This window comes from Uloborus diversus, chromosome 1 (genome assembly GCF_026930045.1).
Source record: "Uloborus diversus isolate 005 chromosome 1, Udiv.v.3.1, whole genome shotgun sequence".
Lineage (NCBI taxonomy): Eukaryota > Metazoa > Arthropoda > Arachnida > Araneae > Uloboridae > Uloborus > Uloborus diversus.
The window spans coordinates 149,512,851-149,657,029 of record NC_072731.1 but is presented as its reverse complement, the minus strand read 5'-3'; the positions used below and the strand labels follow the sequence as shown (position 1 = coordinate 149,657,029).

Below are 144,179 nucleotides of genomic sequence, written 5' to 3'. Positions count from 1 at the left end.
CATGAAAATAAATTTTATTTTAAATAACAACATTTTTTAATAAAAAATATAATTGTGTCAGGATTATCTTTGTATCAAATGTAAGGATTTAAAAAAATTGCTTACCCCTGTTTCATTAAAATATTAAGAGATATGACGAAATGTTAATGAAATTTAAGCGTATTTTTGTCCCGCACGTGACGGTGGAATGGCCCAGGTACTTTTTACATTTCTAACGAACTATTTTAACTGTTATTATTTATTTTTTTCACTAAAATTGTGCTTCCAGTCTTTTTTAAACAAAAATATCGCAATCAAAAAAAATTAAAATCATCAAATTTTAAAGTTATCAGAAAATAAAGACCATATGAAACGACCTCACAATTTTTGTATTTAATTCTAAATGAAATTCTGTGAAAATGATTTATAAATTTGAGCAGTGAAGCGTAATTAATGTACTTCCGCGCTCCGACTCTGCTCATGTTTCGAGAAAAAATGCATCTCTCTTTTGCTCCTTGATCCTTTTTTGTCCTCTGCTCTAGATCTCTGCCTGTGAATAAGAGAAAAATTGCAAGTTTTACAGGGTGTTACAGATGATGGTAGCTTAGAAGTTATGGTTTTTCTATGCAGCAACGATGAATGGCGATTAAAGAGTGCCAATGAAAGTGAAAAAAGAAAAGATCGCATTAATTTTTATGTTGGCAGGGGATGGTGGCTCAAAGCGGGTAGGCCTCCGTATACCCTGTTGTGTAAGCGGCGATGCATACGTATGTCGTGTTTACCTGAACACCCCCGAGTTTTAATCAGTCCCAGCGAAGCAGCAGTGAAGCGGCATGGCGCAATCTGGCTTAAAATTTAAAAAAATGATACATTTCTTAAAAAAATGAAGCTTCGTAACTTGTGATTAGTCAAAGCCCAGCCTATTTTTTTGATCGTCAATAATATTACGTTGTTCTGACACCATCCACCAGAAACTACGATGATCATTTTGTTTGTTCTTTTTTTAAATTTAAGGTTATAATTATTGAAATAAAAAAGTGCCTTTGGGCAAAGCGGGTATAGGATTTACTCATATATTTTTTTATAATTTCGTGACACATGTGATAACTTAGATTTTCTATTTCAACAGGATAAATGTAACTTCAAAAGGTTATTTTTTAGGATGGCAATTCATTAGTCTACTAATTCAATCAGTTATTGCTTAATGTTTTATAAGTAAATGTGCTGACTTTAAATTGGATAAGTACAACTTTTTTTATACATTTTTTTTATAATGGCTGGTAACTAGTCAATTATTTTAATCATTTAATACTTCATATTTGATTGGCAAATGTACCAAATCACAATTAGTTTAGCTTACCCACTTTGGGCTCCCTGGTAGGGCAAAGCGGGTTTTTGAAGTGTTTGTAATGTTTGATAATGAATTAATATTGGGTTTGAAACGATAGAAAAATCACTTTTATTTTGAAGTTCAAGACCCCAGCTGGGGAATAAAACCAAAATTGTCGCGATAAAAATCCAAAAAGTACTACTTTCGAGCGTTCTTCAAAAACCTACCCGTTTTGGGCCACCCTCCCCGAACTCATTTTCGATTGAATTCTTTAAGAAGGGAAACAAAGCTTTTTTGTATAACAGAGGAAACCTGAGATGGATTGAAGAAACATATAAGTTTCCCTATACCAGTGAAGAAATACTTAACGTGCATGAATCTAATACAGTTATGAAGCTGGCAAAATCACTTAAATATTGTAATCCTTGATGAAAAAATAAATATCTTGTTTTTGAAGAAAACTTCCAAAACAAACCTTTATTTATGTTCCATACAACTACAAAGACAAGAACTATTTCACTGAATTCTTCACTGATTAATATAATTGTATGTACAATATTCTTCAGGTCAAATTCAATTACATGATCTTCATTGATTGATACGCTTTTGGTCATTGCTACTTTCTGAGGTAGGGTTGGTTGGGGTAAGTGGAACCCCTTTTGAGAATAGTTCGTTTTTGAAACCTTATACAAAAGTTTTGAAGCAAAAACATTTAACTTATTGTCTTATTTTATCCTGGACATTATTAATAAACAAAAGTTCGTCTTTATTTTTAAAAATAATGCTTTAAATATTCTTAACGATTATATTTCTTAAAAATTCGGGTTGGAGTCCCACTTTCTCCGTAGTAAGGGGTAAGTGTGCCCCAACCCCTTTTATTTAAATTCAAATGAAGCATATCTAAAAAATGGGGTAACGGGGTCTTACATGATAAAGTATCTAAATTTTTAGTGTGATGTTTTTTTTTTTTGGTAATTACATCTATTTATGAGATATTTACTGTCTCTTAAATCTGTATCACGCAAAATTTTAAAACGAGAAACTAAATAAAACATTTGTGAGATTTATTGAAAGCCTATAGGGATACATTTTACTTTTACATATAAAGGTGTGTTTAATGAACGTAATGCAGTTGATTAAGATCAATTTGAGTAAATTTGCCAAAACTATAAGTTGAAAAAGAAATTGGAAACACTAAATGACTGCGTCTATGTAGAGTTGGCTAAGAAAGAACCAGTATCGCTTCATCCTCAGTAATTATTCCAACATCATCTGCAATATGCTTATAAAAAGTGTCACTATTTGTATTCGTTCTTGCAAATTCAACAGTATTTTTTAATTTGTATCACCAACTTCCAATATTAGACCTACTTAAATCTTAATGATTTTCTTTCATGTATATTCGAAAATACATAATCACCAGCTTTAGAAGTTTTTGTAGCTGAACAATCAATTCCTACTAAGTCATCATAGTTGTCTTGTTTTTCACCAACACAAATATTTAATCATTGCTGCTTTTGATCTTGAAATCCCCATTATTGTAGGAGGACCCACTTGCCCCATATAGCAAAAATGTACTGGGTAAGTGGGACCCCTCCTCTTAAACACTTGTTAACAATATTTCTTACAAAAATTCTTGTTGCTGTACGAACTTTAAGTTAAACTATACGTGAAAAACTAATTATCATAAAAAAATAATAAAAACTAACCTGGAAACACTTCTTTGAAAAATGTTGCTTTAACTCACAAAAAAAAAAGTTTTTTTGTTTTTGACTAAGTGCTTTGACCTAGAAAAAAAATACACGAATTCCAAATATGTGCAAAACCAATGTGATGAAATTTAACTTGATCTGTGCAAAACAATTTGAAAACTTTATCCATATTTCAGTGTTAGGAGGGTGACCCACTTACCCCAGTGACCCACTTCCCCCAACCAACCCTATATGACTAGAGCTCGACAAAAATTGTAAAAACTTAGGAGCTAGGAAATTATTTTAAAGGCCAGACAAAATATTTCCCTGTGTGTAGGAAAATTCAATGTAACATGACTTCTAAGAGATTCTTGTTCTAAAAGATCTCGTAGCCAAGGTATTTTTTCTAGTAGGCTGACACACCTGGCTCCCTGGATATGTCAGACGTATTACATGACCATCATGCGTATCTGTATACAACTTTTCAAGTTTTATTTTTTCTCCCAAAATGTAATAATGTTGTTTTTATTTGATTTCATGGAAATGGCAGCATGCTGAATAAGTTAGTTTACAATCGTATGTTTTACAACCAAAAACAGTAAAATGCAGTACTTGTGTACTTAAAATGTATAAAAAGTGTCTGGAAGTTAACAGTTTTCTGAAGGTTTAAAACTACAATGTTTGAACAAAAATTTGAGAACACAACTTGTGCATTCTTTTGATTGTCAAAATACTAATTTCATAAATTGACGCTTAAGGAGCACCGCAAGGGACTTAGTCGAAAGTTAACAAAGCCAGAATCTTTTTCATTATGTTATGTGTTGCAGAGAAAACACAAATGTTTCCTGTTGCGGACTTGTAGACAGGGCTGAAGGTTAGGTTGGCCAAAAGATTTCATTACAGGGGCAAGACAAAATAGGCTCTTGGAGAAATTAATTTTTTCAATGCTGTTTACTCCTTATAATTAAACTGCGAAACTTTAACTCATATATTTAAAGTAAATTATGTATGAAATTTAGTGTTTTCTTATCTTATTTTGACACTTAAGTATTAGAGTCTAAAGTATAAAATATAAAAGAAACTAAACTTTATAAATATTTCCAGTGTACACTACCACCAATAGTTAGTGTAAGCAAAAACGTGTTTCACCTCCCACAGAAACTCCCTGCTGATATTAGAAGAATTTAGGAATTTTGTTTTTCTCGTTTTTTCATAGAAGTGAGAAGTGTACTTTTTTACATTGAAAATTGAAAGAAGACTAATTCGGGATCATCTCATAACGGGCAAATATGCCTCCAGTACGAGCACTTCCCAATCTACCCCCCTCCCCCCCCCCCTTCTGGCTATACCTCTTCTGTAGACAAAGCACGTTTCAAAAGTATCATGTAACCAAAAAAAAAACATATATGCCACAAAACCAAGAATTATTAACGCTCTTCTCGATTACTTCTCGTATCACTTTTTATATGATATATTATCTGTTACTCTTAGCATTAATGAATGCGAATGGCATCATTCCGATCAACGAAGCAGAATACATAGGCATCTGCAAAAAACAGCAAAAATACACGCTGCCATACTCTGATGCGTGTAGTAATCACAAGAGCAAGGTCAAAGACAAGAGGAAATAATGTTATTGCTTCCGTACAAATAAAAATAACTTCTCTTTCATGTCTATTCTTAATCATGGTAAAGCTACTGATATAAAAGAAACACGACTATTCAATAGACTTGATTAGTTTTGTTATAAATAAATCGTGGATCAACTGTTGTATTTCGTCAAACAATATTTTTTCAAAGACAAAATAAATCGAAGATTATTACACAAATCAGCAATATATTGCCAAAAAGTACAGTAAGTGTTGGTAAAAATAAATTTAAAAATTACTCAATTTTACCTTAAACTAGAGTATCAATATAAATTCATTTGCACGAAACATGATGTGTAAATTCCACAAATTTTAAATAAAAACTCCGATGAATGTTTTTAAGATTAAATTGGTATTTTCAATTAAAATATTTTAGAAAAACTTTATTTAAATTAAACTAGATCAAGCTATACGAATGCAATTTGTATTCGGAGCACTTGAATACATGCCATAATCAAGGAAAACTATATATTTACTTATAGAAATAAAAAGTTGCTTTGCATCTCTAAAAGGGCAGAGGGGACTTGTGGGATCTCTATCGTTATTCGTTATTCAATAAATCAAATAACTGATTGAACGTAGTGAAATTTTTCTGACTATTCATAATATGACTATACTTAAGAATTTATTTTATCATTTATTAATTAGCATCATAGAAGAGTAAATCTGTGAAAGAATATAAAGCTATGTGTTCTGGAGATTTCTAGATAATTTCTTAATGCTATACCTATTGATTTCTGCATGCTCACTTTAAGTTTTATATTTAAAAAAAATGTTTAAAGTTTATTGATTGCTTTTCCACGGAAAATGCCGTAGTGGAAATACTGTTTGTGGGTATCTATCTTCTTTACTAATAATAAAGCTGAAAGTCTCTCTGTCCGGAGGATGTCTGGATGTCTGTAGGATGTCTGTAGGATATCTGTAGGATGTATGTGACGCGCATAGCGCCTAGACTGTTAGGCCGATTTTCATGACATTTGGCACAAAGTTAGTTTGTAGCATGGGGGTGTGCACCTCGAAGCGAATTTTCAAAAATTCGATGTGGTTCTTTTTCTATTCCAATTTAAAAAAAAAAATTATCATAAGATGGACGAGTAAATTACGAAATTATCATAACGTGGAACCGTAACATGGGCAGAAGCCAATTAGCGAGATACGAAATTATCATAACGTGGAACCGTAACATGGGCAGAAGCCAATTAGCGAGATACGAAATTATCATAACGTGGAATCGTAAGATGGGTACAAGCCAACTGGCGAGAAAATTCACCATATTTTATTTGTAAATATACAGGCGAACCAAAATACCTTTTGATTTTTCTATTACGGGCAAAGCCGTGCGAGTATCACTAGTATTTTTATAAAGTTAAATTCCCTACAAATCGACGAACCAACTTTCCGACACAACGGAAAGTGTGTCGTTTTGCTGTCACGGTTCATCGTGACAGCAAAATTGGAGTAGTAGGAAGAAGAGGATAGTCAGTTCAATTTTTTCCAGTGGGGGCTTCATTGCAAATTTTATCGGAAAACAACAAACACCAAACTCACATACATATAAAACATTAATTTTTTCAAAGCACGGGGGGAGGGAGGCAGTTGACTCCCGGACCCCCCTACATGATCAGTTTGGGGGGGGGCGACTTTTACAGATTTTGACCCCACCCCCTTGATTAGATTTTAAATCCGCCCCAGGTTTGTTGGCACCATCAGCTTCATGAGATGACAGCTGTCTCCCAGCTCGTTTATTCAGTATTCCAAACTTATGAGTCCAAACAAGGATAAAACTGCAGTCTCTGAATGGGGTAACCGGGTTGTCGTAATTTTGCATGTATACATAACGACATGTAACTCTTTTTTTGACAACATGTTAAACATACAGAATGCCGCTTTCAAATTTAAATGCAAATCTTTTTATTGTTGTCTGAGATTTCAAGTTGCAAAAATAAAAACTAATTGCAACATGTAGTAGGAACAAAAATGCAACATAATAGTATTTTAGAGTGAGCAGAAATGCTTTTATATATTTAAGGGAAGGAAATTTAAAGTTTCGGAAAAACTGGGGGTAAACCTTCTTTTTATTACATTTAAGAAATTGAAAATATTTTTAAAAAATTCTAGAATTTTTTTTTTTAAAGTTTATTTAAAATCATTTTTTATTCCTTTCGGACTTCTTGTCGACCTGGGTCCTATTGCTGGTATACACCAGGCACGTCCCACGTTGGGAAGTAATTGGCTTATTTCAGTTCCCGAAAGGAAATATGCCCCTAAGATTGACCTTTAGGCACGTCTCTCTTGCAATTTCAAAATTCCGCATTTTAAACTGGGCATCAAATTTCAATGGTGTAATTCATCGCCTTAAATTCTTTTTTTTCTCTCTCTCTCTCTTTCTCTTCCTAGTTGAAACTTTTTCTAAAATTTTACTTTTCAATTTTTTATGCTAGCATGTACGTTTAGAGTGATGTAGAAGATTTTGTGCACTTATTTTTCTTCTGCTCGGCATTGAATAAGGAAAGAACTATTTTAAAAAGGAATGCGTCTGTTTTAAAAATACCTTCGCTCTGCTTTTTTCTCAAGTAGCTATTTTTATTCATTTTCGTAATTTTAATGATTCTTTCTCTTACGTTTTTAATTGCTGTTTATTTTCATGGAAAATAAAATTTGCTCCCGTTTCTATTTTGCATAAAATTTACTTTATCTTTTTAATTTATGCAATTTTTTTTGTGTACTTATCCATCATATTTTTGAGGATTTTGTTCAAAGAAAAAAATACGTATAGGGGAAGGTTGCTGTCAATGAACCACATAACACTTTTGACCTTTTTTTAGGAAGTAGTTTAGACTCAAACTTTGTATTAACTATAGTATTAATTACTCAGTATATTTCTCCTTTAATAAAAATATTTACTTTTATGCTAACTGTATTCAATAAAGAATAAAAAAATAAAAATAAATATTTTAGCATGTGGTTCATTCATGGGAGCCAGTTGCTATGGATGGACCATTGAGTTTCCATTGATGGACCACATTCTCAAATAAGGAAATCAAAACGTAAAACATAAATAACTATTACAGGAGATAAACAAACACTGCAAATAGTAGCAAGTCGCTCAAAAAGAGAAAATTATTTTTTTATCACAGGATAAACATAAAAACCCCTCAGGACTCACACAACGCAGCTGTTTTCACCACACCTCGCTCACCACTTTATATTTTCTAGCATGTGACTTACTCTCCTTAGCTAAAATTTCATGGGGCCGCTTTTGAACAAATGGGAGTCTTGCTTCACCTAAGTTCAAAAAATTTGATCGACAAAAATTTTACTTGACAACAAGGATTTTGATATAGCACGTTGCATACCCTAAGCTATCCACTGGCTTTATTTCACTTATTTTGGCATTTTTCCCGAACAACAAACGTACTTGAAACGGTATTAACATTTATTTTAACAAATACTGAATCGACTAGATTAGTTTCTGAGCTGAAAATATGATAACTGAAGGGAATTTCCAAAACTTGTTTTAAAAATATTTTTCCTTCATTGTCACATTTATTTCAAAAGATTGATCAATTATTAAAGATAATTGAGCGAAATATTCAATAATATTTATAAGATTCCAAGAATGAACAACTTTGTCAGCTGGCTCATTCATAGAAACACCAATCGGTTCAATGATAGGAACTGCGTCATTTTGAATGTTCACTCAATAGTTGTCACTGCTGTGGCGATTCATGATGAAACTTTAAATATTGGGAATTGTACTTGAAAATGTACTCTTTCAAGTCAATGTTCCCATTTAGTTGTTCAGTAATATTCAAGGCTCGTAAAAGCAAAATGTCAATGTCAATAATTAGAAAGTGAACATTATAAATCCTATTTGGACGTTTTACAATATGATGTACTGATTCAAGCTCCTTGATGATTCTGCATTAGATTGTTTTGAGACAAAAGAATACATTAAAACTGATTTCGTGCCTGAGAAAACTCTGGTAAGAAAAATATCTTCGAAGTTCAGTCATGGAACCGGTTCATCGACGGCAACCTTCCCCTATGAGGCAGTGAGAAAAAAAGCGATGTGGGTGCCTAAAGTAAAAAATTGAGAAAATCACTACAAATAATAGGAGAACCTCTTCTCTGTCTCGGTTAGAGAGATAGAACTTTTATGCCTAACACAGCGGGATTCAGAAAAATAATTCAATTAAAGCTTACCTAAGATCTATATTTAAACTGCGTTTCCCTCAATAATTTCAAAAGTCCACCTACATCCCTTTGCTTCTCATTGCCTCATGTACATAGTGTTCCGTATTAATATTTCCGCAACCGGTAATCTTAGATGTATACTTCCAATTGCAAAAACTTTCAAAATCAGGTGGAGAGTTTAAGATATTGAAAGTTTGAAACAAAAATAAAAATAAGTCAAAAAATACAAAATTTAACTTTTTATACGGGCTCCAGGTCCCCTAAATTATTTTTAGGGAAATAATCTCTCTTTAAAAATAAGTCCAACACAAAAAGCATGCAATTAGTGCGACCAATGTTCACCAAGATATGAAACGCAGCGTTTTGTGACTTACACCCCTTTACACTCGTCGTCAATAACACGTACCTTTTGGGGGAAAATATAATGGTTAACGAGTGTTTAAAGTTATATGTGTGCATAGAGTGGTTTTTTTTTTCAATTGTTCGAGGATGTGTTTTTGCGTATCACGGCATTACCTTTACATTTATTTTTGAATAGCAATGAAAAATATAAATACATTTTTCTTTTCTTACTTTGACGACCTGTCAACCTTCTGAAAGGGCGATAAATTCTATTCTCATCTTGTGTATGGTTCCTTAAAACTTTGAACTGGAATATCTCCTTGAGTTTTAGTTTCACAAATGTCAAGTCTTTCGTGTCATTAATAGCTTTCAATGGAGATTCTTTCTCTAAATATTAGTTAGAAGGACCTAGGGCCAATATAAAAAGTTACATCTTGTATTTTTTGACTCATTTTTATTTTTGCTTCTTACTTTCAATATTTTAACAATGTATGTGATTTTGAACATTTTTACAATTGGAAGTATACATCTAAGACTAACGGCTGCGAAAAAAAAAGGTCTTGCAGGTTAAAACGGAACACCCTGTATAAATATACCATCATAGAAAAAGTCAACTTCATAGACAAATTTGAGAGTCTTCGAAAGAAATAGCACTATATTTAGAAGAAGCCTCCCAATTGGTTTGAAAAGAAAAGTTTTTAATCGTTAGGTTTGCCTGGATTTGCTAATGCACCAGAAACTTGGACATTAACGATAAAAACTGCGAAAGTTTTAAACAGCCTATTGAAGCATGTGAAGACGTATACTACAATTCACTTGAAGAGACAGGAAGCGAAGTGTAAAGATTGAAAGCAAAAATGCTGATATGGTTTGGACTGTAAAAAGTTAAAAACGGAACTAGGCTGGACATAGACACCTTGCCAAAAGAAACGACGACAGATTGACGACAAACGCGCTGTGTTGAATGACGAGAAAAAAGAAAAAACCCAAGAACAGACCACCATTTCGGGAGAGAGATAAAATTGCAGGATCAAATGGACAAGAATTGCAAAAAATAGGTAAGATTTGACATATTTGAGTCAAACCTTTCATTCTGCAGTGGATAGGTATAGGCTGACACAATGATGACTTTATTAATTTCTGACTAACATTTTAAGTAATGAAGTGCAAACTGTATTCTGAAAAATAAATACTCTTTCGTATGATGAATGCGTGACGCTGTTCTCAGGCCCGTCATTTCGACGTTTTCCAAGGGAGGTCAAAGGGTAAGGGTAGATATTCGTGTAAATAAAACTGAAAAACCCCCTAAACCACGTCCACGTTTTCATAAATACGTTAGTTTCTCAAAGTCAATTGCCCCCTTCAGGGGACGCCCGCCCGTACCCTGGGGTGCGAGCGTAATGACTTATAGGAAGGGAAGAAAGGGGGGACGCCCCCGTACTTAAATTTTTGGCAAATGGAAATTCTCATTTGTCGAATGGAACTCCAAATTTTGCCGAATGATAAAATGTAGATGTACCGCGCATTCGTAATGGAACTCTGAATTTTGCCGAATATAGGTGCAGGGGCGTGCACGGGGGGGGGGGACACTTGCTATCCCCTGCCTGAGCCTGAAGGGGACCCACGATTGGTGAAATATATGTTGAGACGGGGGGTAAACTATATGTACAACCCTGAGGGGGTGTACCGCACATACGTACATCTAATGAAAAGAGACATTTAAGCCATTTAAAATTTGCAATTATGTCTCTAAATTTGCCGAATTGTCAGCCAACACTACTGATCATGGAATTTTTGGGAGGTCACAGCGACCTCTCATCGGGGTGCCCAGCAGAATTATTATCCTTTCAGGGGTAATCTCATTCTCGCGTTATGTGATTACTCGTGCTGCCATCTATAGCACTATGAGGCAACTGCGAAAATATCGATACTGCGATCATGTATAGAAGAACTTGAAAAAAAATCTTAATGAAATGAACTTAAAATTCCTCCTTTCAATTTATTTCAACGTATCAAAAAAGTAAAAAATCGAAGGTCAACTATTTTCAATCCTTTCACTATCGCATTTTCATTTAGTAATGGGAGAAGTGAAAAATGATCCAACTAACTAAAAATACTTCCTTTGATGTTTCACCTTTGCGACACCGAAGAACTGACCTTGGCCGTTCATTCACAAAAGAAAGAAAAATCTTGTCAAAATAGGGGAATTTATCATTCATCCATTTTTTTTTTTTTCTTTCAAACTTTTCATTTTTTTTTCCTTTTCATTTTGTTTCTAATGAAGGATGTTAATGAGAGAACTAATAACTTTTTTGTTACAGTAAAGCAACAGGAACGATGACAACTCCCACACACCCCCTTCCCAAAAACTACAAGAACTAGAGTGTCTTTCATTCTTTTTTCCATTGAAAATGTAGGGGAAAACTTCAAAAATATTAAAGTTATAATAACAATAATAATAATTGATCACCCAAAATAAAATGGTAAATAGAATGAAAACAGAGAAATCGCCAATGTTCATAAAGCATCGCTTAAAACGGTAATACGTAAAATGAAAATAAAGTATAGTTAAATTCAACTTTCGATAGGAAAAACATCTTGGAAGAATTGTTGAGCAAAACTCCAGTGTACGCTTCAAAAATCAAAACATTTAAAGTTTTTTATATTACGAATGTTTCAGTATTGTGACTTTTTATTTCCATAACGGCAATGCTTCAAATTACAGAAATAATACTTTAAAAAAAAAGACACACAACATTAAACATCCAGCATCTGGCATTAATTTGTATTTGGAAACCTTAGATTCAAATTATGTTTTTTACAGTGACGAATTGCAATAGGACCTTACTCGTTGAGTTTCCTTTTTCTACGAATGGCTCCTATCACAATCAGTGATTGCGAAAAACGTAATTTAAATTCAAGATCTCAAAATTAAAACTAGTGCCAGGGGTGGTAGCTTAGGGCTGGATGCTGGATGTTGTGTGCTGGATGCTGGATGTTATGTGCTGGATGCTGGATGTTGTGTGCTGGATGTTGGATGTTGCGTGCTGGATGCTAGATGTTGTGTACTGTATGCTGGATGTTGCGTACTGGATGCTGGATGCTGTGTGCTGGAAGCCGTTTTTGTTCGAAGAGGATTAAGTTAAGTCGGTCGTGCACAAACTCAATAGATTCCGGGGGTCACTGGCGAGGGCTAGGAGCCTGTCGAGTCTATTCGTGCCATCGCCCAAGAGGAGCAACAGCGCACGAGATTGGTGGACCTTAAAAAGATGGGAAATCTACTACGCTCTCGAGTGAAAACAATAAGCAATTCGTGATTGATCAAAAGCAAGGCTCAGTATCATTTCATGATTTCAGCTGAGGGTATTGGTTTGCACACGAGTTGAGAATGTGAGTGCTCACTGTTCAGAACCCTGTTTAAAACGTAAAATAGAATTTTAGAAAAGCATTTACAAAATTATGAATGAATAAAAAAGTAAATTAATAAATAAAGAAATGCAAATGAATTAATTAATCAAAATGTAAACCATCAAACGAAAAAAAATTAATTAATTTCAATTTTGAACTCTTGAATTCAAATTATGTTTTCCGCAACCACGAGTGTGTAGTGTGTGTGTATGTAGGCATGTGTGTTTATGTCTGTGTGTGGGGGTGTTTGTGTGTGGGGGGGGTGTTTGTGTGTAGGGGGTATGTGTATGTGTGTGTAGGCATGTGTGTTTGTGTCTGTGTGCAGGTATGAGTGTGTGGGTAGTTGTGTGTATGAGTGTTTGTGTGTGGTGGGTGAATGTGAACTTGTGTACAGGCATATGTGTTTGTATCTGTGTGCAGGCATGATTGTGATGAGTGTGTGGGTAGTTGTGTGTAGGTATGAGTGTGATGAGTGTGTGGGTAGTTGTGTGTAGGTATGAGTGTGATGAGTGTGTGGGTAGTTGTGTGTAGGTGTGAGTGTATGTGTAGGTGTCTGTATGTATGCGTGTGTGTATGTGTTTGAGTTTGTGTGTGTGTAGGTGTGAGTGTATGTGTAGGTGTCTGTATGTATGCGTGTGTGTATGCGTTTGAGTTTGTGTTTGAGTTTCTGTTTGTGTGTGTGTATGTGCTTGCGTATGTGTGTGTAGGTGCATGTATTTGTGTGTGCGCGCGTGTGTGTGTGTAGTTGTGTATGTATGCGCGTGTGTGTAGCATATGGATGCAACCTGGAGACGGTTTTCGCTAGAGGAGCAGCATCGTGAGGAGCCGGTTGACGGTAATACTGCAGAGGGTGCTGGTGAGAAAATAAAATAATAGCACATCAAAAGAGTCAAGTAAGAACAGTAAGCGATCGTGATTGCTCAAAAAAAAAAAAAAAAAAAAAGAACGACGGAAGTTAGATCCGGTCCAACCTACTCAGAATCGATACCGGTCTAACCTCCTTTTATAACTATTTAAGAAAAAATATCTGAAAACACATTTAAAAAAGAAAATGAAAGTAAAAACTAAGTATGCAATCTTTTAGCCTACCAGTCTGAGTAGTGAGAACTCAAACAGTTAAAACTTCTATGTTTGTTAGTAACAAATGACACAGGAGCATGGGCGTTACACAAGGCCGTATCCAGAATGTTTTCCCGGAAAGGCCTGGATTCGCACATTGCCCTAACGTACACACATATAATAGACTAGCTGTACCTGACGCGCGTTGCTACGCCAACAAAAATCAACCATAACCAACATAACCGCCAACATAAACATCATTATACTGATTTTTATGACAATCGGTTGAACGGGGCAGAAGTTGCTACTCTGCAGTGCCACCTGGTGGCGAGTGGCTTCAATGAGCATATTATGCACCTTCTCCGTGGAAAAATACATATATATAGCAATTTTCATAATATCGGTCCAGGTATCAAGTGAAGCCGTGACTATACTCAAATTTTGTACTCACGCAGTTTGCAAGATCAATCAATCGCTAAAAATATCAAATAGAAAAAGTTTTAAAACCCCCCGTTGCATGAAAAGCCATAAAACAATAAAGAAAGAATTTATTTGTTCAAACTCAAGAAAAATGGCAACAGCTAACTTCTTATCAATGAGATCTTTCACGCGAATTAATTTCTGTAGCCGATAATTTTATTCGTATTTATTCAATGGATTGTGACTTGAATTGGAATAAAAAAGGAACTATCGATCAGATTTTTTTCGAACTGGTCTATAAACATTCCCTGTATTAAAAATAACAAACGGTGAAAGTTTCAGCTTATTGGTAAATTGTTATTTTTAATGAAATATATGAGGCGTCACGTATGGGACAAAATTACCGTTTCCGTGGAATGGCCCTTAAGCACAATGTAGTTTCTGAAAACTGTAAGAATTTCACGATTTCATGTTAACATAGAAGAACATTTTTGTGTGTGTGTGTGTGTGTGTGTGTTTATGCAGGGGGAGGGATGACACCATAAATTACTGTCCCGGGTGTTACCCATGCTAGGTACGCCACTAGTATAATTACCGCATACGCTAGCGGAACCACTCCTGAGCTGTGGCGTCTATGCCCTGAACACACACACACCACGCACGCATACACGCACGTCTACACACACATATGCCTGCACACATACACGCATACACACACAAATGCACGCGCACACGTTTATACACACAAGACCCAACGAATAGAGTCCTGTCGAAACACGTAATTGCGAAATTGTATGAATTCCAGACGTCAAAATATCAAATTTATTTATTAACTTATTTTTTTTACTCAGATTAAAAAGTCTTACTTAAGAACTCACACCTCCGAAATTCCTTGTTGAAAAATCCATTGTTGAATATTGAGGTTAAGCGAAATGTAAAACGCATACATTCTCTAATTCTCACATAGCGCTCAGTGCTGAGTAAACTCATCACTTTTGGGTTGGTGGAAATGAGGATGGAAACAATATCCGATTTATCTAAAAATATCTCCTTTGTCAATTATGTTTCCATGCATAACAATAAACTGCTGACCTTTAATGACTCAAGCTAAATGAAAATAAATGTGTTTTTTGATAGCCCTGAGAGCGGTAAGAGAAGATAGTTCCCTACCACTAAGGCTGAAAGAAGGTGATACGTTTGTTTAAGCATCTGCTGAAGATATATGCATGAATAAAATGTCAAACAGTATCTTTACTTGAAGAAATGCATTTAAGAGAGATATAGACCTCCAACTTGCTGTGTTCTATTGAGCAAAAATATAAATTCAACATAAAGCCAACTTGCCATTTTGAGTTAAACTGTTGCCAAACATCGTATAAACATTTAATTTTCACATGGGAGTAATTCCACGAAAAGTGGCCCTGACACACCAAAATTTTTTTTCACATAATATAGAAACAAAACTTATTTTCTGAAACCAAGACTCAATCAGTGTTAAAAAAATAACTAATAATAATAATAATAACAATAATATTAAATAAATAAATGAGAATTGTTTGTTTCGTACCCAAAGAGCAATGTAAACTAAGTATTCGCAATCTGCATACTTTAACATCAAGAGTAATATGTTCTATTTAACTTTAAAAACATTAATATTTTTTGATAATTTTTCGTTTTTGAGGAGGAGTAAAGCGAATAAATTCTATACAGATGATTTAAAACATTTCAAATAGTTTTATACCACGTAAGTAAATGTTGGAAGTTCGTGATAGTTTATAAGCTTGACATTTGCTATTTAATTCGTAAAGAAATAAAATTTTATTTCATCTTCATTCTTTATTTAGTGAATATATCCTTTCATAAGTATTTACTGGTTGCGTTGCCCGGCGTTGCACGGTCTACCTTGAAAATAAAAGTTGTGTCAAGTGACGCATTTTCAACAATAAAGCTTGAATAGTAAAAGAAAAAAATGGCGTAAAACTTCCAGTCAATGTGTAGAAAAGAGCAATTTTATGCCTCCAAATTTAAATTCAGGCAGGTTTTTTTTTTTTTAATTCAAAAAATGTTATCATTGTTAATAATAGGCCTAATTATCCCGTTTCACGGATTTTCTGGCAACGCAAGGGGGGGGGGTCAACCCCCCATGGGGGCCAAAATAGCTCCAATTGAATTCCTGTGCATCAAAGAATCTCTGTGTCAAATTGAGCAAAGATCCAAAGTAACTAAATTTGAATAAGGGGAACAAAATCTCCAAGTGAGTTCCTGAGCATCAAAGAACCTCTGTACGCTATTTGGCAACGATCTGACGAAAACTGGATGTTTTATTTGAAAATCCCCCTCAACTGCTTCACGCGATCACACACGTAACGCTCTACTGTCACACACATGACGCTAATAAAATATTTTTATTGCTATTGTACGAGCTTTAGAAAAAAAATATTTACTTAATACTTACTTCGTATACTTAGACACATGTGCAAAAAATACTGTTCATTTACTTTTCCAAACTTTACAGGAAATTACGAAATAATATGAAGTACAGCTTATTTTCAGATTTTCCAAATCACACACGTAACGCTGCATTTAAAATTCTATTTAAAAAAAATTTAGAATCATCCTATGAAATAAAAACTGCCATCTAAAAACTCTTACATATGTTTTGTTACTCCAATAGAAACTATTACGATATATCTAAAAAAATATCATATTGGTTTTTATTGTTTTTTGCTAAGAAAATGGCGTCAAAAAGTCATACACGTAGCGCTGGAATGGCATTTGGAATGATTTTTTTCTTATTTGTTTTGAGTCATTTGAGTAATGTACAAATATTGGGAATTTTTGAACCATAAATTAGCGATATATTAGTCTAACTTTAGGTTGAACTTTAGGTCGGCCCTATTTGAAACACTTACCTTAATCGTGAAAATTTCAGTTTACATATTTCAACGGAATTGTTTAGTTCTATTAAAATGTTTGAACTATTTAGTAGACAAAAAAGAAGTCACCTGATCCGCACAATTGATTCTTGATATTACTAATAATGCATCAGTTTAGCAAAAATTTTTCTAGTAAATTGATTTTAAGACAGTTTTCTCAAGCCTGTGATTTTGAGACATATTTAATTGAAAAATATTAGTAAACAATTTCAATCCTTGAGTGCAATAGAAAATGAAAGCAAAATAGTTATAAAATCTGGCGTAGGCAATTACTTAATACATATTGGGATCATTTTCTTGATAGAAAAATAGTAGTACAAATTATTCAACAAAAATCATGGTCCATTTTTTCTGATCATTGATTAATAGTCCTTTTGTAATCTAAAACTTAATCAGTGTATAATATTTTTGCTAAGCGTTTTCCTGAAAAAGTCGCGATCAAAAAGGTCAAACGTTACGCAATTAATGGTGTGTAACAGCATTAAACCAGTCTACTGAATTTTGCATTTTGTGCAAAACCAATCATCTAATGCATTTGTATTTACCTCGTGGGACTTGAAAATATTGATTATGTACTCTTCATGCGCAACTTCCGGTCAACTTAAAACATTCATCTAATTAACATTCAGGACAGTTGAGCATTATGATGGAAATGCGTTACATAATAGCTTCGCATTTTTTCAACACACTTTTGTAATAATTAGGTAATGTTTTTCCCAGTTCTTCTATTTTTTTTCGGGGAAAACTGTAATTTGGAAGGACAAAAAATTTCAAAAGATAAAAATCTTAAAATTTTGATTTTTTTTTTCTTTTCTTCCTTTTATTCGTGCGATTGAAATTTTTATGCAACCTAATTCATTAAAAGAATTTTCTATAGTCTCATACAGTGTTCAATAGGACGCAGTGTAAAAACTTTTTTTTGAGCAATCACGATTGCTTATTGTTCTCATTTGACAGTCCTTGACGTTGGGATTATTTTTCAGCTTGGACCAGCAGCACCAGCGCCCACCGGCGCGGCGGCGGCACGGTTGTTCTGGAATCCACTTCTGCTGGGTGGTGGCGTCCATATCCTTCACACGCATGCTCATACACACTCGCCAACGCGTGAGCGCCTTTACACACATACACAGGCCTACATACACACACTTAAGCCTGCACACACACAACTATACACACATAACCAACCAGGAGGAGGGACATGCTTGGGGGGGGGAGCCATTTCTAGAAACAATAACTCTAATGAGTAGGGTCTTGTCGCAACTCGTGATTGCGAAAAACATAATTTGAATTCAAAGTTTCAGAATTCAAATTAGATTTTTTTTTTTTTTTAATTTTGTTTTTACCCTTGTGCAGAAATGTTGCATACAGGTGGGCATGTTACGTGTGAAAAGTTTCCGGGAAAACAAACAAAAAAAAACCTTCCGCCTCCATTTCGCAGGTGATTTTTGGGCCGTCGCATTTCAAATCAACAAAAAATATTTTCTCTGAACAATACCACCTCAGATTTCCAAAAAACTTTCAGAAATCTTGCTTCCTGACATTTTAAATTTATAATTTTTTTTTAAATATATCATTCATAATTGTTGAGAAATTAAGTTTTGAGATTCGTTAAAAACCTTTTTTTTTTTTGCTTGCCAGCAGCACTTATAAATGTTATAACTTAAGTTCTATGAGAGCTACAATGCCCCGTAATATTTTATTTTAAAAATAATTGTATGGAGTTTAATCTGAACCTGTTATATAAATTCTATAATGGGGTGGTTTCCTTCAGTCAAAAGCACTACTTTTAGTCATTGAGATGGATAGAATAAGCAAAAAAAAAAAAAAAAACATGGACCCAGAAAATTCTTTCATTTTTCCTAACAGTTTTTTTTTTTTAAATTATTTTTTTTAAATGTCCGATTCTTCAAACAAGGCGTGTCTTTATGACCTCACAAATGATGCACTATGACGCATCTTATTGCCGCATTTCCACGTTATGATAATCAAGAAGCGAATTACAATTGTGTTCTACGCTTGCTATCTACTATATCATTGCCAATACACGTGAGTAAAGATGCGAATTAAATATTTTGGACCGTGAATGGCAACACTGAATGGCATTTCATCATTTGTGATGTCATAGGCAGAAGCGTTAAAAGATGAAAGAGCACCGATTTAAGTAATTTTTGAAACTATTAAACTTAAAGAAATTATTTAAAAAATAGTCAGAATCTATGTTTTTAAGCGTGCTCTTTCAGAAAAAAGTACTTTTAAAATTTTAAAAACGACCCCATTATAAATATGAATTAAAATGTAAAATCTTTATGCATAAATAGGCAAGCCGTTTTCTTTCGCTACCGATTTTTCCTCTGTTTGTGAACCGATTTCCTTCATTCTTTTTTTGTTCAGTAGCAAATTCAGTAGTTTTGTTCAGTTTAAAAACTTCTTTTCGTCCTAATTGGCTCTTTCTACGCGAACGGATGGTCCAATACTTTCGAATTTGATATGGTTGGAAAGATCTTAAAACATACCCCTAACGAAGAAATTGTCAGGGTGCCCAAGGTTCAATAACCTAAATCCACTAGAAAGAAAAGTTACAAGCGTCTTTTAGTCAGCGAAAATCAAAAATTTTAATTTTATTTTTTTTTTCCATTGTTGAATTTCATTGTTGGAAGCGTACAACATTAAGTATTAATTCATTTTTTAAACCGCTTTTTCTACACGAAAAATGCATTTTAATGCCGCGAGAAAATGGAAACCCGCTAAGATGACTAGAAAATGTGCTAAAAGCAAGAAAAAGTTAGTGAAAATTCATTTTTATTTGATTTTTCACTCGACATAGTTAGCGTGAAGAAATTGCTGGATAATATTGTGGTGTTGCCATTTCTCGCTTGAACGTAAAGAAATGAAATACTTGCATTTGTTTTTATTATCGAGGCTTTTTGGGTAACAACGGGCATTTAAAATCTTTTCATTTTGATTATGTTTTCGAGATTTTAACATTTAGATAAATCTTTTTCCGGAGAGAGGAAGAACTTTCAGTTTCAATAAAATCACCTTCAGAAAAAAAAAAAAAAACAGCTCCCAATAATGCCTGCATTTGCTATCAATACAAACAGATCTCAAGGTGAAACGTTTGATAAAATTGGCGTACTATTACGACTTCCAGTGCTTTTGCGAGGACATTTGCATTCGTTAAAAAAAGTAGAGAAATGTCTATTCACAAGGAGCTGACTACGAATGAAGTCGTCATCCCCCTCCCCTCCCCCCCCCCGTGACAAGGGGGAAGAAATAAATGACAAGAGGGACATCAAGCCTTTTTTTTTTTTTTTTTTTGATAAGAACGTTTATGAAAACAGAGTGTGACATGTGATAATGGGAGAAGTGAAGTGTGAAACTTAGTGACTCGGGAAGATTTCGATAATTGGGAAATTGGCGCTTTTTATCTATTGGTGTCGAATTTTTGGCACCAATTGCAGCGCGAGAAATGTTTTTTCTTTGCATACGCGAACAAAGAGTAGAAAAATGAATATTTGCTTACGGTTGCCACAAAATAGGGGCAGTCTACGAATGAAGTTCCGCTTTAAAGTGGGGTTCACGAAATAGTAACAGTTTGTGACAAGGGAGAGGAAAGAAATGACAAGAGGAACATACAATGGAGGAAATGTGACAACAAGCCATTTTTTAATAGGAACGTTGTGAAAAACAGCGTGACATGTGACTAAAGGAAGATGGGGTATGGTGAAGTGCGAAACTTTGTGACAAATAGGGGAGAGTGTCGGAAATGTTAAAAAGTGTGACATCAGTTATGCTCCGCCCTTAAACCATAACAAATCGCAAAGACCACCATTTTTTAAAAATGAACTATTATCGCGACGCCCACTGTTTTCGAATGGACAGTTGCCACCAGTAGGGTTCGTTCATTTGTTACTTGGAAATTTATATTTCTTTGACGAAGAATCTACTTATTCAATAATAGAGTAGACTTTTTATAAGTAATATTGTTCATACAGAAGTTTTACATATAAACTGAGTTTTGATGCTTTGTTCCATACGGGAAGATTTTGAAAATTGGATAATTGGAAATTTTTATCCATTGGCGTCAAATTTGTTGTTTCCAATGCCAGGGCGAAAAATGTTTTTCCTTTGCATACGTAAACAAAGAGTAGAAAAATATTGTTACAAATTCTGTAAATAGTAATTATTTTTATGATTAATTTGTTGTAATCTGGCTAAATTTGGTGTTTATTCCATTATCTTTCATCTAAAATTGTCTTAGTAACATAACCTGTAAATAGTTTTTTATGATGAATATACAACCCCTGTACAATCGAATGAAGTATATGGTCCCTCCATTTCTGAACGATAAGATTTGTGAATGAAATAAAAAGAAAATATGCGAGAGTCATTCCATTTCAAATCAGGCAGGCAGGTATGAAAAGTGTCATATGACCATCACCGATTTTTTTGAAAAAAATACAGTAGTTACAACTAAGGGACATATGAAATATCCCAAAAGTATTTTGCAAGAATTTTTTTTTTCTTCAGTTACAGCGTATTAAAATTCTGCACAAAATCCGCCATTTTGGGAGAAACCGGCAAAACACCCCATTTGAAATGGACATTATTTCAAAAGTATTTAACCTACTTGAATTATTCTTTTTTCTAAAACTAAATAAGGACCCATATATCCTCTAGACATCGTTTTTGAAAGTTTAGTTAGGTTTTTTGATAATTAAAAAAAAATCATTTTTGCCGCGGAAAAACTGCTTTTTTACCCATTTTATGATTTTTTTTTCTCCATGAAAAAAAAGTTTTTTTTTTACTAAACGGAGATGGCAGTCTAAAGACCTTATATGATAGTTTTATAACATATTTTATTATAATTCTTGGATGCATACAGCCTCAGAAATAAAATTTGAAATTTTGAAAATTTTCAAAAATTGGCGATTTTTGAAGTGATTTTACTCAAAAAACCCATTTTTTAAAAATCTAAAAATTGGCTCATTTGAACCCCATCTAATTCTTAACAAGGGGATAGACACCGCATCCCGTATTTTTTTTCCCACAAAATGTTTTATGATTTTTTGAAAGTGACCTTATCGCCCATTGCATGCATGTAAAATAAAAATGTCTAATAATTTCAGTAACTGAAATTCTGATTATATTAATGCCTAATAGCTACTAGAACGGTGCACTTTATCAGGAACAAATAAAATCTCACTGACTTTTAATAATATATCAGTAACAAACCGCGTTTGATGACCCAGTCAATTCGTCTTTTCAGCCTACTTTCCCAGTAAAAGTCAGAAAAAGAAGAAAAAAGCATGAAAGAAGGCTTAATGCATCTTAAAAATATCGCGAAAAACAAAAAAAAGTCAAAAAATAAATAAAATAATTAAATAAATATCGAAAAATTAAAAGTTCGAAAGTAGGGTATTGAGATGGGGAAAAATGTCTGTCGGTCCGTCGGTCTGTCGGTCTGTCTGTCCCCCCCCCCCCCCCTAATAACTTTTGAATGAATAGTCCGATTCGAACAAACTTTTTTTTGTTCGAAAGATCTCGACGAGGACACCTCATTCCTATATTTCACTTTTTGATTTGAACAATTTTCCGTTCAATTTTGAACAGTTCAAATCCCATAACATTAGCGCCTACGGGGAAGCTGAAAGTCAATGTAGATTCCGTACTTGAAGGCGGATTTACTTCAAACAAATTTTGTTGGAAATAGCTCTTGACGCCAAACTCTAGACTCCGACAATTTAGGGGCGCCTGACTCCGGCTCCGACTCCTGTTCCCGACAATTAATCGGACTCTGACTCCCCGACTTCGACTCTGACTTCGTAGCTTTGGCAAAAATTTATACACGGAGGACAAATGACTGAGTCCGATTCTCGGATATTCGACTCCGACTCCTTTATCTCAAAATGAGATTGACTCCGACTCCGAAGCTACGGTTTTAACTGCGAAATAATTATTGTTGATATGACTTTTTTTATTTTCACGCTAAAGTTTAAATTTAGGTATTTAGTGTTCGGGGAATAAACTAGAATTCATTTATATTTCTACATAAAGATATGCGCAGACGATTATTATTATTTATTTATTTTTTTTTTTTTGAGCAATCACGATTGCTTATTGTTCTCACTCCGTTTTTGGCGTCCGTGCCTTTTTCAGCTTGGACCAGGCTTGCAGCACCACCGTCCACCGGCGGCGGCGCGGCTGGTCCTGAGCACTGTCCCCCGAAATCCACTTTTGCTGGGCGGTGGCGTCCATGTCCCACACACACGAACGCCTACACACACACACACACACACGAGCGCCTACACACACACACACACACCACCGCCTACACACACACACACACACACGAACGCCTACACACACACACACGAACGCCTACACACACACACACACCACCGCCTACACACACACACGAACGCCTACACACACACACACGAACGCCTACACACACACGAACACCTACACGCACACGCACGTACACAACACTCACTCACACACATGCATACATACACTTACGCACCCACACACATGCGCCTACACAAACACACACGCTCGTGATTGCGAAAAACATAATTTGAATTCAAGATGCCAAAAATTCAAATTATTATTTTTTTTTTTTGATAATGAAAAGTATTTCTTTAAGTTGTCATTTTATTGTTTTTATTTATTTTGGTAAGTGCATTAATTCATTTAAAAAAGTACTTTTGGCAACAGGGGAAAAAGAAACGAATTTTTTTTTTTTTTGTTGATATGATGTATATTTAGTTTAATGAGCTTATTAATTTTAATTATTATTTTTTCGTTTTGAAAGCTGTTAAAGATTTTTTTAATGGGAAAAAGTATTAGCTGCTTTGTTTAAAAGGTGCTTTTTTTACGCATCTAATTTTTTCAGATGAGCGAGGAATATTTCATTCCTAGACATCTGCTTAAAATATTAAAAAAATATGTTTGAAACAATTTGCGATTTTAGCTATTTTTGAGAATATTGATCAGGTACTAGAAATTTGTATGGGTATACGGGAAAGTAGGCTCGTATAGTTCTAGACAGAACTTCTTGTTAGAACTTCTTGTTGTAAGAATCTGTGTGTAGCCTTTAGATAGAAGAGCCTTTGGTGATTATATTAATGACTAATAACTACGATAATGATGTACTTTATCAGTAACAGTTAAAACCTTTCTTTTTTATATATATAAATATTAGTTTATTTTGTCTCCAAAGCTATGCATTCAATGTTACTTTCATATGCAGCAACGAATAATATTTTTTCTTTTTCAATTCTCTTTTTCTTCAACTCAATTACGCGACAGGGTTAACCATCAAAGGGAAGAACAATACAATGCATTTTAAAACGATTAATTTTAATTTCGTGCTTTGGTTGCCATTGGCGAATGTTGTCACATAATTTTTGGATTCTACCTCGTATGATTACTTTTATACGTGAGAATATGTATACTAAATTCAAACCGCAAAACTTACTTGTAGTTTAAGAATTTAAAAAGCCCACCTGTTTTATGAGAGAAGTAATCAATTGAACATTGTTGTAAGTTGAGGTAACCAAACAGATCTCACCAAAGGTTGCTATTATAGCCAGGGATCCAATTTCTAACAAAAGAAGTGCAGGATCCCTATAGTCTTCAGAACTTATTTTAATGCTTAAGTGGCCTGAATTCGGTCAAAAATACAAAAATTTGAGTGAAACAAATAAAGAAGTATGGGAGCTCAGCTCCCATAACAATTAGGCGCTGATCAGCAGAAAAATATATTTATATAACGAAGTACAAAAAGACGAATTGACTGGGTCATCAGAAGCGGTTTGATACTGCTATATTATTAAAAGTCAGTAAAATTTTATTTGTTGCTGATAAAGTGCACCATTATTGTAGCTATTACGCATTAATATAATCAGATTTTCAGTGACTGAAATTATTAGAAATTTTTATTTTACATGCATGCCATGGGCGATAAGGTCACTTTCAAAAAATCATAAAACATTTTATGGGGAAAAAAATACGGGATGCGGTGTCTATCCACTTGTTAAGCATTATATGGGGTTCAAATGAGCCAATTTTTAGATTTTTAAAAAATGGGTTTTTTGAGTAAAATCACTTCAAAAATCGCCAATTTTTGAAAAGTTTCAAAATTTTAAATTTTATTTCCGAGGCTGTATGCATTCAAGGATTATAATAAAATTTGTTATGAAACTATCATATAAGGGCTTTAGACTGCCATCTCTGTTTAGTAAAAAAAACTTTTTTTTCATGGAGAAAAAAAATCACAAAATCGGTAAAAATGCAGTTTTTTCGCCGCAAAAATGATTTTTTTTCTTTATCAAAAAAACCAAACTAAACTTTCAAAAACGATGTCTAGGATATATGGGTCCTTATTTATTTTTAGAAAAAAGAATAATTCAAGTAGGTTAAATACTTTTGAAATAGTGTCCATTTCACATGGAGTGTTTTGCCGGTTTTTTCCAAAATGGCGGATTTTGTTCAGAATTTTAATAGGCTGTAACTGAAGAAAAAAACAATTTTCTTGCAAAATCCTTTTGGGATACTTCATCTGTCCCTTAGTTGTAACTATTGTAATTTTTTCAAAAAAATCGGTGATGGTCATGTGACAGACCCTGCCTGATCTGAAATGGAATGGCTCAGTTGTAGAATTTTGTCGAATTTTCCAAAGCAGTATAAATGCCGTGTGGCATTTGAATGGGAGAGTTAGTTTTTGCTTGTGAATCTGCCAGCTGTGCGCTGGAGAGCATGTATTTAGCTCTGTGTGTATTAGCCTTCGCGCTGTGCTTTGCGTATTTTGATGTAAATACGTGTGTGATCGTTGAGTTTACGGTGCTAATTGATATTTACGTAATTGCTGATGATTGATTTAGCAGTTGTAAATACATTTCCTGTACATAGCTGTAAATCTATCTTTAGTGTTTTCTCAAGAACTGTGTCGTCATTCAAAGAAAGTTTGAAGGTGCTACGAACGCGTAACAATATATATTTGAATAGGGCTAGCACAAAGCAACATGGTATCCAAAATAAAGTCGTTCAAGCCAAGAACTTGAGGACCACACAAGTTTCTAGATGGGGTTGTTTCCTTCCGTCAAAAGTACTACTTTTAGTCACTGAAATTGATAGAATACGAAAAAAATAAATAAATAAATAACGTGGAGCCAGATAAACTTTTATTTTCACAACAGTTAGCTTTTATTATTTTTTTATAAGTCCGCGTCTGGAAATAGGGCGCTGTCTTTATGACGTTACAAGTGATTTACTTTGGCTCGCTGCTCCATTGCCGCGCTAAATGTTTACGCTTTTCTAACAACCCCGTTTCCAGGTTATCATAATTTGCGAAGTGCGCTAATGGCATTAGTTAATGGCATTTCATCGCTTTTGATTCAATATGCAGAACGGTAAAAAAAATGAATTTCAATCTGCGCACCAATTAAAATAATTGTTAAAAAAAATTATCTTTTTTCAAATTATTTAAAAAATGGCTAAAACCTATGTTTTTAAGCATGCTCTTCACAAAAAAAAAAAAAAACTTTTAAAATTTCAGAAACAACCCCATTACCGAAATATCCCCTTATCCATTTATTTTGAGATTAACAGACAAAAAGCAAAATTGGAATAAATTATTACTGTTTGGTATTTTGTGTAAATATAAAAATTGTACGTTTTCCCCGATAAGCAGTAAACATGAATAAGAGTAGAAATAACAATGTTGGAAATAGTTAAATTCATTTAAGTTTTCACAAATATTCATTTATGAATATGGTCGAATTTCGACCACTGGGCGAACACTAGTAATTATAAATTCTTCAAACCCGAAATAACAAAGAGGTTCAACTCTCAGTAAGGAATGAATCAGCAAAAAAAGCTGTGAAACAAATGGGTGTATGTGATTCGTCTAGTGTTACTGTTGTTTGTATCGTAAAATATTATTATTATCGTATCTTTCTATATAAGCATTCATACCGGAATCCCTACAGTCCGGTAATCCCGTTACATTCCGTTTTGTAAAACAAGTGAAAAGTTTGAAATCAAAGTGCTCTTTTTTCTTCGTAAAATATAAAAAAGTAGTTTCTCCCCCCCCCCCCAAGAACATTCAGAAAATAACTACATTTATATACCATGGCAGCAAAACTTCAGTAACGTATGCCATGCCTTTTATTCAGCTTCAATAATTATAAATTCTTCAAACACCAACATAAAGGTTTGCTAAGCCTTCTAAAAGCTTTGAGACTTAAATAAACAAACTGAAAATACTTGCTTCCCTGGGCTTTCGATAGACAATATAATTCCTCTTTTGTTTATGATCGACATGATAACCATCCATTTAGAATCTTATGATCCGCGATGTTTTTGTTTGCCCATAAGTAGGGTGGAATACAGTTCAGTAAATCTCCATGAATAGTGATCTAAATTAATTATTAAGAGTACGTTCTCTGTTTGGAAAACATAAGCGTAAAATATACGAGTATATGGGACGCGGAAGATCGTAATTTGGCCATAAAATATTAACCTTCCCTTACGCATTGGAGAAATTATTTGACTTGAGAATGTATAAGTTTCGACTGAAATAACTAATACCCTGGCCTCAAAAAGTTAAGGTACAACCGGTTTTTTGCGTCTAATTTGCAAATGAATGAATGTAGAAACAAAAAATTTGGAGGATATGTGCATTAAATAGATTTTTATTGAATGCATCATAGAAATTTGTATGAGTGTATTGCAAAAACAATTCATAGCAAAAAAAAAAAAGCAATAGTTGTGGAAAAGTCCATTCTTGAAGAAAACAGAACATCACAGTGTTACGTTATAAAATGTCATACAAACAATACAAAAATGTGTTCTTATAAGGAATGGGTTCCCCCTAACTTAAATGCATAGGTGGCATCGATTTTCCATGCTGTTTATTAAGTTTTCGAACACTGGAATAGGAATCGAAGACCTGACAAAGAGTAAGGCTTGTTCTAGTTCATCTAACGACCTTGGAGGAGGATTTAAAGCAGCAACCTGTCTGCCAAGATATTCCCAAAAATGTTCTATCGGATTCAGGTCCGGAGATGGAGCTGGTTGTTCCATTTGTTCCAAACCGTGATCCTGAAGATACTCCTCAACAATCCAAGCTCGGTGAAGTCGTGAATTTCCATCCATCAGAATGAGGTCTTTACCAATGGCACCAGCATATGTGCGGACATATGGATCAAGGATCTCATTGCAATGTCTCAGACCAGTCAGAGTTTCTCCATGGAACCAACGCAGGTCAGTGTGACCACCGAGCGAGATCCCTGTCCAAACCATGATTCCACTACCTCTATACTTGTGTCTTTCAACGAGGTTGGATTGATGGTACCTAGTGCGCTGTTCCCTCCATATCAGTAGATGCTAGGAATCACTCTCCAGTGTAAATCTGGACTTGTCTGGGAACAGTACAGGAGCCCATTACTGCTGGGTCCAGGAAACATATTCTCTTACCCAGCATAAGTGGATCTTTCGCTGCGGTCCGTTGAGGGGAACGCAGATAACTGGTCGTCTTGCATAGAGACCTGCATTGTGAAGACGATTTCGACTGTAGTAGCAGAGATTCTTCTTCCTGATGCTACAAAGTGGTCTGCAACGAGCTGCGGCACAGTAGTGGTTCTTCTCCTTCGGACCGAAAGAACTTGAAACTGGTGTTCTGCAGGTGTTGTAGCTTATGGTCAGCCTGAAACAGGTCATCTGGACACAGAATCTTCGGATCGGTATTGATCCCAAAGTCTCTGAACAACACTTCGAGACACATTAAACGTCTAGCAGCATCATCCTGAGACAATTCCATTTACATCCATCCAACTGCTCGCCACCTTAGCGAATCGGATGAACGACGTCTCGGAGACATTTTCTAAATTGTATTGAGTTAGGGAGGAAAAATTCCTTATTATATACCTTTTTGTATTGTTTCTATGACATTTTACTACATAACACGGTGATGTTCTGTTTTCTTCAAGAATGAAATTTTCCACAACTATTGCTTTTTTGCTAAAATCGTTTTTTTTTTCAATACACTCATACAAATTTCTATGATGCATTCAATAGAAAACTATTTAATGCACATATCCTCCAAATTTTTTGTTTCTACATTCATTCATTTGCAAATTAGACGCGAAAAACCGGTTGTACCTTAACCTTTTGAGGCAAGTGTATTTGTCGGAGCAATGTAATAGAGCTATCCATATCGCTAAGAAAGACTTTTAAATAAAAAATAACCCGATTAATTTTTATATAACTAATATTGATAAATATTAATAACCCCACTAGAATTACGGTAGGGGTTATTTTGACCCCAAGCAAACTTTTTTTTGATAACTGCTAATATGTAATATGTTACTGCCTAATATGTGGGCAGGTGTCATTTTGATCACTTTGAGGAAAAAAGGAATGCAAACACATTTACTCATAGTGAAACAGAGCAGAAACTCAAAAATACCTCTTAGAACAAATCATTGCAAAAACCCGAAGCATTCATAATGTTTTTGTACATAAAAGGGAGCATTGCCCCTAGTTTTTGAAATGCAACTGAAACAGCGCTGGTAACTTTGGGGCTATTTTAAAATTTTTAAAACTATTTAATTGTGTGTCCTTAAAATCTTTCTGCATTTATTATAATGTTTGTTGCTTTGACTGAACAACGCAACACATATTAACACTAGAATAAAGATATTTATTCAGATTGTCAAAATTACCCCACCGTATTTCTAGGCATAAAATTACCGCCGTGATTCTACACTGTTGAAAAAATCCTGAATTTTTACGGTAAAAGTTACTGGCATTCATGTTGTCAGTAACATTTACAGTAAAATCCTACCTTGCTGTAAAATTTTACGTTATAATAAACTGGAGTTAAAAAAACGCAAAATGCGAGTGGCAAGTTTGATCTCGGGACTATCGCATTGGCAGGCGACTGTGATGACCACCATCCAGCTGGGACAGACCGAAGGAAGGGAAATGCGGTGTTATCTGCTTCGCGCTGTAAGTCACGTGGTGAACCAGTTGACACTGTAATCGGTTATTTTTTTCCGGTACAATTTATTGTAAAAAACATTCCGTACTGCAGACACTCTATTTTACAAGAATATTTACCATAAAAGTTTCCTGAATTTTTTAAAGTGTAGTGTTAACCAATGTGTGTTGCTTTGGCTGGGCAACGGTCAGCTTCTTTTGCTTTAAAAAAAAATAGATTATAAAATTTCAACACTTTATTTCAATATGTTATGTTGAGCTCTCAAAATTTGATTTCAACAATTAAAGTTTTGAGTTATTTTTTTAAAAAGAGAAGAGACAAATTGTATAAGAAAGCTTTAACAGACGCAATTAAATCTATAGTAAAATACTAAAACTTCTTTTTTCAGTAGTTGTGGGTGTTTTTTGATTGTTAAGGGTTCGATGTAAAACATAAATAAAAATAACAACGTAGAAACGAAATTCCTCCATTGTTTCCGAAAAAGCATTTTATGTGGTGTTCACCAACTACTTTAATTTGAAAACGGTGAAATCTTTAAAGATAAACTAAGTGTAATGTTTTGGAATAACTATGTCGATACCTCTTAAAGCATGAAAAATCCTGTCCAGAAATTTACTGCTCAATAACATCACTACAACAAACTTTTCTAAATGTACATACAGGTACGAACGAGGATTTGTAATCAAAGAGCAATTGAGGAGTAATTTATCAAAAGGGAACATATCCATTTTTTAGAAAAATTCATTTTATGACATTTTCTACGTCTTTCAGATGACCTTTATCAAATCACTTACTCTCAAGAAGTCCAAACATGGAATATTCGATTTTATTTGAGGGTAAAGTGCGGCTTTTTGATCAAAAGGTAACAAATCCGTTCTCTGCAGTTTTATTTTGAACAAAAGGGGACAGATTCTGAAAGAATCTGTTGTACGAAGACTTTTAGATCCAAAGGAACACATGTCTAAAATCCTCAAATTGTAATCCACTACTTTTAGGTTCATGTACTTTGATAAGAGAATATGAAAAGGTGAAATATTAGAGTTATGGTGAAATTAAAATTTTCAACATTCAGGTTTTCGTTCAAAAGGACACAGATCCAAAATTAAGATAGCGATATCTCCTTATTTTTTACACAAACATTTCTTACTCTGGGCCATGATTTGCTGTGATTTTATGCTCAATTCTGTACCCAGAGATTTGATAAAACTATTTCACTCTTACTTTAATTCATTTTTTTCACCTCCTGAAAATTTTTGGAAAATGGATATGTTCCTTTTTGATAAATTAGTCCTCAATTGATACTAGGGATGTGCCGATTGAATGGCCATAATCGACCACTTTGCAGATTACTTATAATCGACGAAATTCTGCCGTTTATTCGGCGGAAAAAATAGTTTGCAAAATATTTTTTAAGCATATCTTCAACAAAAAACTAGGATGAATACATTTATTAACAATAAATAAATGTAATTTTTTACAAACGTTACTATACCAAGGAGTATGGCATACATGTGACATTATGTATGACACATGTAAGTGTACAGAGTAAAAACAAAACAAATATTATACATAAATCTGAATGAAATATTAAAGAATAGCTCTCACAGCATGACACTGTTATGAATAATTAAAATCTAGTACTTTTAAATTACAATGCGGGAAACATGAGAAAGAAAATCCTCCCCTTCCCCTTCTCCAACCACATATTTGCATAAATAAATAGAGTTTTCAATCCATATCGATATCAAATCAATATTTATCCAATACTAGCCCCCCCCCCCCCCCCTCTTCCACTCTTTTCGCATCACCTGCTTTGCAGCTACCTTTTGTTTTTATGTTACTAATGTTATTTCTGTTTGTCTGTTGAAGGACAGAAATAAAGCGAAAAAGAAAAAGCTTCCTAACGCTTTTTTTTTCTTTCATTTCGTTTGATTTTTTTTATATCACATTTTATTATATTTTTTAACCAATTAATGGTTGAAGTTATTATTTTATTTATTTTTTTTTACTTTAAATAAATATACATACAATGTTAGAACATTTTTCATGTACGGATACTTACCTGCTTTAGCATAGTGCTTTTAGATAACCCTATAGTTTTTTTTAAATAATAAACGTTTTGGATTAAATAGATGCTAATAATTAAAAAATAAATTTAAATTAAAAGTGCTTCTAAATTGGCTTGCGAATCATAGGCTACCCCTTAATATGTTATACATTTTATGTCCAGTTAATAAAATTTTATTTACAATAAGATGAAAATTGGCTCAAAGAAATTGGACGAAATTTAGAAATTATTTTGTAAAAAGTAAGAGAGTGGAGAAAAATAAATCGTCTATGAAAAAGAAAGTATTAATTATTTCTAAAGTCGAAATAATAATTTAAAAAAATGACGTAGAAATTGGTTGTATCAAAAACGTTCATTATGATAATTAATCGGCTCAGCCGATTAATCCGCTGATTGTCAGCAGCTGGTTAACCGGTAATCAGCCAGTTCGCTAATCGGTACCTTCAGTAATTGATCCCATTCAAAATTCATCTTATTTTCCCGTAACCTTCCAGTAATCAATCATTTAAGACATAGGTACCATTATTGTTTGAAGTGATTTTTATCATCAAAACTAGAAGAACAACATCAACATCTTTTTATCTCAATTACGAGAAGCATTGAAAGACGAGAGAAAATAACGCTTCATTAGTTAAATGGTTTTGTACAACAACGAAATTTTCGTATCGTGCAGCGATAATGATTATTATTATTTTTATTTTATTTATTTATTTATTTTTTTATTTATTTATTTATTTTTTGAATATTATTTGTGTATTTTACTGTACTTTTCATAAGAAAAGCTATTAAGAATATTGGTAAATCTTCAACAAGTTAGGAAAACAAATAGCTTACAGTTTCAATTTTTCAAAGTTTTCTAGCAAGAAAACCATAAGCTCCCTTCTTTTGCATTCAAAATGGCGATTCATCAACGCTGAAACTCGTATATGCAATAATCTGCGAGTTTTGTCCAATAAAACATTGTTATTTTAAATTTTACTTTCCAACAGAACTAGTTCATAAACCTTATAGATAAGGCTAGAGATAATTTAGACGACAGATAGACCTATCCGTCCATATAACTCCATGCCACTATGCCATTTAAAAATGTTTTCCTTGATAATAAAGAATTGAAAACAACATTTTTGCAGAGCAAATTCGCAACTAAATTGTTGACACGTTTCGGGGTTTCAAGGAACCGTTTTTGATAGCTTTACATCCAAAAGCTCACATTTTTACATTGAAAAGGGGTTAATTGAAACTCCGAAACACGTGACTGCAATTTACTTGATAATTTGGGCTGTATAAACGTTGTGGATCCAATCTTGGCATTGTTGCACAAAGGATTTATTTGTTTAAGTTTTCTTCAGACCTTAGGGATCGTGATTTAAGGCGATACGGGGGTTTCAATTTTTCTAAAGTAATTTTCAATGAATTTTTTTGAAATTTTCAGCGGAGTTACATGATGCTAATACCAACTCAAATATAAAATTTCATTAAATTATTTCAAAGTGTAATTTTTTTTTAATTGCCACTAAATACGTCTTTTTGACAGATTCGCAAAGTGCTGGAGAGTAAATCACTTGGAATCAGTCATTAGTCTCCTTAATCCATGCATAATTTAGTCTTAATCATAAAGATTTCTCCTCTAATCTTTAAAATGTATGCTTCAGATACGGGAATTCTTACTTAGGATGGCTTTCAGGAATGTTTAAAATATTATATGCATAAAACATTGTTCGAAAAACCATCTTAAAATTTATTACCAAACTTTATATACGCTTCACACCTTTCGGCAGGATAAATTTTTGCTGCTTGCAATATATAACATAAATATACGTGTATTTATTTCCAATTCCTATTTGTGCCTATTTACTATGGTTTTCCATACTTCATAGTAAGTGAAAAGGTGAATACTTTAAAATCTGCGTGTTTATCCTTAATCTTTATATAGGGTAGACCGGGGCAGGTTTACGCGGATTTTTTTCAATGAATTTTCTTAATTTTATGTTTTAATCTAGGAAGTTGTTGACATTGCGGTTCGATGAAGCAGTTAATGGAGTCAAAATTGGTATATTCAGTTGCTGTTCAGTTTGCATTTTCAACCGTTAAAAAAGTTATTTTTGAATCCAAGTCAGTTGTGTTACCGTAGTTAAAATTACAGACAGAATAGTGTATAAAGTAAAAGCTGAACGGGCATGAAGACAACACTACAATATTGTAAGCTATAAGGTACGAATTGTCACTCAATTAAAAATTAAATGGTGATTTTCAAAACTAAATAGCCAGAAAATACTAAAACTTTTTGAGACAGTTCGGAGCAAAAAAAAACATGAAGGCAAGTTTAGAAGTAAGACACAGTAAGAACGTGCATATAAAAGTTCTCCGACGTCAACGCATAAACTTTCCCCGTCGGCAAGTTTGGATTTATTTTTAATGTGTAGAAAAATTTAATAACATTTCAGTTCACACAAAGTTCTCAAGAAAGGATAAAATTCTGCTGATTTTTATATATTTGTTATTTCTTAACTAAGTAATATTTATTCACAATAAGCTTCAAAACGTTCAACTCAAAATTTACTCGACCAAGTAGAAAACAGATTATTCTTTCTGCATGCTAAACCGAAGCTCGACTGATGCTTAAAAACCTGTTAATATATTTGCTAGGGAGCAGCATCAATCTGTTATGACTGTTGGCTCTCCAGTTATAATTCGTTTTGAAAAAAGGACACTGCGTAAACGTGCCCCGGTACACCCTACCTTATACCAGGGATTCCCAATTTTTCCGATTCGCGGCAATTAAAGTGTTAGAGTTTTCTGACGGCACCCTAGCAAAAATCTTTATTATGTAATATGTTACTGTGTATGTTCGAAGTCTGTAACCTTCTAATGTCTTTGTAATTACTTTCATCTTGAAATTTTTAACTCTTAATCAATCTCAAGTTTCCTTTTTCTCAGTGCAGTACAACGAACCTTTTTACTTTCTGCTTTATTCACCATTTTTCTTTAACTGTTGCAGTTCATTTGCAATTTGTCAATGTATCCATTAGTAATGTTTTGTGTAACTGGTTTTCCTACTAACAAAATGTTTGGACTTTCCATTTCCTGTCCACGTACCTGCTAAAATCCTTTTCACGCTTTCTGTCTCCAAAATTATTTCTAAAAATACCTTTGATCACTTTTCTGGCGATCCTTTTGTCTTCCTTAACATCCCTCTTATCAACTACCATCTATATTCATTTGGCTTTATTTTTAACTTGGCGACTTGCAAGTGGCTTATTTTACATTCAATATCCAGTGATTTTTAATAAGAATTTTTACTGTCTAATTTTTCCCGCATTTGAAAAAGTGTTGCTTTTTTATGTTTCATTGGTACTGTAGAATAATGTTGAAGCTCCCTAATATTTAGGTGAGTCTTTTTTCCTTTTAAATTAAGTTATCCGGTACTCCAGCTGAGCTACTGATACATTTGTTGTTATGGGAAAAGGAGGTTAGTGTTGGACAAGAGGTTAATGTGGACATCTGAAGTAATTATGTTATTTATTTTTCACATTTTCTCTGTTAATTTATGCATAATGCCAACACCAACATAAACTTCCATGTGAATTTTCATGATAACACACTTGATAGTTCAGTAGCAATTTATTTACAAAAGAAGGTTTTCATGGAGAAAAGTGAATTTCGGATTTTCTTTCAATTATTATATTAGACTATTTTAACTTATTATTTCGAGTAAAAGGAGATAATATATCATAAAAAATGCATTAAAAATATATTTTGATATTCAGTTTTGATGTGAATATATTTTTAAAGCCATAATTAATAATTAAAAGGCTTTAAAAATATGGTTCCTTGGGGGTTAGAGTGGACACATGGTGATAGGTCTATTGTGGACACATGCCCACACTAATCCCTTGCAGCTTTGAATTTAAAAAAAAATAGAGTAAGTTATAATGTATTTTATGTTATTTTCCTGATAAGATTAATTTTGATAAGTATGCATTCAATTACAAAGAATTTTATGTTCCGTTTCTTTAACATTTTAGGTTTCACTTACAAAATAAGATTGATTCTTGCAAATTGATGACTTCTATTGCGAATCATATTATTTATTTATTTTTCACATTAAAATTTGAGCTTTACTCTTTTTAATCTATATATATAAAAATGAATGTTTGTCTGTATGTCATCCATGAACTCAAAAACTACCCGGCAAATTTGACTGAAACTTTCACTGTTTGTTATTTTTGGTACTGGGAATGTTTACAGACCAGTTCGAAAAAAATCCGATCGATAGTTCCTTTTTTATTCCAATTTAAGTCACAATCCATTGGATAAATACGAATAAAATTATCTGCTGCAGAAATTAATTCGCGTGAAAGATCTCATTGATAAGAAGTTAGCTGCTGCCATTTTTCTTGAGTTTGAACAAATAAATTCTTTCTTTATTGTTTTATGGCTTTTCATGCAACGGGGGGATTTAAAACTTTTTCTATTTGATATTTTTAGCGATTGATTGATTTTGCAAACTGCGTGAGTACAAAATTTGAGTATAGTCACGGCTTCACTTGATACCTGGACCGATTATTATGAAAATTGCTATATATATGTATTTTTCCACGGAGAAGGTGCATAATATGCTCATTGAAGCCACTCGCCACCAGGTGGCACTGCAGAGTAGCAACTTCTGCCCCGTTCAACCGATTGTCGTGAAAATCAGTATAATGATGTATTTTTTTGTTGGCGTAGCAACGCGCGTCAGGTACAGCTAGTTGCTTTATAAAATGATGGATACATTAAGAAAGGATTAGGATACTGTGATTTTTTGCACATTTTTATGCCATTTTTTTTCTGTTTTACTAGTTTTGAAAAGTGATAAATAAATTTACAAAAAAAAAAAAAAAAATCTATCTCTTTCACATATTTTTTTTTTTTTTAAATTCAAATTACCAATGACATACGCCTTAATGGCTTTTTGGTTTGGTGGTCAAATTTGGTGGAAAAAAAGTGTTTTGCACCATGTTGGACGAGTGGAAGCCGTATATGGATCAACTGATTTCAATACACATTTCTTAAGGAAAAAAGACGGACGAAGCAGTTCTTTGAAGCGCAGCAAATCGTTCTTTTTCTCCAATGTAAAAGCTATGTTCCAAATATCGTGAAGTGAAATTGTAGCGAAACTATCGTCACCAGATGTTCCCGGTAGCATGTTCCACTCTGCATCTCACATAACATTTAATGTTGATTTCTTTAATTAAAATGTAAAGTAGAAAAAAATCCTCTGCATTGAAATAGCCTTTTTTTCAGCTAGTGAATAGCTTTTCAAAGGTGTTAATTTGTCTTTGAAACAGTTTCCTTGTTATAAGACAATTGATAGCTGCAAATTAATATCTTTAATTTTTTTATTAATTAATATATGTTGTATTAAGGTTAACATTGGCTAAGAAATATATGGCTAAGAAATTTATATATGGTTAAAATTGGTTTATTATATGTTTTTAAATCCATTGTTTGCATTGTTTAATTAGTATTCCAGCTTGTCCACACTATGACATGGGGCTAGTGTGGACAAAAAAGAAATTTTTTAAAAACATTTTTATTAAATAACTATTCCGCCAAATGTTCTAATATATCAAGTAAAACAAGGACAAAAGGGCAAATTATTGTAAAAAAATACCAGAAATATTAAAAACAGTATTTAGTATATTTTTCCCCAAAAATGTAAAATTTGTCCACACTAGCTCCCTTTTCCCCTACCTTTTTTTCGTTATACGTGGTCTATTGATAATACTATATATATGTATACAGTGTAGTAACTGAAAAAAAAAATATATTTTAAAGAATGCACCTATTTCTTTTGGGTAGATGTCATGGTTAAGCAATGTTTGTATGAGGTCAAAAAAAGTCAGTTTCGACGACTTACGCCAGTTTTTAATTAAAAAGCAGACATCTTATTGTTATAATATTTTTGTTAAGAAGTTTATGTATAATTAACCCCCATACATTGTTTTGATAAACATTTCTTTACTCTCGTGTTTTCGTGTTTTAGATTATAACCATTTTCTTTCTTTCTTTTTTTTCTGTTTTATTTATATTTTGTGATTTGCATTTTTGATGCAACCTGATTCAAAATTATTTTGTGTTTATTTTCACCTGAGACTATACTACACTTAGAGATATGATTCTTCTATTTAGAACTAGTGCACCATTTCACGTAAGTTCATTTTGCAAATTTTTTTAACGTCACATTTTTTTTTTTAATTTAATAACTTAATTTTGTGAAATGCTGAAATGGAACCTGCGATTTTTGGAATGGAAAACATATCTTACCGTTCGGCAACTGAGAAATATCTTACAAAATGTGTGAACTGCTACCGCTTTATACGTCTATACCTAAATACAGGCTTTTTTTAATTCATTTTTCATAGGCATATTTTTCTTACTTTTAGATGATTTTAGTAATTTTTTCTTCAAATAATATGACCGATTTAATGAAACATTTCGATTGTACGTGAGAATGTCGTGCACAGAGATCACCTGCAACTTTTTTGAATAAACGAAGCAAGGCCGTATCCAGAAATTTTTTTCGGGAGGGGCCCGGATTAGCACATTGCCCTAACACACACACACATATAGGTGTGTATTTGGTGTGTCTATATATAGACACACCAAACGCATAAAAATATAAACATAGAAGACTTTGTCTCGATTTTTAATGATTCCACTGTTTGGACTGTTGTTACTTTAATTTCTTATTATTTTTTTTATTCACCTTGTAGTGGTAAGGATAACAAGATAGTGTCCCTTTAAGTCGGATGTAGAACATCCATAATTTCAGGGGGTCGGGGGTTTTCCCCCGAGAAATTTTCGAAAAAAAGCTGTATTTTGTGGCCTTATATTAGGTAATTGTGACTACAAAAATATGAAAAAAAAAAAAAGGCAAACAAAGTCTTTTAAAAGTTATACATTCTTTTGCAAATCAAGATCAAACAAAATAAAAATTGCTTGCTCAACAAATCATGGAACTTAATGGACAGAGAGGAAAAACGAGAGAGGAGAAAAGAGAAGCACTTCGTCATCTGCTCATATCGGCTTTTAGTGAAGTTTGTTTTTGATCACTCCCCCTACCCCATTTTTTTTTTCATTAAATGCCCTACAGTATGAAAATGGTACAAAATAGTTTAAAAGAAATGATGTAGACATTCAGAAAATAAGAACGGAAGAGTAATATTCTGGCCATTTGGACAATTCATACTTTATTTTCTTAATAAGATACAAAATTGAAGAACTTTTCAAGGAATTTCGAAAACTTAAATAATTTTCAAAGACTCTCGAACAGTTGAAATTATTTGAAGCTCTTTATTTACACTTTTCAGAAGTTGATTGCCCAGTCTTACAAAATTATTATAACTTTGTAAGACACACCCGTTTTAAGTTAAAAATAAATGCAACGAAACATTTCTCGAAACAAACTTTTTTTTTCAATCACAAGTAGTGCAGAAAATGAAAGAGAGTAGAGTAAGTGTTATTTTTTTTTCTCATACTAAAGATATTAACAGTATGCAGTAGCAGTAAGAAAAAAAATGTAAAAAAAAACAAGCAATAACAAAAAAACTTCCATGATACTGAATTCGGCATTAAATAAATGCAAGACAAGAAACACATCAGTCACAAAAATGATCTTGAAAGTTGTGCTACAAAAACGCGAGAATCGTGATTTTTGCATTTTTTACTCATGATGTATCAAGGAGCTGAATTTGTAATATCTTGGTAACAAGATACTCGCCTAATCGGAAACTAGGGGCCCAGCCTTTGGGGAGTCCCCGGCTCGAAATCAGTACAGTGTAAGTTTTATAAATGTTTTAGGGAGAGGAGGGCAGGGTCGTGCACAGAGGGGAGAAGGGACACCTGTTGGCCCGGGCTCGAGCTTAAATGGGGCCCAATATTTTTAAACCTAGGGTTGAAAATATGGGTAAGCAATATGGAGGGGGTCCAAAAAAAAAAAAAACATTTGTGACAGCCCCAAAATTTCTGTACACACCCCTGGAGGAGGAAGTGCACAGAAGTCAGTTTGGTAGACTTGAAAAATCTACCGAAATGACAAAGGGCCTGCCTTAACCCTGGACTGCCCTGAATTGAATTGGGAAAGAGAGCAGGAAATCCTAATTAAAGGTCTAAATTTCAAGTGTGCCTTGCAGCTAATGAGAACTAGAACTGCTTTTTCTGTATTTCTTCAAAATATTATAAATTTTGAATAGTAGCAAAATTAAGAATTAAAAAAAATGAACATTGTTATTTTCCTTTTCTGACATTAGGAATTTAAAAAAAAAAACCTTCTGTTTTACGCTGCAAAACATTTCGGGTTTCGGGGGGGGGGGCCGTCAGGCCCCCCCCCCCCCCCTCTGGATACGGCCCTGAAACGAAGTTGTTCAAATGAACGAGTTGAATGAACAGATAAAAAGAATGAACGATCCTCTGATGAACGGATCATTAAAAAGAATGACACTGCCCACCTTTAATTTTAACTGATTACCTAAACACACAGTTGATTCCAATCAAAAATTAACTACCTCTATAGATCAAGGATATACATCTATATATCATTTCCAAAATTTTTAAGTCATAAGTATTTTAGGGTTAATCAAAAATATTTTTTGAGATAAACCTTTTGCAATCAACATTTTAAATATTAATTTAAGTCTACTGGTACCCTGTGGAGATATTTTTTAGCCAATTTTAGGCATGTTTTGATTTTAAATGCTTTGTAGAATTTGTAAAGTGCACGTGGGGCAAAGTGAAACAGTTCATTTCGTTTGCTTATTCATTCATTTGTTAAAAATCACTAACGTATTCATTCATTTATTCATAAATTCACTTATTTTCTTATTCATTCACTATTTTATTTACTCTATTTTTCACTCAGAAATTAATTAATTCGTTCCATTATTGTTTCGGTTTTTTTTTCTTTTTTCCCCTTAATTCGTTTATTTGTTCATTAATTTGAGGAAAATAGTTTTAACAATAAAAAAAAGTATTTCATTTTTTGCCTCAAGCAAAAAAGTGAAAATTTTCCTCTCCTTGTTCACGTACAAATTTCCTTGCCATAAATAAAAAGTATTTTTTTCAATGGAAGTTTTATTATAAAATATATTTATCTTTGTTTATCTACGGTAATTTTCAAAACAAATTTCTGATTTGTTCATTTTGAAAAAGGTAAGTAAAGTAATTTTTTTTTATATCACATATCATTTTTCTATATTTTGCTTGCTTGTTAACAATTCATTGATTAAATTTTTTAAGTGTGTATAAATTAAATTTATCACTTTCAAAATACAAGTGATAAAGAAGTATTATAAGAAGTTTATTCAAACTTCTTCTTTTTCCATGTGTTTTTCAACTTATCGGAAGTACATTATTTTAAAACTACTCATAAAATTATTTTAAATACATTCTTACTAATTTTGTAAATATTTTTTCTCTACGGGATCCTCAAGTTGTCAGATGCAATTTGTGCTTTAAAAACTGACTACTAATTTTTATGTTTAGGAATGTTCAAAAAATTAAACGATAAGTCATGTAAAAAATATTTGTGAAACAATTCATTCTAGATACATTTTTTAAATGTTCCTAATCCCACCACCAAGCTTCAAAATTTTGGGGTTAAGATCAAAAATAATTTTTTTCCTTATTGTAAATTCTATCCACGAAATGAAAGTCTTAACTACAGGTATTCTTTTGATTAGTAACTTAACTAACTGTATCATGTTCTATGTATCAATTCCGCGAAATAATATTCTGAATTGTAAAACTAAAAGAAAAATTTTGTATTAGAATTAATAATGATGATTAAAATTTGTGTATTCTCTGCTTTGAAATGATATCAAAAGAGTTTTGAAAGGTTCTAGTATTGAATTAGAAAAGTAAAATACATATTCAAAAAAAATCCCGCTTTGTTTATCACTATTAGACTGAAATTCACATTGAAAATATTTCCATAAAACAGACTTTTTAAATTTCTGAAATCAAATGTTGCGTCTTTTAATTGACTATGTAAATGGTAATAGGATATTAAAAATGAAACTAATAAAAAAACAATAACATAAGATTATTTTCGGCTTATTGTTACTCTAATAATTTGAGTCTTTTTCCATTGTTATAATAACTGTTACGTAATTTAAAGTTTATTTTTGGAAACACATTTAACAGATAAAGTGCATTCAAATCGAAATCTCCACACTTACTGTTTCTAACTTTCCTTAAGTTAATAGAAAATGAGTTCAAATTAATCAAAGAAATTCTTTTTGTTCAAAATCAATTTCCACTATCGGAAAATCTGTCTTAAAATTTCGAAATGCACAGAGACGAACTTAATCCGATCAACAGCTTGACAGGTGGGTAAAAAATAGAGGGAGGGTCCCGCGGAGACCAGCGATTGGTTTCCTCCTCTTCAATGGATCGTTTGCTCTTGCTGTTCTCAGCATCTGGCAACGGCTCTGTGAGAAGAGGAGCAAATGTTTCCGAACTGCGACCGTGGAATGACATGAACTTCTTTGAAAATGGATCACTGATCAACATTTGCATTTTATCTTCTTAAGGAAAAGTTAAATTTTACAAAAAAATGTCTTATGGAAACTTTACAGGAATAACATGCATGCCGTGGAGAGATTTGCAAGTAAGTAAATTATTTATATATTAGAATTTTAAAAACTGCTTTAAAATTCAAAGTTTCATCTCATTTAAAAATTATATTTCAAAAAATGTATTCGAACAATAAATCAGTTAAAAAATCTTAAATTTTATTTTTTTGGAAATCCAAAGGATTTGTGCACTTTTATGCTTTAACAAAATGGTAACATCAAAAATAAAAATTTCACTTAGTCGTGTTACCCCATTGTTCGGTTGTTAAATATATATTTTAAGCATCAGTTAAACAATAATCTAACGAATCAACTGAATACTAAGAAGGAATTAATCTATATAAAAAAAAACTTGTTTCTAAGTGATTTTCGAAGCAACTACGCATCGCAATGTATATTATATTTTACGCATTACGTTTAAGTAAAAGTAGAATTGTTTGTTTGAAGCTATTGGATACACACACACACACACACACACACACACATGTGGTTAAAATGAATCAATCTTTTAGAGTTAACTTCAAAAATGTCATTTATTTATAAAAACAAAAAAAAAAACTGATAAGTTTTAAAATTACGAAACTATCTGTGTTTTTAAAAATAGGTTATACAGGGTGTCCGAAAGTTCTTGATGCAGTATAAAATTCACAGGAAAGCAAAAGATTGTCGTATGAATATGTGACTTTTTCCATAATACTTTTTACGTTCAAGAATTGTTTACGACATTGTAAAAAGAGGAAAAAAGAAAAAAAAAAGGGTGGGACTAATACGTATGGCTGTAAAACCAGAGTAAGAAAAACATGCCTCATGTGAGGTGTTTAATCATTTTGTTAAACAAAACCAGAATTCAATGTGCGTACCGTATGTTGATTGAACCACATCGGAGTGCGGTAATCAAGTTCATCCCATATCCACAAACGGTACAGAAATAGAATTCTGATGATGAAAGGTAGGGCTTTAACTTTGATGGCTAATAATTTTGATGGTTAATAACTTTGATGGTTTTTATGGGGGTATAGTTTCCATTTCCTTAATAGAACAATACTGAGATTTGCAAAAGTATGTGACCAGATTACCCGAACTTTTTGCTTGGTTTGGTGGAAATGTTCATGCAATATTAAAGGTGATTTAAGCTTAAAAAAAGACGGTTACGTACTCATTACAAAATCAATGTACAAAAATATTAACTGTAAGCAAACTCATAAGAAAATAAAGTCATATTATTTTTAGACAAAGTAAATCTTGCATTATTACTTGATCATTTTTGAAATTTTCAATTGAATACATGGACTTTTTTAGCATTGTATTTATATAGTTATGAATTTCAAACCATCGATGAGCATAACCGGAACATTGTTGCAGATCCTGTTTAAATTTTTGAACTGTTTCTTGATAATGTGCTGAACATATTCCACACAATAAAGTTTTATCTAATATTGCAAAACCTTCTATGTTGATTTAACAAAATCACATCCTTCTCTAACTTTCATAGCTTCAGCCATTAAGTGAAATATTCTTCAATTAAGTGGGCAATAAATATCTGAGGACAGGTGATATAATTGATTATATTTTGTTTCCACTTCTATGGGTTTATCAGAGCTTAAAACCCCAATATGTAGCAAAAATAACCTTACTGAATCGACTTTTCCTATGCTCATATTATAAACCATGTGGTTTAAGGCGATCCAGTCTTTATTATAAAACGTTTTGTCATACATTAAATTGACTATACTATATGTTACTTCGAAGTAGCACTGTTGCCAGTTGAATATCTTTTTTGTAACACATCAAAGTTTAATAAAATAATTAAACACTTCACATGACGTTTGTCTATCTTACTGTGACTAAACAGCCGTCACAGGAGTTACGCGTAATTACACCATTTTCTTTTTTCGTTTTTTTTTTTTCCTTGTTCTCTTTTTCGTTTCTTTTTTTTTTTCTTTTCTTCTTTTTTTTTATGATATCATAAAACATTCTTGAACTTGTGAAGCATTATGGCGCAAACCCAATATTGATACGACAATTTCTTACTTTTCTACGAATTTTTAAAATGTGTCCCGGACTTTTTCGGAAGCTACGACTGGTTAAACACAAATATTTTCCAGAAAAATATATCTGTATGCTGTTTTGGAATCAAAAGAGAAGCTAAGAAATTAGTTCCAAACTAAAAAAACATAAATAGCTTTAAAAAAACTTTGAAAATAAATATTTATACTGTTCAAATTTAAATTACCGCTTCCTTCAATTTTCCTTCTCACCCCCTTCCCCCTTTTTCAAAAAAAAATTTCTTATGTTTTATTTATTTATTTTTCATTTTTCATGTAAGTCGAGCAAAACTTCATAGCTTGCTCGACGATATCTTCGTGAAGTGTCAAAATAGCCACTAGTCTTGACAAAATAGATATGAATATTTATTTCTTTAACAAAAACTAATAAAAAATGACTTGTGTAGAATGTTTTACGTCTTTTACTCTTAATAATCTATTCTAGTTTACTTTCCGTAAAATATCAATTGGTGAAACACTTAAAAACTAATTGCTAAAAGAACAATTTCATGAATTATTTATGATTCGTGTAGTGCACAGAAACAACTTAGCTTTTTTTTTTTTTAATCAGCGCTTTCTGTTATTCAATTTTCTTGTGCCATTCCTACAGAATCAGTATTTTAGAACGATTCTTTCTTGCGATTAACTGTTCACGTATGGAGAAGTGAAAAAAAAAAAGAAAAAAAAACTTAGATTAATTTGATGTTGGCAAGTCATAATGACAGCCACTGCATGTGAGCTCACGTTCTCTAAAAAGTCACTTTCAACGTTTTTAAACGTGACATTACAATCGTGCATGTAATATCTCATCAGTATCGAATTATCACGACTGTGAACGAGAGGTGACAAGAATAAATAGCAAAATAAATTTTAAAAAGCTTCCAAAATCGTATGAATCAAATATTAAAAAATGTGATAACACGTCCGTGACGATTTAAAGTTTAGTTACTGAAATTAATTACATTTGATCAGCGAATTCAACCTTTTACACTTTGAAAAACCCTTTGAGCTTACCTGTTTCTTTTCTTTCTTTTTTTTAAAAAAAGAACCTCTAGATAGATCAAACAGCAGAAAAAAATAGGATATCAAAACTTAATCCATTCAAATTTACAAAACTGTAGTGTATCTTGATAGTATCACAATACAAATATCTTAATCAGAGAATAAACGGTAAGGACTTTTTTTTTTTTAAAGGGGTGTCTAAAATATATTCTGCAAACAATTAAAAAAACAACAATATATTAAAATTGTAAAAAATGTACATAAAAAGGAATTGTTCTTAATGATATGGATGTGATTGTTTCTTATTGCTATGTTGTTTTTTTTTTTTTTCGCCTGGAAACCTGTGACCAAATGCGATCTTCAGCATATCCAATCTTTTACTGTATTTTGTTATTGTTGCAGCATAAAATGGAAAATATTTTTCACCGAAATAAGTTAAAAGAAAAAACATTAGGGTCAGGTGGGGTAAAATGGGTATAAAATAGCCTACTTTTGGATTTTCACTCAAGTATTTTTGTCAAAATATTTCGTTTCTAATATTTTTTTTGTTTTATGTATACATTACATATGTTGAGAGTAGAATTAAATGATTTTCACACATAATTTGATACAAATTTATTTTTGAGAGGAGTGTTTATGACTATATGTTTTGTATACCCATTTTACCCCACGCAGGTGAAAATGGGTAGCCTATGGGGTAAAGTGGGTATTAAAGTCTAAGAAGTGATGAAAAAGCATACTATTTGTTCAATGAAGTGTGATAGTAAAGGCATAAGAGTCAGTTATCAAAGTTTAAATATTTAATTAAAAAAATAGTGCAAAGAGTAAATTTGATAAAATATTAATAAGGTTTCTTTGAACACATGATATCCATACTTGTCTTTCTTTTAAGAAAGTAATGGCCTATTGTTACTTTGTGGCGCATTAAAATGTTTTATTATTTGATGTTCTTCAATGAAATCCATGTCGTCTACATCAGGAAAAATAAAAAAAAATCCCTCATCTTGGATTTTTTAAAAGTATTTCACCTCATAAAATTTTCCTCAACAGCCACATATTTGCCAATGAATTCTTTCTTGCTTGTTTCCTTAAAGTATAATACTTATACCTTTGCACCTGTGGTTAAACTTTGCTTCATAAGCATATTTTCAGCAGTTTCTATTCCAGATACTTCCTCTGAATGGAGACTTTCTTTTTCATCTATTTTTTATTTTCTTGTTTTTAAATTCCTTACGTTTTTCACTTTCAACTCTTAGCCTTTCTAAAACATCTTTGTCATTTATTTCCTGTATTTGCCAGCACCTGTTTAAATTGTTTTAAATAAATCATGCAGGTAGTTGTCAAATCTGAAACACTTGTTAAAATTGCTGACAATGTTGCACTTTTCAAATCTTTATAAGGTGAGGAAATTGTGCTTTGTGACGCATACTTTTCGGATTGAAACGAGGATGTGTTCCGAGAAATTAAAGGTACATTAGAGTACATCAGAGAAATTGATAGAATCTGATTGCAATCAAATAAAAATGTGACGAGCAGCAGGCTGGGCCAGCATATTCTGAGGAAATTGTTATTTTATGCGCAAGTGCACACAAACACTAGAATAAGTAATAAAATCATGGCATTGTGCATATTTTTATGTTTCAATCATTTTGAATCAACCGCAAATGAATTAATATTCATTTAAAGGAAAATATGCTGTACCTTTTAAAACAACTTGCTGGAATTGTAAGCCTAACCATATATACCCATTTTACCCCATTTTCAAAATATGAGATTAAAAATAGAAAAATTATTTTTTTTCTTCCCTGTAAGTTGAAACAGCAATAAAAATGTCTAACTAAAGATATTATGACATAGTAATAAAAATTCCTCAAAAATCAGGAGCTGGAGATAGAAGTTTAAGCAGACAACATGCGGCTTGAATTTATCGACTTCAATTTAAAGTGTTGCCACTCACTAAAAAATAATCTATTGAAAAAATATATTTTGTGGTATATAATTCAGAACAGCCAAGTATAATAACCAACTCAAAAAAATGCAAATTTAATTTAAAAAAACTGACTTTTTAAACCATATATTCTGACTACCCATTTTACCCCACTACCCATTTTACCCCACCTGACCCTAGATGTTTCACAGATCGTTTGACCATTTCAGGATTTCCATACGAAATTTAAGATTTTATCTTGTCCATAAAATAGGGTCTGGTGGGGGAAAGTGATCAATGGGGTAAAGTGGTCATACGTCAAATAAATGGCTATAGCTTGGAAATAAACGTTCGAATGAATGTGAAACTTTTATTTTAGAGTAAAGCAGTTAGAAACTACATTTTGAGTACAAAATTTTACAACTGGCAAAATTTTATTTGGTTAAAAAAAAAATTTGCGTGAACATGAAAAATTTTAAAATCTAAACACCTATTTTAACATTCTTGAGAAATTTTGTTTGTTAGAATTAGGAACAGATTGACTGTACACTGTTAAAACCAGAAGTGCCACAGGGGTAAAGAATTTCACCCTAGGGTGAAAAAACGGTGACTCAGGGTGCAACAGAGGCTAGGAAGTGTCGTTAAGGTGATTTTGGTTCCTCAGTGGGTGAACAACGTTAACTCAAGTGCTAAAAGACCATTCGATAGGAGAGCGACTCGTTGTGCATGCGCTTTGACAACAACTCCAACGACAACTTCAGTTTGAATGGCGAACGAAGGAAGTTGCAACGAAATTTACTTTCACATTGAATGAAGTACAAAACTGAAAATTTCGTGGATTAATCTTCGAAACCTCGCGTAAGTAAAGGCATTTGATCATATTGTATCTCTTAGAGCTTTCGAACATATTTAAAGTGTTTAAAGTATGTTGACCACTGCTTATTGTTCCGTTTACCTTATTAAATATTTAATATCTTGCTATTTATATCCTGCAAAACTGTTACCTAAAACTATCTATCAGAACTATCTTGAACAACAACAACATTAAAATAAAAACTTTAAATCAGCTGATAATTGAATAGTTAATTCCGGAATAAAAATGCATCGACACGACGTGAGCAGCCTATATACCAATGTATATTTCTTCTCAATGAAATAACTACGTAGTAAAAACGAACAGAGCAGCAAAGGCGGAGGGAAAAAAAAACCGCGTAAAAAGAAATCTCTCTCACTCAGTGTGACTCATGAGTTTCACATCGTGTTTTGGTTAACGTATCTTTCTTAGGCATTATTGCATAAAGCGAATGTAGTTATCTACTCGTTTTTATTTTTAATCTGACGGAAAACTTGACATTGGAAAGAAGGGCTTTTAAATTAGTATTTATCTTGTACGCATAGGGATACTCAAATATCGAATCTTATAATAAGTATTGATATGTTACGCTCGATTAAAATTTTAAGCGTTAATGAAACGCTTTTATTTTCCCATGATTCTAATATAATGTTACCTAAAATTTTTGGTTGTTCCGGCAAATGATTGATAAATACCTTCCCTGTTCATTTTCAGTACGGATCATGCAGTAAAAGTTGTCAACAACATATTAATTACTGAGCAATCCAAGTGTGAATGCAAGAAAGTTAGTGCACGAACAGACAAATTAAAGTCATGAACACTTCTAAACTATGTCCGAAAGTTGAAATGTGATCAAATGCCTTCGTATATATAAATCAAAATAAATAAAACACAATTGTGTTCCAAAACTCACACAACACGGGGGGGGGGGGAATCTCTATAGGGAAGCAATAAAGGTGCCATTTTTCTCACCTAGGGTACCATCTTTCACCTACGGTGCACGTTAGGTGAAGGGAGCCAGTTTTTCACCCTTGCTAAAGGTGCAATTTCGGCTCTCTTTCGGGTGTCGCTGGTGAACAAGCGTTTCACCCCTGAAAGGTGCCAAACGCAACCTGTAGTTTTAACAGTGTACAGGAAGCTACCTACATTTCTCAAGAACTCTTACTCATTAGCAGTTAACGGAATCTATTTTAGATAATTTTTTAGAACAATTTAAGTAAGATGGGGTAAAGTGGTCATAATATTAGGCTTAACGAATATTGTTCTTTGAGTGTCACTTAAGCTTTAGGTATAAGGCAGATACAAATTAAATATTAATTTTACTCAATATGTATTGTTTTTACAGTAAACGGGGTTAAATATACGAGTATATGCGTATATATACGCATATATACTCGTGTAGACATGTACATAGACGTATTCACATAAATGCGCCAATAAATACATATATGGGTATCTGCAAGTATTTTTTATCCATACAGCTATACATTCTACTATACACGTATATGCTCGCTTATACTCGTATATATAAGAACACTTATATACTCAGCTAGACACGTATATACGCGTACGTACTCGAGTAGACACTTACATACAAGCATATGATGTAAAAGTATACAGGGTGAGCTTACATTCTTGAGTAAATTAATAAAAGGTGTTAGAGAAGAGGAGAAGAAGTAAGAGTTAATAAGGAACATATGGTCACAAACACAATGCTGAGGCGCTACATGCACGCAAAGTGAGAAATTGATGGATGCAAAAAAAGTCACAAATTTCTATATATATATATATATATATATATATATATATATATATTACACAAATACAATTTTACACATTTTAGGACTTAAGAAAGTTTTAAAGCGATTGATGAAATTTACGGCCTTTAGCTGTAATACATGCGTCGCATTCACAGATCCCTCTCTGTTGCAATAACGAGACTTTTGAAAAACTTTCATCATCCGCTGCGCCTTTGATGCGACGCGTGTATTAGAGCTACTACAGACCGTAACTTTCAACAACTGCTCTAAATATTTCTTAGCAACTAAAATGTTAGATAAAATCATCTTTGTGCAACAAATTTGTGCCCTGCTTTGCCTCCTGGCTTTGTGTGCATGTAGCCCGTCAGTGATTATAACTTCCTTATGATTCTTTGCTTCTTATCCTCCCCTCTCACACCCCTTTGATTTTTGCCCAAGAGCTTAGATTCACTCTGTAGGCCGACATGTATATAAGCGTATATTCTCGTGTATACATACATGTACTTTTCTCCGCACACACCCCACCTCTTAGCCGTAGGCCTTAGGTTCCACCGCCCGGGGGGTCCGCGTAGCGGGGCCCCCGCACGTCTGGGTGCGGCGGTCGATAGTCGTATCATGCTACGGACGCGCTTGATGCTTATTGCGCCGGGGAAGGTCCCCGTGCTGGGCGTCAGCCCACCTGGGAGTTTACCCCTTAATGTGTGGGTCTTGGTGTATACACGTTAATGTACGTATATACGTCTATACAGGTATATAATCGTGTGTACACGTATACATGTGTATATACTCGTGCTTCCATATTATATATACGTGAGTAGACACGTACAAAGACGCACTGGATGTATCCACGAATTAACTCGTGTATACCCGTATATGTATGCATGTACACTTATATATGCGTATATACGTCTACTATACACATATATACTCAAGTATGCACGTATTTTCTCGAGATACAAGTACATGCGTGCATATGATGTTCGTTTATACTCGTAATTACTCGTATATACACGTGACACGTACATATACGTGACACGTATATACATGTGACACGTATGTAGACACGTATACACACCTGTAGGTAATCAGGTATACATGCTTATATACTCGTATATACACGTATATACTTGAGTAGGCACGTGCATGCATGTATCTGATGTATACATGTATCTACTCATATATGAACGTGTTTACTCGTGTATAACATGACACGTATATATTCGTGTATACAGGCATGTACTCGTGAATATACTTGTAATTATAAAAACAACTGAAATATACAATTATTAGGGTTCTTTATAATGGTTTTGCTACTATTTTTAACTATGACCACTTTACCCCATGCTATGACCACTTTCCCCCCACCCCATGGGTTAAAGTGGTCATAAAAACATAGGGAAACGAAAGTTCTATAAAACTACGAAAATCAATATTTTTCTTCTTAAAATTCAATGTACCATGTTCTTTAATAATGCAATGTAAAATAACAACAAAAAAAGTTGAACTGTTTAAAGAATTTGTTGCATTTATTATCCACCTAAGTTGAAAACCTACGATTTTATGACCACTTTACCCCACCAGACCCTATTTATTATTTATTTTTTGCAAGCAACCGCCTTTAACTGCTCGATATTTAATGAATACAGAAATTTTGGCGCTTTTATTAAGTAAATAGTGATCACTTTGGAACCCCTGGAACAAAGGTTGCAGACATCCGCACTTTATGGTTTAATAACGATGTAATGAGGGATACAACCAATATTTTTACATTTTTTTTCCAACATTTTTTAAAGAGTTATACCTATTGTTTGACATTTTTTAACTGTAAACTTACTTTTCCGTCGTTTATAACACCCCAAGTCACAATTAATAAATGAATCAATCACTACAGCGTATTTCTTTTCATTATTATTGAAGTCAAATTATAGAATTAAATGGAATTTGAAAATTGTTTGTCAATTGATTTGTCATGATAGCCTTTATTTTCCTGGGTTTTTAGTGTTTCCCTGAGTAATGTCCTAGGTTGAAAAAATGTCCCAAATTTTAGCACTTTAAATGCCAGGAAATACTTTTGTTTTTCAACTTTAGACTTATTGTGTTGTTTTATCACCACCAATGTTTCAACATTAGTTCAGTTTGCGATACATTTGCCAGACTTTGCAAACTGAACATCTGCTCCAATCAGGAGATTTTTTTTTTCAGTATTATCATATATGGACTTTAGGAAAAGAAGACGTTCGGCACGTGTTGCTAAAATTTTCTTGAAAGTAAAAATTAGTGTAAGTAGTTAATCATCCATGTTGTTAAGTTTTCATAAAATTTTGAAAATAAATCACTTTTTCAAAAAAACAAAAACAAATCTAGTGCAAATTACAACTACGTCACTTTTGAATTAAATATTTCACTAAAGTATTGTTTCTTCTACGTAATTTCAGTTCATAAATGTAATTGTAACGCTAGGAAAATTATTATGAGTCTTTAAAAAAAAAAAAAAAAAAAAAAAACTGAATATAGCACTAACGGGCGAAACGTGACACTAACCTATTCAGAACTACGTTATTTATTTTCTAAAACGGGGGCGGGGGTCATAACATGTCTACATGGGCAATTCCATTTTAATAACAGTATAAATTGCTGCGTGAACCACCCTACAAATACTTTAAATGTCCTTGCTTCATTGTGTGAAGTATAAAAAGAACATAGGTTCTCCTACTTGTACAATGTTAAATTGTAAGGAGATTCAGAGTCAATGTTTATTTTTATTTTATTTATTTACTTATTTAGTACGAAGACTCGTTACTGAGCGAAAATTATTATTTAACGTGCGTTATTATGAAACACAAATAAACTTATTTACGGGCGTTTGATGTAACACTTTATCCATCATCTTTTCTTTATGAATTTTAATATTGATCTATTTTAGTTAAGATCAGAGTGCCGTTTTAACAAGCAAACAAAATTGTTCATGCAATATTTCACCATGAAGTCGGTTTTTTTTAACAGAAACAGCGGAGACAGCCGTTCGCTTCGCTCACCACACAAGCAGGGCGCAAACTCATTGCACTCGCTAAACGGGCTGCGCCCGCTTAATGACAGGTGGCTAATCTGAATTTAGCGACCGAATTGCCAATATATTGCTTTGACTATTTCAGTTTTTTTTTTCTTTTGCACGCTTCACATTTTTTTTTTTAGTTTTTATTATGAAAATTTGGGTTGAAATGTGAGGAAATTTTATTTGCGAGTACAATACTTTTTATTTAGTACAAGGAAGAAAAAATGTGTCAATACTTTGTGGTAAAAAATAATAATTACAATTGAAAACAATGCTAACAATGAAAAATTTTCTTTGCCGCGAATGTGAGTTTGGGGGATGAAAAATGTATGAACGAAGTGATTTCGGAGTGAGAAATAAGGATACTTGTTCCAAGACTTCATTTTACTTAAAGTTTTCGCCTTTTCAAAATAAAAATATGTAAACATTTTTATTTCCATTTATTTATTTATTTTATTTCCTTATTTATTTACTTAATTTATTCCCTTATTTATTTCGTTTGGTCTTCTTTTTCTATGCCTTGCTGAACGTTATTTGCAGCGCCGAAACACATGAATGTATTTTAAATTTCAAATGCAAGTTCTCAGAATCGATAAATAAAATTGGTTCTCAAACATAATTACAAAAAAAAAAAAAAAAAAAACCGCGTTTAAATCAAAAGAATAATCAACCCATTTTATTCTGAAGAAAGTTTGACGAAAAAAGGTTTTGATTGGAGTCAACACTTCTCGAAAAGTAGTCACATCAAACAAAAGCGGCATAATAATATTTAAAAGTGCCAATGCTCTGCAAGTCATTCGGGATTGCTTACTTCAGAAACGAAGAATTCATTTCTATCGTACAAACAACTACTACAGATTTCTCATTTCATCGTTTTTCTTTCTTTCTTGTAAACTTTTTCATCTGTCTTAGGATTAAGTTTAGAAGTTTCTTAATTTGAAATATATATGCGATACAAGCTTATAAGAAAGGGATTGAAAATATTATTCAAATTTCTCAAATTCTTGAGGTTTCTTGAAAAACTAATACCTTCCTCGAGTAGAAACAAGATACTGTTATCGTACGCGACTTATTTCTTTTTTAATAAAGTACTAACTTAAAAGGGAGTGAGAAGCACTTCCTCCATAAGTTCCTACCATGCTTAAATATGATGAAATCTTTTAAGTTTCGAAATGTTAAAAGATGAGTAAATAAATAAAAACTTAGAACGAAATTAAATTTTAAATATACTAGGGAGAAAAAGTAAGTTCAAATAGTTTACTATTTCATTTACTTGTGTCAGTAATATATTAAAATATTTCAGTAATATATTAAAATATTTCTATCTCTTCACTGTACAAATAAAAATGAAGTCTTTAAAAGGCGTTTGTAGTTTCAACGCGCAAAATTTGAGAATTACCCGGCCGATTTCGCTGACATTTTCACAGTATCTTTCTTTAGCACCGGAAAGGTTTGCAAACCAGTTCGAAAAATATTCGACTTGTGTTTTTTTTTTTTTTTCAATTTACGTCCAATTTAAACAGAAATTCCCGAATATAGCGGTGAAAAATTACTTTCACATATACTATTAATAATACATATTGTTGGAAAGGTTAGAATTTTTCGCGTTCTCTCAATTTGTTTCAATGATCTAACTTAATTACGGCGGGAGTCATTTGTGTTTTTAGCTCGAATTGTTTTAGGCTTAGCTGAAATTTAGGCACTACTTTCTTCAATAAATCTAATACATATATAAAAATCTCTTGTCGCGGTGTTAGTGTCTGAACTCCTCCGAAACGGTTTGACCGATTTTTATGAAATTTTTTATGTGTATTTGGTAGGTATGACAATAGGTCGGCACTACTTTCTTCAATCTAATTTGTAATCTTTCTTTCTAATTTAAGCACTACTTTCTTCAATAAATCTAATACATACATAAAAATCTCCTGTCGCGGTGCTAGTGTCTGAACTCCTCCGAAACGGTTTGACCTATTTTTATGAAATTTTTTATGTGTATTTGGTAGGTATGACAATAGGTCGTACGACCAATATTCACCGAGATATGAAACGAAGCGTTTTGTGACTTACACCACTTTACACTAACCGTCAATAACATCTTTTGAGGGAAAATATAGCAGTTAACAAGTGTTTAAAATTATGCGTGTGCAGAGTGTAGTTTTTCAAATTGTTTGAGGTTTTGTAGTATGTTTTTGCGTATCACGGCATATCATTCGTATGAATTTTTGAATAGCAATGAAAAATATAAATACTTTTTTTTTTACTTTGACAACCTATCATTCTTCTGAAAGGGCGATAAGTTCCAATCTTATCTTCTGTATGATCCGTTAAAACTTTGAACTGGAATATCTCCTTGAGTTTTGGTCGCTCAAATGTCAAATTTTTTGTGTCAGTTATAGTTTTCAATGGAGATTATTTCTCTAAATATAAGTTAGGGGACCTAGGGTCCGTATAAAAAATTAAATTTTTATTTTTGCTTAACCTTTAATATCTTAAAACTCCGCATCTGATTTTGAACATTTTTACAATTGGAAGTATTCATCTAGGACTAACGGTTGCAAAAATAAAAGTCTTGCAGGTTAAAACGGAACAGTTTACTTGCAACTTGAGTTGCAAGAGTTGTTATCTAATTGTCAGAAAGGTACAAAATACAGATTATCCAAGTTTATGCACCAACACAAATTATACAGATGAAACAGTATATGAATTTTATGAAGATGTAAGCGAGATGAACCGAAAACGAAACTGCTATTTGAAGATTATCATGGGGGACTTCAATGCAAGAATTGGCAAAAAAATAAATGATGAGCAGATGGTTGGTAAATATGGATATGGTCTGAGGAATGACAGGGGAAACAGACTTGTGGAATTTGCAGAGTACGAAAACCTTTACATCATTGACTCAATTTTCAGGAAGAAACCACACAGATAATGGACCTGGAGATCCCCAAAAGGGGGAAAAAGTGAGATTGATTATATTCTGGTAAATCTTAAGCATGCCATCCAAGACTCTGGAGTTGTTAATAAATTTAATACAGGCAGCAATCATAGGTTAGTTAGCTGTAGATTACAAATGAATATCAAAATTGAAAAGATGGAACTTCTTAAGAACAAGCGAACGTCGTTCAATATTGAGAATCTACACAAACAACAAGATAGTTTGGTTATAACTATCAACAAGAAGATTTTCAAATGGAGCTGAAGAACCGTTTTCAAAACTTAATAGATGAAATCGAAGAACAACAGAATATCACTGAAATAAATAGAACACTACTCGACACTCTAAAGTCTAAACGAAGCAGCTTCCAAAATAGCAGGAGAAGCAAAAGTAGAATCAAATAGGAAACTAACTGAAACAACTCGAAAATTGATGGAACAACGCAGAAATTTTAAATTAAAACAAGATGATCACAAAACTAGAATTGAATATACTGAGCTTTGCAAGTATATTCAAGGAAATTTAATTGTAATTTTGCCAGGAAAATCATTGAAGATAATAAGAGACCGAAAATGGCAAAACGCAAGTTATATATTGGACAGAAAAGAATTTTGTCAATGAAAAATAAGGATGGAGGAACTACCAGAAATTCTGCACATTGTTGGAGGGTTCTACAGCAACTTATACAAATCGGAAAATAAAGAAAATAATGCTATGTTTGATGAATATGATGATAAAACATTAGAAACATCCACGATCCCTATACAGAAAGACAAGGTGTGTATTGCTATAAAGTCTTTGAAAAATGGAAAGTGTCCAGGTGAAGATGGAATCTCAATTGATCTCAATCTAGCTAAATTATTTAACATTATCTTGAAAAATCTGATGTGCCAGAAGATTGGAATAATGCAACGATGGTTCTTCTTTTCAAAAAAGGTGACAAAGAAGATTTAAAAATTACAGACCTATAAGCCTCTCACCTGTGATTTATAAGATTTTCACAAAAGTTATAACCAACAGACTGTTGTTATAACCAAAAGTTATAACCAAACTGTCTTAGATGAATCTCAACAAAAAGAACAAGCTGGATTTAGAAGTAATTTTAGCACTATAAACCCATATAGGTAATTAGAGTGTTATATGAACGACACAAAGCATATGAATTATCACTCTGTTTGCCTTCATCTACTTTGAAAAAGCATTCGATTCAATATACACATCTGCAGTAATAAAAGCATTAGAAGCTAATGGAGTGGAGAGAGTACATACTAACATTATAAGGAATATGTACAAGAATGCAACAACGACCATTAGAATAAATAAAAGAAAAGCCAAAATTAAATTGGAAAATGTGGTCAGACAAGGAGACGGAATCTCACCTAAATTATTTACTGCAGTTCTGGAAGAAATTTTCAAGTGCTTGAGTTGGGAGAAAAAAAAGTATAAAAATAAATAGAGACCATCTTATCCATCTTCGTTTTGCTGATGACATTGTAATAATCAGTAAAAATTCAAATGAGTTAGAGCAGATGTTGAGTGAACTTGCAGAAACCAGCCTCCAAGTAGGACTAAAGATGAACTTTCAAAAAACAAAAGTGATCTTCAGTGAATATGCTTCAAAAAAGAAAATAGTTATTAAAGAAAAAGAAATTAAAAATGTACAAAATTTTGTGTATTTAGGACAGGAAATATCAATAGATAACTGCACAATGAATGAGATGAAATGAATAGGAGGATAAGAATAGGACGCAGTACCTTCGGTAGAAACAGTATCATCCCAAAGAGCAGCATGCTTCTTAGTTTAAAAAGAAAAATCTCCAACCAATGTGTTTTGCCTGCAATTTTGAATGGAGTCGAAAGGTGGACACTTACATGCAAGGAAGTACAGAGATTGAGGACAACCCAAAGAAGTACGAAGAGATGCATGCTCGGCATTACGAAAAGAGATGGGAAAAGAAATTCCTGGGTCAGAAGTCAGACGAAAGTTTTTGATATAATAGGAAGAAGTAAGCGCTTGAAATGGCGATGGGCTTGACATGTTGCTAGAAGACAAGAAAACCGATGGACCATTAATGTGTTAGACTGATACCCACGTGATGTGAAACGACCTAAAAAATGTCCGCAAATTAGATGGAATGATGAAATTCGAAAATTGGAAGGCATCAGACTGAAGTCCCAAGAAACAGACAGAAAAAATTGGAAGCAGTTGGAAAAGACCTTCATCCAGCAGTGGATTGACAGTGGTTGAAAGTGATGAAGGTGATTATATTAGTTTGTTGCAAAAAACACGAAATTCAAAAGGTCAGAACAGCTGGCTGTAGAGTAAGGTGTGAACCCACGCCATAAAGAAAAGTTTAAAATTTTAGCACGACCAGATAATTTATTTTGTATCTGAAGATTAGAAGAAAATTCAAGTTATTTGAAAAATTTGTCTCTCTGCGTATTATCCTATGGAACTGAATGGAGCAAAATGGCTCAGTATTAGAAAGTTTTACAATGGGGTCTTTTCCAAAATTTTAAAAGTATTTTTTTCTGAAAGAGCCATGTACTATGCTTAAAGACATAGGTACATTAATTTGACAATAGTTTAAATTACAACAAGTTTAATATATTTTAACAGTCTGCTTGAAAAGGTGTGCAATATTTGACAGATCGGGAGATACCTTTTGCCATCGACGATCAGCTGAAAATTTAACATTTTTGAGAAAAAGTGCATGTTTTAAAATTGCTCTTATTTTAGGTTGTATTAGAGTATAACCTATATGTCGTATTTTTGATGCAAAAATTTTGCATGTCCTTATACTACCCAAAAATTAATTTCATTGTTATCGTTTATCATTGTTTTTCCTTCTGCAACCAGCTCAGTAAGATACGAAAATTTATATAAGTACTGGCATAACCCGAAGTCAGTGCCTAGAGTTTAAAAAAAATCCCTCCGTTAAATGAAAATCTCTCACTCCCTAAAGTAAAATAAACTTCTTTATCTTAAGATTCAAGTGTATTCCGAGAAGTAACAAAAATCCCAGTTAGACTAACGACAGTTGTTCCTCAAAGCAATCTGTTCCTAGAAGAGAAAATAATTTAATTTTGAAAACGTACCACAAAATTAGTGTGGCACGAAGATCCTGCTCGCTCCCCCCCTCCCTCCCCTTTCCGTACCAAAAAGAATTTAAAAAAAAAAGCGGACTGCAATCACTACAAAACAAAAATCCCTTTCTTCCCTCTCTCCACAGTAGAAAAAATAATGAAATTATAAAAAAAAAAAACGTTGCATATACAACAAAACGAAAATCTGACCCTACCCTTATATAAAACAATTTAGTTAAAAAAGCAATAAATGTTGCAAAACAATACGACAGATGCAAATAATCCCCTCCCCCCACACACAAAATAATTAAAAGTGAAAATAAATTTGGTTAGCTATTACTTAAAAAAAAAGCCTAAAGACACCTTTGTTAGTGCAATGAAAAGTTAAATATAAGTTTTCAAATTAAATGTTAAACTTTTTTTTTACAAAATTTACAAATTCAATGATTCAAGAATTTTTGAGTAAGTCTTATTTGAAAATTCTGAAAAATATGTATGATTCTTAGTTTATTCAAAAATTTCAGAGTAATACCATGAAGGGATCAAAAGTTACAGCATTTACTTAAAAAATAAGGCAAAAATTGCAATAAAAAGTAATGTAAACTGTTGATCTTCTCATGGTCTCACTCTGAAAATATTCTTGTACTCGTTGAATAACATTTAAAATAATATATTTCCCAAAATTTTCAGAGGACTTTATCTCAAGATGTTTTGAACTTTTAAATTTTAAAACTTAGGAAAAAAATGGTAGCGTTTAATTAAGTTAAATATCAAGCTAAAATGCCTGCAGTTATCTTCAAAATGAGCTATTGCACAACTCTGTAGTTTCCATAAAACTTGAGTTACCTATAACATTTAAAAGCAAAGTTAGAGCAAAAACGGCTAAATTTTAATTTGGGCAAATCTCAATATTTGCCTAAACTTTTGATCTATTCATGGTCCCACGCTGATCATTTTTAATGTGTCTTGATTAAAATCTTTGGGCTTTTTTTCTTTTCAAAGTTTTTAAAGGACACTTTTTAAATTTATTTTTAATTTTAAATTTTATAAAAAACAAAATTTTTGGAAATTTATTTAAGTTGCATATAATATTAAAGTTCATGTAATTTTCCTTAAAATGAGCTATAGTACAACTCTATAGCTCTCTTAGAAATTGAGTTACAACATTTTAAAACATTGCCGACAAGTGAAAAAATAAATAAACAAGTGCTTTTTAACGAATTAAAAAAATTAATTGCTCATCAGTTATGATTGGCAGATTATATATATATATATATATATATATATATATATATATATATATATATATATATATATATATATATATATATATATATATATATATATATATATATATATATATATATATATATATATATATATATATATATATATATATATATGGTGTCGAAAAGTAAGATTTCTGAAAGTTTCATGAAAATCAGAATTGGTCAATCTGGTGCATTGTTGTCTTGACATGGAACGACCCTTATATATAAGTAGAGATACAACAAAGGTTCCTTGGAAGGGGGTTAAGGTGGAACTCACTGTCTGTTTTCCTTCTTCCATCAAGTTATGAGGGAACAAAGAGCTGCACAAACTTGAAACTTGTTATACAACTTATAATTTCTCCTGCATTTAGAAAAAATTTTGAGTTGTCATTCAAGTATTAACGAAAGTGCTTTAAGGGGACCGTGGACCATCCAAATAGCTCAAATCGGTCAAAAATATGATTTTTTTTATTCCGTGGAAGTAACAATATATGAAGTGTGCTGAATCGTATGAAAAAAAACCTCTTGTTGATCTGATCTTTTATCGCGAAGTTATATGCGTTAAAAAAAAGTAAACAGCGTATTTTCCAATGAAATGACTGTAAAACGTGTAAACAAAGTCGAAAAATTAAGTAAAACTAAGTGTCAAACATGTAAACTAAGTTTCAATAAATTCTTACATTGGTATTAATGTCAAATATTTAGTCATCATGAAAATATCTTTCGGGAGGTATTAAAATACGAAGGACATGAAATGTAAGTGAAATTAGACTTTAACGTCATTTATCTCGGACTGGAAAATTCGATGCGACACAGATTGAAAAAAGTTCCATGCGACTTAATTTTTGTTCGATATGCTTTAAATTTCAGAATATGATACTTTGGTAGTAGTTTGATAAAACTGGGTATGCATTAAGGTTTAAGAGAATTTTATGTTGCTTAAAAATATTAAAGTTTTGATTTTTATGTAATATTCGCAACAAAAACTATTGCTTTACGCGAAAAAAAATACTGTGCAGTTAATAATGGACTAATCCTTAAATGGATACCCAAAGTTCTTGGCAATGTTGTGTTCTTTGATAAAATGCAAATTGTTTGAGAAAAGAGCAAAATTGAGTCGCATGGAGCATTTTAAAATTTTCTTTTAAATTTCAAAATTTTTAATTTTAATTACATTTTTATATTGTTGCATTTTTTTACTTGATATTTTGCATGCTAATAAACTTACTAACTTTTATGCCCAGTTTCATATTTCAAAATTGATAAACAAAAGAAAAAGCTTTCACGATCCACGGTCCCCTTAAGCAGAATTACGTAGCATTATCAAGACAACCAGGCCCGGCTCCTGGGGCAGGTGACCTAGGCGGCCACCTAGCGGCAAATTTCGAAGTTGAAATATTTTTTTTTTCTCCTAAGTATGAACATTTGTTTCAGTGCCATAAGATTCATTGATTCAATGCTAAAAAAAGAATAATTTAGTGTGCGTACCAGTGCTTGAAAATGCAAAACATAGTTATTAATTTAACTAGAAGTTCAATTTAATTTTAGGGGCGGCTAATTGCGTCATTTAAAAGTCTTTTGAAAATATTAATATATATTTCAGTGCTACTACTTGTTAAAAAAGATGATTTGAAGTTTGTACGAGTGATTGGATGTGCAAAACCCGGTTTAGAATTTAACTAGAAACTTACTTTAATTATTTTTATTTCATTAATATATTATTTTATATTATTATTTTTCAATGGAGGGGGGGGAGCGGCACTTGTCAATATCGCCTAGGGCGCAGAACTACTAAAGCCGGCTCTGAAGATAACTGGCACTGTTTCATATCGTCATTACTCAGTCTATGGAAATAATTTGCCATCATTATAGACGCTATTCTATTTGAAAGTTCCAGAAAACATTGACCAGAAAAAGACATTTCCTCTCACATAAAAATGCTAAATTCTCAGTCGACTGTAGCGTCGGAGGAAAAAGAAATTGACCGATCAGCCTAATTTTGAGCACCTTCGTAAGCAGAATAAAGGCATAACCCAGTAGTTCTCATACTGTGGGGACAGCCACCGTGACCGGTCACGATGCCACCCCCTAGGAGTGCGATAGTACGAGGGGAGGTGTGGGCAAACGAAATATTGTTGAAAAATTGATTGTTTTACTGAAAGTAAAGAAGGCTACAAAATATATTCTGACATGATAAGGTATAAAACATCCATAAATTAATATTTCTTTGCATAAATATCTGAAATTTAATTGATTTTTTATATCAATGATATTATTTTTTTATCGTTATTAGTTGTTCTGAATGTTTTACACAAAGTTTTTTTAGTTTCATTAAGTTGAAATTTAATGCTTCGTTAATAGGGTTTAAGTTATTTACATGAAAGTAGAAAAACTTGGCGGAGAAAAACACCCAATTTTCATGTTTTTGTGTTTAAGAGCATAAAGAATCAATTAGTTATTAATACATCTAAAAGTTTGAATAAAAAAAAAGAAAAACATTCTTCAAATTAAAAAAACAAGTATCCAGTCGCAGTATTCTCTAGAAGATTTTTTAAACTAAAGTATTCCTTGTGAACAAGATTCATTCTAAAAGTACGAAAGGTTTATACTTTGAAAGCATTTTGTTTCGTATTAGTTACCTTTTCAAGTGCTAGAGGATCATGAATTTGACATTAACAACTCCATACAACAAACAAATCAGATTGTTCCAGGACACAATTAAAGCAATTGCGATCAAAGTCGTTTACGCAATTGACGAAGACTAATATGGAACCATCTTGACACGTTATTTACTTAATTTGCCATATCCAAGCGCAAGTGAACACGAGAACAGTAATGAATATCATGTGGAGAACCGAACGACGTCAAGAAGAGTGACCAAACCAATACATCAAGCGGCCCTGTTTCCAAAGAACTGACAAGGGATAGAATGAAGAACTAAGTATTGTGAAATTCAAGACAGAGTTGTTATTGACCTAGACAAATTGCATATGATGATGTTTCTTAGTTTTCTTTTATGTCGAAAGGAAGGTTTTTCATTGGAAAGCATTTTATAATAATTCATCACAGTACTTGTTGCAAGTTTTTGCATAATTTTTGATAATGATCAATAAATTTAAAACGTGTATTTCAAGAAAATATATATATTTTGTTAATCTATCCTATTAAAATCCAACCATACGTATGTATCTATGTAGTATGTATCCACGTTCGTAGAATACTTGATTCTGATTGACTTAGATGGATGACATCAAAGATGTCAGTTGATCTTGCTGGTGGTCACGTAACCTTAATGGCGTTATTCATCAAAGCTCTCACGTGATAGTGAGGACGTCAGGCGGTGAATCTAATCGCTTTAAAGGCAGCTAATTTCGATTAATTACAGGTTTTAAAAAACTGTGTGATAAAACAAGGCTTTTGTCTACCCTCGTAAGGAATTACACTGAAGCACTGGAACTTGGGAGAAAAATATGATGTGGACATCAGACATCTTCTTTGTCCACGTATTGAATGACTGATTTTTTTTCAACAATCAAAAAGACATTTTGTTGGAGACTGAAAGCTAGAATAATCGTGATCATACAACTTATACAACTGTGCACAATAGATTAATAATAAAGTAATAGAAAGTATGAATCGCCTAATGGCGTGAAATATCTAGTACTTAGTTTGTGAGATGGATTGAGTGATATCTTTGAAAAATATCTCGGTGTAATTAGACGATTTGAAATTAACATTGTCCCCACAAAAAAGGGTTCAAGAGCTCTTATGATGGCAACCGCTAGGCTAAAGGAAGTGCAGAGCAGAACTCGGTATTATTCAGGTTCTACAATAGAAATTGCAACCTTCTATGACTGAAAGTTTTAAAGTTATGCGACATGTGTAAATCGTAAGTATGCACAATGTGCATGAATACGCACACACAGACTTCAGGGAAAAAAACATCAAAATGGTCTCGAGGATTGTCGAAAAGGAGATCTCGATCACCTACATGTTCATACATAACTAGAGACGTACAGACGTCAAGAAAAATACTAAACAAAATTGATTAGTAAGTTATTAAAATGGAAAGTTGAAGTTTGAGTAGGGCAACTAAAATTAAGTCGACAACTGTGAAAATGGTGCTGAGCTCTTTCTAATGCTCAAAACTCCTAGCATTGTTTTATGGAGAAACTAGCTTTTACCCGCGGCTTCGCTCACTTTGATGTAGTTTTTTTCAATCGATTCAAGTTAATGGTCAACTCAGGCAAAGGTCAAACAGTTACCAAAAAATGGTTTCTCCCCAGTTTCACCGACATTTCAAACAGCCTCTCCCCATTAATATATCAAAAGGTATGATTGATTAAAACTGAAAATCGAGAGGGGAGAAATTAAATGTCGGCGAAACTGGGAAGACACCCAAAAAATCACACAATATAAATCAGGAAAACGTTCAGGAGTTGTAAAGAAGTTGGTTTGGGTTATTCTCAAAAATTCCAATTCGAGTAAGGTCAACAATTCTTAAATAAAGTCAAACATTTCTCTTATAATCCCGATCCCCATCAAATAACGTCCAGCGCTACACCTGCTATCTAAATTATTTTATAGCTCCTTACCGGAGAAATCGTCCCAAAATAGGGTCAACAGTCACTACAATTCCTGATTCTAATAATGTTCCTTTAGAGTGAGAACATCAAACCTTTAAAATCCCCGTCAGAAAAAAATCAACTGTTTCTAAATAACGTAAACGGTCCTGATTAAAAGACCAAAAAGGTAATAGTAAAAATACCATTAAAATCAGAGCAAGCACAGTAGGTTTTTTTTTAGTTCCCATTTAAATGAGGACAATACTACAAAAAACTTCTCATTTCGGAAAGAAAAACATTCCCTAAAGTCTCTATTAGAAAGGTAATACCAGCGTTTTCAAATAACATCTCCCTCTGAAGATCTCCGTCATGATTAATCCCAAAAATCTTCATCAGCACAGGTCCGATAGCATAAAAAACAAATTAAAAAAACAAAAAAAAAAAAGAATTTTGACATCTTGAATTCAAATTACGTGTTTCGCAATCACGAGTGTGTGTGTGTGTGTGTGTGTGTGTGTAGGATATAGACGCAACTTGGAGACGGTTTTCGCTAGAGCAGCAGCATCGGGGGGTGCCGGTCGACGGTGGTACTGCAAAGGAAGGCTGGGAGAAAATAAAATGAAAAGACACCAAAAACAATCAAATGAGAACAATAGGCAATGTGATTAAAAAAAAAAAAAGAAAGAAAGAAAGAAAGAACAATATTCTAAAATTACAGTAAAAATTATAAATAAATTTTCAAAGTAATAGTAAAAAATAGTGTAAAATAATAAAACCGATATAATGGCAATAAATCTATTATTTATCGCCAAGGAACCACAGTAGTACCATACATTCGCCAGAGACTTGCCAAGTTTTTGAAACTGCGTAAAATGTTTGCTTAATCTATATTCATAAGATATGATTTCAAATTCCGAACCGATGATATGCTATAAAGAAAATGTTTTGCATGTATTATTTGGCCGTTCCTGGAGAAAAATAAATCTTTTTTCGACGGTAACTGGGGATAAGGGGGCAGACTCTATTTAATAACTTTCTTTATTTAGTTACCAGATTATTGTACGATGTACATAGCTGTAATTGAAATAACTCAAAACACACCGCTTTGACATGATTAAAAATCGAGCTTCTTCCTTGCCCATAAAAAATAAAATAGCAATAAGTATGAAGGGTCATTCCATAGTGTCTAACGTAACATTCGCAGCTGATTTTCAAACTCTTTTTACTTACACCGGGAGTAAAAATTAATGTGTTTTGGTTTAATATGCAGATTTAAAATGTACAAGGTGACTATTTTTCATTTCTACCAAGAATTTGAAGCAAAATAAGCGCTGGCAGGTGTTTTTTCACCAAAAAATTCATCGTGACTAACGCAACATTTTTGCAACCCTGAGAAACAATACTTACGTTACGAGGCAAATTTTTCTGAAACTTACTCAGACATTTAAAATTGGCCGATATATTTGTAAGAGGAGAACAATCTATTTTTAAAATCGTACTACAGATTTGTTACAGACGAATCTTTTTTGGCCCTAAATGGTACCTTTCCAAAAAAACTGTGCGTGACTAACGTAACCATCGAATAACAAGCAATGAATGCATATAAAAAACTTTTTATAATTAATTTCTTGCTCTTATATTACTTATACACTTTTTAGGAACCTTCTTTGTGTTCTATTACGGTTCTTTCTTTAGTTTTTTTCTACATTAGTGCAAGAAATTGAATGGAAGGATTCAGTTCAATTAACTCAATTTGAATGTGCGAAAAAAAAATAAACAAATAAAAAAAACTGCTTTTACAAACTGAATAACATTATTCTTGGGCTAATTAAATCCTAAATATCTCTCTTTTAAAAAAATAACTTTTTGCAAGTTGGTAGTTTCACTGAATTCTAGTATTCTGCTGATATACTAGTTATCGTTATAAGAAACTCCGTAGTACTTTCCAATGGCATATTATTTTTTAAGGTTTACTGATTCATCGAACGAATAGTGTTGTGCATCCTTTTGAATTAAAATGTAATATTGAAAAAAAAATAGTTGAACGTTTTTGCAGAAAGCATTTAATTCCAGACATCACCGCAAATGTTTGAATTTCTAAATGATCATTCTTGCATTTTCTGAAATATATGGCAGCAGCGCTTATTATCTCTGTATCATGTAACATCTTCAAATGTTTTCCAACTAGCAGTCGTTACTTCATTTTAATAATAGGTGGAGATGTATTTTCTAAAAAATAGAGACGTTCTCCTTTGTTAAGACTATTTCTATTGTCTTAATTCTTAAGCTTGGATTCTTGTGTTGAATGCACATTCAGCTGAATACTCATTTTGCTTTACTCACATTTTTTTCTTTTTTAATAATTCTTCAGATTGAAAGTATCTTTGTAAAGACCTTTAAAAAAGTATTTTTCTAAGTAAACAGAAGGTCTACGATGTAATATTACTGGTATTTTTTCACTCTTTATATTTTTAATCAATATAGAATGCGTACACATTCAAAATTGTTCATGAAAATTTACATTAAATTAAATGTTTTAAATATTAGCAGTCGTTTTTAAAATGTTACGTTAGTCACATGCAAACTATTACGTTAGTCACAGCTCAAATGTTACGTTAGTCACACTAATTATTTTATACCTACTGATACTAAAACAAATATTTTGCTCTTTTTAGCTAGATATGACACAGATGTAAGAAAATAAAAAGTGCTGTTTGTTTCAATCATTTGGTTTAGTTTTTAAGCAGAAAGTAGTACATTTTCGTGACTAACGTAACGTAAATATTTTCAGTGAAATAACCAAACTAATTAAAAGACTTACCTTATTATGTATGCAAAAAGAAAAGTCAATTTTATTGGGCCAACATCTATTCATTTAGAATAAACATAGTCCTTTTAAAAATATGCAAAAAGTTTTACATTACACAAGAAAACGTAGACGCATGTTTTTTGCACATGCTAAGCCTTTTCTACAACCACGCACGTTTAGAGCCAGAAGAAAAACACCGAATGAAATTTTTGCAAACTGTTATTGGACTTATGTACTAGAATGTATGCTGAATGAAATGATAGGCCACAATTAAGGCTTTGTGGGAAAAAAAATTCTGAGGTTGAGGTTGACATTTCTATGGAATGACCCTGAAGAACAAAATAGAAACGAAAAAACGACATTTAAGCATATACTACGTACAAATTTGAGGAATTTCCAAAATATGAAATCAAACTTCACTTGTTTAAAAAAGATTTATCTTTTTTTTTTTCTTTTTTTGAATATAGTCTAAAATCTTCTCTATATTGCTATTGAAGTACAAACTTTTAAAAAATGTATCCGCCCGTAATCTTTTACTGCGATTTAAAATGTTATCAAATTTGTGGTAATCGTTTTGTTATACCTTGGATAAGGCTCCAATTCCCTGCTTTGTAAAACTGTGTGTTAATAATTTTCTGGTATAATTTTCTAATAGTAATAAGACAGAATCTTGAAGTTCACAGGCATCAGTGGTCGAAGTTATTCAAAAGGAAGACTTGTGCTAAAGTCATGAAAGTCACAATAAAAACAAAGAGATTAGCACTTAGTTTCTAGAATTCAATTCAATTATTTAAAGAATCAAGATTTCCATTGTTTCCGAGTTTTCACAATAATATCATCACAATCTTAGCATCCATACAATGTTCCAGAATACTGATATTTTAATTGGTATTGTATAGAGCCGTGGGTAGGTAAACGGTAGTATCTGCAGAAATGAGTTTTCGAGATATTTGAAGAAATGTGTGTTGGAATCAATGCAAACAATAGGGAAGTGTTGGAATTAGACGTTCTTTTTCGCGCCTTTTTTTCAGCGGAAACCAAATAAGCAATCTTGCACAATAAAGCTAGCGTACAATAGATGACTAAATTGCAAAAAAAAAAGAGAATTAGTTTGAATTCTGAAGTTTTGAATTCAAATTATGTGTTTTGCAATCACGAATTGCGACAGGACCCTACTCGTTGGAGTTATTGTTTCTAAAAAAGGCTCCTATCCGTTATTGTTTCTAGAAATGGCTCCTCTCCCCTCAAGCCTGCCCCTCCTCCAGGGCGGTTACGTGTGCATAGTTGTGTGTGTGTAGACTTGTGTGTGTACGTAGACCTGTGTGTATGCACGTAGGCGTGTGTGAGTGTATGTATGTGAAGTTTTGTGTGTGTATGTATGTGAGTGTGCGTGTGTGTAGGACAAGGATACTTCCGACCAGGAGAAGCGGATAACTCAGGACCGGAGGAGCCACGCTTGCAGAGGACGGTGGGCGGTGGTGCTGCAGAGGCCCCCGGTCCAAGTTGAAAAAGGAACCGGACATCAAAGACGGTTCAGTGAGGACAATAAGCAATCGTGATTGCTCAAAAAAAAGAAGAAAAATTTGCCGCTACTGCTCTTTATCTGCCCACGACAGTATACTGTAGTAACCTTCCAGATCTATCAAAGTCATAGTATTGCTGATGGCTAAGTCTCCCTTTTAGGAAGATAATAGTTTACATTTTGTTTCGGTGGTGCTGCGCTTTAAGAGAACTCAGTACCTCTAGGGGTGCTGAATTAATAGTCACTGGGCTCGTCTGGAACAAAAGAACCTAGATTTATTTAGGGTACCGTCCAATAAGTAAATCACCTTTATGTTAGGTACGGGAAACTTTGGGCTGTCACAGTTCAAGTGTACATAAAAAGATCTAAGATCCTACCCACACAGCTAACACTGTTCAGAACTGGCATTATGTGCACTAAGTGAAATTTCATCACATTTACCATGTCATCATATAGCAAGATGATCAATCACTTTGAACGTGTATTGTAGACATAGTCTATCAAGCCATCAAATATCAGAAATTGCCAAGATTTGCCAATGATGGTGCAATATTTCCCTGAAATCCAGACAGGACATTTATTTACTTGCTAGAAAAACGCCCGTCGAGTTACGACGGCTGAAAATTGCTTCTACATTTGAACGAAGCAATTGCCTGATATTTTAATAGTTGAAATTTTTAACCCTAACTCCAGTGGATTAACGCTAAACTCCAGTAAATAGCGTTAATTGTTGACCACTTTTTCTTTTTTTTACTCTCCTAAAATTAGTCTTAACCAGTAAAACAGTAAAACTTCCGGATCCAGTACAGCCTTGTCAAAATAAATCCTTTCCCTTCATGTCAAACATTACCAAAAATATTATCAAATTATCATGCTCTGGCGCGTGTTCGATTGTTGATGACGTCAGAGCGTTACTCGATCAGTGGATTATCTATTACGTATATGAGGAGGGCATGACTTCAAACGATTCAGCATGCTGAATGTGGTTGTGGGCTGTGCTGGGGAAGGAAATATGCAGTTTTTCTAATTTTTTATATTTTTTCACTCTGCGGCAAATGCTTCCACTGTCGTTTATGTAATTCTTTTTTGACGATTTTCATTTTAAATATATCTATTCAATCTGCATGGTCATGGTGTATTTTTTTGCCTTAAACTCTTAAATTAATGAGAAAATCTTTATTGAAATTATTCGGCAGTCCTTGACGAAAATGCATTTCCATTATGCATCATAATGTCCTTGCTTTCCGTCTGAAGAAAAAACAATGTGCACTGTGCAGTTAGTAAACTCTTTTCGCTTTCAAGTGCTACTTTTATGCTGACATTTCTCACCTTAAATCGCTGATTTACCAAAACGCATCTAGAAAGGAAGAAAAAGTTGAAAATGTTGGCAATAGGGAAGTTGCAACCTATTAAATGCTCATATTTTGGCTATTGGATATTGTTAATTGACCCCTAAAACTAAAAAATTCACCATCGCCGAATTTTAAAACACCCTGGTTGCTTTTTAATGAATTTTTAAAAATCCACGCGCAAAAGTGCGCGCTTCTGAAACATCACGAGCCTACGTCACAGGGCGCGAATGGACAGCCTTCCGTCGAAGATCCCTTGTTTTCGCTAGGAACATCTTGAGCGCGCTGATATTTTTATTTTTTAGAAATTCAATAATCCTTTTGAACACACTATGGAGGCCGGATTCGTTAAAGCACAATCTAAATAATCTTCCTCAAGTAACACCAATGAGATATTCGAATATTTTCGAGAGGATGAGAGGTTCAATGTTCCAGAAACGCGAGGAGTTAAATGCGAGGAGAAAACCTTTTACGTTAAAACGAAAAAAACTCATACTTCTTGTTAACTAATCTGCTGTCATCGTTCATCGCTAACATAATACTTTCCTAACGGCTTTATTTGAATACATAATTAAATTACGCTGGTTGATTGCTTCATCGAATACAGCTAAGCAAATGATTCGGAAATAGAAAAGAAATCCATTCGCCTCGTTAATTTAAGATTTTAATTACCTACCTTACTTACCCTACACAATGAAATATCAGGAGCTTAATTCGATCCCTGAAAATGCACAAGTTAGTTTAAGGTGCTTAATTATTACTTTGAGCTTCAAAATTCATTCATGTACACAAAGACTTTATAATGCATGTTTAAATTTTTTTTTTTTTGCTTCCTTTTACAAAAATGGAAGTATTGTATTCGCGAAAAAATTTTCACTAAAAAATCGGCCTTAATTTCCATTTTTCTCACCCAAGAATGAATGTTAAGTTTTTTTTTTTTTTCGACCCGACCACACGTGGATATATGCCTAGGAACCTACAGACACCCGAAATATCCATTTTATTGACCCCCGAGTTAATTACAACGAATTTTCTCGTGACGTCTGTATGTACGTATGTATGTGCGTATGAGCGTATGTGTGTATGTATCTCGCATAACTCGAAAACGGTATGCCCTAGAAAGTTGAAATTGTGTACGTAGATTCCTAGTGGGATCTGGTAGTGCACCTTCAATTTTGGTTGCATTCGGATGTTCCTAAGGGGGTCTTTTGCCCCTTTTTGGGGGGAAATCATTATTAATTTCGATGTAAACTCAAGTGGTGTTATAATTTGTCGGACACTTGGCGATACATCGCCAGTCTTTTGGCCGCCAAGTTTTGTCACCAACTTGATGACAAAATGTGCGATGTATTTTTTTTTTTATTTTTTTAATATCTTTTTTTTTTAATTTTTTATTTTTTTTTTTCAATATGGCCACTGTGGGTGAAATTTAGAGAGTAAACAATTGAATCACATTAAAATTTCCAATAATGAGGAAGTAACATTAAATTGGAGTAAGAGGAAGTCATGTGATGCACACCTCATTTCGACTTGTAAAAACGTAACTGAATGTAAAAAAGAGAGATATGTTCATAAATAGGTTTTTAGTATAGTATAGGCAAAAATTGAGACACGATGAAAGATTTTTACTTCCTTTTACAAAAAAGGAAGTATTGTATTCGCGAAAAAATTTTCACCCAAAAATCGGCCTTAATTTTCATTTTGCTCAACCCCAAATGAAAGTTGAGTTTTTTTTTCAACCCGACCACACGTGGACATGTGCCTAGGAACGTACAGACACTCGAAATATCCATTTTGATGATCCCCGAGTTAATTACAACGAGTTTTCTCGTGACGTCTGTATGTACGTATGTATGTGCGTATGTGCGTATGTGTGTATGTATGTCGCATAACTCAAGAACGGAATGTCCTAGAAAGTTAAAATTTGGTACTCCTAGTGTGGTCTAGTTGTGCACCTTCCTTTTTGGTTGCATTCGTATGCTCCAAAGGGGGCCTTATGCCCCTTTTTGTGGGGAAATCATTGTTAATTTCGATGTAAACTCAAGTGGTGTTATAATTTGGCGGACACTTAACGATATATCGCCAGTCTTTTGGTCGCCAAGTTTTGTCGCCAACTTGGCGACAAATTTGGCGATTTTTTTATAAAAAATATTTCTTCAATGTGGTTTTAAATTGGCCACTGTTGGTGATATTTAGAGAGTAAACTATTGAATCATATTAAAACTTACAATAATGAGAAAATGACATTAAATTGGAGTAAAAGGAAGTCATGCGATGCACACATCAGCTCGTTTTTTGAAATGTATATGGATAGATTTTCAACTATGCATATAGCATCTACAGCAACGGAATAGTTCAAAAGTTAGAAAAATAAAAAGACAAAAAACATTTATATATATTAAGATTGTAACGAGACTTTTGTTTCGGGGACGGTTTTACAAAACATTTCACGTGAAATCTATATGATCGACTAAATTTTATTTCATTTATACATTCTATTGATTTTTCGTTACAATAAGTTATTTACAACAAATGGCAAAGACGACGGATCTTTTTAATGAACAAAATCTAATATTTGCATTACATAACTTCCTTGCAATCCTACTTAAAAAAATCAATTTTCATTAATACTAAAGAATACACACGTATTCGAAATAATACTTTTCCTTTAACATAAGAAAAATAGGTTAGAGATTGGCCCTTTCAAATTTAAAAAAAATTGCAGGTACAGCAATGAGCTCTTGTACAATTTTTCATTAACAAAAATTTCGCTTTTTAAATGAAATTTAACTTTATTTTTTTTTCAATTGTGTTTTGTTTTACTATTAAAGGAGAAAAACGCATCAAAAATAGTTTTATTTGAATCAAGATTTAATCAATAAGAATAAATATTGTTTTCTAGTAATAAGAGCCATATAATGGTATCACTGCACTTTTTTGAAGTAGGCTTTTTTCAAGCGTATTTGTTATGAAAACTAAAATGCGTCATTAAAATACTACTTTTCAGTAGACGGAAAAATTTTGTTACTGCTTCAGAATCTAAAAATTTGACCAAAAGATAACCAAAACGATTGTTGCAAAATGAAAGAAAAATTGTGTGTAAGTGATTGCACATAACTACACTTACGTTAATGTATTCGGTTTCATATTTTAATAAAACTAGAAAGGTATTTGTCACCAAAACGATTACAGTAGAGCCTCTTTAATCGGAACTAAGTGATACTGGAGAAAGTAGGGACTATCAAATCGTTCGGATTATAGAGCAAGTTATGTTTTTCACGTTTCCTGTACAATTTACATAACAGCAGCTGGAACGTAGCTAAAATGGACCAAAAGAGTTACAGAAGAGTGAGAAATGATTTGCAGTAGGGATGCACCGATAAGAAGATTGGCCAATTACCAATTAATCGGCAGTTGATAATCTGCCGATTAATCTGCTTAGTTAACATAATGATTATTTTTAATGCTACCACATGCTCGATTATATTTTTTGTATATAATTTCGACTTTAGATATACTGAATAATTTATTTCTGCAAGACGATTTATTTTTCTCCACTTTCTTATTTTTGAAAAATAATTTGAAAACTTCATTCAATTTCTTTGAGCCAATTTTTCATTATTGATAATAAAATTACATTATGTTAACTAGACATGAAAATTTAAAAATATTAGGGGGGCAGCGTGTGGTCAGAAGACTGATGTAGGAGCAATTTTAATTTTAATTTGTTTTTTAATTATTACTCGCCATTGAGTCATTGGATTTTTATTCTTTTTACTTTCTTCTATATCCAATATATAGAAGAAAGTATTGGATTCGTGCAAATTTTCGAATTTCGAATTTTGACGGATTCGAACGTTTTGAGGTGTGCTGAGTCCATTTCGACCATTTTTGGAAAATGTCTGTTTGTCTGTATCACACATGTGTTTGACCAGTTTTTTGTGGCCACTCTACAGCAAAAACTACCGCATGAAATCAAACGAAATTGGGTGCACATATGTGCCCCTATGTGTGAACTTGTGCCCATTGGTTTTTGGCGCGAATTCCTCCAAGGGGGTGGAGCAATAGGACATTTTTTGAGTTATGCGTACCTGCTATTCCCAAAGAAGTAACCGGCGGAACCAAACAAAATTTGGTTCATACAATAACCCTAACAGGTACAGGTGCTGATTCAATTTTGGTGTCAATAGCTCAAACGGGTTTGAGCTATTGAACGTTTTTTGTCGTCAATTGTGATAGCTGTATCTCAAGAAATATTGAACGCAATCAAACAAAAAATTTTCGACAAGTAGCCCTTATAGTCCAGTTGCATACTTAGGGTAAAAGACCCTCCGTGGAAATTTCGTGAGGAAATTGTGAGACCTATTCTAATGCATTCCTCATGGTCTATATGACTATGCCTCGCCGGGTGTTTTGCTTGAATTTGTGTCAGACGGCCTGTGTGACGTCATTAATCCAAGATGGCGGCTGCACTAGATATTGATGAAAATTTTCGGTTTTGATTTATTTTTAAGGCATATTATGAAATGTTTTCAATTTTTATTATATATTTAATATTTTAATACTATTATATTTCAAATTTAAAAACAAATTATCTGTATAAAATAAATTAATTATTCTGTTATTTTTGATTTTCGATACAGATTTTATGAACTTTTTTAGTAAACAATAGCAAAGTAAAAAATATTTTGGAAAGCTTGTACGATAAAAATCAAATTTATTCTTCCAAAAAACCTGTAAAGTTATTTGCATACACGTATTTTTGGGGTTATAAGAAGCATTTTTTTTTTTTTATGTAGAAAAAACTTACAACTTCCGTTACTTTATATCGGAAGCAATGACAATTTTATTATTTACATTTTTTATGCTCTAAGTAATAAATAAATTATTTAAACTCTTATTTTAATTTAAAAATATAGATTTAAAAGTAAACAAACAGGTCTTACTTAAAGTGTTATCAATAACGCTTTGTTGGCTGTGCTTTTCACGTAAGTGCTCATCACCTCCACGCATACAAAGTTCAGCGCATGCAATGTTTTAAAATTTGCATTTGCATGAAACAATGCATTTGCCTTTTATGCTGCTGCATCGAATTAATTTCAAGATGGATTCAGGTGCACAAGGAAGTACACATAACTGAAGCATAGAAGTTGTCTTTCTTTTCCCATCGGAAGTCTAACGGTGATGGTGAATTCAGGTGCTGCTGGTCAGTAAGACGCCACTCTAATACCTGATAATGCACTCTTAAAATATATGGGGACAAAGATGCTCTTGTAGGAGGCAAAATTTCATTTTGAGCCTACTGCTTGGAAAACATGAACCAACGAAGTTCTCCAATATCTGAAATCTTGGTCAGCTGCATTATACAAGGGACAAATAAGTCCTTCAATAGCAACTTTATCATTTGCATTAAATTCTTCGGTTGACCCCAGATGACTCAGAGCATCAAGAGTATTTTTGTCTGCCGTCTTATAATTTTTCAAAAAGATGGTTTCCCTTCTTAGCAAGTGAACCTGTTGTATCACATCCTGATAGAGCATGGAGTCCTAATATTCCTTGAGTTTTCTTATAGTGCTAATGCTATCATAATGCATTTAATATCTCTCTTTGTGTTTTCTTATCTTTTAATGCTTCCCCATATGGTGAACATTTGGGCTTACTTGTCTTTGCAATTTTATAGGACGTTATTTCAGTCAGGGACTCAGATACTGTTGAAAGAGAACGGAATGCTGAAGGTATGGTAAGAGAAAGTGGAATTTGTCTATCCGAGTCTTTTTTTCTGTTGATAAAGTACGATTATAATGCCATGCAAAGTACCCTTCCCATAAGATGTGTTTTCAAGGAAATCAATGTTATCTGCAGCACAAAATGAAAATCTTGCCTTTTTCAAATCTGGAGGGATATACATCCCGTCACTATCATCCATGCGCCTTATTAACCTATTTGCTATCTATGTTTCAAAACATAGAACTTTAGCATAATCAATCGAAACACCTAGTTTATATAAAAAATCAATTATATATTTGCTTCGGGTAACAGAGTATATAGTAAGGCCAACACCAACTTGCAAAGGCATATCTGGGGCGTGTCGATGAACAGTTTCTCTCGAAGCTTGGTACGGAGACAGTATTTTATACATGAATATGTGTGAGTCTTTTAGCTTTATTCAGCACGATATTGTCCTGCACCGCAGAAATAGAATTAATTTCGAATTTTCCGTTGCAGCACCATTTAAAAAACTGATCAACTTCGATTGGAACGGCATCAACTGATTCCTTTCAAAAGATCCTGTAAATGTCCATTTCTGATCAAATAAAACTGCTTTGCATAAAATGTTTGCAACTTCAAAGATAGTTATGTTTTTTCCAATGTCTATAAAATAATCTTCTGCATTAGATAGGGTAATATCTGCAGTTTCCTTTAAAGATACGCGTTGCGACTCATTTGCACTTTTTGGATTACTAAATATAGCTTCATCAATTTCTTCTTGAATGAGATTTTTAATTTCTTTTTGCGTTTTATTTTTTCCTAAATTTTTATTTGCAATTGACTGATAATTCATTTCAAGGTCTGTCATTGTAGTAACATTTCCCTGAACAAGAAACTCATTTAATGCACACAGGAATTCTACGTCTGTTGCTTTATTAGAAAAAGTCTTGTGACTTTGTTACTACATCAGGATCGCATTTTTTTCGTAAAACATTAAATACATGTTTTGCCCAGCAATATTTATGATGTAAAATGTTCTTCGCATGAGGGTCTCCTGGATCTGTACAGTCACTGAGTTTGATTTTGAAAGTTTCATTTTTGGAAATTTCAATGGCTTTTTTTAATTGCTGACCTGCAGAATCTGTTTTTATCGCCACCAATGGTTTTCTTACACCGCCTTTTCCCGAGGCAGAAAAACCACTAATTTTTGTCACCAACGACAATTTTGGATCTCGTTGTGTGTAGCCTACAACATTGTCTTCCTGAATGGAAGTAGAACAATATAGTTTATTCTTATCCATTTCGTGAAATCTCTTACTTCTGTCCATGCTTGCTTTATGAGTGCATATTAGCATCCTGCATACCATGATGCGGTTTTCATTTTTCAATTCTTCTACCGTCACATTCGTTAATTCGTTCAGTAAGTAATTTATATACTCTTTTTCATTCCATTCTACTCTCTTCTTGATACATTCTAACACTTTATCATAACCAATGGGTTTAACTAATGGGCACTGTTAATCTGACAAACAAAATACATAGTTTGTAATTAATTTGTAGCTTTGCTTTTTTCAAAGATGGAGGCAAAAAAACTTGTAAATGAGTTTCTAGGAGAGAAGACATCGTGAATAAAATAGCAGTGATAAGTTAAGGAAAAAATAACCGTACTTGAAGATTTGCAGACTATTCACCAACAAACCAACAAACAATACTTTCTCTACGCAGAAGTTTTCTCTTCTACTCTCCCTACAAAGTCCTTAAGAACACCCCCAATGTACGATATTCATATCCGGTCAAAGAGTTTAGGGGGTCAGAGGGTATACAGGTTATTAGAATTCTGTGAAAAGATTATACAGTCAAACCTTGTTAAAACGAACTCAAAGGGACCTTCAAAGTGAATTTGTCTCAACAGTAGCTCGTTTTATCCGAAAAACAATAGTGTTAGGTGTGTTAAGTGATTTTCAACAAAAGGACGGGGATCGTAAATGTAGTTCGCTTTAGCAGTAGTTCGTTATAATCGTATTCGAATTAACGAGGTTCGACTGTACTAATGTTTAGTGATCTTAACCTGAAAATTAAAAGTATTTTTAACTGCGAAAGTTCACCCGAGGTACGTTTAAAACAGCTAATTCTGAGAGCCAAAGTGAAAAAAAAAAGATTTATCAGAACTTTTCTTTTAAATGAGTTAATAAACAAAAAAAATAAATATTTTGTTTTTAATTCATAATAAGAAGATTAATAGAATACTAATCAAGTAAATTCACCAGAAAATTATCACAAAATACCCAAAAATTAACTCATAATTGCAAAAACTCATTAAAGCCGCCATCTTGGATTGATGACGCCATACAGGCCGTCTGACATAAATTCAAGCAAAACACCCGGTGAGGCATAGTTACACAGACCATAAGGAATATATTAAAGTTGGTCTCACAATTTCCTCACGAAATTTCCCACGGAATGTAGTATGCCCCCCTACTACTTAGAGAGTATAAGAGCTGATTCTATTTTGGTGTCAACAGTTGAAAAGAGGGTGGCGCGATCGAAAGTTTTTTTCCATTGTGAGTGCCATATCTCAAGAAGTAATGCTACGTTCTGGATGAAATTTGGAAAATTGGAGTGTGAATCCATATGTAAACAAGCACTGGTTTGATTTTGGCGCCAAAAGCTCCAAAAAATGCTAATTTTCTTTTCTTTTCTTTTCCTTTTTTTTTTTTTTTTTTGCGAATAAAAATAGCTTTATTAATGCAACAATAAGAAAGATAAATCATAATAGATTGTCGTCCGCGTATTTCTCGTGATTTTAATTGAATGGAAATGATCAGAAATATTATCTCAATGATTTAAAATTTTTAACTGTTGCCATCTTATGTTAGTTAAAAATAAAATATTTGTAATTAATTCAAGCAAAGCTTTAAAAATAACTTTCAATTTTCACTCTTTGCTTTACTTTCGCGATAATTCAGACATTGGGATGGTCGTCAAGTTTTTTAAAGGGATAGGGAGATATCAGAATTATAAGAAAGATATAGAAAAACGTTTCGTGATGACCACAACATACTAGTTTCAAATAGTTCAAGTTGAGCTAATCTAAAAGCGCTCTGCAGTAGGAGAAAAGTATCGCCATTTGAAAATTGCTGCAATGTTGTATACATGTGCATATTTATTCAAAATAGAAAAGATAAAGATTAAAAAGTAACATTACTTCAACCATCAGTTTATGAAAATAATAATAATAACGAAATGTATACATAATTTCTTTAACCAAATAATTATATTTAATAATAGTTTATTTTTATTTGAATCAAAAATTAATAATTTAAAGAGTAAGTAATAAAATGTATGATGTAATCATACGTATAGTTAGAACAAAATAACTGAAAAAAGAAAAATGTTGTGTCATCAAAAAATGGGGTTAGGGTATCATAAGATAAAATTAGGAAATGATCATATTTCATTCAGTTTTACGCACTTTCTACACTATTTGTTTTGTTTTTACCCTGTACACTTTCATACTACATGTTACAGTAATGTTTAAAGAAAATTTCATTTATTTATTGTCAACAAATGTATTCATCATAGTTTCTTGTTGAAAGTTTGCAGTAAGAAAATTATTTTGAAAAGTATTTTTTTCCATCGATTAATCGTCAAAATTTGGCCAATTATAAATAATCGACCAAGTTGCCGATTATGGCTGATTATTCGGTTTTTCTGATTAAGTGGTGCATTCTTATTTTGCAGTATCTGTACAGTAATTATTTTTATTTCTGTTATACAATATGCGTACAATACAGTGTTTTCTTTCAATTTTGAATACCTGACGCTGACAAAAACATCATAATTCATCAAAGTTAAAAGTGCAAAAAAGCAAAACTTAACACATTTCATAAGCATCACAAAATAGGAATTTAATGAGAGTTACTTCGCATGCGAATATATGATACACATATCTATTATTTTGATTTCTTAAAAAGACATCGAGTATTTAACAGAAGTGAAGTAGTAATATTCAGTACACAACAGATTATTTTCCCTTCATTTAATAGGTACATCGTCTTTTACATTTATTTGTTCATGTTAATGCCTTTAATGCAGCACTCCATCATTTAAAAAACTATTATAACAAAAATCATTACGTACAATATGCAAATGAAATCAAATTTTATTGATCGTGTAGATTTATAGATTTTATGAGAAATGTGTTTTGTAAAAACTTCCTCGAAACGGAAGGTCCTGAAACTAATTTCATTTATAGTATATGCGTTTGGTCCAGTAGAGTTACTAGGTTGGCAGGAGCGCCTCTCGCCAGGGGGTAGCAGAAAAAAAATTAAAAAATCAATTGAAATGTCGCTAGGGGGGCGACATTTCAATTGATTTTTTTTTTTTTTTTAAATCATAAATTTGAAAAATGCTTTAAATAATGGAAAAAAAAAACTCTCGCAAGAAAAATTGCTAGAGACACATGCGTAACATCTACTGAGAAGGAATATTGGGCATCATTGAAAACAATTTTAAAAAAGAAAATAAGAAAAAAAAATTACAATGCTGCCTCCAATTTTAGTACAGTAAAATTAGGCCAAAAAATGGCCAAACCCAAACATCCAAAAAAAAAAGTGAAACCTGTTGCAAATTACTTCTTACCCTTCCAGCAAGAAGGGGTAAAAAGTCCCAGCACTTTGCGCGTCGGGTTTTGGGGGGAAGGGGGGGGAGACGAAATAATCCTCTATTTAAATAAAAATAATTTCTATTACTTAAAAAAAATTCTGAAACCTCGCAGAAACCACTCTATAATAGTAAAACAATAAACTCTCACATAAAAAAATTCTAATTAACCGGGGTGTACAGGCGGGGGGGATGGGGGGGTGTCCATGGAGCAGCTTTGCGTCTTTGGAATTTTTAAGGCAGTTTTTTCAAGGGGCATTTCTTTCTTTATTGAGGACTTTTATTCTTGATGGGTACTCCGTCACACTTAAGGGGTGCGCCATCGCTTTGAGGGGGGGGACCCTGAATTTACATTCCAAAATCACAGTGAGTGCACATTTGCAGTGAAGTTCACGGAAAAATTTCCCTGACTTAAACTTTTCCGAAGTACAAAATGCCTCACAATGATATGGTAATGTCAGAATGATAATTCTAAAAGATCTAAGCGAGCTCAGTAACCAAATTATTTGTGACTGGAGTTATTAAACTGTTTAGAGCGCTGGAAAAAAAAAATTCCTGTGCAGCATAAAAAAAGTCCAAATTGACCAAAGTTTCCCTACTTCTTCTTGATTAACTTACTTCAACTTTTCTACAATCTTTTGCCATCACCGTAAGGGTGGGACAAACCGGAATTGCCAATAGTGAGACGGGCAATGCTGCAATTCTGCACCCTCTAAGTCGGTGGGGGTTCTCATTTGCAAACACCAAGCTACCTCTCTTTTACGCAGCTGGTTATGTGAATTATGCTAAATATGCGGACATATACTTGCAACTCTATCTGAAACTTTTGAGTACATTATGCGATAAAAAAAATTTGATCATATCAAACATCAGCTATCCATCGATCTAACGCAGTGACAAATTCAGGTGGTCTAGAACCTGTAGTGATTCAACGATAGAACAAGTCTTGATGAGAGCAATGAGCAATACATCAATAGAATGCTAAATATTTACACCTTTTTGTCTCCCAGTTTGGAAATCTCAATCCGTTTCTAAAGCCCCAGAAGTTTTTATCCCTCTCAAGTTGGTATGGGTATTGCTCGCTGATGATAAGGTGAATTGCGATAAGACCTTTAACGTTCGGGTAGTAACATCAAATCATATTGAAGTCAAACAATTTTGTGGCATTTCTTTGTAAAGGAGGTAAGCAGTTATGTCTTTAGCTTCTGTTACGAGAATAGTTACTATCTGTAAAGATGTGTAAGTCCAAACCATCTTTTACACCGAATGGTATGAACAGTAAAGATGGAATAACAAATTGCTAAAAACTTCTGGTACGAGTTATGCTCTGATCCTCCATCAGTATTCGATGAATCTGGTTTCAGAAGGAAAGAAATCCTGTATCGTTAAAGTACTATTATCTGAAGCAAAAGTTTCATCCAAAATCACAGAACGAGCAGCTGGTGTCATATATGAGGCAGTGAGAAGCAAAGGGATGTAAGTGGACATTTTCAAGTTTTGAATAAAACGCGTTTAAAGATAAGATCCTAGGTAGACTTTCATTGATTTTTTTTCTGAATCATGCTGTATAGAAGCAACTACCAGGTCTACTAGGACCATTTCTTGCCCCAAGATATAGGAGAGGTTCACCAACCATTTGTACTGATTATCTCCAAATTTTAAATTTTGCCCTTTGCTTCTCACTGCCTCATATGTAATAGAAGGAAGATACCCGCTTGAACATATTTTTGGTAATGATATGTAAGTTTCAAGGAAATATGCCAGCAATGCAGCGTGTAGGTCACTTGTAAGTATGGGAAAGCTAGTGTCATTTTTGATGGGTGTAAAGAAAGCACCACAGAAATATAAATGAAGTCCTATTACAACAGCCAAGCCTTCTGCTCTAGAAGACTTTCTGCGTCTCAAATTTTGTGCTTGCTCAGAAGGGTTCATTGGATATAGTGAATGTTTGAAAAGTCTGAAAGTAGACTGAAGTGCTCAATTATATGCACAAACTGTGTTAGACATAGCTGCAACAATAACGATTTTGCTGAGGATCTAGATTCCAAAAAACATCTTGATAACGAAGACTTTTTGTTACAAGCTTAGGAAAAATCATTTGAAAGTAAAAAACAGTTCAGCGTTATTTTTCTGGCCATTTAATCAAATGTGCACCATCAGAGGGGGTGGGGGGGAGGATAATATTTAAGTACATAATTTCGTTTTGGGACGTGAGTTACTGTTCTTATGGGGTGGACAGTCCTGATTTATGCATTTTAGACTTGCATGAAATAATACTTCTACTTGAAATAAAAGGTGTGTGGGGGGGGGTTAGGATTTATTTTATTTGGCAGAGGGGGGGGGTTGTAGCTTTGAGAGGAGGTGTCCCATCGCTCTTGGAAAATGGACACACTTGATTTCTAACAATTTTCTTAGCATAAAATAATGTTTCCATATGAAATGTATGGAGGGGGGTTCGGGGGTACTGTTTCGCTTTACGGGGATAGGGGGGCTCTGTAGCATTTGTGGGTTTTGTCATCCTTCTTGGGGGTCAAACACCTTTAATTTTATGCTTTTAAATTTAGTATAACATAATATTCGCACTTTAAATTTATTCTAAAAATTCTGAAAAAATACTCAAAACTGCAATTTTTAGATGCCCCCCATTCCAAAACCCGACGCACAATGGGGTGGGACTTTTTACGTGTTCTTATTGGGAGGGTAATAAACAATTTGCACCAGGTTTAGCTTTTTTTTTTTTTTTGGATGTTTGGGTCCGACCCCTATTTTTACTGTACTATTTGTCGAATCAACTGATTAAAATGTTCCAAAAAAAAGGTCACAATGATTTCTGGTGACTTCACATAAGGGCGACCCTAGGGGGGATGCAATTTCTTTATTTAGGCAGGGGCGTTAGACCCCATAGTTACGCTACTGGTTTCGTCCCGGCAGTGTTCGGATTACGGGGGTTCGGATTAAGGCGGTGATATTGGATTTTTAATGTTATTGCTCATAACAGCAAAAACAGATAATGTATCGGGTCGCACATTTTAACATAAATAGCAGGACATTAATATGTTCGTAGCTTAATAAAATATGCTACGAAATATTCATTATTCATTTCATAGCTCAATTATCCTCGCTAAAATATTCTGAAGCTTTTAACATGACACGACATCTTAATGCGACGATGTTTACGCAACACTTTTTCTCCCAATTGCCTTAATAAACTATCAGGAACCAAAGCTGCTATCTGATATGGAAGGATTATTAATTTTTTATGAAGCACAAAAGAAGGTGAATTTTAACATCTTCTATCATTACGTACGGTCACATTTTTGGAAACAAGTCAAAAGTTGAGTAATCCATTCTTGGTGTCAAATTTATCAAAGATTGTATGAAAGTGTATGCTTATTTCTTCCTTATTATTACTAAATTTCTTGTTCCAATAATAAAAGGAGTTTTTTTTTTTTTCGTCTTATTTCAATAAAGCAATAGCACTCTATAATGGGGTCGTTTTCAAAATTTTAAAAGTACTTTTTTCTGAAAGAGCATGCTTAAAAACATAGGATCTGACCATTTTTTAAATAATTTGTTTAAGTTTAATATTTTTAAAAAATTACTTAAATCGGCGCGCTTTCAATGTTTATGTTTCTGTCCGATCACATCACAAATGATGAAATGCCATTCTGTGTTGCAAAATATTTAATTCGCATCTTTACTCACGTGTATTGGAAACAATATGGTTGATAGTAAGCGTAGAGCGCAATTTTAATTCGCTTCTTCATTATCATAATGTGGAATCACGGTAGAAAGATGCGGCAAATTGCATCATTTGTGACGTCATCAAGACCACGCCTTGTTTCAAAAATCAGACATTTTAAAAATATAATTAAAAAATAACTGCTGGGAAAAAGAAAGTATTTTCTGGGTCCGAGTTATTTTATTTATTTATTTATTTTTAGTCTTTATTTTATTTTATTTTATTTACTTTTTTATTTTATTTTATTTTATTTATTTATTTATTTATTTATTTTTTTTTTTGCCTTTTTTACCAATTTTAGTGATAAAAAGTACTACTTTTGACTGAAGGAAACAACCCCATTGCGGAAAAAGGGAAGATTTTTCAAGAAATACTTTAAAAGAAACTCTTTTTTATTTTAAATGATAAAATTAGTTAATTCAATCAATCTTCTAAATCTTTTCTCTCTTCAAATTCTTTTAAAAATATGAAGAGCTCACTTTGTTTCAAAATGTACAGTGGCTCCCTAAAGTCTTCGTACACCTACGACTTTCAACGAAATAGGCCCCAATCCATTGGTTAGAATTAATATTTCGGAATAGGTATTTAATTATAAGATCTATGATCATTTTTTAACAAGACTACATGAAAATTTTTTAAAAAATATTAAAACTTAATTTTTAAAAAATCAAAAACCAAAAAGTGCCGGAAATTTTATCTCACAAAAGTTTTCGTACACTTTATAAAATTTCTATATATTATTGAATAATCTAAATTTTGATTAAGTTATTAATTAGTAGAATATCATATAGTATTCATAACACCTTTTAAACGTCTGGGAATAGATTTCATTCTTTTTCTTTCTTTTTTTGCGTAATTTCTGAATAAGTGTTCAACCACCACTTCGAGTCTTACTGTTTCTAGCTCTATTTTCGTTTTAAAGCCCTATTTTCGTAATCTAGCCTCCAGATCTCTCTAAATACGCTACATTAAGTTCAAATCTGGAGATTGAGGGGTATTTTCTAAACTTTAGGACCATTTTCGAAGCACCTGACGCAAGTTTTGAAAACCATGTGCTTCTTATCGTTATCTTGATAAAAAACAAAGTTGTTTCCAATAACCAAATTTTTGGCTAAGAGTTCAAAATTGGGTTTTAAAATATTTAAAGGAACAGCATGATTCATTATTTCATCAAAAAATTCCTAACTACCAAGTCCTGATGCTGATATGCACCCTCACACTAAAACACCTCCACCGTCCTGATTAACTGATCCAACTAAGTTCTTAAGGTTAAGTTCCTAATATTTTCTTATAATTACTTACAATTATACAACAATTTAACCAAAAATGTTGAATTCTTTTTCATCTGTAAATAAGACGTAATTCTAAAACGTTTTGAGCTTATTTATCATTAATTTTGAGACGATAAGCGTAAGTTTTCTGTTTTTCGCACGACCAAGAAAATTTCTGCGTGAAGAGGCCCTATTCAATCCAGCTAATCAGAAAACTTGGCGAAAAATTTTAGGTGAAAATTTAACGTAAAGTTTTTTTTTTAACTCTGTAGAAACTTTTACAGCACTCAAATGTGTATTTTTCATAATTTTTTTAACTTTAAATCTCCGATCACGTTTTGTCAACTTTGCCGGTTGACCTTTTCTTACCTTGTTTTCGGTCCGATTCCTTTCTTTAAGCATTTTATCAAGCACTTTACTATACAAACAAATAAATAAACTAATTTAGAGACATTTCAAACCAATTTACCGCTACTGTGGGCAAAAAAAATCAAATTTTGAATGGTGTTTGCGGTTTTTTACGAATACCAGCGATTTTATAGTAATAAGCACAATATTAAGGAATAAATAAACAAAAAATTAAAGCCAAATGACTTATAAGGATCAACACAATGCAAAAACATTAATAAAAGGGCATATGATAATTTTAATCATGAATTTATTCGAAAATGTTCGACCTACGATGACTTTTGTGGCGTGTTATTTCTCTGTCTCTTCGTTTTTTAACTCATTACAAAAAGAAGATCCGTCAATATTTTTAAAAAACCAATGGGTTGTATTTAGAATAACATAGGATTGATGTGAAAAAATATTGGACTTCATATTCGAATTCAGTTTCCAGTTATTTTTGTTTCACTAAAAAATTTCAAAGTGTACGAACACTTTTGGGAGCCACTGTATTTGCACCAAACACGAATCAACTCTTTTAGCCTTTAAGGTCTACCTGTCGATCAGTTTGGTTTGTTTCCGTTCATTATTTCTCGAGATATAGCAGTCACAGGTAACGAGAAAAAACACGTTTGATTGCCTATTCTCTTTTCCAGCTATTGGCACCAAAATTGAATCAGCACATGTACCTTCTATGGCTAACGTATGGACTACATTTTGCTTGATTCATGGGGACAGATATGTGTACCAAATTTCGTTCGACTTCATGCAGAAGTTTTTTCGCCAGAGCTACCACAAAGAACCAGTGACACACATACAGACACACACTGATAGATATTTGCCGAAAATGGTATCTCAACACAACTCAAAACGGCCAATCCGTCAAAATTCGAAAATTGTCATGAAACCAATATTTTCTTCGACATATATACAAAATAGGAAAATAAAAAGTACCTGTGTAACAAATCCTTCTGTTGAAATTAAAATTTACGTAGTCCTTTTTTTTTTTTTTTTTTTTTTTTGCTGACGCATTTACAAAACCTTCAATTATTCGAAACTATCTCAGGATGAATTTCGCTTCTCTCATTCCAACTAGTGATGTTCCGAGTATCCGTATCCGTATCCGTTGCTTTTTGGACGGATCTTAAACGGATCATTTCTATTCTAAAAATTTTTAAATATTTCAATAAGAGACTCTTAAATTCCGTTTAAATTAGGTTTTACTCCCTATTTAAATATTGAGTTATCATTTCAGAAGTCGTAGCTCCTAAACAGATGGACCGATTTTGATTGTTTATTTTTCGTTCAAAAGGTGACTTGATCGAAAGTGTTCTTAGCTTGGCCTCGTTTTTGTAGAACTTTAATTGCCGGAGGTATTAATTAAAAATCGACTTAACGTTTTTCACAATTATGGTAGTAAATATTTATACCTATACGTTAAAAAAATTGGCCGTAATTGAAAGAACGAAGTTTTCTGCGTTTGATATTAATTTGGAACTTCTTATTTATATACAGTGGGAGCTATAATCTTGTTAAATATATTTTAAATGCAATTCTAAGCCTTTATACGCGTGGTTAGTAGCGATTTCATAGTTGGAAAAAGCTTAATGATTTAAAATTTTTACCTGCCGTCAGTTCATATTTGTTAACAAATGCGTAATTTGACCCGCGAAATTCATCTTAATATGAGGTCGGCTCTCTGGGACAGTTTTGTTTTTTTAATTTTTAATATGATATTAGTTTTTGTTATTGAGATTGGGGTTTCTGTTATTCTTCATTTTTGTTTTTCTCGGCATCCTTCAAAAAACGTGAGACTAAATTCTCTATTTACTGTTTGTAAAGGTGTTCCCGGCTTTGTATTTCGTCTGTCGGAGTAAGTTCGGTGGAATGGGTCAGCGCTGCATTTATGCTGAATTAAAATGCCAAAAATTATTCCTAGCCTGTCTAGTAGCAGCTTTACACTCTTGCTCATGTATCCTACATCTACCGAGTAAGCTAGAAATAATTTTTCACATTTTGTCTAAGCATTAATGCAGGTCTGGCCCATTCCTTCCAAGTCTCCCCCAATTTTAACGGAGATTTCTTTAAAGAGTAAATCATAGTCTTGATTATATTTTTGCCGCAGTTGACATTTTTTGAAGAAACTGCCATTATTTTGACGGGAATACTTTCTGCAACAAATTTTACATTTGGATAGTTGAAGTCGGCAAAAAAAATTTTGAGATCCGTATCCGTAACCGTGGATCTTGACAGAAATGATCCGGATCCGTATCCGCGGATCTACTTTTTTAACGATCCGGCACATCACTAATTCCAACCACTTAATATATTTTACTTAATACATATGTGAATTCCTAATCTGCATAACCAAACATATAAAAGCTGTAATAAATAACCTCACGATGTTTGATGAAACAGCAGCGAACTGCCTCCGTATCTTCCCGAAATTGATGAGAGACATTTGGGAGAACTGTTTAAGTTTCGTGGAATTACCCGGGATTACTCTGGTACTAAATGAATAGAATATGCTGTGCTATACCAATACCACTGACTCTGCGGTGTTAACTGTACCGTGGCGTACTCGCATTTGTGAGGTTCTGAGCGTTTGACGACATGCAGTAATACTTGAGTTAAATATTTCAGTTCAATCGGTGAAAGGAAATGAAATGCATAAATTGAGCTTAGTTCATTTGAGTTTATGATATAAGTTAGGAGTTCTTATCCAATTTGTATATGTCACAGGGCTTTCGAGATGATCTCATTCTTTCCTATGAAATTAAAAGATATATTTTTTTCTTAAAAAGTGGATTTTTTATCTTTTTCATTTAACACGTATCAGTTCACGCAAATATTAACGAAGTGTTCATGAATACTGAAAACTACAATGGGGATGTTTCCTTCAGTCACAAGTACCACTTTTAGTCACTGAAATTGATAGAATAAGCAAAAAAAAAAAAAAAAAAAAAACAACATGGAGCTAGAAAATATTTTTATTTTCCCAACAGTTATTTTGCTCTGTGAATGGCATTTCATTATTTGTGATGTCATGAGCAGAAGCGTAAACAATGAAAGCGCACCGATTAAAGTATTTTTTAAAAATATTAAACTTAAACAAATTATTTAAAAAATGGTCATATACTATGTTTTTAAGCATACTCTTTCAGAAAAAAAAATACTTTTAAAATTTCGGAAACAACCCTATTCCTTATTTTGAAGCTCGCTCTTTGTTTATTTGCGAATTTACGTTTTCATACATTCGTCTTACGGTAATTTAGATTTAATTTAACTAAATCAGCATGTTCAATATGTATTTTTTATTATTGACATGAAGGATTTCGTTTTAAAGAGCTTCAGATAAGAGATCAGCCTCTTTTTTAATCGACAGTTATTTCAAGAGGAAAATATGATCGCTTTTGTGAGAGTGATAGCTTGCTTCTTAGGAAACATTTTACTTGTAGGAAGTTAACATTGTTATTAAAACGACAGTGTTCGAAATACAGAAGCTTTAGGTTTTTGAGAAACGTTTTATTTAACAACATTGAAGACGAAGTTGATGAAATATTATTGTATGTAAGAAGCAGAACTCAAAGAGATCTTCACCATGAAGATTACATAGAATTCCTAAAACTATTAATAATGCTTTAAGGTGACCATACGTCCCGTTTTGAACGGGACAGTACCGTTTTCAGGCAGCCTGTCTCGTTGTCTCGGGACATTGTGTCGGGACGCATAAATGTCCCGTTTTCTGGAAGTTAACAACCTACTTTTGCAAGTTGGAAAAAAAAAGAAGAATCAAAAGTGTTCGAAACTTGGACACAACGGTAAAATATTTGGCAAATTTTGTGTTATAAATACTCAAGTGTGATTATACAATTGAAGCTTTTAAAGTTATCGAAAGGAGGTGCAGTTCTCACTATTTTTGGCTAATTTTAAGTGGGTTTCGTCCTATTTTTAAAATTTTTCGTCAAGCAACCCTGGTTTGAGAGATGGAAATAGAAAACACAAAGTGTCAAAGTTTTCAGATTAAATTTAATTATTGATAGTGGCTGACTGAGTGTATTAGTTAGTACATGTGTGTCTTTGAAATCAGGGGAGCCACCCTTCTTTTTAATCTGTTCACGTCTTTTTTCGGGTTTTTTTTTTTTTTTAAATATAACTAGCACAAACCGCTATTATTATTTTTTCAAGTGTACCGTTTTGAGGAGAAAAAAAAATTGATCACCTTGCTCATGAAGTTTATCACTAAAGCTAGATGGATGGCACAACGAATTTATTGCAATTTATGTGTTTAGGAAACAATTTGAATTGATCTTACATGAAAAGAAAACCCTTAAACACATTTGCTGTTTTACAGTTGGATGCTAAAGCCGTGGTTTTCTAGCGTACAAAAATGATAACAAACAAGTAGAAGGAGCAGTTATTGAAGCATTTATAAATCAGGTATGGTATTTAGGAATGAGCAAGTAGAATTATCGGTATTCGATAAACTAATGAAATTAGACGATAGGAAGAGACGTGTCCAAAAAATGCTTGCTCATAAGAAAGATGAGTCTGATGACTGCTTAAAAATTTTTCAGATAACAGTAAACGATTTGGAATACTTTCTTAGTAAAAATCTTCCTTCACATAGAAACAGCTACAAGTTGTGAGTTACTGTTTAATCAATTGCCAATACTAAGATAATTTTTTTCAAGGGAAAAGCGTACGATTAAGGAAAAGTTTCTAAAGCTTATTCTATTCTTATGCAATGTAAAATCCTTAGTTGACATAATGTAATTCAAAAGTTTAATTTTAGTGTTACCTCACTCTAAAAATATATTTATACCTTGGATGAAAGATGAATTTTGTATAAAGTAACAACTTGAAGATTTGTAGAAAAATTCTTAAAAGTGTTGAAAATTCAACGTCCTTTGGGCACGTGTTATTATTGGACGAATGAGTTCGAATTTCGCTCTCGTTACTTTTTATTATAGTGGCACAAATCGAGGGGGCGTCGCTTGTTGAATTCCCCCCCCCCCAAAAAAAAATTTCACATATAAATAAGGACCACCATAATATATAGACACACATTATATATATATATATATATATATATATATATATATATATATATATATATATATATATATATATATATATTTATATATATATATATATATATATGTATATATAAATATAATTTTTGTATCTTTTTCTAGCTATCATTTATGTTTAAATGGTTATTCTAGTTAATCGTCTTTAGTAACTACTTAAGGTATGTCGTACTGCTCAAGGTCACCACCATAAATAAATGTCTTTACTTCAGCTTCAAAAGAAAAAAGACTAAACTCTTACAACGGACATCATTTTTTAATCCTTAATTGTCATAAGACAAAAACATATCATGTATAACCATGCGATGACCATTACCTAGACATTCGAAATTATCTATCCACATTTTTTTAATAGTTTTTTTCCCAATCATTAATCAAAAATTGATTCAAACTGCATTTCAATGACAGTAATTCCAAATACGTAAGGGACATTTTTTATCTCCTCTGAATGTATCGATCTGTGGATGTAACAATTTGCGGGTCATACGCTATTACATCTACTGGAAGTGAGCCGGGGCCATGTTTCACTTTCAGCATCCATTTGAGAGAGTTCTCCACAAATCACGCGTAGTGATCGTCTACTGCTTTAAGCGGCGATGCGTGACGCAAATGACTTCCTGTCTCCCGGCACGAGGCCCGACAGTAGACCCGCTAATCGTAATGGTGCGATCCAAACCACACGAAAGTGCTCGATATGTTTGTTATGTTGTTTGGCTCTTTTTTAAAATGATGCTTGGAAATTAATTATATAAAGAAATGGTTCCATGGATGTCTTTTGCAGCTCAAATTTAAGTAAGTGCTTCGATGATTTGCTAATCAATTATAGTGTATTTTTAAAATTATGTCTAATTTTTTAACAGCAATGTGTGATTGTTTTCTGTCTTACCCCATGAAGCATTTCTCAGCATACATGTGAGGCACTGAGGAGCAAAAGGACGTAAACGACTTTTTAAAGATTTGAGTAAAACGCATTTAAAGTTTAGATCCTAGGTAGGTTTTCATTGAATTTTTTTTCTAAATCTTGCTGTGTAACAACACCTACCACAGCTACTAGTACCATATCTTGTACTAAAATAGAGAAGAGGTTTTCTTAACATTTGCACTAGTTATCTAGAAATTTCTTGTTTTGGCATTCACATCCCTTTGCTTTTCACTGCCTCATATGTATTACCAAATTTCTGCTCCTTGTGCTATAGTGAACTCGGTAATGGCAGTGGTGCTATCCAAAACGAGCAAAAATTCACTATAAATTTGTTATGTTGTTCTACCCTTTTTTTTTTTTAAGTGATGCTTGTAAATTAATTTGGTAAAAAAATGTTTCCCTGGGAATCTTTTGCAGCTCACCTTTAAGTAAGTGCATCAACTTGTATGCATTTTTTAACTTAAAATGTCACATTTTTGAAACAGCAATGTGTGATAGTTTTTCTTAGCTCATGAAGTGTTTATCAGCCTCATCCAGGGACGAGCTGAATTTAAATTTTTGGGAGAGAAGAAACTCTTATTTTGTCGAATGAACTTGAAATTTTGCCGAATGATAATTACGAGTTTACACAATACATCGATCGAAAAGGGGCATTCGAGCATTTAAAAATTGCATTTATGGCTCCAAATTTATCGAATCCTCAGACAAAATTTGCAGAATAAGGATATTTTTAAGAGGTCACAGTGACCTCACATGACCTCTCTTCGGGGTGTCCTTGGTCACCCCGTGCCAGGGACATAGAAAAGAGGGAGGCTCCCCCCTCCCCCCCCCAGATCACTTAGCTTGAACACATGTTGCCAATTCTTAAGCGGTAGTTTAAAAACATGTTAGTACTGAGTTGACCCCCCCCCCCCCCCCCCCCCTTTTCCGGATTTAAATTTTGATTGCACTTGTGCTGCATACACATAATTTGTTGTCAACTTACTGAAACTTATACTCGTAGGCTCGGTAATCATAATAGTGCCAAACCGAACAAAAATGCTCTTTATATTTGTCTTGAAAATCGTTATTTTTCGAAGTGATGTTTTGAATCATGTAAAGAATTCTTTTTCAGTTCAAACAGAAGTGCTTCCACTCTTCTAATAAATTTTTATGCTTTTTTCAGTTGGAACCTGTGCTGTAGGGACGGGGGGAGACACCCGGGGAGGTCATCACCAAAATATTTGGTTTTTAATTTCAAAAAATACTGCAAATGTAATGTAAATTGGTTTTAACCACCTTTTCTTTTGATGAGTCCAAGGTGGGTTTATTTAAATATTTTTTTTTTCAGTAAAGCACTGATTAGAATGATTTGTTTTGAACAGCAGTGTGTGATAGTTTTATTGTCTTATCCCATGAAGTATTTATCAGCCCACTCATGATTTATTACCATGTGGATAGCCCCCGATAGTTTATATAAATTTCTTATGAAAATTTCCTCAAGGTTTTCCCCACTTAGACGTTTTTTCTTTCTTAATATCCGTTCAACTGCATAGATGATATTGGGCAATATTTGAAACAGTTAAATTCGCCCAGTGCTAACTTTTTTTTTTCGTTAATAGTGAAATGGGATCCGGAATCGAACTCTTCATGAGTATACTTTCACTGCCTTTTTACAAAGAAAAATTTTAGTAACTATTCTGAAGATCCCATTATAGTTAAGCAACTTAAAAATCTCAGTTCTTCATGCCTACGGGAAGAATAAAATCTTCTTTTAGTTTATAAAATTTATGTTAAAAAAAGGTAATATGTTGTGAAAAGCTGTTTAATATCCATGTATTTCGAAAAATTGCCGTTTTTATGCATATATATATATATATATATATATATATATATATATATATATATATATATATATGAGGCAAAAATATATTGAGTTACATATTCACATATGCATTTGCATGTATTCCTAGCTCTACAAAAGAAAAAAAAACTTGAAGCTTTAATCATTTCAGATTTCTTCTTTTCTCACGTTCATGTCAGCACTTCCGATTATGTGTGCATAAAAACATTGAAAATGGAGGAAGGTTACGTTTAGAATGCTTCCGGTCTAATTCAGCAATTCTAAAAATGTCTTCATTTTTCAGATCATTACTCATGAAATGCTCAACGCCTCAGCCGGTAATGCCAGCAACAATTTATCTGGAGACTTCAACCTTCAAGACCTTGAGAAAAATATCTGTTTTCAACCTAAACCAAATCGCACCATATTTATAGTCGCGCTACTCGACATAATCCTTTCCATCATAGCCATTGCAGGAAATGTATTAGTGGTATTCGCAATATTAAGGTGAGTCCTTTGAATTCAATAGACATTTATACCTTATATTGATGCCCATGGTCATAACATTTTAAAGCTTTTACATTCAAGTTCTTGAAACTAAAGCAAAAAATAATTGCTGAATCTTTAAGACGATTATTTTACTTCCACTTTTTCAAATAATTTCTATGACCCGTACTTCTTTCATTATCATGACAAGAAAAACAAAATATTAACCGTTAAGTACATCTATAATGTTGCATTTCGTTTTAAAAAGATCGAATTTACTACAATGAGTTATGATGATAGGAAGACAAGAACCACGTGCAGAAATTATGAAGTTTGACGTACGTTATCAAACCAGATTTTAACTCCTTAACTACCTGCGTCACCTGGCTTTGCACAGTCTACCTGGAAAATAAAAGTTATGTCAAGTGACGCGTGTTCAACACTCAGGCTTGAACAAAAAAAAACAGTAACATTTTGCTGCAGATTGCGGAAAAATAACCAAAAAGTAAACATTTTAAATCCCCCGATTACACCAAAAGCCTTTAAAATAAAAGCAAGAATTTTATTTGTTCATATTCGACAAAAATAAATGGAAACAAATCTTTCGCTTCTTCAATGATTTTCTTCACGCTATAAATTTTAATAAAAGCATTGTTGCGGAATGTTAATTAACCAAATATAAAGATGGAAAAACTACGAATTATCGATACCTGGTTCGATGGTCAGTTTACTGACATTCGGGAGAAGTAACTCGGACATAGATACATAGGTACATACATAGATACGCTCAGTTTTTAATCGTAGAAGATTATTTTAAAAAATTTTTTAATACTCTTATTTTAAAAACTTAATTGCAAGTTTAGTAACATTCCAAAGGACAACACTCATTATAAAATAATTTGATGCAATCGGTTTTCAGAATTTTTGTTTCACTTTAAAACATTTGTTTAATTTTAGACTTCATTTTTAATACTAAAAATTCAATATTTTTTAAGTCCAACTATCGAAATAACACATGGGTTAAAATAGAGGGGGAAGGTTGGGTAAGATGACGAACAGAAGCTTCCAAATTTTTTTCACTGTTTAGTATGAAAATTAAAATTTCGAAATGTTTTTAGGCCACCCTATAGTATTCTTACAGAGGTAATAAAAAGTGAACTGGTAACACAATCAGAAGCAATTACAGCAAAATGTCGTGAGTCTATTTTCTTATGAGCCATGAGAGCGCTGCAGAAAATTTTCAGAAAAAAATTGGAAAACATCGTGCGAAAATTAAAGAAAAATCGCGACAGTCTTGTAGTATTCACTGTTGTAAGGATTGTAAATTATTTATTACTACTTTTCCTGATCATGATTGTGCTATGCAGTTTTATTCCAAGCTGAAATTTTTGTAATTTCTTATTGATTCCACTAATTTTAATTGATTCAACTCATTTAAAAACTATGTTCGGACACTTTTAAACGAATTGAATTTTACTGTACTATTTATAAATGGGTTTATTTATTGAAAAATATGTATGTATCGATTATAAAGTCTCCCCGTCTTTTAGAATAGTTTCACGGAAGTCCAGAGATAACCTAATATTGAGGACCACCTGCATTTGAAAGTCTCACCTTTTCTTCTTCTTCTTTTCTTTCTTTCTTTATTTATTTTTTTTTTCCAAATTTCATTCCATTTAAAAAATATACATCAAAAAACATCATCATCTCATAAAATGTTCCCTAACTTTCTAATGTTACATAAATTAAATGAAAGTCAAAATATCTTTCCGCAATTTATTACAATTTAAAAGTTATTAGCGATTCATGAGCTAATTCACAGCTTTCTGATGACTTTGAAAATGGACTGCATAAATGTTTTATGATGAAAAAGAACTTGCTAATGAGGTCGCAAAATGAATTACGAGGAACGCAATATCAGTCACGCATTATGTTACGTCGGTCCTTCAAACTATTCTTCTTAGTTCAAGGTCATCATTACAGAAATGCTGAGCTGATGATAATTTCAAAACGCAAAAAATAATAATGCTTTAGTAAAAGCCCGTTGTAAAAACACATTGCTGTGTTAGAATAACAGTTGTTGGAAAATAAACTAATAAAAGTGTTTGATGTTATAGTTATGTCCTCAAAAAGTGGAAACAGTGACGTCGAATTTTGTTTACACCCTATAATGTTTCAAAACAACCTAAAAATCTTCAAAGAAACTGTATTACACTACAAATAAAGCACAAAATATTTACAATTCGTATTATCATGATGGTTTATCTTGGAAGAACTACTCTTTAGACTAAAAAGAAAGAAGGGAAAAACATGTTTTTCAATTCAATTGATATTTTAATGCCAATATGATAAACTACTTTAAGAATAAAAAATTGATTAAGTTGTTGAATAACAATACAAAATTTTATTTAAAAAAAATATCATACGAAAAATTTTCAATATAAAAGAAATTTGAACAATTTCAATTCTGTGAGAAAAATGAAAAAAAGAAAAGTTTTTTTAAGGCACAAAATTTACAAAGTTTTGTAATACTTCTTCAGTATTTCATGGTGTCAAAACTCACACACAAATCAATTCCTTAAACTTATCTACAACTTTAACACTTCAAAGAAAAAGATGCTTTAATTAAACCTACTACATAATGGGTGTAGAGGACTTAGTGAAAGAGCCAGCGTCGCATCTCAGACTATAAAGTTTGAAATTTCCTTTTCTAAACAGTTGCGTAGATAAAACTGAGCTTTTAACTTGAAGCAAAAACAAAATAAAATTTCAAAATTATAATCAATAATCAAGAATGTTGTTGAAGTAGGGCAATTCATACTCACAAAAAACCATAACACCTGTAGCTTATAGCTACCATTTTTACCTAACCATGAATAAACAATGCAATCACAATAAAAGTAACATTTCCACTAGTACACTTAATTAAAACTTCCGTATTCAAAATATTGAATTCAAAAATTTGCATCAAATTTTTGCTTCTTAAAAGCCAGAACTTAAACGATATAGTGTTCGTGTTTATAAAATTAGACACAGTTTAGAAATTGAAAAAAGTACATTTGAGGCAGTGAGAAGCAAAGGGATGTAAGAGGGTGATTTAAGTTTTGAGTAAAACGCAATTTAAGTTCCAGTCCTGAGGAGGCTTTCATTGAATTTTCTTTTCCTAAATCATGCAGTATAGCAGCATATACCAGGACTACTAGTACTATCTTTTGTTTCATTACAGAGTAGAGGTGCCGCTATCAATTGTACTGGTACTGTTTATTTCAAAAATTTTAAATTTGCCATTTACATCCTATTGCTTCTCAATGCCTCATTTGCAAGATATACTCAATTTAATAGGTTTTTTTTTTCTAAAACTGACTGGATATTTAAAAAATGTCGCCTTCGATTAATAGCGTTCCAGAACGAAAAACTATCTCTCTCATTAAGAGCCTAATTCAGAAAAGGAGCAGTATAAGTTTTATATAAATTTAGTGGTTACGGATGGGTCTGGTGTTCAAACTGACAAGGAGCCTGCCTAGGTTTTAGCGACCCTATAGAAAATTATATGAGGGTGAAACGTATTTTCAAAAGTTTTCTTCCAGATCTCTTCTTTCTAGGCCATCTTCTCCTTTTGAAGTTTGAACTATAATACTGAGAAGAATGTCAATACATTTTAGTAAGAAACGTCCGAAATGTGTCTTGTCAGTGCAGTTCTAATGCATTTTTGCCCAAAACAAATTTGATCTCTTTTTTTTTCATGTGAGAAAAACACATTAAAACCTTATGCTAGCAAACTATTCCCAAAGAGTTTTGAGTACTAAATATTGAAGATCGCTTATGTAGTAAAGGTTGGTACTCTTGTAAAGATCAATTTCCGGTATTGAATTTATTAAAATAACAATGCTAAAAACGGAGCTATTTAAAAAAAAAACAGAATTCACTAGTTTTTAAGGTATTCACTAGTTTATAATACTTATCCAAGCTAGACATTCTCAGAAAAAAATCAGTAAATTTAACGGAGGATTGTGGTTGAGATTCAAGTTTTAATCACAAGACTGTACATTAGTTTTAAAAATTCCTATACCACAAAAAATTAAAACACAATCAAACATATCGTAATATTTCGGAGTTTAGCTACTTTTCTTGAAAAATAGTTTCAAATCAATATACTCACCCAGTACTTTGTACATATATAACAGATAGATTTATTGCGCCTGGCAAAGTATTTCTACGAAATTTTGGGGTTAATTTACGATGAGCGGGGAAATATTTGCATATTGTCAATCTTACCAGAAGAGATCGAAGAAGACTAAGGTATATAAGTCCGATGGGTTTAAACGCTTGATACATACTTGTGGACAAACAGACGCCAAAGATGTACTCCAAGCTGTGTCGCGGATGCACCCAAATAGAACCTTTAAATGTGTAAATGACAATAAAGTATCGACGGGAAGTATAACCACAATAAAATGATAACCCCAAAGCATTAAGTAAAAATGAAAAAAGCAGTGGAGAAAGCTAGACCTGACAATGGGAGATGCCAGCTCAGTTGGAAGCTTAGTGGAGGGGGGGAGGTCAGAAAAGGAGTAGTATAAGTTTTATAAATTTAGTGGTTGCGGAGCGGATGGATCTGTTCAAACTAACAAGGATCCCGCCTAGGTTTTGGTGACCCTGTGGAAAACTATATGAGGGTGAAACGTATTTTCAAAAGCTTTCTTCCAGGTCTCTCCTTCCTTGGCCATCTTCTTCTTCAGAAATATGGATAATGACGTAAACAATGAAAATGCTCTTCATGTCTGATTGGCGGACACTTAGAGCCATCTATGGAGGAGTGTAAGCTTGCTTGGCACAGATGCTTTAATTTAGAACTTTATCGTGCCTCTAAAGAACCTAATGTGGTCAAATTTATACGTAGAAATTAAAAGATGTAAATAGACTGGCCACATTATTATTCTGAACAATGAGCGCGTTCAACACTATTTTTTCGGCCACACCTACTCCAGCTAGAACTTGGGGTCATTTTGATCTCAGATGGAGAGATGACCTAGGAAAGATGACGTCAAATTTGTCCATTATAGGATTTCAAAAATGTATATCTTTCGCAGAAAATTTCAAAAAAGAATGATTTTTAATAAATTGGAAGCGTCAAGTAACACTTGAAAAAGCTATAACTGCTTAACTTTTTTTACATTGTTGAAGGAAAGTATCAGACGTATGAAATCTGGCAGTAAGTGGATAATATTTAAAAAAAGAAATGGTATCTAGTGTTCCTATACTTTGGAAAAAGACACGAAGTTAAACTCTGACTTGGTGCATGTTCTTCACAAGGATTGATGTTAATGAGGAGATAAATTAAAGGCTTGAGAGAGAATTAACAAATATTTGACTTGATCTTGCTGTCTCAAAAATACACTTCAAACCCAAATTAATTAAAACCTGAGACTAGTGTTTTCATATGTGTCAGCGCACGTCAACTTGTTTTATATGGACATTGAACCTCAAATATCGAAAGATTTTCAATAAAAAAATTCTTCAACATCTGCAAATATCGAAATAATTTGGTTACTTTACTATTTACACGGAGTATACTTTTTTGAAAATATGTAAAATATTTTAAAATATAATGATTTATTTACCTAAATATACTTAATTCCTGAATTTTCCTAGGCAGCAAACAAAAATTTATTCATATATACATTTTTTTTTCATTATATATTGTAATAAGCTTTCACAATTTCTTTGTTTTTTGCAAATATTTTACAAATAGGCACTGTATTGTTCCTTTTCGTAATTTAGTGAAAACTACCGAAATGTTATTCAAATAAAAAAACAATAGAAAAAAATTTGAGCTCTATAGGTTTTGATTGATACTGTATATTTCTTGCTGACAAATCAATGTAATCACATGTCACACGTTATGAATTTATACAACAAACGAACACTTACACACACACGCACACGTAAAACCTTTTATACGCTAATCACCAAGTTAGGAAATTTCTAATTCTGCCTTTAAAAGGTATGCGCCAATTTAACCAAAGTAGTAAGAAGTAACTAAGTAGCTATGTCTCAACGGGCGCGTACTTAAACCTGAAACTTTTTAAACAAAGTGCAAACAGAAACACAACTGGTTGCCATAATACTGCAATTTCGTTATTTCTCTTAAACTCATCAAAATATAATTTGAAATTTAAAATATTATTATAAGAACTTCCGAGGGCAATAAGCAGGTAAAGGGTAGTAACTTCCGCTGAAAATAAAGCGCGAAAAAACAAAGCCTAGTTCCAACATTTCCCTGTTAGTATTGAATCCAAAACGCGTTTCTTCAAACATCTCGAAAAGTCCTTTCTGCAGATACTGCCGTTAACATGCCCACGGCTGAGTAGGATCGAGAAGCAGTCAACTTAACATATGAAGGTAATGTTGCAATCAATCCTTGTTGAAGTAAAAATTTTCCTGAAAACAAAATCATTTTAATTGGATCTCCTTAATCTCAACAATCAGATGTCTCACAAAAGATGGTATTTTTTAAGTGTCAATTCCATTTTCTAAACCAGTTTTAATTTTTCTTTCAGATATCAACAGCTGAGGAATGTAACGAATGTGTTTGTCCTCGGCCTGGCTGCTGCAGACCTACTTGTAGGTCTGAATGTTCCTTACTACATTCTGTTCTACTTTGACCTACAATCATTATCCTGTCACAGGATTAGTTGCATGCTCAGGTATTGGTTCACAACCTATGCTTCGAACTGCTCAATGTTGTGTCTAGTCGGTGTCGCAGTGGACCGTTACGTCGCAATTTTGCACCCTCTGTCATACCACAGTGTTATGAGGACAAACCACGCATCATTGTACGTGATTGCTGTGTGGGCATCTATGGGTGTGCTCAGTTCTTTGCCACTGCTTGGTATTGGAGAGCAGTTCGACCCTTCCAAAGAATGTGACCTGTATTATACCCACACCAAAGAATACGTATTCGCGGCCGTCGCATCTGTCGTTCTATTGACGTTCATAATCACAACAACTTTGTACATGATGATATTTAAAGAAGCTTGGCGGCACAAAAGAGCTGTTGTAGCACTTGAACTTAACCACAAAGTTCGTCAGGAGACTAAAACAGCGAGAATGATGGCACTGGTTTTAGGTGTAAATTTCCTAGGATTCCTACCATACCTCATCGTAATTACAGTTAGATATCATGATGGAATGAATCAAGATAGATTTGGACTCTTGAAACCCTTTGTTGTGTGCGGTTATTTTGGAAAATCAGCCATTAACCCCATTGTTTACGGCTGGAAAAATAAAGATTTCCGCCAAGTATTTAGGAAAATCATGAGGTATGATAAAACACATAGATGAAGAAGGCTTTTATGGTGCTGTCTTTCTGTGTATATGTCAATATAATTTTATTGTTGTTGTTATTATTTCTTAAATAGTGTGCTTTCAAGATTTTATATGACTGGATCTTTCTGAATAAATTATAACTTTCAGGATTGATAGTTTTAATGTGCACAATATAGATACTTAGATATTTTAGGACAGTGTGCCCAAACAGGGGTCTTTTAGAATAGTACAACCAACGAAAATGATGTAGAGATGCAACTGCCTACCTTTTTCTGTTGCTACATATGCTAGTGATTTGTGTACGCTGAGGGTGTAAACTAAGAGTAATGCAAGATTGCACAAGCCATGTAAAATTAAAAATTAAAAAAAAGCCCGACTGAGTGGCAATTGTAGAATCAGGAGGGAAAATTGAAAATCCTTTTAAAAGTCTTATACTATTTAAAATCAATTTCAATTTTATTTGCTAACAAATAGAAACTGACAACAGATAAAAAATTTTAAATCATTGCTTTTAATTTCCTTGTCGGCCAACAATGAATTCGGTGATCAATCGCGTGAATAAAAGCTTAGCCGTTATTATAATCTGCTTTAAAAAAAACGTTGTAAGTTAAATTCTATGTAACATGGAAGTTTAAAATACATTCTATCAGACGCGGACAAAGTTTTTCTTCAATCTTATATTAAGTTTTAAATTTTTTAAATATGTTTTCCATTCAAAAATCACCAAAAACCTTTATGAAGTTTTTAATTAATATCTTCGTTAGTTAATGTCATCCAAAGACGCAACCTAGCTAAGCACATTCTTAATCAACTCTCCTTTCGAACATTTTTTTTTTCAAAATCGGTTCATCCGTTTAGGCGCTAGAGTGCCACAGACAGATACACAAACACACAGATACACAGACACATCAAACTTATAATCCCCTTCCTTCGTGTGTCGGGTAATAAAAAAAATAGCTGTTTTAAAGTTAAGTACTACGTTGCCATAAACTTTATGAATCGTTATTGATTTTAAACATCATAATAAACAAATTCAAGACATATTTTGCATTATATGGTCTGTAACTTTTTATGGCCCTCAAGTCAGTCAGACTTCCTGGGCTCAATGGTAATCCGGGCATGTGTATTGGTTGATTGAATTATATTTTTAAAAAATTATACGAGCAACGTGTTATCATGGGTACGTGTTATTATGCATAAAATAATAGGACTTAGACAATGGAGTGAATCATAACCAGATTCAAATCGAAAATTTGCGGGACTGGATTTCGCGCAGTTGTTCTTCTTTAGGTAAGTCAATATGATGAACGAAATAATCATGGAAAGTAATCGATATTAAAATTGCATGGAGAGCATTTGGAAGAAAGAGCATATCTACACACAGACTTAAATTTCTTTGAAATTAAACTATATCATACATAATGCAAAAAAGAAAAAAACTGTATTGCAAAAATTATCCAACATTATTGCTCCTCATAGCACTGAATGTGTTAAAAAAAAAAGATTTCTGTACACTGGAAAGAAATGTACTTTATTTGAGTTGAAAAACGTAATTACCTTAAAAACATTATTAAACAACTCTAGCCATGATCTACAACTTGACTACGCCACCTTGCGGTGATTTAAGAAATTAATTAAAGAGTAAAAACATTCCATTCATTTCTTAACTTATAAACCGTGTCGGGGAAAAAATCTTGACATTTGGTTAGCAATTAAAAAACTTTACATCCAAACTTCTTTTCATGATTTTACTTGGCATGCTCCCTGGTGATTTGGCCGAATATCAAATATTCGGCATAGTTATAGCGGGATTCCACTAAGCATAAAAGTATTATCTGTTTTAAACATGTGAGGGAAAAGTAGTCCCTTGAAGCCAAAATTTTTGAACCTTGAAAAAAAAATTGTCTCTCACGTAAAGCACTTTTGCAGTAAATATACATTCGATGAGGTAGATTTTAAAATTAGTATCAATAACATGTGGCAAAAAATTAAAAGTATCTATGTCTGCCTTTTAAATCAATCACAAAATACTTTTTTGTGATCGTTAAATACTTCAAAAACTGCACAAACTGTTTCATAAGATTAATTTATTCCACATCTAACCATCCCTACGATCAAGGAACCAAGCTTTAATCGCAATTCGAAAAAAATGTTACAAGAAAGTTCGAAAATCTCTCTTCATTCAAAACATATTGACATTTTATTTCGATGCAATGGTTAGGTCTTTTAGCTTTTTTGTTTATTTCTACTTTCTAATTTTAATTTCTTAAAAATATTCTATTTTAAAGCGATCCACAGCCCTACTACGTTGATTACCCTTGATAACTTCCTGGAACTAAAAAATACAGTTATATAGTGCCAAGAGATAGAGAGAAGTCATTCTGTAACAAAACTGCAGTTACTCGTAAATGAATTTGGTTACTGCTGTTAAGAACCTGAGACAATGTCAAAGAAAATAAGTATGAATTGAAATGATGAACTGCTGTTGAAACAAATTTACGAAGAATGAAAACAATACTGGTGATAATCGCCTTAAAAAAAAGGTGTAGAGAGGGTTTTTTTTTAAGGTGCTTCTTTCTGTCTGTGATATCTGATTTCTGTACCTTCTGACATTCATTTGCTGCTTGCGTGCTTGTACATATAAAGCTGTTTAAGGGGGGAAACCAGTTTAGACAGGTCAAAAAATCTAGTTTTTTTTTTTTTTTTTATGTCATAAAATGTTGGTAAAACTATTCAAGAATATGTTGCCAAAATTTTCAGTGAAAAATTCCGATTAGTTCCAATGTTGTGAGCGCTTAAAATGACTGTGGAGATTCGAAAACGATCACAGCATTTTTTTTTCCTTCTTTTTTTCAAACGCGTTTTTCTCGAAACAATTTTTTTTCAACTGGTGGTCATTCTATATCAAAGAGAATTTGACCAATCGTTTTGAAAATTTGTGCGCATATTCTTTTTCAATTGAATTCAATATGAAACTCTTTGATGGTATTCTTGATAAAAATATTTTTTAATGCAGGAAATGTAAAAGAAAGAATGGTAGAAAAACGTAACATTGTAATCAAACAACTCGAAAAGGTGAAAATTTCAACTTTTTTGATCAAAATTAGGTTCATATTCTAGACAAATATGTTGTTTACGAGAAAAAAAATTGTAATGATTACTGACAAAAATTGCGGCTTCGGTAATGCCTACCAGCAACAAGCTCTGATGGCGACCGCCCATGGACAGCAGCTTCTAACTCCACTAATTTTGGTGGAAATGACTTCAAAAAATTACAAGGTGTACTTAAAAAACTGAATAAAATATCCTCCGAGTTTAAAGAAATTCTGCTTATTTCTTTCCAATTAAAAAAAAATCACGAAAAATACTAAAATTTTGGCCTCCGAAAATGGTTTCCCCCTTAAGTCATATCATAATCTGAATCTGGAGTCTCTTTTCAAGTCCTCATTTGAACCCTTTCTAATGAGGAAATATCTTTCTTGAAATAAGGAGACCGAAACTGTACAGCAAACAGTAAATGAGGTTTTACCAAACTTCTGTATGAAGGCAAAAGAACCTCCAAACCAGGAAACCATATTGTTACGAGTTCGGTGCAACTTCAAACTTGCTTCGAAATGACGATTCAAATCTTGATAAAAATACAATGACTTTATTTACAAATATTTAGAATAGAGCAGGTAACAATTTCAAACATCCAGCAATTAATCGAATATCGTTAAACACTGTACATTACTCAGCACACCACGCATTTGAATCCCAAACACGCGAAAAGAACAAATCCGAAAATCACAGCGCAAGCGCTAATTCATTCACAGACAGCAGTAAAAGACGAGACTAAACAGTTAGAAAGCCAACTGACTGACTCATTCACTCATTCACGCCCGGCGTTTTATGCCCAGCAAAGAAATATCCAGAAAATCCTGCAATGTTCTACCAATTTCTCATATTTTCTTTTTATTCCATTCACACAAATCTTATCATTCAGAAATGGGGGGCCGTATACTTCAGTCGAATGTTAGGGGGTTGTATGTACATTACAAGAAACTATTTACAGGTTACGTTACTACGATAATTTTAGATGAAAATTAATGGAACAAACGCTGAAATTAGCCAGATTTGAACAAATTAATCATAAAAACAATTACTATTTACAAAATTTGTAACAATACGTTTGTGTAATAATGAACAATATTGAAATGTGTAGCAATCAAAATAGCATAAGGAAAACATGTTTTTGACGCATAGGGGAGACCGGGGTTAGTTGTTACACGGGGTAAGTTGTTACATTCGAATTTAAAAGTAACCGCCATGAGAAACTGACTTTCCTTACAGTAGATGATAGCACTCACCCATCTGCATTCCCTGAAAATCACTGGAGTGCTTGCAGTCAGTAGCATGGAGAGTGCTCAAGAAAAACGGTTTTTAGAGTCGGGAAGTAATTTTTCTTTCCGCTGTTATTTTTCTATTTCTGGCGAAGCCGTTGCAGATAACGAATTTATTTCTATACCACATGAAAGCCTACATTTTTAGGTAAGTGCTAACATATTTAAAAGTTTTGTACAAAGATATAATACCAGTAATATGTGCCAATAACTAAAGTGGCGTCGTATGGGGCAAGTTGTTACAATTTTGATGGGGTTAGTAGTTACAAGTAACAACTTGCCCCATGCAAGTTTTAATTTAATATTATGTTTCCTTTTTAAATGTGATATGGCGGGGGACTATAAAAACAAGACGGACAGGTGCAAAACACCTAAAGAAACATACCTGGATGTATCTAAAGAAGTAATTGCAGGTAGTTCACTACGAAACGCAGCCGATGAATTTTATGACACTAGAGAGATTCTGCAGTAAGATGAAAAATGCTAGTGGTGATAAGTAGTATTACTGATCTGTGTTATTGCATGATTTAATGGCATATAAAGTACTGTAGTTGGATGACGATAGTAATAATAATAATAAAAATAATTCTGATCTCTTTCATTTTATGATTAATTTGATGTTAATATGTATGGTTGAATAAATAATAATAATTATTATAACAATGATAATAATAATAAATAATGTATTATTCATATCTATAGGTTTTTCTCCAACGCTGCAGGCAGTGCAGAAGTGAAGACGGTTCGCAAGCGGAAATCATAGGTCAGCGCCACTTTAACAGATACACCAGTAAAAAAATGTTGTGCAAGCCGAAGCTGGGAAACAAAAATCTGTGAAAAGGAAATTGTGTCTAACAAAGAAATCAACAGACACAAAGGCAAAAAAAAAAAAAAAATGCAAAAAGGTGCGTCTAAACAGTGCATCCTTCGGGTGAATATGATGTAGACTGGTTCTGCATAGAGTGCTCTAAACCGTACTCAGAATCCAAAAAACCAACTAAACGGCAATTGTGACAAATGGGCACATGAACTATGTGCTTATTTATTTATTATTTATTTATATATTATTAAATTATATGCTTGTGAAAATTGCAGTTCGCGGACAATGATAATGATGATGATAGTTTATTAGAATAAGTCATTAATGAAGTAAATTTGTGAAGCCAAAAAGGTTTTGATTTTTAACGTGGTTAAGAAGTTTTAAAATTTAACAGAATAAACCAGAAAATGTGTAAAATTCATTTCATTACTAAAATATATCTCATGTAACAGCTAACCCCATATACTGTAACAACATGCGCAGTGGTGGGGTAAGTTGTTACAATCTACATCTATTCAAAATACTTGAAATATTTTGGAGTAGTGGCTTCTAATCATTTTTTAAAAAATATATTATGAATGTTAAATAATCTAGATGCATTTTAAAGTTCCACGCGTGTAAATAATTAAAATAGTTTAGCGTAAAAAAAAATATCGAAAAAAATTGTAACAACTAACCTTGGTCTCCCCTACGTCAAAAAATTGTTTCACTGCAATACTACAATGCTCCTTCGATTTCAACTCCATTAAACTTTTTTAATTATTTACCTAATTGTGTGGTTTCCTGGTCAGAATTGCTTGAAACATTGCTCTATTATTGATAAACCGAATCATTATACTGGCTTTGTTATCCTGCCTCGTTGTTTTTAGGACTACCGCTAATCAAAACAATAGCGAGCTTAAACTAACACAGCAAGCTGTCCACTTCTCCTCATCTTTGCTCAAGTGCTTCCAAATTAATTAATTTATGTCTAGAATTATGACGTAGAGGAAACTCTATCATAGATCAAAATCCATTCATTTCGGTTCTAATTCAAACAGCTCCTCATTCACACAATCGCTTTTAAGATTCATGAATTTAATGCACTAAGACCAATTGTTTTAGCGTGCTAATGAGTAGTTTATGTACTCATTAGAACGCCAACAGAACGAAAACAAAAGTATTAAAGTTATATTCACGGTTAAAAAAAATGTCTTGTGAGAAAATAAATTTACCGGGATTAGGTTTGATTATTTCCAGCAGCTTGATTTTCTTGCAATATACAGGGGGTCCCTGAATGTCGTGTACAAACTTGGAGGGAGTTTAGAGAACGCGATAACACGTAAGAAACACTCGGGAACAAATAGTTCCAAGGCAAGCGCAATGCTGACGTGCTATATGCACACAAAGCAAGACACTGACGGATGGGAAACAGCTCAGAAATTTATTACACAAAGACGATTTTACACATTTTAGGCTCTAAGAAGGATTTAAACCGGTTGTTTTAAATTGCTACTAGTTGTAGGTTAGGGTGGGTCGAAAAACATTTTTTTTTCCTAATCAATTTCTAATAGCGCGGAAAACTTGCGCATTGGCATCCTAATAACGGGAAAAATAATTAAAAAATGTATTTAAAAAAAATTGAAATCGCGGAAGAGCCCTGAAGTTGAGAAACAATAGAAAAAAATCTGCAATTTTTAAAGACTTATATTGTTTTCAAAAAATAATTTACTTCATTTCTAATGGTATAAGAAATACACTTTGTAGTTACTGAAATGCAAATAAAAAACTTGGGGGCAGATCGTAGATTATTTAAATTCGCGTAGAAAGCCTTAAAATACCATTTTTAAAGTAAAAGTCACATTATTTCAAAACTTTTTAAGCTGACATATAGCTATAAAAATATACTATTAAACATCCGTTTTGATTGGCGGTGTATTTTAAGTATCCGTTTTGATGTTTTACATACTGCTCTTACGCTGAAGTGACTCAGGACTCACCAAGGTGCAGGCCCGCCATTTCAAATTTTTTCTGGTGGGGGGGTGTTCTAGGGGGCGGGAGAGGCAACGAACCACCCCCTGAATCCCTAAATGGCGGGCCTTAACCAGGTAGCGGTGGCAGCGAGCCGAGTCCAGCTCACCACCCAGCACAATCAACCAACCAATTTGGATGTGATTCATTATGCTGAAGTCCTTTAATTTCTGACTTCGATTCAAATGTTCTTGATCTGATTGCTATTTACTATGAAAACCTTCTGGGTTTTCATGCTTGCAATAGTTTCTTGCAGCCTCTTTCACAAGTTTTGCACATCTCTCTACCATTTGAGTGTAGTATCGAATATTCAAGCTATAGCAAAGCTTTGACTTTCAATGAAGTTCAAAGTCTTCGGTTGCCATATTTGACAACAATGGTAGTGGTATCAGCTTACACATGAGCCGATCAATAAGTTCAGAATAATCTGCGGCTTGGAAATTAATTAATGAAAACTTGGAAGATTCCTGGCGGCTCATATTTCAGGCTTTCAGTTTTTTCCTGTAGCCTAATTCTCGAATGTACTGTGTGTGTGATCATATATATCTCGAATGTGCTCGCCACATCATATTATCTGGATGACAAAAGAACGAGTGACGGGATCAAGTATTTCTTTTGACATGTAATTCGGTAAATTTCTTGTTTGAATGGCTTTTAGTATATGCTTCTGAGCGTCTTTGACAGTGATTTAGGCTTGATCACGTCAGGCTGATTTAGGGGTAAAGGAGGAAAATATATATGATTGATAAATTTTTAAAAGCATTTAACTTTTATTTTGTAAAAATGACACTCACAACTTAATTTTATTTCAGAGCTAAAATTAATCAAAAATTATTAAAATAATTAATCATCTCATATGGATTTCAGAGTAAAATGCTATTAAATATGTACGCATGTAAAATGCCTATTCAGAAATGTTAAAAGATATGAGACACTGAAGGCAAAAGTGTTGGTTTTTTTTACATAGGTCATTTTTTTTTTTTTTTTGTAATTTGTATTTACATCTTCAGTAATTAGTTTTAACCTCATGCTACTTCTGTCAAATAGAACTACAGAACTCCAAATTTTTCTGAATGATCATAATTTTGTCAAATCGTCAGTCAAAATTTGGATTTGCCTCTCATTCGAAGCAAAATAGAAGTTTCGGATAATGTACCTAAAAAAATGCGACACTGTCTCATGTTTGCTTATTTTTATCTTCTTAAACAACTAAGACGTTTCAAGACCGGCAAAAAGAGATCAACAAGCTTTATGTAGTTCAAGGCAAGAATGAAAAATGGATTGTGACGTTTTTCGGGCTTCCTTATCTGCTTAAGTGCTGGCTGTGCATAATTTGGGATTTTTAAAGAAGTACTTTGTCCAAGTCACTGAATCTTTTGGCAGGGCATAAAATGGACTTGCTTATGTACATGTAAACTGCCTTATTTTAAAGTATACTTGTCGCTCGTGTCATGAGCTCTCAACTGTAGCAACGGACAAAAAAAGAATTAAATAAATAAATTAATTAAGTTTGTTGTAAAAAGCATCAGATAGTACTATGTACATTACTTTCGACTGAGTTTTCCTTCTCTGCCACACATTGGTGTTTAAACTCAAAACGGATTTGTTTATTTTGGAGGTGGAAATTGGTATAGGAACTTCAACTCTTTCAAGATTTTCTTGTTTTTAACAATCATACTTGTTTGTGATTGAAATTCCTTAATTTTCAATCAGGAAGTGCATGGTTTCCATCCGGGAGAGCTTAAGGTTACCACAACAATCCGGGCCTGATTATCGCACTGGCCGACTGGGGCCCTATCTTTCTAAGGGTCGCCAAATTACTTGAAGAATTATGCATAGCACTGCAACTATACGGAAAATATATGTATCTTTTAAGTAATAATAAATTAATGACTTGTCAATTTAATTTATTATTTACATCAAAATATGCAAAAACACAGCGCAAGGCTAAAACACACTTTGCAAAGCAAGAACTAAAACGGGACTAACTCATCCCGCCGTCGGCAGTGGCTATTTATAAATCCTAGAGAAGTTGCCACAAAATTCGAAATGCTTCTCGATGTTTTCTTTTTATTCCATTCACAAATCTTAGCGTGCAGAAATGGAGGGACCATATACTTCATTTGAATGTAAGGGGGCTGTATATTCATTACAAGAAACTATTTACAGGTTAAGTTACTACAGTAATTTTTAGATGAAGAATAAAGGAATAAACGCCAAATTTAGCCAGATTACAACAAATCAATCATAAAAATAATTACTATTTATAGAATTTGTAACAATACTTTTTCGGCCTCTCTAAAAGTCTTTTTTTTTTTGTCAGGCTCATTACTTCTTACTGCTTCAATAGCATTTTGCAATGCCTCAACATCTATTGGATCCCTCTTGATTCCAGTTTTACTTCGAGGCATGATGAAATCCTACCTAAAAAAAAAAACACTACAACCTATTGTACCTTGATCCGTGTTTCAAGGTACAAGATGAAGCTTGGTTTCAAGGTACACGAGGGTGCATGTTTATACAAAAGTGGCTACCCTAACCTAACAGCTTTGTAAAAAGTAAAGACTAAATGTTGAATACACTTACCGAGAGATAGGCGAGTGTCAATCAGTTGGGTAACACTAGTCTTTAAAAGTCCAATTTCATTTAAGTAACACTGGAATTATTTACTTTTGTTTGCAAAATCACAAAACAATCACTGTCCACATAAAAGCTGGAGTTTCAACCTACAACTCACTCTGGCAGGTAGAGAGACTGTCATGGCTGACATAGTACCGTGATTCCTCACTAGGTAAAAGTGCTAGCCGATTAGCGTGCATGGCGCAAGGTACACCATTGTCAAGGTACAACAGTCTCCCCTCAAAGGTAAATAATCTTGGATTTCTTTTTGTCAAAACTGCAATCAATGCTATTAAAAGATATGAAGTTTTCGCAGCAGATAATTATCTCGCCGCTGTAATCGTGAGCAGTTCAGTGTTGGGCATTAATCAACTAAATCCTCAATCGACTAAAGTAATCTGATCTCATTTAGTTCCGACTAATATTTTAAAAATTTAATTCAATTGCAGACGAAGATTAACGTTAGTTTAAACTAACGCGTTAGTTGATTAAAAAAACTAATTTAGTTCAGATTGATTTAGTTCAGATTAAATTAATCAAATTGAATTTAGTCAGATTAAAAGTAATCAGATTAAAAGTAATCAGATTAAAAGTAATCAAATTAATTTGATTAAATTTTTAATTCAGATTAAATTCGTAAAATATAAATGTCACATGAACAGAGACACATTTGTATTTCTACGTGTATGTACATATTTACGCAAGCATACACGAGTTAATACGTGTATATACGACTATGTGCGTAAATATATGTATATAAACGTGTTATCCCGCGTATGTTCGTGTGCGGAGGTATATTTGAATTTTTAAGTGAATATAAATATTTATGTGTGCATACACGAGTAAATATGTGTATATACGAGTATGTACGTGTACACAAGAGAATATGCATATGGATATGTGTTACCCCGAGTATACTCGTGTACAGAGGTAAATTTGCTTTAATTGTGAAAAGACATACTTATGCGTGCACACAAGCGAAAATACGTGCATATACGTGTACACATGAGAATATGCGTATAGATACGTTTTATCCCGAGTCTAATCGTGTAAAGAGGAACATTTGTATTTCGACGTACATATTCATATTGAAGCGTGCATATTCGAGAAAGTACGTGCATATACAAGTATGTTCGTGTACACACGAGAATATGCATATAGATATTTGTTACCCCGAGTATACTCGTGTAAAGAGGTACATTTGTATTTGTACTTGTATATAAATATTTCTGCGTGCATATAGGAGAAGGAACGTGTATATACAAGTATGTTCATGTACACACGAGAATATATGTAAACATACGTGTTACCCCGAGTATACTCGTGTACAATTTAATCGGGTAAATTTCTATTTAAACGTGTATAAATATATAGATGCATGCATATAAGAGAAAATACGTGTATATACGAGTAAGTACATGTAAACTCGACAAATAAGTGTTTAACCCGAGTATACTCGTGAACGAAGGCACATTTGTATTTCTACGTTTATATGCATATTTATGCGTTTATAAACGAGTAAATACGTGTATATACGAGTATGTACGTGTACACATGAGAATATGCGTATAGATACGTGTTACCCCGAGTATACTCGTGTAAAGAGGTACATTTCTATTTCGACGTGTATATACATATTCAAGCATGCATATACGAGAAAGCACGTGTACATACAAGTATGTTTGTGTACACACGAGAATATGCGTATAGATATGTGTTACCCCGAGTATACTCGTGTAAAAAGCTACATTTGTATTTGTACATGTATATAGATAATTATGCGTGCATAAACGAGAAGGTACGTGTATATACAAGTATGTTCATGTACACACGAGAATATATGTAAACATACGTGTTACCCCGAGTATATTCGTGCACAGAGGTAAATTTCTATTTAAACGTGTATACACACATTGATGCATGCATATACGAGAAAATACGTGTATATACAAGTAAGTACGTGTACACACGACAATAGGTATATAGATACTTGTTTAACCCGAGTATACTCGTGTACGATGGCACATTTGTATTTCTACGTGTATATGCATATTTATGCGTTTATAAACGACTAAATACGTGTATATACGAGTATGTACGTGTACACATGAAAATATGCGTATAGATACGTGTTACCCCGAGTATACTCGTGTAAAGAGGTACATTTCTATTTCGACGTGTATATACATATTCAAGCATGCATATACGAGAAAGCACGTGTACATACAAGTATGTTTGTGTACACACGAGAATATGCGTATAGATATGTGTTACCCCGAGTATACTCGTGTAAAAAGCTACATTTGTATTTGTACATGTATATAGATAATTATGCGTGCATAAACGAGAAGGTACGTGTATATACAAGTATGTTCATGTACACACGAGAATATATGTAAACATACGTGTTACCCCGAGTATATTCGTGCACAGAGGTAAATTTCTATTTAAACGTGTATACACACATTGATGCATGCATATACGAGAAAATACGTGTATATACAAGTAAGTACGTGTACACACGACAATAGGTATATAGATACTTGTTTAACCCGAGTATACTCGTGTACGATGGCACATTTGTATTTCTACGTGTACATGCATATTTATGCGTTTATAAACGACTAAATACGTGTATATACGAGTATGTACGTGTACACATGAAAATATGCGTATAGATACGTGTTACCCCGAGTATACTCGTGTAAAGAGGTACATTTGTATTTCTACGTGTTCATGCATATTTAAGCTTACATATACGAGAAAGTATTTGTATATACAAGTATGCTCGTGTAAACACGAGAATATGCGTATAGATATCTGTTACTCCGAGTATACTCGTGTAAAGAGGTACATTTGTATTTGTACATGTATATAGATAATTATGCGTGCATAAACGAGAAGGTACGTGTATATACAAGTACGTTCAGGTACACACGAGAATATATGTAAACATACGTGTTACCCCGAGTATACTCGTGTACAGAGGTAAATTTCTATTTAAACGTGCATATAGATGCATGCATATAAGAGAAAATACGTGTATATACGAGTAAGTACGTGTACACACGACAAATAAGTGTTTAATCCGAGTATACTCGTGTACGAAGGCACATTTGTATTTCTACGTTTGTATGCATATCTATGCGTTTATAAACGAGTAAATACATATATATATACGATTATGTACGAGTACACACGATAGTATGCGTATAGATACGTGTTACCCCGAGTATACTCGTTTACAGAGGTAAATTTGCTTTTAATTGTGTATATGCATACTTATGCGTGCACACAAGCGAAAATACGCGTATGTACGTGTACACATGAGAATATGCGTATAGATACGTGTTACCCCGAGTATACTCGTGTACGAAGGCACATTTGTATTTCTACGTGTTTATGCATATTTATGGGTTTATAAGCGAGTAAATACATATATACGATTATGTACGAGTACACACGATAGTATGCGTATAGATAAGTGTTACCCCGACTATACTCGTGTACAGAGGTAAATTTGCTTTTAATTGTGAAAACACATACTTTTGTGTGCACGCATGCGAAAATACGTGTATGTACGTGTACACATGAGAATATGCGTATAGATACGTTTTACCCCGAGTATACTCGTGTAAAGAGGTACATTTGTATTTCTACGTGTTCATGCATATTTAAGCGTGCATATACGAGAAAGTACGTGTATATACATGTATGTTCGTGTAAACACGAGAATATGCGTATAGATATTTGTTACCCCGAGTATACTCGTGTAAAGAGGTACATTTGTATTTGTACGTGTATATACATATTTGTGCGTGCATATAGGAGAAGGCACGTGTATAGACAAGTACGTTCATGTACACACGAGAATATGTAAACATACGTGTTACCCCGAGTATACTCGTGTACAGAGGTAAATTTCTATTTAAACGTGTATATACATATAGATGCATGCATATAAGAGAAAATACGTGTATATACGAGTAAGTACGTGTACACACGACAAATAAGTGTTTAACCCGAGTATACTCGTGTACGAAGGCACATTTGTATTTCTACGTGTGTATGCATATCTATGCGTTTATAAACGAGTAAATACATATATATATATATATACAATTATGTACGAGTACACACGATAGTATGCGTATAGATACGTGTTACCCCGAGTATACTCGTGTACAGAGGTAAATTTGCTTTTAATTGTGTATATACATACTTATGCGTGCATACAAGCGAAAATACGTGTATGTGCGTGTACACATGAGAATATGCGTATAGATACGTGCTACCCCGAGTATACTCGTGTAAAGAGGTACATTTGTATTTCGACGTGTATGTACATAACATATTCAAGCATGCATTTACGAGAAAGTACGTGTACGTGAAAGAATGTTCGTGTACACACTAGAATATGCGTATAGATATGTGTTACTCCGAGTATACTCGTGTAAAGAACTACATTTGTATTTGTACGTGTATATAGATATTTATGCGTGCATAAACGAGAAGGTACATATTTATACAAGTATGTTCATGTACACGCGAGAATATAAGTAAACATACGTGTTATCCCGAGTATACTCTTGTATGGAGATACATTTGTATTTCTACGTGTATATACGTATTTAAGCGTGCATATACGAGAAAGTACGTGTATATACAAGTATGTTCGTGTACACATGAGAATATGCGTATAGATGCATGTTAACCCGAGTATACTCGTGCACAGAGGAAAATTTGTATTTATGATTGTACATACACTTTTATGCGTGCATGTAAGAGAAAAGACAAGTATATACGAGTATGTACGTGTACGCACGAGAATATGCGTTTAAACCAGTATTGTGCATTAATCAACTAAATCCTCAATCGACTAAAGTAATCTGACTCACATTTAGTTCAGATTATATTTAATCTGATTTTTTCAATTGCAGACGACGATTAACGTTAGTTTAAACTAACTTGGTTAGTTGTAGGGAAAAAAAACTAATTTAGTTCAGATTGATTTAGTTCAGACTAATTTAATCAGATTGATTTAGTCAAACTAATATAATCAGATTGATTTAGACAAACTAATTTAATCATATTGATTTAGTCAACTAAAGTAAGCAGATTAAACTTCGTCAGATTAAACTTTATACTAAATCTAGAGAGATTGAAATAAATCTACACCGTATGTACTTGTATTTTCTCATGTATGCACGCATAAAAATGTATGTACAATCTTAAATAGAAAATTACCTCTACACACGAGTATACTCGGTGTAACATTTATCTACACGCATATTCTCGTGTGAACACGTACATACTCGTATTCTCTTATATGCTCACATAAATATGTATATACACGTTTAAAAGCAAATTTCTCTGTGCACAAGTATACTCGGAGTAACAAGTATCTTTACGCATATTCTCTCGTGTGTTCACATACATAATCATATATACATGCATTTACCTATGTATAAGCGCATAAATATGCATATACACATAGAAATTCAAATGTACCATTGTACACTAGTATACTCGGGCTAAAAAGGAATATATACGTCTATTCTCGTGTGTACATGAACTTACTCGAATATACACGTATTTTCTCGTATATGCATGTATAAATATATATATATATATATATATATATATATATATATATAATATACATAAACCTCTGTGCACGAGTATACTCGGATTAACACGTATCCATACGCATATTTTTTGTGTACACGTACATACCCGTGTAATCACGTATTTACTCGCGTATGCACAAATAAATTTGTACATACACTTAGAAATTACAGATACCTCCGTCCACGAATATACTCGGGATAACAGGTAGAAATAAAAAAAAAAATGGGTTTACACTTATTTACTCGTATATTCACGTATTTACTTGTGTTTACACGTACTTATAGGTATATACACGTAGAAATACAAAATTTCCAGTATACACGAATATTCGGGATAACGCGTATATATACGGATATGCACAAAACTACTCGTTAATACATGTTTTTACTCGTATATACAAGTGTATGCGAGCATTAATATGTTTTTTAACGTATTAACGTACAAATACAAATGTACCTCTGTACACGAGTATACTCGGGTTACATGTATCTATTCGCATATTCTCTTGTGTACACGAACATACTCGTACATACCTGTCTTTTCTCATATATGCTCGCATAAAATTGTATGTACAATCTTAAATACAAATTATCCTCTCTGCACGAGTATACTCGGGTTAACACGCATCTATATGCATATTCTCGTGTGTACACGAACATACTTGTATATACAAATACTTTCTCGTATATGCAACCTTAAATATGCATTAACACGTAGAAATACAAATGTACCTCTTTACACGAGTATACTCGGGGTAACACGTATCTATACGCATATTTTCATGTGTACACGTACATACTCGTATATACACGTATTTAGTCGTTTATAAACGCATAAATATGCATATACACGTAGAAATACAAATGTGCCATCGTACACGAGTATACTCGGGTTAAACAAGTATCTATACACCTATTGTCGTGTGTACACGTACTTACTTGTATATACACGTATTTTCTCGTATATGCATGCATCAATGTGTGTATACACGTTTAAATAGAAATTTACCTCTGTGCACGAATATACTCGGGGTAACACGTATGTTTACATATATTCTCGTGTGTACATGAACATACTTGTATATACACGTACCTTCTCGTTTATGCACGCATAAATATCTATATACACGTACAAATACAAATGTAGCTTTTTACACGAGTATACTCGGGGTAACATATCTATACGCATATTCTCGTGTGTGCACGAACATACTTGAATGTACACGTGCTTTCTCGTATATGCATGCTGGAATATGTATATACACGTCGAAATAGAAATGTACCTCTTTACACGAGTATACTCGGGGTAACACGTAGCTATACGCATATTCTCATGTGTACACGTACATAATCGTATATACACGTATTTACTCGTTTATAAACGCATAAATATGCATATAAACGTAGAAATACAAATGTTTCATCGTACACGAGTATACTCGGGTTAAATAAGTATCTATATACCTATTGTCATGTGTACACGTACTTACTCGTATATACACGTATTTTCTCGTATATGCATGCATCAATGTGTATATACACGTTTAAATAGAAATTTACCTCTGTGCACGAGTATACTCGGGTTAACACGTATGTTTACATATATTCTCGTGTGTACATGAACATACTTTTATATACACGTACCTTCTTGTTTATGCACGCATAAATATCTATATACACGTACAAATACAAATGTAGCTTTTTACACGAGTATACTCGGGGTAACACATATCTATACGCATATTCTCGTGTGTGCACGAACATACTTGTATGCACACGTGCTTTCTCGTATATGCATGCTTGAATATGTATATACACGTCGAAATAGAAATGTACCTCTTTACACGAGTATACTCGGGGTAACACGTATCTATACGCATATTCTCATGTGTACACGTATATAAACGTATTTTCGCCTGTGTGCACGCATAAGTATGTGTATACACAATTAAAAGCAAATTTACCTCTGTACACGAGTATACTCGGGGTTACACGTATCCATATGCATATTCTCATGTATACACGTACATACTCGTATATACACGTATTTACTTGTGTATGCACACATAAATATGTATATTTACTTAAAATTTCAAATATACCTCCGTACACGAACATACGCGGGATAACACTTTTATATACGTATATACCCGCACGTAGTCGTATGTACACGCATTAACTCGTGTATGCTTGCATAAATATATATATACACGTAGAAATACAAATGTGCCTCTGTTCATGTGATATTTATATTTTACGAATTTAATCTGAATTAAAAAAGTAATCAAATCAATTTGATTACTTTTAATCTGATTACTTTTAGTCTGACTAAATTCAATCTGATTAATTTAATCTGAACTAAATCAATCTGAACTAAATTAGTTTTTTTAGTCAACTAACGAGTTGGTTTAAACTAACGTTAATCATCGTCTGCAATTGAATTAAATTTTTAAAATATTAGTCTGAACTAAATGGGAGTCAGATTACTTTAGTCAACTAATCAATCAATTACAAATTTAGTTGATTTTTTTAGTTGATGCCCAACACTGGAGCAGTTATTGCAATCTGATTTCAGTATTTTTTCTTCACTTTGGTTACCAAAAGTTTTGCACACTTCATTTGGCAACGCTTTGTTAACTAGAATTAGTGTTAAGCAGATTTTGATAAAATCTTATGAAGGAATTCAAAACGTTTCCTTTCCTTGCGATTTATAAGGTAAGACTTTGTTCTCGAGTCCATACTTCAATTTGAAATTCCTCAAAAACATTGAAATGTCAATTAATTGGAAAACGGTTTAGATATTAGGTTGAAAACAATGGCAAATAATGGAAAATTACTATGCTATGCGGTATGACTATCACAGCGTGGAACATGTCAAAATGGCGATAAATTTTCCATCAAGCATTTTTCATTAAGTTTTGTTTGATATTGAAAATAACAGAATTTAAAAAAAAAATACTAAGCACTTTTCATAATGCACTCAAAATGACAAAATAACTTCTCGGGGTCAAAAAGGACAGTTTAAGTATTCCTGTAGTTTCAATTATTCCAAGAAAAAGACTTCTCAAACGAAGAAAAGTGCGGCTCAAGTCATGTAGAGAATGTTTTATCATTATCTAGCTTTCAATCATAAATTTGTAAGGTGTTGAAACATGCATATTTTTCATAATGGGAAAAGTGCGCTCAAGTCATTTCAAACTGAACTTCAGTTTGAAATGACTTGAGCGCACTTTTCTTCGTTTCAGAAGTCTTTTTATTGGAATAATTAAAAACTACAGAAATACTTAAACTGTTCCTTCTGACCCAGAAAATTTATTTTGTCATTTTGAGTGCATTACGAAAAGTGCTTAGTATTTTTTAAAAAATTCTGTTATTTTAAAGTTTTTCGTTTTCAAACAAAATTTTTATGTCCAGAGAAGCCTTGATTTAAAATTTTCATTATAATTACTATTAACATTACTGTCGCAAGACAACAAAATTTGTAACAATGGGTTTTATATTTAAACATTTAATGGAGAAATTAAATGAACTGTTGCTGAGACATTAAGCAAAACCAGACCTCAGATTACTCCGTGACAATCATGCCAAGTATAATAAAATTACTTTAAAAAGTACACGTTTTCATTGTTTAGATGACGATATCGGAGCAATTATCATCACGTGGAAGACTTGGCGTGTTTTCAAGATTGTTCGCCAAATAAGTCTAAAAAAAACGTTTATAACGTTGCCAGAAGCAATGTTGCTGAAATTTAGAACAAAAAGTTAAATTTTAAAGCAAGGAGAAGATTACGATAACTGAGAGTCTTAGCAATTTTCACTGTTGTCGCCAAAATTTTTGACGCCAAAGACTTAGCGTACTTTGTCCTTACTGATATGTCCTGATGGGAGTGTTTTCTTCATTCAAAAGTAGGCTACTTTCGATCACCGAAATTGATAGAACAAGCAAATAATGATATTGAGCCAGAAAATACTTTCATTTCCCCCAATATTTAATTTTTAATTATTTTTTTTTAATGTCAAGATTCTTAAAACAGGGAAGAGTTCGATAATTGGGAATCTGGCGATCTTTCTTCATTGGCCTCAATTTTACGCTCCAGCACCTGCACGAGAGGTATTTTTCATTGCAAAGCTAAACAAAGAGAAAGGAAACATCTATTCACATAGGGTTACTATAAAGCAGTAGGGCTACCAAAATAAAATTATTTACGCCAAGAATAAGACGACCGCGCCAGATTCCCAATTATCGAAATATCCCCCTAAAACAAAATGTTTCATCGTGTGACGTCACAAGTGAAGCTACACATTTTGAATCTTTTCTGGCAAGATATCACCTTTTGGTGATTTTTCATTGCGAGCAATAGAAACAGAACGAGAATTGTTAATTTAATAAAATATTCATTTGGCGAAGTTTGGCAGTGACCTGAAACTTAGTTCTGGTAAACCTAAGTCCCCTATATAAACGAGCCGACGCACAGTGGGGCGAAAGGCCTCGGGCGAAAACGCCGACAAACGCTAATATGTGTTTTTAACCTCTCTCGCTTGTTTCTTTACCCAGGCATGTTATTATGGAGTTTTTTTTTGAATTGTTTTGGCTCCGGATCCAAAGTTCGCAGGTTTACGCAGCTAATTCCTTTTCAGGGTCTTTCTACAGACCATTTATGACTAATTATTATTAATTTCTAAGAGGACTTTTTTTTTGTAGAGTGTTTTGAAAAAAATAACCTTGAATTCTCAAGTTTTCGGTGCTGATCAAAACCGATTTTCGGTTTAAGAATTCGATTACTCATTTTCTTCGTCTTATTGCTATCGTTGGACACAAAAGAAATTAAATATACCCGCCTTTAATAAGAAAAAAAATATATAGACTGCTTAAAAGCATGAGGAGATAACATTTCCGGGCTTATTGGCCGTGGTCTAATTGGAGTAGAAATTCCAGACGTTTCGGCTTGCTTTGCTGCAGCCATCATCAGTGGTTTGAGTTTGGTGAGACTGATTCCTGGCTTCGGTGGCTCCGGTATCTAAGCAAACTGCTGCTGCGCTGCTGGTCCTGATTGGGAGGTGTAAGATTGGATTGCTTAAAAGCAATTTTTGTAAATTCCCGTACTCATGGTTCTTCAACTTTCTAAAGGCTTCCTTCAGCTTTATAGTGGACGAAAGGCGCTAATATTCTAGTTTTGATTGCCTAAGAGGTAGGCCTGTGCAACTTTATTAATCCTCAATTGGTTTGATGTAGGAAAAAAAACATTTATAAGCGCTTTTTGGCATTTTCGCCCCACTGTGCGACGCATCAGCTTAAGATTGGCCATTTGGGATCGGAGCGCGTGTTTGAGTAGCTGCCTTTTCTAGCGAGTTAAAGCGTTTGGTGATTCTTCACTGTGAGCAATTATTAGCGGCACACATAAATTATTTATTAAATAAAATATTATTTTCGGCGAATTTGGCGAAATCCGAAACTTTGCTGTGGTAACCTGTGGCGCAACAATGAAAAATCTGATCCAAAAAAACTAAACTTAAGCTGATGCGTCGGCCTATCTTTATGTGGCTCTAGGTAAACCTATGACAAAGCGTCCTTACTACTCGACAGTTTCGTTTGAAGTGCCCTTTGACACAAGCTTTCAATCATACTTATCTGCGCATCTTGTATGTGCATAGCGCGGTTACCCTTTCTTCGCTGGCGACGAAATTTAAAGCATGTATTCCAAACTACAGCTGAGTTTGTTAGTTGCAACTCAATTTATTCTTGACTAGTTTTTACCCGCGGCTTCGCTTACGTTGATAAAGATTATTTTAATCGATTCAGGTTAATGGTCAACACAGGCAGATGTCAAATCGTTAAGAAGGGGGGGGGGGTAAATAAATGAAATGTCGGCGAAACAAGGGAGACACCCAAAAGCATCAGGAAAATATTTAGGAGTAGTAAAGAAGTTAGTACGGGTATTTCTTTAAAATTCCAATTCGAGTGAGGTTAACAATTCTTAAATAAAGCAAACATTTCCCTTATAATATCATTTTAAAAATCTAAAACAGTCGAAAAATTTTCTTTAGTGTATGAAATCAAAACTTATAATATAAGGATCACTTGTTTAGGTAATTTTGGTGCCAATATTATAGTTTTAGCCACGTTTTGGACAGAAATTTAGGTTTTTGACACTTATGTCAAAAAATATGTCTAAAAGGGGTTTTTGACACAACGGAAAAAACCGTGTTTAAAACCGGATAAAACCTTTCAACTGTCAAAAACTTGCTAACCCAGATCTCCTCACCTTATACCTTTAGCATCATGCTTTAAGATTGCCTCATAAGTTTTGCAAAGATTTAAAATCTGCATTAAATGGCTGTAATAGTAAAAATGTCGATGCTATACTAAACAGTCTATAGACAAGTCTCTACTAACTAAATCTTTGAATTGCCACGTCTAGTTAACAATAGCATATAAGTTTATTAGTAAATAACAAGAAAATTCGTTTATAGTACTTTAATAACATTTTGAAACATTATTTTTAACGAAAGTTATGAAAATAGAGAAAAACAAATCATTGCTCACAGAAATGAACAAACTTTTAACAAATCTAGAAGTGCGAAATTATAATTTAAGAAATAGTTGATGGAACAATTGTAGTATTCAATACCATTATTATTTATCGGCGCAGGCCGATTATCCTTTACCAGTTAATCGGCCAATTTGCATATCAGTGCATCCCAGCATCCCTACTCACTATGATAAAAAAAATGTTGCTACATATTGTAACGGATTCGGTGAGACTTCCAACTTTCTTGAAAGGACGACACAGTTCTTGATTAAGAATACAGGAAATTTATTTACACTATGTACAGGGAAGATCGTCAACAACTGCTAAATTAATCATCAGCAATTAAACAAGTATCACTCAACACCGTAAACTCAACGGTTACACCCGTATTTACTTCCAAATACGAAAACAACACAGCGAAATGCTTCGCTATAAACAGAGCTAATACACTCTCAGTTCGAATTCTCAATCGAAACTCACTTTTTATCACGCGGGACGTTTTTATAAACATCGAAAAGATTCCACAACGTTCTTACTGCTTCTCGAAATGCGTAGACCGTTATCAAATTTTATCAATAAACAAAAAAGAAATAGGGGGTTCGTATACTTTAGCCGAATGTATAGGGGTTGAATATTCATTACGGGAAACTATTTACAGGTTACGTTACTGCAATAATTACTATTTACAGAATTTGTAACATTGCCCCCTTCCTAAGGACTGCACGTCCCGGGCAGTACAATCCCCAAAGAGGGTGCCAAACTTCTATCACAAGTTTACAAATATACACATTAGAAAACACAATAATAACAAGAAATATTACTAAACATTAAAAGCAAAAAATTATCTACAACTTTTATGTTATCAACCATGGTTGTTTACGTAATACTCATGAACTATGGCCATAGTATGGGGCTAACCGATCATAATGTACAACCCTAGGTTTTGCATTAGGTGATTTTTGGATCCTCCCAGACAACCACCTATCTTTAAAAGTTATCTACAAGAGATCCACTAGCCATAGAACTGGATATGAGCCAAATACAAAACATGTGCATGGGATGTCCGAATGTCTAATTGAATATCCACCAGTGGTCGAAAGGTTGAAAATTTTTAACTTCCAGTGACATCCAAAATATCCAGACGTTCTGCGGCGATCTCAGAGATATGAAGGGGATATTCTGGATAGCTCATGCACATGTAGAGGATATTTCTTTCCTATTCATAGGATGTAATGTCCAGAAAGCTTTTGGATGTCTTTATAACTGCTTATAGATATGGATTTTTGATCATATAGATGTATAGGAGATATTAGAATCAATGTTTTATAGATTTCATGTTTTTAAATATATTTTAAAGCTGGAAACAAATTTACAGGTTTAAAACACGCAACTTTTTGTGTATTAAAAAATAAGTTATTTGGAAAATATCTTAAATTTGCTTTCGCAATGCAGTGACGATCCTTTTTACTGATAAATATGAAGTAAAAGTGTTATATTTGCAAATAACTTATTTATTGATACACAAAAATTGTGATTTTGAAACCTGTAAACTTGTCTACAGCTTTAAAATATATTTCAGAAAAATTAGTAATAAGTTTTAAATAAAGTTTTCAGTCATAAAAGTCATTTATAAACTTTTCTTCTTTTTTTTCAATCTTCAAAGGATGAATTTTCATTCTATACCTACCTATAAAATATTTTTTTTTGCATACTGTTCTAGATTTTTTTCACCGATTGTCATGAATATAAGTGTTATATTTGCAAATAAATTAATTTATTGATATAAAAAATTGTAATTTTTAAACCTGTAATCTGTTTACAGCTTTAAAATATATTCCACAAAATTTAGTAATAAATGAAGTCTAGATTCATAAGTTATTTACAGACTTTTCATTTTTCAATAATCATCAAAGGATGAGTTTTCATCCTGTGGGTACCTATAAAAGGAGTTTTTACTTTTTTGCATACTGTTTCAGACTTTCCAAGTAATTTGCTTTAACCAATTTTACAAGTTAAAAAGTAGCAACTCTTTGGTGTCGATGAATAAATCACCTAAATTTAGCATCTCTGCTAATAATAATTCGGAAAAATGTTAATAACTGTAGTTAAGTGCGAAAGCTTTAATACTTTAAGTAACTTATTTGGCACCATGAGTAAGATCTGTTCCTGATACTTATGAATAATAGTGTTAATATTTGTAAATAACTTATTTGCTGATAAAAAAAAAAACAATCTTAAAACGTGTAAGTTTGTCTATAGATTTAAAGTATATACCACAAAAATTTTAATAAAAATAACATTCTATTTACAGGCTTGTTCTATTGACTTGATGATCCTCAAAGGATGAGTTCTTATCACTTGTGCACTATAAAATGTTTTATTGCACAGTGTTACGATTTTTTCCAAATACAGTCAAGCTCGCCTAATGGAATAGCCAGTCTTCCACAAAAATTACTCTAACATGCCGTATATTCTATTAAACAGAATTAAAATAGACATAAATGGTTCTGTACATTGAAAATGTGTTGCATTAAGCAGGATATACAGTTAACCGATATTCTAATAGGCGGGCTCGACTGTATTTCCCCCTCCTTTCTGCAAAACGGTTCCTATTTCCTCTAAAAAATGAATTAAATTTAATCTTAGTTTGCAAATTCTAGTTTTCTGAATTTTGAAATATCATTTTCTTTTTGGAAGTTTTATACTTAATAAAGCATAATACTTAATAAAGTTTAGTTTATTTGATAAGTGTTCAAAAAGAATTAACTATAAAACTAAAATATTATGATGCATTGTGATTAATGCATGTATAATCTGGAAAAAAATAATAGACAAATATGAAAATATTTATTTTGTTTCATATCTCTTAAAAGATGTCGAATTTCAAATCTGAAAACTGAACTTCAATAAAATTTTGATATTCCTAGGCAAAATGACCTACCTTTATATGCTCCTTCCTTTACATGAGTTACACGAAGCAATCTCTACTTTTTTTAAGTAATTCTACGTAGTGAAAAAAGCTTTAAGGTCATCAAAATTACTGTAAAATGTTTTTATTGACTAACATTTAAAAAAATGCATACAAACAAAACATCACAATTGCATGAAAATTTGACAGGGACAAAACATCTATGTTTGTTTTCAGCAATCAGGAATTGCTTCTTGTTTTCACTTCACCGGTGAATGATGTTAGTCCTTTGATTTTTGAAAAGGAGCCTCGGGAGTACCACCGTTGACTGGCTCAGGTCCTGCTTCTCCAGCAAGCACGGTCTCCATCAGCAGCACTGACCACCAGAATCCGCTCCTGCTGTGCGGTTGCTTCTGTATCCTACACACACACCTTCAAACATACACACGTCTTTACGCACACACACGCCTTCAAACATTCACATATCTTTACAAATACACACACACAAAAACACACGCACCAGTACATGCACACTCATGATTGCAAAAAGCTTAATTTTAATTCAAGATGTCAAAAATTCAGGTTTATTATTATTATTTATTTAATTTTATCTAGTCAGGTTTTGATGTGCCGCAACTAATTTTTAACCACAACTTTCATGGCAGAACCTGTTGCCCTAATTTTGATTAATACTGGGAGAAAACCAATTTATAAAAATACTTATTTTGGCAATGCCAATGCAACATCTGGAACTTTGTTAATACATATTACAGCAGAAAAAAATACTTAGAATTTAATGCAAAAATTTAGAATTTTAATTATAATAACATCATGACATTTGGAACTATACTTGCCTGCAACTTAAGTGGACAGTGACATCATCACGACACACAGAAGAAAAACCGTGTTAACAGATAAAACGTCACACTTACTAGCTTCCTCACCCTACCTGCTTCACAAATAAGAGGAGATCACCACCTGTGTATGAGCTGCTACTGGCTGGCGTGTTTGATTCAAATGGTTTTAATGTTCCGCGCTGCTTCGCTCGTAAAATTGAAAATATTTAAAGATTGACAGAAATTATGACTAAAAAAGGTAGTATGCGTGGGTTTAACGAACAAATCTGATTTCTAAACGGTAGAGCGTAATTTCACCCGAATATCGGAAAAGACACAATGAACTATTTCCTTCATTTGGTCTCATCTTATTTCTCCATTGTCAAGTAAGCTTGCAGTCGAGTATAGAATACTCAAGAAAATTGCAGCCATAACCACAATTGCAGATGTAACTGGCGTGAAGACCTTTTCACCAAAAAGTCCAAACTGTTCCAAAATATTTGAATTAAACATCTCCCTTTTCTAATTTTTGTTCTGAAAAACAGCCAAGAAAACTTTTTAATTCAAAAAATGAGAAAATTGCAAAAATAATGGACTGATGCTGCATAAAGCATGTGTTTTCACATTTGGAATTATTAAATTATAAGATATACTTACCTTATATGTTTGAGTGTTAAAGGATATAATTTTAAAAGATGTCGAAAACACAGAAAACAAACATAAAAGAGAAACTACATTAATTTAAATAGTTCCTCCTGAATGTTTTTCTCCGTAATTTTTCCGCTTGGTTTTTTTCTTCTCTGCTAAAATAAAGAAATAAATATTTGCTATCTTGTTTTTCATAACAATTTATGAATTATATATTTACATACTTAACAAACACAGGATACTGCAATAAAAAAAAAAAAAAAAAACTGGCTTGACAGAGAAGGAACATAAAAAAGAAACTACATCAATTTTATTAGGTAGTCGCAGTAAAATTTTCCTCTCTGGATGTTTCTCATTCTCTATTTTCTCTTTCATACTATAAAATAATTAAATATTTGGGAAAGAATAATTTGTATATTGTATTATGAGTATTTAGTGTCATTCTAAGTGCTCGGTAAAGTGTATGTCAACAAGGTTGATGCTCTGAACTCGAACTAAGAGTTACTTGGTACGGCACTAGTGAAAACTACACATCAAATACATACAACGTGAATTTTGAAGCCAGACTTTTATGAGTAATAGTTGGCTAACTTGGATTCATATTTAATTGTTGCAAAATTTACAGCATTCAGAGACTTATTAAACATTAAGCTAATTTTAATATGTTAGATTTTCCAAAAACTTGATACTTAATAACTCCGTCAAATCCAGAAAACTCATCTACATTCTGGCAGGACGAAAACACCTGAGAGAAAAACTTAACATATGCACTCTCATTAACCTGGCATTTTTAAACAAAACCACTTTTTAGTCAACAGTGGGCTGAGTTTTCAAGCAAATATAATACCATTTGAATTTAAATAAAACAATCGGGAAATTGAAAAAAAAAATCATGCCAAAAAATGCTTATTATTATGGAGGAGTAAGTGAGACACTTTTAATACATTGGTAAAACCAAAATTCCAGCATATGAGATTTCATAGCTTTTAGGGAGAAATAATATTAATAGTAGTGCTCATCTTGCTAATGTAAAAGATGAGGTGCTAAAACATGAATGCAAATAACAAACCCAGCATTGGCCCTTTTTGTGCCATCCGACAACAAGGGGAAAGACTAAAATGTAATCTTTATCTTTATAATGCAAATACATATTCAAACAATGTGCAATTGTAAAAATTAACAAACTGGATAGATGTTTTGGGGGAATGCATGCTTAAATCGAATGGTTAAACTGAACATTCATGAACATAAAAATTTCTAGAAAATAAGCCTTAAACATTTCCACAAAACAACTTTAGAGTTTTAATTCTTTCAGCAAAGTAACACAACACATGCAAAGAAATCTAAGTTAATACCTAGCCTACTTGCAAGATAGATTTTTATGTTTAAAAAAATGAAAAGTTAACATTGTGGAAGAAATGCAGATCGAATATACACGAACAGAAATCAAAGTTAGGGTACCTGTGAACTTAACTCCTTATTAGTGAAAAAATTATCATTGAGTAAAAAAAAATACATTTACCAGAAACAAAGAAACATACCAATAAAGAAAAGAAAAACTTCAAAACAGTTTAATACTCCACTAAATTTTTAAAACAGCAAACAAAGTAGCAATGGCCGACATTCAAATCAAACGGAAAAGCGGTAGGTAACATACAAACACTTAACTTTTGCTGACCAACAAATGTTCTAAAATGTGAAAAACACAAAATCAGCAGCATCTGAAACACTTATCTGAGAAAAGAAAATAGCTATATTAATTAATGTAGTTACAGCAAAGAAAAGTATCCAGTACAAAATTGTTACCACCGAACTCACGCCGTATCGCGATCGCGATTTTGTTGATAAACAATGAAAATGAAGTTTAGAAGAAGAAGTGTTAGTTTTCTTAGTTTACCACATTTTAAAAGGAAATGAATTTAAAAAAAACTCACCTCAAATCAACAAAACTTTAAATTAAAAGAATTTTGCCACAGAGACCTGAATATAAACAAATCAAGTAATATCCAAAAGTCAAATATCTAGCAGATATCCATAAATGAGACTTAGATGGATATTTTTTTTAAACATTCAGGTTATTGAACAGCCATCCACAAGCTATCCAAATATCTATATCTAAAACATGTAGAAATCTGGATAGCTAGACGACTTGCGAAAATCCATATCCAAAACCTGGATATCCATAAGCTATCCGAATATCCACATCCAAAACATGTAACCGTTTGGATGTCTTGAAGATATACCAGAAATCCATATCCATAGACATAACCAGATATGGATATCCATCAGCTGTATGGCAAATCCAATGGATATTTGGATATGTCATGGACCTTTTTGGATGTCTAAGAGACATTTGTGGTTGTCTGGGCTCACTACGACGTCATTCAGTCGGTTATGGACTTTGTAGGGTCCATCCCAATGCGACTGCAATTTGGGTGAAAGACCTTTCCGTCGGATGGGATTCCATAACCAAACCTTGTCGCCTTCGTTGAATTCATGTCCAGTAGACCTTGTGTCGTATCTGGTCTTCAATCTTCTCCGCCGCGATGTTGATTCGCTCTCGTGCGAAGTTATGAACGTCTTCCAACCGGGCCTGGAGATCCTGGATGTACTCCTCAGGCGATGAAGGCGCATCCGGAGGACGACCGAAGACGAGATCACAAGGTAGCCGAAGCTCTCGTCCGAAGAGCATCTGAGATGGGGCAAATCTTAGGAAGTTGCTGCAAAAGCTTAAGGAAGCCAATCTGAAGTTAAGCCAGTCCAAATGTAATTTGTTCCGCCGGGAAGTGAACTACCTTGGTCACATCATCTCTTCTGAAGGTGAACAAACCGATCCAGAAAAGGTATCTGCGGTCAAGAGTTGGAGTCGTCCCGAAAACATCCATCAGCTGCGAAGTTTCCTGGGGCTCTGCACGTACTACAGGAAGTTTGTAAAGGGTTTTTCCAACATTGCACAACCTTTGCATAAGCTGACGGAGAGCAAGCAAAAGTTTGAATGGTCCAAAGAATGCGAAGATGCATTTCTACGACTGAAGGAGGCTTTAACATCAACGCCTATCCTCAGCCTGAAAAATCCTTCATCCTGGACACTGATGCGAGCAACGAGGGCATCAGAGCTGTTTTATCCCAAGAAATTGACGGCAATGAACATGTCATCGCTTACTGGAGCAAATGCTTATCAAAGTCGGAGCGAAATTACTGCGTCACCAGAAAGGAGTTACTGGCCATAGTGAAAGCTGTAGAACACTTCCATCGTTACCTCTACGGCCGAAAATTTCTGCTTCGGACAGATCATGCCTCGTTAACTTGGCTTTTGAACTTCAGAAGGCCAGATAGCCAGGTGGATACAGCGGCTCCAGGAATATGACATGGAGATCAAGCACCGAAAAGGGTTGTCTCACGGTAATGCAGACGCTTTATCAAGGAGACCCTGTCCTGAGAACTGCAATTATTGTTCCCGAATCGAGAAACAGTATGGAACGACTAGCCCTACTGCCTATCAGGTGACAGTGACTTCAACATCATCAGAACCTGATCCATGGAGTGACGACCAAGTTCGAAAAGATCAACTTGAAGACCCCGACATAAAACCAATTTTAGAGTTCATGGAAAGTGACAGTCGGCGTCCTAGCTGGCAGGACCTTTCCATCTTCAGCCCTGCAACAAAAAGATACTGGGCTTTATGGAACTCACTCCATTTACGGAACGGCGTACTGTACCGAAAATGGGAATCTGATGACGGCAAAACATCTAGGTGGCAGTTACTACTTCCCCGATCAAGAATTTCAGATGTTCTGAAAGAAATACATAGTAGTGCGACTGGAGGACATTTTGGTGTCTTGAAAACACTCAATAAAGTTCGGGAGCACTTCTTCTGGAGCAAGGCGAAGGATGACGTGGAGAAGTGGTGCCATTCTTGTGACGCCTGTGCTGCTCGTAAAGGACCGAAGAAAAGAAGCAGAGGGAAGCTACATCTGTACAACGTTGGAGCTCCCTTCGAACGAATTGGGATCGACATCTTGGGTCCTCTACCAACTGCTGATGAGAACAAATACATTCTTATTTCCATCGACTATTTCACCAAATGGCCCGAAGCGTATCCCATTCCAGATCAAGAAGCTACCACCGTAGCAGAGACTCTAGTCCAACATTGGATCTCGAGATATGGAACACCTTTGCAGATTCATTCCGATCAAGGGAGGAATTTCATCTCTGCTGTGTTTAAGGGCCTATGTCAAATTTTCGGAATTGAGAAAACTAGGACAACACCACTACACCCACAATCGGACGGCATGGTGGAGAGATTTAACCGCAGAATCCTGAATAATCTCTCGCTTATGGTATCCAGAAATCAACAGGATTGGGACAAGAAGCTACCTTTGTTCCTGCTGGCCTACCGCAGTTCTGTCCACGAGACTACCGGATTTGCCCCACGTTGAACGCCAAATTGTAACGGATTCGGTGAGACTTCCAACTTTCTTGAAAGGACGACACAGTTCTTGATTAAGAATACAGGAAATTTATTTACACTATGTACAGGGAAGATCGTCAACAACTGCTAAATTAATCATCAGCAATTAAACAAGTATCACTCAACACCGTAAACTCAACGGTTACACACGTATTTACTTCCAAATACGAAAACAAAACAGCGAAATGCCTCGCTATAAACAGAGCTAATACACTCTCAGTTCGAATTCTCAATCGAAACTCACTTTTTTTACGCGGAACGCTTTTATAAACATCGAAAATTTCCACAACATTCTTATTGCTTCTCGAAATGCGTAGACCGTTATCAAATTTTATCAATAAACAAATAAGAAATAGGGGGTTCGTATACTTTAGACCAGTGGTTCCCAACCTTTTTTGGCCCATCGCCCCTTTCGGAAGTTAAATTACACCTATCGCCCCCCCCCCCCCCACGTTCTTCCCGTAAAAACACAAATTAGATGGCGCTGATTTTAGCGAAGATAAATGTTACTGAACGCCTAATTTTAGTTTAAAGCTTCAAAAAGTGTATGATAAAGCAATAATTAGCTTTAAAACTGAATTTAGCACTTTTTTATTCTTAACCCCTTCTCCTCCCCCCCCCACCAAAAAAAGAAATAAAAATAAAAAACGTAATTTGAAGAGCTTTAATTAACCAACGACATTTACATACTTAGCAAAAATAAGAATACTACATTTTTCAGTAACATGCTTTTTTTTTAATTCAAATGCGGAAAAAATTGAAAATTTTAACTGTTAAGATTTGTTCTTTTTTACCTTTTTAATGGCTGCCTTGTGCTTGATGGAACTCCGTTAAAGCTTTGATGTTTGGCTTTATATTAGTGAGATTTAATCTGAGGTCCCCTTTGAGGCAGATGTCCAATCTATTTCTTTGCTTCGTGAGAAGCTGCACTACAGAGCTAAATCCTCTTTCAACTAAATATGTTGAGGGGAATGAGATCAGGAGCTGTTCAACTTTTTTCCAAAGTTGTGGGTAAGTACCCATAAGCTACACCCAGGCAAGTTCGTAACCGTATTGCTTGAAAGTAATTTTTGATTCACAATCAAATTTCAAATCCATAAACTCTGTCTGCAGAGAGTTTTCCAGTTCATCCACATCTTCAAAACTAAATGGGTCTAAAATCCAGTCAGGAATTTGTAAGTTGATCAAATCTGCAAACCTTGATTCCATGTTCTTTTTTAACTGATCAAGGTGATCAAAAAAAAATTAAAAAATTTCTACAGAAAGTTCATCATCCACGATTAAACTTTTTTTTAGAGTCGGAAACAGGATAAATTATTTACGGCCAATATTTGCCTTGTGGATTTCGAATTTGGCAATGAATGCTGAAATTATGCTTTTGGCCTTGATGAGGTTCATCTTGTTTCCTTGAAGCTTAATGTTGACTTCGTTCATTTTTTCAAAAATATCTGTGAGATACGCAAGTTCTAATTTGCGCTGTTTGAAATTCTCACTTAAAGCAGGATCATGCAAGTCGAGAAACTCAGCTACAGAGTCGAATAATTCAAAGAAACGGCACAAACCATTTCCTTTGGAAAGCCATCTCACAGACGTATGTAAAAGCAAGCGTTCGAATTTTTCATCATTTTCATGGCAAAACTCTCGAAACAGGCTATCATTGAGAGAATTAGCTTTGATCTTATTAATACCAGTAATGACTAATTGTAAGGTTTCATGTAAATCACCACTTAATTTTTTTGCAGCCAAGGGTTGACGATGAATGACACAATGGACGGTAATCACTTCTGGCACTTCTTTTTTAAGGTGTGCAAGAAACCCAATATGACGACCCGCCATGGCAGGGGCACCATCTGCTGCATTTGTCAATGGAATTTCTTTTTCTTCAAAATAATCCTTCACCACTTTAAAAATCGACGATCCCTTTGTATCAGTAATCAAAGTTCTGGCGAACATTTCCTCAGTTATCTCTTTCAGCTCATCAATAAACCTCACTTAAGCTAATAAAATAGCTGTGTTATCTGTCACAGTTGATTCATCAATCTGTGGTGCAAATTTACTTTGTTTCAAAACATTTATGAGTTTGCACTCAACGTCAGCAGCCATTTCATCTATTCTCCTGGAAACTGTGTTGTTACTCAGGAGGAGAGATTGACTTATCTTTTTACTGGAGCCCTCACCAAGCAAATTTTCAACTATTTTTTTGGCAGCCGGTAGAATAAGAGATTCACCAATCGTATGAGGCTTACCACATTTTGCCATCAAAAGAGACACTTCATAAGAAGCAAGAAGCCCTTTGTCAAGATCTGTTGCTTGTCTTCTAAGTAATTCACCCACCTTTGGCCATTTATCCGCTTTTGTTTTGAGGTCTTGAAAATAACTAAGAGGTTTATTTACTTTGTCACCATATACTCTTGACAAATGCTCTTTCATTCGCGAGGGCTTCATCGCTTCATTGCTAGAAGATGTTTTATCGCACAAAAGACAATGCGGAAACTGCACATTTTGCTGTGATGTGACAAAACCAAATTTTAAATACTCTGCTGAATACTGACAGCACTTCTTTTTCGAATTCATATCGAACTTCCACACTACGAAACATGCACAGTTAAACAGAAATTCACTAAATTAAATCAAACAATAGAAATTACGTAAGGAGGTTTATGCGCTGATTGCAAGATTCGGAATGACAACTGATAAGTAAATGCAAAAATCCATTCCTACACATATTCATCCATTTTTCAGGCGTTAAATATATGCTGGCGCCATAGGTCAGACAGCGCTTACAAAAAATTTTTTCTTCCTCGTGAAAACGGCAATAAAATAAAAGATATTATTTTACGCTTTAGGGATTTTTTTTTTATCCGAACAGATTTGATTGAGATTGATTTCTTTGATTTGAAGTGCCATATGCTTGGTCCGGTATTACACAACATAGGTATTCTGAAAGATATTTCTGAATTATGTACCGATTTGTTTTAATAGTTTTTAAAAGGTCAATAGTTAGTAATAGTTTTTAAAAGGTCAAGAATTTCCCATTACCAGGTACCCGAATACCGGTCGCCTCCCTATCGCCCCCCAGAAATTTATCGCCCCCTAGAAGAGTTCGATCGCCCCTTTGGGGGCGATCGCCCCCAGGTTGGGAATCACTGCTTTATCCGAATGTATAGGGGTTGTATATTCATTACGGGAAACTATTTACAGGTTACGTCACTACAATAATTACTATTTACAGAATTTGTAACAATATCTATGTGAGAATCCTTTTTCTAGTAAGAAATGCATTTAAAATAAGTACAGAAACAGACTCACTGATGAACATTTGGTCAACTGTACCAGCACCACTCTAGTGTGATACTGACTGTATTCAAACAATTCTACCAACATAAAAAAACTCACTGATGCAGTTCCAAAAATGCAGTTTCAGACGAACTTTGATGATATTAGGAGAGAAGGACTAGTGGGCTTATCTCCAGAATGTTTTTGAAATCGGAGCCCTAAAAACACAGTTGGAGGCCATCTTTATTGATGTCAGGGTGGGCCCCGGAAATTTTCCGAAATAGGCGTTTTAAAAACGTGATTGTAGTAGTTCTTTGGTAACATTAAGGGAAGGAGTTTAAGGACTCTTCCCCGGCAATTGTTTGAAATAAGAGCTCCAAAAACACAAAATATTAAACGATAGAGGAAGCGGGGCTCGGAGGAAAATTTTAAAATTTTAAAACGGGGTGAGTGAGAGAGCTTTCAAATTAGGACCGTTTCCAAGGACACTTTCGACCCCGGAAAAAAACCTGCTTTCCACCGCATTCCGGTTCTTTGCGGGGTTTATGTGGAATCTTTCTCTTCCTGCTAGCTTCTGGAGTGAAAGCGGTGTTTTTACCCAGAGTGCATTACGCGAAACAAGTTCGTCTACTAGCCGCTAAGGATGCTGGGTAAAAACCGCTTTCTCTGGTATAATGGGAGAACCTCTTTTTTCATGGAAACGCGGAATTTTTCAATCGGTTTTTTGTGGAGGGAGGCAGAGCGGGGATTTACCGGGTCGAAAAAGGCGTTATGAACGCGGCTAATTAGAAAACTTTCGCTTGCATCAAGTAATTTTTTTTCAACGAAGGCGTTTGCATTGCATTTTATCGTAAAATGACAAAAGGGGTGCACCGTCAGGCGGGCCAGTCCGAGCCTGTGTTTCATTAAACTGTTTGAGAACATATTTAATTTTTTTTCTATCTGCTATTTCCAGTTATTTTCACAATCGCAAAAACATTTTCTCTCACATTTCGGCATCAAATTCCATATTACTCACCCCCGAATGAATTTTGAGTATTTTTTCTCCGGCACGTTCGCACGTGAATGTGTATGGACTGCCAAAATATCCATTTTGACTATCCACGAGTTAACTGCCAGTTTTCTCGCGACGTCTGCATGTTCTTATGTATATATTTCGCATAACTCAAAAACGGTGTGCCGCAGGAAATTTAAATTTTACATGCAGGTTCTGAGGTTCTGAATGCAGGTGCAGGATACAGACTATCATTTTAGGGGGGGATGGTCATTCCAAGTCCCGGTGATAATGCAATATTCTATACTCAAATTAATTAACTATTAATTATTAATTTATTTCAATTCTAATCAATACTTTTGAATAAATCTACTAATATGAGGGCGAAAAATACTCGCAAAAACTAGAATTAAACATTGGTAGAAGCCTCTGATTTTTCTGTATCAGATAATATTTGTTACAATGTTCCAAGGTAATTAGAACGTGAATTATAATTGTTTTTAACTCATTTAAAGCCAAAATGTAAGTAAGTCTTCAAAGGAAAATTCATTGTTGATCACCGTCATTGTTGAATAATGATTTTATAAAACGTATCTCCATTTTTTAAAGTAATATGAATATGATTTCTACACACATGTATTGATGACTGGTATGGATTAGTTGGATTAGACAATTTTTCGACAAGCAATTTATGGGAGCAGTTGAACGTTTTTAGAGCTCGACTGCTACACCTTAAAAAGTGTCATTATTCTTTCAGGAGTTCGAATGTTTCGTTTTTTCTAGGGGGGAGGGGGGGGAGTCCATAAATATAGAAAATCTCGAAACATGCTGAAATATTTTTTTTTTCGTAAAACAAGTAAAACTAAAAAAAACACGCTTTTATAGCAATATGAACTAAAAAGTAAAAAATAATCTTAAGATGTTAAGTATAATAAAATGATTGGCCAAAAAAAAAAAAAAAATTAACGTAAATAAAGCGTGGAGGGGGGGGGGGGGGGCTTCGTATCAGTTGTCTTAAATTTCTTCCGTTTGTTGTCCTTGCAAAAATGTAAATAGACAACATCCCACGGTTTTTTTTTTACATTTAAGTTTTTTGCTTGATCGATTATTTTATCATACTTAACATCCAAAGATTATTTTTTACTTTTTAATTCATTTTGCTACTAAAGCGTGTTCTTTTAGTTTTTAAACTATTTTTTTCAGGGGTGCCCAGCCTCCAAAGGGCAAGGGCGCACTCTCCCCCCCCCCAAATATGAGAGAAATTCCCCTCTAAACAACCCCCGCTCTAAAAATTTCAGTGGCGCAATCTACGCCATGACCCCCCCCCCCCTGAGGTGGGCACTCCTGAATTTTCAATATAGAGGGGAAATGATAAACTCACTATCTGTGAATTTTTTGAATTACGCAGACAATAAATTTTTATTCATTCAACCTTACTATTTTTGTTCTACTTTTCTTCTGCAGAAAATACAACTGATGTTTCTTTTAACGTCCTGTGTTATGTTTTTGTGTTTGACAAAACTTGATGCTCAGGCTAACGGTATGCACGTTTCATTTAACTATTTCAGCATTTATTTCTTTTCTATCGGCTATATTCAGTATTTTTCATTTATTTATTTTACTGTTTTCCAAGTACACAAGTTGTAGATTTTTTAATTCATAATGAATTGCTAATGTTACTGATCTCATTAAGCGTCTATGGATGGTGCGAGGGGGGGGGGGCATTTCTAAAGTGCACCACTGCCCCTAAAAGACAAGCTTAACTTTTGCAGCTTAATTTGTAACATCTTCAAATGAGGCAGTGAGAAGCAAAGGCAAAAATTAAAAATTTAGAGATAACCAGTACACATGGTAGGTGAACCTCTCCTCTGTCTTGGGGCAAGAGATGGTACTAGTAGCCCTGGTAGTTGCTGCTATACAGCATGATTTAGAAAAAAAATCAATAAAATCCTACCAAGGAGCTAATCTTTAACCGCGTTTTACTCAAAACTTGAAAATGTCCACCTGCATCCCTTTGCTTCTCAATGACTCAAATGTGAATTTGTTCACAATATTTTTTTTTTCTTTTGTATGTAAAAATACTAACATTTTCATCAATTTATTAATGTCAGTTTGTAGGATATTTTTTTAAATTGAAACGCGGAAGTTTAAATGAAGAGAAGCTTTGTTTTTTAATAATTAAGTTTGAATTATATGCTGAACTTGTAACCACAACTTCGTTTAGGTATTACCGTTTATTACAGCGGTAACTTACCAAATTTTTGATGGAGTAACAGCGTCAATTTTTATCGAGAATGAAAGTTTAGCTGTGTTATTGACTGAATTACTTCATTCACTTGTCAAATTACTGTATACACTAGTTTAACTCATATATTTTCACCAAATTTGAAATAGAAATCGAAACTATTTGTCAGTTTCGGTAAAACGGGTGACAATCGCTGAATGATTCTCAGAGAACTGACTCATAATTTTGATAGGTGAAAAACAGAAATAACTAACTAGTTTTAACACTATGCTACCTAAACTTAAACTCGAATGGAATTAAATTTATTATAATAGATCGTATCGGTGCTTTCATCTGCCCGGCATTTCTCTATAGTTAACTGCTAATAGATCTATATTGTTTATCACTAAATAATAACTAATGTTATGCATTTTGTAGGTACGACTTGGGATAAACACGTCAAAGAAGGCATGCAGAAAGCCGAAAAAAATTTTCAGGAATTTTATGGACTTTTCATGAAAAGTGAGCAGTTTAAGTTTTTGGTGAATTTAAATTTCAACTGACTAATTGACCCATGGGAAGCATTCACGTTCAACAGAAGAATACTATTTGAGATCTTGATATTGTTTTTATATCACAATTTAATTGCTTTAAAAAATAAGTAGAAAAAGCTATTTTTTACATTTATAAATTTTATTATTATAACACAAGACATATATTCTACATTCACATACACTAATTTTCCTATAATAATAATTTTTCTAGGAAGAGCCCCGATGCTCTCATTTTCCTTTTACATCGTCAAAGATAGCTAAAACATTTTTGAGGGATGAAAAATTTTAAAACTTCCTAAACATTCCCCCCCCCCACCTTCATTTTCTTTCCTGTAACGTCACTGAAGGTAGTTCAAAACTGTATTTTTGGAAATTCAGTTTTGAAACATTTAAGGGCGATATCTCTCCTCTCCACTTACTCGAACGTTACCCTACAGTAGTGTTTTTAATACTTCACCTTAAAAACAGAAACATTTTTGGGTGAAATGATTTGCTGAACCTTTTAAAGGTTCCTTAAAGATGGCCTAAAATTTCAGTTTTAGAACTGCAGTTTCAAAACTTTTTTTCCTAGAAGTCACCGCCCCCCAACGCTCCCGTTTCCTTACCTTGCATGATCAAAGATAGTCTAAATTTCTTTTGAGACTTTAGATTCAGATCTCCCAACACCCTTTCCAGAACTATACAAATGGCCTAAAATTGCGTTATTAATATTAGTTCAAAATTTTCCTGATAATTCCCATTTCTCCAGTCAGTAAGCATCAGTAACCTATCTTTCGATGTGATAGATTAGGTAAATACTTATACACAATTGAAATATTTTTAATAACTGCAACAGAGTGCACGTTTAGTTGATCCAACATGTTTTCCCAAAATCTTACATCGTATTTATTTATTTTTTGTTTTTTAATTTTGTTTTTTACGTCATTCGGTTGAACCTGTTTTATAAAGATATCATAGTTATTCTTAAAATCCGATATTATTTGTTCACATATTGAACAGCAAATTACAAAGTGGAATTTCAATGAGGAAAAACAAAACAAAAAAAAGAGGAAGAAAATTAATTTGAATTTTGAAATTTTGAATTTGAATTATGTTTTTCGCAATCACGAGCTGCGACAGGACCCTACTCATTGGAGTTATTGTTTAGAAACGTTTCCTGTCCCCCCCCCCCCCAAGTCTGCCCCTCCTCCTGGGCGGTTACGTGTGCATAGTTGTGTGTGTGCAGGCTTGTGTGTGTGCGTTGACCTGAGTGTATGCACGTAGTTGTGTGTGAGAGTATGTGTGTGTGAGTGTGCGTGTGTGTAGGACATGAACGCCTCCGACCAGGTAAAGCGGATAGCTCAGGACCGAAGGAGCCGCGCCTGCAGAGGACGGTGGGCGGTGGTCTGCAGAGGCCCCTGGTCGAAGCTGAAAAAGAACCAGACATCAAAGACGGTCAAGTGAGTACAATAAGCAATCGTGATTGCTCAAAAAACAGAAAAACCACAGAAAATGATCCTCTGAACTAGCAGTTTTAAAAACTTCTTATGTCACGACCCAATTTTCTTTTCTTTCGGACCAAGACGATGGGCGAGGCCCAAGGACTGGACGAGGGTTCGATGACGTCATTCTGCTGCATCTCTTTTAGGAGGGTCTCAACCTTTTCCTTCTTGGCAAACGGTAGTTGCCTTGGATGCCTCTTAATAGGGGGATGTTCTCCAGTGTAGATCCTATGCTGCGTTAAATTCGTACGGCCATCATCCTCCGATGTAGATGAAAACAGATGCTTGAAGTCGTCCACCAAGTGTTCCGCAGCAGTTCTTTGTCGATAATGGCACACTCCCAATTAACTTCGATGTCAAAGACTCAGAAGACAGTCTCGGGGAAATTGATTCTTCTAATGATGCAGTTTATTGGAATACAAGTTGCCAACACTTCACCTTTCCGGATATTCCTTGGTCTTTCACTCACGTTGGCGACTCTCACAGGAATTACATCCTTAGAAAGGTCCACAAGCGTAGATGCTACCAGCACTCCTTTTGGGTTATAGCTTAGGTTAAGGTATTCGATGAGGCCGAATCGAAAACTATTGCTTTCTTCAATGGAGTCAGGTATTAATGATTCTGATCTAGAGGGTACGGTGAAGTCCATTTGTGCTATTACTTGATGAGCGGATTTTACATCATTTTCTGCGTGGAAGATGTCTATGTCTTCTCTCATCGAGTGCAGTTCATTAGTCTGAAAGTCAAGGGTTAAGTCATATTTCTTTAAAAAGTCCAATCCGAGAATGAAGGGGTCCGTGATATCAGCAACGAATGCCGTATGATGGTAGGTGGCATTCCCAAACACTATTTCCAAGTTCACTTTAACTTCAATCTCGATTTTGTCACCTGTCACAGTCTGTATGCGTGGCGATGTCCACAACAGTTTCAATCCAAATTCACGAGCCACATCTGTCCTAATGATTGTGACATTGGATCCTGTGTCGACAATCAGTTTGTAGGAATTCCCGTTTACATATGCGTAAATGAAAAGTCCATTACTGCCACTACTAGTAGAGGAAATCTGCAGAGCTCTAGTGGTGATGAGTTCCTTCCCTCGCGTAGCTTGGCGAGCCGGACAACTCGTTCGCAGGTGCCCTTCACTACCGCATTTCCAGCATTTATGCTCTTGTTTCTTTTGGGCATTTATTCTGTTCAGTTGTTCTGCCAAGTCTCCAAGTTGTCTCTCAAGTTCAGCGAGACCGGATGACCTGGAATCAGAAACATCAGTTTCCAGAGTCCGGATTGGATGGCGATCCACACGGGTTGCTTCTTGGGCGGCCTCGTATTTCATCGCATACAGCAAAGCAGATTTCAGGTCTGTGACATCCGCCATCCGTAGAACCTTCTGGATTTCTGGATCCTGAACCCCGTCGATGTAGTAGTTACGTGCCAGGTTGTCTCGAACATCTGCAGGACGTAAGATGAGACAGTCCCTCGACGTCCGCCGCTAGCTCTTGCAGGGATTCTTCTGTTTTCTGAAAACGGGATTTCAACTGGAGTCGAATGAAATCTTTCTGGCACTTCTCACCGAAGCGAAGCTCCAACGCAGATGTGAGGGCGCTGAAATCCAGGCGCTGGTTGTCCGGAAGAGTCTGTAGAATGTCCGCAGCGTCACTCCACAACGATGCCGCAAGATGGCAGGCCTTGGAAGCAGAGTCCCATCCGTTCGCTTCCGCCACGTTCATGAACTGGGTTTTGTAAACCTGCCGCGAGGTTTTCCCAGCAAATGTGGCCAGTTTAATGGACCGTCAAGCGACCCATGTGAGAGGACCAAACTGTACAGAGCTGCTTTCCGCGGTCGCCAATCTCCTTTCCATGTCCTTAATTATTTCTTCCTTAAATGAAGTGAATTTCTTGTCTTCTTCTTCCAACTTATTTTTCACATTGGCGATGCGCTCTTCCACAGTATCAAGTTTTTCTTCAAGAGCATCGACTTTATCTCCCATGGCGGTTAGTTGATTTTCCATCATGGTTTTCATTTCATCTGCACTTTTCATTTCATCTTGACTTGTAGTTATTCTTGCAGTTAAATCACTATTTAACTGTTCTTGGTTAGTCACCAAATCATTTTTCACAGCATTAAGGCTATCAGTTAAATCAGTCTTCATTTCACTTTTCACAGAGTTAATTGCTTCCAATAATTTCTTCATCTGTTCCTCCATTCCGCGAGTTATCACCATTAACTCAAGTCCAAACACAAATGTTCGTTACTCACAATCTCCAACGTCACTAATTAATCCAAAGAAAGTCCCGAACTTTCTTTAAATGACGACACAGTTCTTGAGAAAACACAGGAGATTTATTTACAGCTATGTACAGGAAATGTAGTTACAATCGCTAAATCAATCATCAGCAATTAAGCAAATATCAATTAAACACCGTAAACTCAACGGTCATACACGTATTTACTTCAAACTACTTAAAAACACAGCGCAAAGGCTAATACACAC

General features: G+C 33.5%; 1 protein-coding gene across 2 annotated transcripts; it reads left to right on the top strand.

Moving 5' to 3' along the window:
- Positions 1-42,636: 42,636 nt before the first annotated feature.
- Positions 42,637-102,400, top strand: LOC129222078 (adenosine receptor A2b-like). 2 transcript variants are annotated; one of them, XM_054856511.1, is made up of 3 exons: positions 42,637-42,739; positions 94,794-94,996; positions 101,536-102,400. In XM_054856511.1, the coding sequence occupies exons 1-3, from the start codon at positions 42,686-42,688 to the stop codon at positions 102,317-102,319; spliced, it is 1,041 nt and encodes a 346-aa protein (XP_054712486.1). In that variant the 5' UTR covers positions 42,637-42,685; the 3' UTR covers positions 102,320-102,400. The 2 variants fall into 2 exon arrangements, with proteins under 2 accessions (XP_054712486.1, XP_054712494.1); XM_054856519.1 differs by lacking the exon at positions 42,637-42,739 and adding an exon at positions 92,388-92,537.
- The last annotated feature ends 41,779 nt before the right edge of the window (positions 102,401-144,179 follow it).

What these genes read in the sequence shown, in the direction of transcription:
- LOC129222078 (XM_054856511.1), top strand. Translation starts at nt 42,686, where the DNA reads ATGTCTTATGGAAACTTTACAGGAATAACATGCATGCCGTGGAGAGAT. An exon ending in TGCCGTGGAGAGATTTGCAA is followed by an intron (nt 42,740 to 94,793) that starts GTAAGTAAATTA and finishes TTCATTTTTCAG; the next exon opens with ATCATTACTCATGAAATGCT. An exon ending in GTGGTATTCGCAATATTAAG is followed by an intron (nt 94,997 to 101,535) that starts GTGAGTCCTTTG and finishes TTTTTCTTTCAG; the next exon opens with ATATCAACAGCTGAGGAATG.